At 39.4% G+C, this 137,432-nt stretch overlaps 1 protein-coding gene across 2 annotated transcripts; it reads right to left on the bottom strand.

Moving 5' to 3' along the window:
- Nucleotides 1-18,059: 18,059 nt before the first annotated feature.
- LAMA3 (laminin subunit alpha 3) lies at nt 18,060-123,549 on the bottom strand. 2 transcript variants are annotated; one of them, XM_085052703.1, is made up of 77 exons: nt 123,135-123,549; nt 117,130-117,282; nt 106,492-106,609; nt 105,762-105,880; nt 104,075-104,245; nt 102,921-103,018; nt 101,325-101,440; nt 98,291-98,409; nt 94,516-94,606; nt 93,403-93,534; nt 91,908-91,970; nt 90,799-90,840; nt 90,530-90,667; nt 89,560-89,694; nt 87,033-87,167; nt 86,577-86,623; nt 85,573-85,672; nt 84,327-84,379; nt 83,842-83,947; nt 82,807-82,906; nt 82,182-82,338; nt 80,188-80,326; nt 78,319-78,461; nt 76,895-76,995; nt 76,624-76,777; nt 75,150-75,310; nt 73,097-73,205; nt 70,983-71,080; nt 68,576-68,741; nt 68,023-68,149; nt 66,895-67,034; nt 66,399-66,514; nt 65,670-65,881; nt 64,656-64,860; nt 63,891-64,035; nt 62,979-63,119; nt 61,422-61,586; nt 59,551-59,652; nt 58,516-58,599; nt 57,318-57,548; nt 53,529-53,642; nt 49,683-49,792; nt 47,685-47,765; nt 46,207-46,313; nt 43,495-43,545; nt 42,962-43,113; nt 42,309-42,419; nt 42,097-42,208; nt 41,339-41,506; nt 40,019-40,215; nt 39,155-39,271; nt 38,478-38,629; nt 36,985-37,126; nt 36,305-36,404; nt 35,809-35,925; nt 35,546-35,725; nt 33,590-33,732; nt 32,374-32,547; nt 31,154-31,305; nt 30,893-31,055; nt 30,277-30,410; nt 29,650-29,797; nt 28,681-28,800; nt 27,608-27,732; nt 27,138-27,258; nt 25,864-26,004; nt 24,987-25,117; nt 24,008-24,142; nt 22,253-22,397; nt 21,800-21,951; nt 21,218-21,407; nt 20,784-20,924; nt 19,838-19,997; nt 19,576-19,703; nt 19,374-19,467; nt 18,911-19,030; nt 18,060-18,753 (listed from the first exon to the last, which is right to left on the bottom strand). In XM_085052703.1, exons 1-77 carry the CDS (start codon nt 123,390-123,392, stop codon nt 18,608-18,610), a joined length of 10,164 nt encoding a protein of 3,387 aa, XP_084908829.1. In that variant the 5' UTR covers nt 123,393-123,549; the 3' UTR covers nt 18,060-18,607. The 2 variants fall into 2 exon arrangements, with proteins under 2 accessions (XP_084908829.1, XP_084908830.1); XM_085052704.1 differs by lacking the exon at nt 80,188-80,326 and adding an exon at nt 79,863-79,995 and having other exon boundaries at nt 123,135-123,548.
- Nucleotides 123,550-137,432: the final 13,883 nt, after the last annotated feature.

The raw sequence follows: 137,432 nt of genomic DNA, 5'->3' as shown, positions 1-137,432 counted from the left end.
AGGGATCCACAAGGATCTTCGAGTTCAACTCCTGTCCCTGCACAGAAACCCCAAAAATCTCACTGTGCGCCTAAGAGCATTGTCCAAACGCTTCTTGAATTCCGGCAGGCTTGTTGCTGTGGCCACTTCCCTGGACAACCTGTTCAGTGCTCAAGCACCCTCTGGGTGAAGAACCTTTTCCTAATAACCAATCTAAACGTCCCTTGACACAGTTTCATTCCCTCGAGTCCTGTCACTGGTCACCACAGAGATCAGTGTCTGCCCGTCTACTTCCCGTTAGCACGATGTTGAAGACAGCAATGAGGTCTCCCGTCAGTCTCCTCCCGGCTGGGCAAGCAAAGTGACTTCAGCTGCTCCTCATATGGTTTCTCGTTCAGACCCTTCACCATCTTTGTTGCCTTCCTTTGGACACTCTTTAATAGCTCAAATGTCTTTTTTATATTGCGGTGCCCAAAATTACATAGAACACTCGAGGTGAGGCCGCCCCAGTGCAGAGCAGAGCGGGACAATCCCCTCCCTTGCCTGGCGATGCTGTGCCTGATGCCCCCGAGGACAGGCTTGTCCCTCCTGGCTGCCAGGGCAATGCTGTCTCTGCCTGTGGCTGCTGTACCCCCAGCTCTGGGGACGGCACAGCGAGCACCCTCGGGAGAGAGGTGGGCACTGATGCCTGGCTTAGCAGCGTCCATGTGGGGAGCTGTCCCTGCCTTTATGTGCTGCTTTCCCTCCCCATCCTCACACCTCACCTTGCTGTGCTGGTGGGCACTGTACAGGCGCAGGTGGCTGCCACCCATCCTCCTGCCCTCAGGTGGGTTCTCCACAATCCTGTGGCTTCTTACAAAACCCACTGGGACTCTTCACTGGCAGGCTGTGGCAGCTGAGGCTGCAGCTGGGCCTAGAGTGTGAAGAAGTAAAGTCTGAAGCCCAAAGTCCTCCTCTGATAACACAGCTGTCCCTTTCCAGAGAATACCCTTGCCTGGGATACAAAGGTTTCTAGGAATTTGCTCCCTATCTTTTGACACATACCTTCATGATTAGCAATATGAACTTACCTGTGATGCTCAGAGCAAAAATCAGTATCTGCAAGTTTGGTTCAGATACAAGCTAGTCCAGCAGGTCTTTCCAAGCACAGGATGGGTGACAGACTACACCTGTGTAAATGTATCCATTCCAACCCAAAATGGCCAACAACTTGGACACTGAAAATACACCCATGTTGGTTTATCCTTCTTTGCAGAAAGAGGCTTTCTTTCTTGTGCTTAAAGTTAGACTAATACGAAGGCTAATACCAGCAACCTGGTCTTGCTTCCTGACAGCTCGATCATTGCTACAGCTGCTCTTTTTAATTTAAATTTAAGAAAATTTAAGAAAAATTTAATGATTAGACTTCCCCCACCTCCCCTTGCCAGCATACAAAAGAATGGGACCAGACACTACTTTTAGTAGCAACCCCTCTTCCCTGTCAAGTGAAACGTCTGTGTTCCTGTGAATCAAGTTCCAATATTTCTGTACATGTCCTGTGGGAATCACTACCACCCCTCAGGAAATACTCTGTAACAGAAACTTCTTGAGACAACACTTCTTGAAAGGTTAGGATTGCCTAATGCCAGGAGGCTTCTGCAATCTCTCAGGTATGAATCAGGTTCTTTGGCTGATTGCCAGCCCCTGTGTTTTACTGAGGGGGACTGGATGCTCAGGGGGTGCTTAAAGAGGACACATCTTCTGTTACAATGCAAATCTCCAAAACAGTGTGATCTACACAGCCTAGAAATCCTAAAGGGCTTCTAGGAAGTCAGCACAGCATGACTAGGGAACAGCATGTTCTCCAGTGTGTTTACAGGTTATTTGTGAAGTTTGGACTCCAGAAATGTAAGCAGCCTCACTAAAATGAAATTGCAGGTTGCATATTCACCGCCTTTGTTCTCAGTTTCAGGTGTGCACAAGACATTGCATTCCAAATGAAAACAATTACTCCTAGAATGTCTGCCAGGCAGGATTCTGTGGGCAGGGGTTCATGGTGGAGCAGTTTTATTATATCCTTTCTCTTTGTAATATGGAATTGATCAAGAGGCAGTGAATCTTCTTATGGATTCCCTGAAAACTCGCCATAGAGAAGGCTAACTCCTACTTCCAAGTACTATTTCTGAGGAGCAGCAAAGAGCCAAGTCTTTTGAGGAACACCTACTCCATTTCTCCAAAGCCACGCTCCTATTTCCTAGGCCTTATGTTTGAATAATAGTGTGGCAGGGCTGTGTGCTTCCTGCAGGTTTGTGTCCCATGCACAAGAGGCTAGAATTCTTGTGAGCTCTTCTTTCTAGTACCAGTTGTTCCAGACCTTGCTGAGGGTTGGCACTAATAATCTGTCTTCTGTAACAAATGCTTTTATAAGTACCCGGTAGCTAGCTATTAATTTTGAAACTCAAGATGTGAATAGCTAAATCAACTCTACAGAAACACAGCTATAAATGTACGGGGAAAAAAATTGGCAGAATAAAACTGCACTTCAGCTGTTGAAGGTTGAACACACCTTCATTAATGAAGTTGACACATGAAGTTTGACTTCAGCGGCTAAGCAGCAGCAGTTTTATAGTGCCAATGTTGTTGTGACCTGCACCACAACCTCATTCTGCTGCAGAATTGGATTGGAAATCAGCAGACCTGTAGGTCTTCCTGCCCTGTAACAGCAGATGGGGTCTTGTGATGGGTTACAATTAGTTTGATTCACACGGAGGATGTGGCTGATTCATTTTGCTAAAAATGGCTGGGGGAGTGAGGAAACCACAGTGAACAGAACTACATGGATGACTTGTATGGGCCAATTAAAGCTCATATTGACTTAACAGTATAACAACATTCTAAATGCCTTTCTTGAGGTTTTCTCTGTTATTTGGTTTTTTTAAATTCCTGGTAGCATTCTATCATTAGCAGAATAGGCGGGCATCAACCAACAATTTTAGCAGAGGGGTAAATCAGCGTCTGGCTTTCCCCTTGCCTCACTGCTGCAGGGCAGTGTTGAATAACCTGTGCTGCTGTGGCCTGTTGCCTCTCATGAAAAAAGGCTGAGGTTTACTCAAGGACAGTGAAGTTACTGGTGAGCAAGATTTGTACTTCTAATGAATTAACTGCCATGACATTTCCAAGATCATTACTCTGGCCTCCCAGAAGTTGTTAGATAAATGAAAGGTAAAGTGGCTACAATATTCATATCCCGTACTTGATACAGTATTGTGGTGGTGTTACAGCCCCATTGCAGGACACTGCTATTGTAGTTCAGGAGAGCCTGTGCCTTTGAATATCAACTGCTCTTCCCTTTGAGTAGCTTTCCAAGTTTCTGTCCTGTCTTTGTGCTTCTGACAGGGATAAGTCCTGCTAGTCATCATCTTCACATACTGGTCCCTGAGTAAAAAATATTGGTGTTTTTCTTCCACAAGTCTAACTGGAATTTAGCCCTGCTCATGAGCTACAGAGTATAGCAGAAGTCGAAGTAGCAGGAAATAAATTATTGCAGAAGAGCATATTTATTTATGTAAAGAATCAGAGAAAAAAGAGTTAAAACCAAGTGCAGGCCTATATTTGTATTTTCTTTAGTGTCATTTTCATAGTCTGTAAATTAGGTCCCGCTTGTCTCAGGGCTCTTCTCTACTGTGTCTGGATGCAGCAACCTAACCCCTTGCTTCTGTATCAGAGTGCCGTAAATCTGATTTTGCTGGGTTTCTTTTTACCTATCTTGTTCTAAAACTACCTCTGTCCTGAAACATCTTAATAAGCCTGGTACCATTTACATTTTTTAAGGCAGAGATGAAGTTTCAGCAGTGGATTTAGAATATTTGACAATAAGTATTTGTCAGAATCACTGCTCATTTCAGTAGACAGAAGCAAAATCCTTCCAAATGGAATTATCTTTCTCCTCTGTGTGCAGAAAATGTGACTGTGTATGTATAGGACAAACAAGACCAGTTTAGCCTGGTATTCACCTAAATTTAAGCACAGCAAAGCAAGCCTCTTCCTGCAAAGAAGGATAAAAACAACGTGGGTGTATTTTCAATGTCCATGTAGTTGGCCATTTTTGGGTTGGAATGGATACATTTATGCAGGTGTAGTCTGTCACCCATCCTGTGCTTGGAAAGACCTGCTGGACTAGCTGTATCTGAACCAAACTTGCAAATACTGAATTTTGCTCTGAGCATCACAAGAAATACTTACTAAAATTGTAAAGACATCTCCCACACTTTTTCAGTCTCAGACACAAACCTGCAGAATCTGCGTCTGTAATTCTGAACTCCTTTTTGAGGTTTTGCTATTCTAGCTCAGTATCAGATGCAGTCCCATTGTTGGCTATGAATGGGTGCATTTCAGTTGCAGTCCAGGGTACAGCCATCTTTTCTAAACCATCAGAGGGGGCTTTTCTGTGTCAGTGATTGCCAGTAAGGGCTAGAGAATATATAAATGGAGGGATCTTCCTATTTTGAATACATTGTATTTGGGAAGAAAAAAAAATATTAAGTTCACAAGTACATTTCTAAGGAAATGTACTTTAAAAGTAGCTAAAGTCATTTATTCTTGTGCTTTGTGCCTCACACTGTACCTCTGATCTTGAACAATGAAGATGCCTGTCTATTGTGTCTTGTCACTTAAATATTTATGAGTGGTGAGCTCTACATCGGTTATCATCATGCATTTTCCAGCAACTAAGCAATACTACAAAGCCAAGCTAATCTTCAGAGCTGGCTCTTGACATTTTCCGATTAATATGCATTGTCCTTTTGAGGGCTAAACCCTGCCTGAGGACACACACGTGAAACGATTTGTCTGTTCTATCAATAGACAAGGAATATGCATACATAGCCTGGTAAAACAGAACAGGGTCAATAACCCTCTTCATCCAAAGTATTTCAAGGGTACTGAAAATTAGTCTTTTAACCATTTCTTTTGATTAAAGTGAGTTATAGTAATAACAATAAGAAGAATAATCACTATTTCTCTGCAGTGGACCTTACTCCAGAATCAGCTACTCCTCCCTATCACAAGCTTTCTTTTGTTTTTTTTTTCAGGAAGCCTTCTGTGGATGGTGAGCTATCAGATGGAAGGTGACTGATCTATTAGTCCTGGTCTCTTGAGCACTGATTTGTGGCTGCTCTCATTTAGTACATAACACAGACTGTACTGTGTCACTTCTGCACAAAGAAATGACCGAGATGGCTGGGTCAGAGCAGGTAAAGTTCCTGGAAATTCAAAAAGAAGAGTGAAAGATGAGAAAGAGCAAGTTAGGGCAACTTTTTTTTTCATATTTTGCTTGTATTTGATAATGTTTATTTTTATCCACACATTGTTTCTCTGGACCCAATGCATAATCAGTCATATAATGGGATAAATTGGCGTGCAGTCACACAGAGTTATTTTTACTGAAGCATATAAAGGTGTATAATTTTTGCTATATAAAGAATGCTAAATAACAGAGCTTTTTAGTGTTGGAATTTTTTTTTCCCAGAATATGCTAATGGCCAAACATATGTACACAGTTCCGGAGAAAACAAAGGGATGCACAAGTATTAAATACTAACAGCTGCTCTGTTCAGGCAGCAGCCACATGCTGTCCTGTTTTATAAAAATTAATTGGAAAGACTTCCACCCAAAATAATCATGCCACTTGAGTTTTTAAGAGCCAATTCAAAATGTTTTACTTTCAGAGGAATGACTTCCTACAGAGTTCAGATCTACATTTTTTATAAAAATACCTGCTCTGTATTGCCACACAGCCGGAAATGCAAAGCCCAAAATGATCACCAGAAATCCACCAGTTCTAGCCCAGCCCTTTCTGGGGAGTCAGAACAAGTTCATTTAGATGGTAGAACAAAAATCTTTTTCTGAGTATCCTTGAAATATTTTGAGTATGGAGAGCCTGTAGATTAATTTCCCTCAGGTTCTTGCTCCAGTGAACAAGGAAAACAATTATATGCATCCTTGTTATAGAAGCAGGGGGTTAGTAGCAAATTAAAACACGTGTGCTTAATGGTTTTGTGTATGGAGGGTGAGGTAGGATGTCTTATGAACATTATTTGAGCATATAAACATTATCTGTCCTGCTCAATAACCTTGTTTCTACATTATGTGCTTTTGATTGAGGCCCTGTTCGTCTTTCAGTTTTTACAACAAATAGCAACTTTGACCTTTCACAAGCCGGTCATAAATTTTAAACCTCTAATAATTTTTGCCAATCTGCTTTGGAGGGGCCCTTTAGTTTTCCTGCATTGTTCATTTGTGTGTGAAGCCACTTCACAGACCAGTTGCATTTGTGAAGGATTTTTTCTATATGTTCTTCTGTATACATGCACGTCTGTCTAACTATATGTATAGCATTTGTCAACAAACCATTTACCCAGATAGTGAGGATGTGCCTTTGTACTTTCAAGCTTGTGATGAGAAATAAGTAATCAGCAGGGCCATGGATAACTTGAGGCAAACATATCAGCCTCAATAAATACGCTTTGTGTTAGCGCTCCCCCTAATCCTTGTCATTTACGGTAGTCAAAACCTCTTGTAAAACGGATTTTGAAATGTTTGGAACATGATAAAGATAATATATTGCTAAGGCTTTTTTTTTTTTTTTACTGTTTTAGCAGTAAATATTTTCTCACAGGTGTCAAGCAGCTTGTGACTTGAAGTGAGACAACTTAAAGAACACTTGTCAGCAACATTTGTACTTTTCTGTTTCCATTTGGGACTTTTGCCATTATATGTGTTCTATAGATAACATCTCAACAGTTTTCACTAGCTTATTCTTCAGTCCTTCACTACAGAAATGGAATGGCCATTCAACAGAATTGAGCTATAGTGGTTTTCTTTTGGCTGTTAGGCATCATGTTTGTTTTTCAATTTTGAACTCTGCACTTCTTTCCCCTCTTCATTTTCCTAGCATGAGAGTGAGGGATCTTTTGTTTAAAATTCTAGTCACAAAAATGTCAGCAGACCCCACTGGTGACAGGTTTTTTTCCTCACATGAAACACAAGTTTATGTAGCCAGATTGTTCAGATAATCATCTAGAGGAGACTAAGATCTAGCTTTACACTCGTTGTTTTGAAAGATAGTCACAACTGCAATGCCAAGTAGTTGAAAAAACAGAAAGGAAGGCATGAAAAAAAGGCCTGGTGGGCTGATGGTTGGGTACAACCCATGAAGGCAGACGAGAACTCAGTGGGAGGTTATGAAGCAGCCATGGCAGAGTTGTGAATCTCCCACTCCTGGCATTAGTAAAAGCTGCAAACAATGAATTCTTGTTTAGATGTCCCTTTTGGTTTGTTTTCATATTTTCTGTGCACTTTTAGATGGGATTACTGCTACATGGTCTAAGAGACTATTGTCACCTGACAGTCATATGTCACTCACTTATGAAGGAACTTGCCTCACCAATGCCTTTCAGCAAGCCACTTAAATTGTCCATGCATTGGTTCTCATATCTATTGATGGGATTGTAATATCCAATGATTTTTTGCATTAAATTGGTGGCTATGCTACGTCAAGGCATTCAGTGGTCTACAACTGCCTCAAATTAAAGCATTTTGACTTTCTGTCACTGGAGTAGAGCACACAGGACATACTAATTTGAGCAACTCTGTCAGCAGTGTACATATAAAGTATGTACAAAGATGGTGAGCTCCTTCCCTTGCACATACACCTACTTAGATACTGAGACCTTTGTCCCCAGTTATTTCACTTCTTTATGTTTTGGGAGTTTAATCATGTCTTCTGGAACACAGTGCTCTGTTCTTTACAAAACTCTTCTCTGAGGCTTGCACACATAGAGGTGGCAACTGGGTTTTAAAAGAAGCAGCATGATCTGCAGCATATATCACAACTCAGAAAAAAACCTAGGAACCATATTGAGAGACAGATGCTACATCAGATATTGAAGCTTTTTTTTCTGGATACTAGCTTTTCATCTGTGAAACGTGCTTTGGTCTGATAACTTTTGCTGCTCACTCAAGGAAATAACTAGTTGTACCACTTAATTTAGAGAACCATTTAATTTGGAAGAAAAGTCATTGTGTCTATTTGTATAAACCTGAAGTGAAGATTTCATCAACTTTTAAGAGTGTACTCAGGCAGTATGTACAGCTAGATACACTCAGGTTACAGCATTATCTGGAGGCAACATCTAAACAGAGCCACATACTTAAATAATCTTCATTCTAGTCTTTGCCTTAATTTGTTCTATAGTCATGAACAGATTTTGTTCATGTTTAAGTGAATGGGATGTCAGTTGATATGAATGGACGATTCTTCACATTTTGATGTGTAAAACTGTAAAGCAGACATAAAAAGTACATTCTTCTCATTTGATGAGATTATTTTCTGTTGCCAACATTTAAAGAGAATTTAAAAGACTGGAAGCTGATGCTTGACCAACTAGATTTTGAGCTGACAGTCCTGTAATGAAATTAGCAAACCCAGGAATGTATGTGTTATCTCCTGGTACTTAATGAAATAAGCAGCATAAAGCTGAGTTCCTATTCTCTACAATAAGAAGTGATTTCACTTTTTGCTTGCCATTATGTTTTCCATTCTTCCACTTACTTCTGGAAACTCGGGTCATTTATTTGGAATACATATTCCGTACAACTTAATTTATAATATGCTCCTATTTGGGCACTTGTTAATCAAGGGATGTGAACTGGGAAACACTCTTGAGAATTATAGATTCCTCAAAGCAGTGACTACCAGAATCAGTTCCCACTACAGGAAGTGGCAGCTCTGCAAGCAAAACACTGCATTGCAGATAAAGGGAGACATCAAAGTCAAGATTCTGAGTGCATGTAATGGTAACCACAGGAGTGACTTACAAATCTTAACTTGCAACAAGATTTTTATTAAAGTAACAGCATAATAACAAATTTAATAACCCTCCTCCTTTTAAAAGTGTATTTGGATTCTGAAAGCGCTCCTGCTTTTCTGAAAGCACACTGCCTTTTAAAACCATACATTGGGTGACTTATCCTGTACTGACTCACTATTAATTGTCCTACAAATACGTTTTGTGAGGCTAAGAGCTGCGTACAAGACAAGCACCTTAAACTGAGTTGCATAATTTTAGCCATTATGAGTTATGCATGGCAATAACCAGGATAATACAGTGAGAAAAGCTGTGCTTTAACTGCAGGCCATTTCTTCAGAGCACATCTTCTAGGCATAGCACAAGGAGAAAATCTTCTACTTTTTCAGTGCACTTTCCCATTTTTCATTTCATTAGCATTTTCTCTCAAATGCTATTTTCTACTGCAATTCATCCAGCAAGCATTTATATTTTCCTTTCAATTCCTTTTATTTTGATAGCTCTTGCACTCATCTATTTTTAGAGGGGTTGTAAGTATACAAGCACACATAAATACGCCTTCTATCTCACATCTCTTTATTTTATGTGCCTTTCATTTGAGTTCAACCTACGTTTTCTTCATAGATTCTCAAGCTTCAAATCATACAAGGCACGAATAAAAGTGGTTCATCATATGGAGATGCCAGAAGCTAACCATGCTATGTCTGGGTGACTCAGTACTGAAAAGGATGAGTGACATAAGCATTTATAATGTCAAATTTTCCCTGTAATTGGAAGCAGGAGATAATTTCCTGTGGCTTGTTCTTTTCTTCTCTATGTCCTGCTGACAATACCACACAATGAGATTTCTGTAGTTGAGTTGGAAGGTGGTCTGTGTGGTCCTGAGGACTAAAAGATAATCAAGTGCTGCATCCATCTTCAGGGAATAAGTTCAGTAGGTTTCTTGCTTTGAGCCCAGAGCTAAGTTGGCTAGTGCCATGTGCTCTTACAGCATGTGTTTGAGATGGTGTCCGTGTGTGTTTTTGTTTGGGGATAACTTAACCCTCCTCCACTGATTATAGAAAGATAGCCTAGAGTAGACAACCAATTTTTGTCCTACTGAAGTTGTGAGATGAGTAACCACACTGCTCCACAAATGCTATGGGTCTTATTCAAGTCACATGGGTGTTACCAGTGCTACTGGCCAGTTTCATATGCACACAAGTCTGTCTAGACATTCCATTTCCATAAAATCAAATAGGTCCACATATTTTGTATCTTTCTGTGGGTTCACAAATGAAAAATAATGAGTTCACCTGTCCTAATAGTAAAAGCCTTAACATTTTTGTCTGGATTTGGTGGTGGAATGTGCTCCTATAAGCACAGCTATGCATGAAATGCAGATGCATGTGACAGTGTTACAGCGCTTGCTGGTGCCAGCCAGGGTTATTTTGTTCATTGCTGTTACAGGGCATTCACAGAAAGCCTTGTTGGTGTTGCCCACTGAAACACAGAAGAGTCATTTTGACTGTATAAAAGCAAACTTTTCTTTTCCAACAGATCTATAGGCCTTAATAAGTTTCTGAGAACTGCAGTTTTGTTTTCGAATGACTACTTGATGCAAACACTTTCTGAAATTTGTGTGAATTTGTTATAGCTACATCTTATTAACACACAGAAGTAAATCAAATCAAAACATGGCAAATCATACCCAAGAATGTTATTTCAGACATGCACAGGAATTCTCCAGCAGAGATCATTATGTAGACCCTTACCTCAACAAAAGCCTTGATCAGGCAGCTGGGTCATACAATGAGCAAATGCAAAGAGCCACATGGAATAATCAGTGTTGTCCAGATTGTGAAGCCATTCCATTGAATCTAATCCCTGCTTGAGGCACAGTGGTCTCTTTGATCACACTCCAGCCCTTTCTTCTCCAACTTGAGCCTGCCCCAGCTGAAGCCCACCCTATTACTACACTCCCATTTTAGCATACAGATAAATTAAAAGATATGATGCCAGAGCCTGAAATGTAGGAATTTGCAATGCAGTCTTTGGTTTGGCTCTGCTTTGTAAATGACTTTAAACTGTGTCTATTGCAGTGCTGAGCAGCTTCTATTTTACCTGTTCAGAAAATTTGACTATATCACAGGAGAAATGAGGACACCTGTTCTAGGCAGCAAAATGCTATCTATGGCTTCATTGCCAGGGGACTCTGCAACTGAAAAGACAGGCATAGGATAAATGTTTTTACTTGATAGGATAAGATGTTATAAAATGCCCTTCATGGCCCTGGGGTGGAAGCTGTAGGGCAAATGTAGACTTCTTCCTAGCTGCAGGGAGCAGGGAAGGCAGTACTCGCCTTGGGCAACTGCAGAGGCAAGGGTCAGCCACACAAAACATCAGTAATCACAAGCAACCCCATAGCGCTCAGTTTGCTCAGATCTAAGAGGGAGAACTAGGAACGAAATCTGCTTATAGTCTCAGCTATGCTGGGATGTAAGCACGGATGTTTTGATTTGGGTCACTGCATCATGTCTTATGCAGAAAGCCGTTTCTACTGGAAATTGATAGATGAGAGGAAGTTCATCCTATTCAAAGTTATACTGAAGGGTTTAAGCTCAGCTGCACAACTGTCTTCACAAATAAAAAGGAGGCCAGTGCGCAGTGCCTCTCAGAGATGTGCACGTGAGAGGGCCCTCTGAGGGGAACAGAAGAATAGGCAGGAAGGGGTGTGCAAAGCTATCTTATGACTAATTGCTCTTTGCAGCTGCAGATAGACACGTGCTTAATTATCTGCTATATGCATGCAAATTTGGTTGCTGTCACTAAAGTCCAGATGTTCCCTTCCATTATACTGAGTACAACAAGCAAAAGAAAAAGGGTCAGAGACCAAAATAAAAGGGGTCAGGAGTGGCAGCTTTGTGATGTTTTCCTTCCTGTCATATACTTGGCCTGGCTGACCATTTTTCTGAACTCCCCATCACAGACAGAGACTCCCCATCACAGACAGAGATTTGTGAGCTCACAGATGGAGCGTCTGGTCAGGAAAGAAGGGAAGCCTGAGAAAAACCATTCCCCTCAGCACTGGTGGGGGGGTGGTGCAGGCAGGCACTCAGCCCCACAAGCCCACCCCTGGGCTGAGAAGAGGTTGGGACACCCAGGATGCGACACAGGAGCAGCCCAGGAGAATGGTACTGAGTCTTGGGTTCAAGAGGACAGTGGCTGCACTCCTTGCTTGCAACCATGTAACCTAAAATTGACCAGTCAAGTTAACAGCAGTTTCTAACAGCTTCTGTGCTGTAGACACTTCCCTTGGCAGGGGTAAGTACTCTCTGAGTAGTACCAAGGCTTACTTTTTCCTCCATAGGTTTTCTTCTTCAACTATAAGGTCTTTTTCTTCTATCTTCTTCTATCCATCCTCTAGGCTTTTATCTCATTTTAGAGCATTTTTTGCACTGATAAAAATCCCTAGTATTTTTTCACAGAAAGTGAACTGTAATCTTCCTAGTTTTAACTATTTGCAGCAAAGTCCTTTCATAAGGTCTAAGTGTTGTGTCCCCAACATTTAAAATAAGCTACACAAACACAACCAGATCCTCTTCTCTTACCTGCCTAAATCCAGGAACAACAAAGCAATGTTGATTTATACAAATCAGGCACCTGGCCTTTATTCTCTTTGATGGCATTCAGTGTCTCTTTGGAAGATTTAACCTATTCATTCCATTTTAATTAAATAACAGTAATGATCAGTAGTAGTTTTGTGGTGTCTGTTTTGAATTAAATTTGTACTGAGCATGTATGTCATGTTGATTCGTTTTATCTTTTGTGATAAATGCAATGTACATAGATTCAGGGATCACATGTCTTCTTAAGTGGCTCTGCTTTGGGAACATTACCTTTCTTTAAAATGCCAATATCAAGTTACAAGAATCTGACTAAATACAACGTTCAGTCCAAAATTTGGTCCTACTCTTCTGCATGCAGGAATAAGGAAATTGCCAGAAGAGTTTTCTTTCCTTTTGGCCTGGTAAAGGCACAGTGGGATGACTGCAGTTACTTTTGATTTTGAGCAGCATGGGAAAGAGCTGAGCCTCAGTGGGGTCTTTGGCATCCAGGTTGGATGGCTCACAGCAAGTGTTCTGAGATCTTCCCCCATCACTGACCACCACTGACGCTTGTCTGGGAGCACAGTTTATCTGCCTGGTGTCCTTGCTTCCACCCTTTTTGCTGATGCAAATACCCTTTGTGTAAAGTTTCCATCTATGTATATTTGCATTAAAAAGATTATCTTAGGTTTTATGGAGACTGTATCCTGCCCTTTATTACATAACAAACAGATTTAATCTGCAGTAGCAATTCTCTATAAACCTTGTCAATATCTTAGAATACATTTTTTATAAACTGTATATAAGATTTACTGCATGTTTTAATAAGGTGTGCGAACCAAAGTCCTGTGAACTGGTTTGATCTTTCCACTAAGCCATTGAACTTTGGATCATGCCTATCTCTTTTCCTGGAGAATTGCTCAGAGTGCTTTCATCTGCTTTGCTGCTTAGGCTACTGTCCCCAGGGATATGTCATTACCTTTGATTTAAATGAGTACAGAAAAGGGAAAGTTAGAACTTTATTACTGATCTGATACCTTGTTCCCAGGTAAATTTTATTAGTTGAAGCCCTTGACCTTGCCAGAGGAGTCAGTACCAGGGCATATTACTGGCTATCCAGGTTTGTAGTATCAGGACAGTAATTCTAATCAGGAAGTAATTAGAAGGATCCAGAACTGAGATTTATGGCAGGTGCCATTTAACTCCGCTGTTAAGTAATTCCTCATGGTGATAGATTTTGGCTTATTATGCTATTAACACCTTGTTAACGAAAACTAATTCTGCAAGAGCTAGCTGGATACTGTAATTTATTTCTCTATCCTTTAAAATGTTTTTCTTCTTTATATCTTCAGACATCAAAACCAGATCTGAACCATTTTTTCTGGATGGAAATTCTGAGAGTTTCCTTCCATATTGCCCTAGTTTTGGCCAGGACAGAGTTAATTTTTTGCAGTAGCTGAGGGAGCATGGCTGAAGGGGCGTGGATAGGAGGTTATTCCATAGCACCTCATGTCATGCCAGAAGCAGGGGTAAGGGACTCTGGTTTCTGCAAAGAAGGGTGGGGCTTCTGGTTGAAAACACCATGGCAGCATTGTCTGCCATGGTTCATTGTCTTTGCGGTCCACGGTGAGCATCTTTGCACGTGAATCAACCTCTCTTTGTATACTTTCATTATTAATATTGTTACTGTTTGTTTTCCTATCTAATAGGTGTTTCCAGTAAATTGTTCTTTTCTCAGCTCACGATCTTCAACTTTTGTGCCCCAATTCTCTACTGCCCCTGCCGGAGTGGGAAGGGGCAGGGGAAGGGAGGAGTGGGTGAGTGTCAGTGTGGTCTGGGAGAGTCTCAGTAGGGGCACTGAATTGTGGAGTACCATTTCTAAACCATGACACATTAATTTATAAATTATTGACATACCTATGAATGTAGTCATTCTTACCAGTGCATAGTCCTCCTGTGACAGGAATCTTAGACATAGATGGAGAAATCTGGTGTTGCTCCCAGTTTAAATATAACTGAACAGAGACACAAGACCGTGATGCCATCTTTCTTTCTTTTTATTCTCTGTGATAATGCAGCAGTGCTCCATCCTTCTCAACGAGTGAGTGACACCTTAACAAAGAAACTGTTTCTCATGGAACATTTCATATGTGCTTCACATTTGGAACAAACTGTAGGAAACACAGTAACTGGCTGAGGTCCAAAGTAATAATAGGAGTGTGTTTAAAAAAGATCTTATGCTATCAGCTGCAAAGCAGGAGACACAGTACAATATGAACAACAGGTCATAGTTTGGTTTCATTGCTACAGAGGACCCCCTAAACTGACAGACAGAACATAAAAACTCACTGGTTATTGTGCTTGCAATTCTTTATACACTGAGGGTGCTTCATTGCAGTTCAGGTAATGACCAGCCTCTTTGCAATTTTAAGCTGTCTGGGCCAGCTGCACAAAGGATGTTTATGTTTCTGCCTTGCAGTCTTAATGCCTCCAGTGAAGCTATAATACTGTGTTATGGCACCATCCCCTTTAACATCTCTTTTGCCAGGGATGTCCATTTAATGTAGTTTTAAGAAATGCAGACAGATTTACAGAAGGTTGTGTCCTAAATTTCCTTACATCATTAGAGAAAGATGCAGGAGTTTTTTGTTGGTTTTTTTTTAATGGGAAAACCACAAAGAGAATGGTAAGAGGCAAAAAGCATGGCAAGAATGCATTACAAAACCGTAATGTATTTATAGTGCTTTCACTAAGACTGCATTTTCCAGGCTATTTTATGAGGGGCAGAAAGAAATGAGATGGGAGAAAATACCCCAAATAATACCATATGTAAAAAATATCCACAGAGGACTTATGAAGAGGCAAAGAAGATGGAAAGCTAAAATGAATTGGCTCACAGGTGACTTGAAGAAGTGGTTACAAAACCAGAGAAAGTTAGCTTGCCCAATTCACATGGCTGCTGACAGTGTTAAAGGTCAATGGCTCTGTGTTTTAAATGAAAGCTCCATGGTAACAAAAGCACAGACCCTTAAGCTCAGATACTGAAAGACTGTTAGAGTTTTAACTGGAAGCTTTTGTTATTGGAAATTTAAGTTACAGTCATTTATAAGCAGTGAAAAGGCAGTATGTTTTCCTTTTTTATATATACACACTTTTTTTTCCTACAATCAATGTGTATTTCCTTCTACAGTGCCCTTGATCTATTTCATTTTATTTGCTCTCAGTTCTCAGTGTTAGGCTTTCTGTCTTTCAGCTGCCAATAATCTGGCTGTGGTTTGTAGTTATAATAAATGGAAACTCACAGACCCTGGTGTCATCCACCTCAGATAACATGATCCTATTAAATCTAAGCCAAATTAACTGGATGAGAATCCTTTGCCCTTGATACTTATATGGACAAGAGAGAGATTTGATGCTAACAATACCAATGTGGTTTAATCTAGCAGGGAAATCTTTTGCTCTCTTTCTGTAATTGATTTGGGATTCAGAAGAACTCTAACACACTGTTAAAGAGTGTGGGTTTTTTAGCCATGCACTTTCAGTGTACTGAACAAGATATTTGATTAGTATAATGACTATAAAATAAAATGTTATAGGGAAAGCCTCTCCTGTGTGAGTATTTTATTCTAACATGGAAATTGCTAGTTTTGGGGGCACACCTGAAATGCTACTGCCAAAGGAGGCAAATAATTCATAGAAGTTATTATCAAATGGCAACACTGAGGATTAAAGCCTTGGAACTACTACTTCTAACAATTAAAAAACCCTATGACACAGTGTTGATGCGGATTTCTTCAACAATAAAAATTCTTCATTGATTGAAACAGGACAACTTCTTTCCTCATGTAAAGATCATGTGCTGTACTTGATGATCCAACTCAAAATATTCTGTGATTCTGTGAAAAAGCTTTTTACTAAGTGTTCCTCAGCCTGATATAGAGTTATCTATGTGAAAATACAAAACCTGAAACTCTAGTTGGCTTTTATTCATTGTCCCAATAATGTATGACAGCCTGACTCTGTGGAAGCAATAGAACTGAAAAAAAGTGTGTGGGGGGGGGGAAACAACCACAAAGAACCTTAAAACCAAAGAGACTTTCCTATTTTGTTGTGCATAAGTAGTATCGTATTGTAATTAATACTTACTGATCGATACATCTTACATTTAGTCAAGTCTTTATACATTTTTCATTTCTTTTTGTCAGCATTAAAACTACTTCTGGTAAAATAAAATCAAAGGGAAGGGAATTGAAATCCAGGACTGGCTCCAGGTTGCAATGCAAAAATCTTTGCCATGTTTTTTGTTTTACTGAGGGGGGTAAGGGAAGCAGGAAAAGGCTTTTTTATGATCTCTGTAAATCTGCTTCACAGAGCCATCTGATGAGCATGAGATAGGGAACTTTACTAGACAATTGCATGATAAAATTTAACTGTTTTTCCTTTCTCATTCTGAAAACTTTTAGTGTCAACTCAGGCCAGGATATCAATTGAGTATTTTCACAGTTTTGGTCACCTGAGTATTTGAGCAGGGAGCTTCATAAGTAGAAAGGATTCAGTTGTTGCCATCACAGAAGACGATTTCTGAACCCATCACCTCCAGCCTGATGGGTGTTTCTGTCCCATGTGGCAGGTTGCTGTAGAGGAGAATATGTTTCTGCAGAACATCTCCAGAGAGAGGGCTCTGCCATTACATGTCAATCCTTTGCTCCTTTGAGGCCTCAACCCTGGCATGCACCCCATTCCCACCAAAACTGGCTTTAGACTTCAAAAACTTCTGCATGGACATAGATTTGTCTGTGAAAGAGCTGCCATAGAAGAGAAAGCAACAAAAAGCAAGATTTGGCGTGAACAGTTTTCTGACATTTTTGCCACCCTGCAAAGTTGAAAAGGACCTGCAAAGCTGCAAAAATTTGACAAGCGATTAATGACCAAAGCCATAAAGGCCATTGATCTGGCATCTCCTTCTATAAGTCCAGCTTGCACCTCATTTCAAATACACTGAGGACACACTACTGCACATTGAGGAGAAGGCAGTGGAAAGCAGGATCATTAGGAGTGAAGGAGAATATGTCTGCATGCCTCCCTACATTGAGGACCAGCCTTAGAAAACGTTTTCATTTTGCAAAAGATGGCTGGCATCAGGGCATTGGGAAAAAAAAATTATCAAAATGCTGATTCTAAATGACAGTGGAAGAAGAAGCAATGTCAAGTCTATTCAGTCCAGCCCTCCACTCACAAGAATAAAGCAAACTGGGCTCCCTGCCCTCCACTGTGGGTCACAACCAGGTACGAAATAAAGATCTGAACGTTGAAGAAAACAGTTTTGCTGGGTTAGTCCTGTAACTCATACTACATAATTATAGCAGATGCAGCTGCTATTTTTGATAAAACTTTTCTTCATTTAATTAGGAAAAAAACTGCCTATGGAGGAGACTCTCTGGCTCTGAAGACTGCAAAAAAATGATTCTCTTTTTGAGACATTTAGATAACCAAATTGTGATGAGCAGAGATGATGGATACCTGCTTATTCAGGCAAATCAGCATCTTAAACCTACAGAAGTATTTGCACAAAGCAAGCAGGATTTTGCAGCTTCTAAAAAGCACATAAAAAACCCACTAGGTTAAAACAATCAAACAAGAAAATGAATGGTTTTAGGAACATACTGCCTTTATTTGGTCCCACAATTCCTAACTTTGTAACAAACCCCCAGAGTTTCACTCCTTAAAGTGCTTCAAACTCCATTTATATTATTATTACTTTTAACATCAATGTACATTTCTGTATAAACAACAATCCAAAGAGATTTATATTTTTATAAAATTCTTTATATTAATGGATCAAATTTGCTCTCAAGATGACCAACATTAAGTCAAATTTCCAAAATTAACACACTGGAGTTGCTCAAGTCTCTGTTGTTGTGGGCAAGAGCAGAATTTGGCCCTGTAGGGTATATGCAATTACATTTTCTGCATATATCTCAAAAGACACGACTGATTACCTTGAAAATCAACATTTAAAAGGGAGTTTATCAAAGCAAATACTTTTCATTTGCTTTAGCACTGTCCACATCCAGAGGATGCATCTGTTCACCGGCTGTTCAGAACAAGCTGCCTGATGCTGATCACCAAAGAGGAAGCCACACAGTTCTTCAGCAGACACTGCCTGATGTGTGCATGACGACTGTAACAGCAGAGTTACTTCTCTGGGCACCCGTGCAAATTCACTACACCATGAACCTCTGAAATTTTCCTGGTGGAGACATGTTTGTCATTGATGTTAATATTCCGAAGACAGCCAAAAAATGGGTCTTTAACTGGAAGCCACGAGGTGTCCAAATTTGCTACAAAAAACGAGGTGGAAAAATGAAGTTAATAAAATAATTATTTCAAGAACATTAGTTCTAAAAAAAAGGGGGAATGATACAAGACTACATGAATGGATGGATAGGACCACTGCTTTGGAAAGGAAAAACATGAAAAAATAAGAACCAATATTACCTGGAATTTTGCCGAAGTAGAGTGGCTGATACACACGTCTAGGAGAAGAGGGTTGAAGTTCAGTGGTATAGTTACTCTGTGTTCCCACCTCTAGCTGCACAGTGTTCTCCTTCTGAGAGACTGCAAAGAAGCAAGTAAATGAGAACTCTTTCTTGTCCCTATTAAAGAATCAGCTAGATATGTCGCTATTTTTAAATAGCATCTTTCTTGAAAAGTAAGGCATAGAAATAACAGATTTTATTTTAATTCAGAGTCAGACTGACAAACTGAGGTCATCTGGGGCTTAACAGAGCCCACCAAAAATCTTATGTAAAGCCTTTTATTAATACAAGGCACCTTACATTGTTCTAAAGAGTATTCTCAGACTACACAGAAGTTAAATGATTAATAAAAATTTGAAGCTGCAGTGCTCTGTGCCCACCGTCCCTTCAAAATTTCAGAAGAAATGGTATGTACACTGTACCTGCAATGGTATGCCACTGTCCATCAGACAGAGGTTTCTTAGGTGTGACTGATGTCTGGAATTCTCCAGCAGCACTATTTCCAGCAGCAATGACCTGTAAAGAAGTTATCTGTTAAGCTACTGGGACAAAGAACAGAAAGGTCAGAATTCCCCCTGCTGAATGAAGGCAATTACAGCTGAAATGGAAACAGTCTGTACCCACCTTTCCTCCTTTCATGTAAATAGTCAAGTAGCTGTCTTGCTTGCTTCCAGTATGAAGGAGTACACCTGTTGAACTCCTTGGTCGAATGGTAAATACAATCCTGAAATCCAGGCCCATCAGCAAATTACCTGTGGAGAATGAAACAGTGAGTAGAAGAGTGATCATAAGAGGAGATAACTGGAAAACCATGTAAAAACAAATAATCAATACATGTACGCACTTCAGACATAATTCCATATACCATAATCTCTACAAAGCTTACCAATGGTGACATATCCTCCTTCATTGAAGAAATAAATCCCCGTGTCCTTGGGAACATCCAGACATGGAAGTACACCCTTTTTTTGCTGAGGTGCATTCATGACTTTTCCATTCACCTTAAAATTCCTCAGGCAACCCTTGAAACTCTTCGTTGGTATATTCTGAAAGCATATTTCAAAACACGGACACTAAGGCATAATGGCTTTTTTTAATAGTATTAATACTAAACATTAGTTCTTTTGGACTGTTGGACTACAGAAAGCCAACTGGCACTAAAGGCACCTAAAACCCATCTTTGATGCAGCTAAAAGGTATTCCAAAAGTCTAAAAAAGTGCTTGAAACACAGTAACAGTTGATTCTGAGTCAACATGACTCCTGCTTGTAGAACAGATGCTTCCCAATGATGTGTCAAAAAAGACAAGGCAAGAGGAATTGTGAATCCCAAATACCTCTTCCCTTCTTAAGTCTGTTTATTTAAATCTGATTTTATAAAATGCCCTGGATCATTAACTGTCCCATTTTTAAAACAGAAACAACAGATTGAAATCTAGTTCTACATCTGTAATTCCTTAATGAGAAAGATTCTTTTGCTTCTCTACTGATTACTGCTTAGTCTACTGAGGTAAATGTTCTGCAGATAGATGGTATTTCTGCAACAAAAAATGTGATTTTGGTCTTCTCTGTTTTTTAACGAATAAAAATAGTACATGGATGTAATCAGTGCCTCAGCAACATACTGAAAATATGGGTCCAGAAGGCTGTGTGAACAGGTGAGGAGAAAGATCTGTAATGAACCACTGCAAACACCAGTCACAGATGGTGCCCACTCAGTGCTTGGAAATCCCTGCTAAAGCTTTTCAGCATGGAAATTCTGCATATTAAAGACTTTCATATGTGATTAGTGCAGCATGGGGAGTGTGTGTGTGTGGATGTGTCAGTTATTTACCTGTTTTTTCAGTGATGGTAGCCCTCCCACGTAGATTGGTGGCTTGATGCTGATGGCAGAATTTGTTGTCAGTCTTCTGTGCTGGGCCCTCAGACCATCAACAACAAGGCGGGCGTTCTTCCCATCTGTGCTGAAGACCACCTTTCCAGGAGGCAAACATAACAGAATAAAGAACCCCAAGGCCAACAAAAGCCACTGGAGATTTTCTCAGTCTTTGAATTAGACGCCATATTGTTGAAATATTTAAGCTGAAAATAACATGCTGGGACCATCAGTCTCAATAAGGTCTCTCACACTCCTACTGACCACATAAAATTCCAGGCATAGCAATTAATTTCCAGTGACCAAAACTGAGTTTCTACTCTCTTAAAAATGCAATAGGCTGTACCTGCTGAATGCTAGTTATGCTTTCACTGTGGTTCCATACTACTTACAGTGTGCCACTGCCCATCGTTGTACTTAATACTGGTTTTGACTTTGATTTGTTTTCCTCCAGAGCCAAGTGAAAAGACAAAACGTCCTTTTGAAATGTGGAGAGCGATATAAGAGTCATCAGAGCTTTCCTCCGTAAAAACTATTAATCCTCTTGATGATCGAGTCCGTACATCTACAGAAAAATGTAACCTGTAGTGGAAAGCAAACATATTCAAGTATAGGTGTATTTTGTGAGTTGTTGTATCTTTTCTGTTCTCCAGTGAAACTCCATTTGTGAAATGCAGAATAGCATTTAGGTGGAATCATGGCATCATACACTACACTTCTGAATGTGAATGAAACTTGACACATTTAGGTTTAGAAACTGGAATCAATATGCACCGTAATTGTCCACCACACCCCATTTAATCTATTCAGTTCATGTAAATGTTTGTATAGAAAAAAAAAAGCCTGAACCTTTAGAACTAACTTTTGTTATGGCTTAAGACATAAACATGAAGAAAATCCTTACACTCAGCACCCAAAGAGTCAAGCAGCTTTGACAATTCAAGTATTAGAAGGAAACAGAATATTTTTCTTACCTGTCTGTAGATAACAATGGAGAAAACATGTAGGATATGAAACTATTTGGGATGCTTCCAAAGAGATACACTTCACTGCTGTCATGCAAGTGAGCTGGTATAGTGTGGTTTTGCACATTAGCAGCTTTCAAATAATCAAGGTATTTTTCATTCTGTACATGTAAGACAGAATTGAAACATTTACTATACAAGCACATACACAGAAACATTTTAATCAACACATTTAAGAGTTCCCACCTGAGGCAGTGAACAGCCTTCCCTAAATGACAGAAAAGCTGTTGTCATTCTAGACAGGTGTGGGTTTAGCATGAAACTCCATCATAGTGAGAACTTGTTTCAGATGTGAGATGGAGGAAAGCAACAACATCTGAATCTCTGTTCCAGAAATGATGGCTGTGCAGAGAAAGCCTGGGTGTCAATATGGAGCAAAGATGACAGTAACAATAAGCATACCTTGAGCATCTTAAGCCTGAGAGGATTTTTCAACTCCTGCAGCAGCATCGGTTCAAGGTTTTCATATGTCTGGCAAGCTCCAAGGGATACACCAGTCTTGCCAGTATTATCAACAAGATTCTGAACCTCAGGGAGCTGACCTGCCCTGTAGTGATGAAAGCAGTAAGTGCTGTGACTCAGCAGTCCTTTACTTTAGTGTAATCAACAACAAACATATTGTAAAACCATGTTCAGCACAAAACAGATTTCCCAGTGACCCGATGTGAAGTACCAGTTTCTATTTTTCAATGAAAACTGTATGTTCAATGATGGAAATAATACTTTTCCTGATTCTGCTCATTTCTTTTTGGCTATAGAAAAACTCTGATGTTTTGTTCTTGTCTTTTCTAAACAAAGTAATTTTTGCTAGAAGCTATTTAAAAACACAAACAAATATGGCCATTGAAAACAGAAAAAAAAAATGACAGCAGCCTTGATTGAATAAGATTTCTGAATCAGACTACAAAATTTTGTTAATTATACAAAACCAGTTCAGGTCAAGAAAATATGGCATCATCAGGTCCTGCTTCACTCTCTCCTTAAATAAGATGTTCTAATGAGTTTTGTCAAGGGGTAAAGCCCATCACAACTTCTTACGTAGCTTTAGTATTATAACCAAATTATCAGAAACACTGTCAAAGCAAATTTACCATGTGTATAAAGAATAACATTAAGTAATACTATAATTTTCTAAGTTGGACACAGCATCTCTAATCAGTAAATTACAAAACACTTTACAACTACAAAAAAGCAACAAAGCTCCTTGCTTGTGGTTTCCTATGAGAAGAGTGGTACAGCTGGAGTAGAACCTGAACTTCTTTAATGCTGGCCATTCTCCATCAGACTAGCTACAGTATTAATTCTTCATCCATTTTTGCACAAAAACTTTCCAGATTTGTTTTCTGATGGGGAGGTTAATATACAAATTACTTCATTGTCTTGTAGTGTGCTTTAAATGAAGACGTAATTTGAACAGCCTGGTCTAGTGCAAGGTGTCCCTGCCTATTGCAGCGGGGTGGAAATAGAGGATCTTTAAAGGTCCCTTCTAACCCAAACCATTCTGTGGTTCTATGACAAATCAAAATGCAGTATTTTTTTGAAAACTCTACACATGTATAAACATTCATCAAAACTTAGCTAACATAAAGCCCCACTGGGATATGACTTACGACTCATGGAATGCTTTTCTTCTAGAAACACATTTATGTATATTTTTTCTCCTAAATTTTGCCTGTAAGGCGTCTCTAATAATCAGACAAACAGGTGAAAAAAAGAGGCAGTGTCGATTAGGCAGATGATTTCTACGTATCTGCTCTCACTTGTTTGTGTAACTGTTTTGGGTCTGTCAGTAGCTTTGCTCCTTTCGTTACCTGCCTCCCTGAGGAGCTACAACAATACAATCTAGCAGCTCTTTTTGGATGCCTTGTTGTGAAATACTCTCTTCACTCTGCAGAGCTCATTCCTTGGCTAACAGACTACTAAACAGGTACAATTCAGACTAAAATTTCCTTTCAACTGAACATCAGATTTAATTGTAACTGGATCCCATGTATAATATACCTGAATGAAAGAGTATTTGAGGACAGGAAAGATACACATTCATGAAGGCTTCACACATGCAGAAGAAAAGCATTACAGCAAAAAGTAATTTTAATTTGAGAACAAAAGGAGAACAGTCCAAAATTCATGAAACACAATTTTTTCTAGGCCAAATACCTTTTAATAAAGATGTTTGTGATGCAACCTTCAAAATTATCTCCACCAAATTTTATGGGTCTGTTTGATTGCTGTGAGTTTGACGTCCTGGGAGAGTCAACTGCTTTTGACTCATCATCAACCATCAGATGTAATCTGAAATAAAAGTAAAAAAAAAAAAAAAGCATGAGATATAGAGAAATAGTTAGGAAACTAAGTGAAAGATATATATATAACAAAGAACCATTTGACAGATGTGTTTTCTTGTTACATTGTGATTATGCTAGAGCTTCATTAGCTTACTTATGGGACTTTTTCAGTATGTGTTTATTGACTGCTGTGAAACTGCTATGCTTTTCCATGCTAGATAATGAGCAGGAGCTGAAGCTCATACTTCAGTCCTACAGTGAAATCCTGGTGCAATTGAAATTAATGAAAAAGCTCTCATTGCCAGCTAGGGGACAAGATTTAATTCTTTATGTCAAAATGGTACAAACATTACTAAGTTATAATTACCCAAAGTTATAGCCATCCATTCAAAACTTTCCACTTCAACTAACATTTCATGCATCCCACAGCAAACAGTATGATCTAGGAGCTTTTCAATAAATTTTCTCTTCCAATACCTGCATAACAGATCATTATTGAAAAACCAGACACAGTATTTGCTCCTTCCCTGGTCCTTTAACCACCTGTGTTGCAGGGACACAAGTGAAGGTTATGGGAAGGGGAAGAGTTCCAAAGACTCCAAAGCTCCAGCTAAACAAGCAGTCAAAACTCACATAACCTATGAAAGAAATGCATAGTAGGGTACAGCTGAAACATCGCAGGTACCAGCATCCACATTCATTGACCAAAAATCTCCTTTGCCTTCACTGTTTAGGTAACCTTTGCTAGAAGAAACCATTTTTATCTATTAAGCCAAAGAATGAGTCCCACAAAATTTGATTTTCCTTCTCCAACCACAACATGTAAAAACTAGATGAAGAACTGGACTCACCTGTCATCCATTTTTATTACTGTCACATAATGCATTGACCCATCTTCATATTTCTTATCCAGTTTGATTTCCTTATCTCGCATCTTTGCGGTTACAGAGCCGGGACTCAGAAAGACGGAAAGAACGTCGGGCTATAAAAGAATCCCACCAAATGATCAGCTAAATAATTGCAAGAGCCTTTAGTTCTTGCTACTGCCACTAATGCAGGTCTCAGTGGTTGCCAGTAGGCAACAAATTTTCTTACACTAGAACTGCATTTCTCAGTCATCCACTGCCAGATGTTATACCAGGTTCTGCATGATTAGCATAGCTTCCGTTTCAAAAAACCTCTGCACTCTGAATAACAAACAGTTATTTAAAATACTTGTTTATTTTTACAAAAAGCAAAGGAGTCAGTTTTCCACTTCTGAAATGCCTGGTGTGCACTCACTTCTTAGCTCCTCCAGCCAGCCAGAATGGGATTCTACTTAAAACTTCCCTGCCCTCTTAGGAATCATAGCCAAAACCAATCCCTTTCCTCTGCCTATTTGGACATGGTAGCATTTCTCTGCAGGCAGAATGCCCTTTTTTCTTGAGAAAATTTCCAGCCAACTGCATTAGACAACAGTTTTCTTACTGAGATGGTGGTGTCAGGTGCATGAGCTACTCTGCAGAAGGCTCGAGCTCAAAGCTCAGTTACTCATCAAACTACTTGTTGGCCTAGTGAAGAAATTGCCAGAATGCATTTCTCTGGCCTATGACATGCAAGATGCCATGCTCAAAAAAGGCATTTCTTACCTTAAAATACAGGAATGTACACGAGACTTATGACACAAACTGACATGACTGATTCAGAGATAAAACCCATCACATATGTTACGCTGAATGTGTTTCATACCCGTAGATTATAATTTAAGAGTGTTCCAGTTGAAGCTGTGGTCTGAAAGCCAAGGCCAACTTGGAAATCCTTGGGAAACGGGAAATCTGCTGCACTCAGGCTCAGTGTTCCCTCCCTGGAGAAAGCTGCAGATCTGACAAGCTGAAAGAGGGAAAGTAATGATTTCACTGATTTTCCTTTTAATCAGGAGAAATGGCAATATGAGACAACAGCTGCCCCACTCAGTGTAATTGTGACCAGCTCCAGTCAAAACCAAGAACAAGGCAAACCTCAAAAACCATTATTTCAAGATGGAACAGACTGTCAGAGTTGGCTTCACCAGCATTAATTATGGTCTGAGAAACTCTAAAACGGGAGAGGGGGTTTGCTGAGAATAATGAGCTGTTCATCTCCAGCTACTCTGCCTTTGAAAGTTTTCACATTTGGGGACACAAAACTGCTTAGCTGGAGGAATTGTGCATAACTATGAAGCTGTGCAGATGAGCTATGTAACTGAAACGTGTGAGTCACAGGACACCTTTTAATACATGAGAAGTTGTACAGATAAAGAGAATGAAGATTAGATCCTCTGCAAAGATAGTCTGTGAAGAAATTGCTCAGTGAAAGGTTTAGATGCCCCAAGTGAAAGAAAATAAGCACAAACTTTCAGTGCAATACTGTGGTAAAGAGGGCAAACAAGATGATGCACCATGTAAGCAGCAGTAAGTAGAAGCTGAAGGAGGATAGTTTTCATCTCTCCATGCAGCACTGGTTAAACCAGCACTGAAATGTAATGTTGTCCCATTTTAAAAAGAACATGGCAAAACTCAAGAATGCACAGAAAATAATTAGAAAACAATCAGATGAGTACAGCCTTACAATGAGCGACTTTGATGGAAGTAGTCTGTAAAGATCTTTCAAGAAAAAAGGCTGAGAGGTCTTCTAGTTAGGACGTGTAAACATCTTGGCAAGAGGAAAGAAACGTAGTGGTATTAAGCACTCCAGCCAGTTATTAATCAAGAACAGCAACTGGAAGCCAACAAGCTTTCATGGTAATATGAATACCTAATTGCAAACAATATTAAATAAGAGGGTGGACTATGTGCTGTAGAAGCTATCACAGTAGGGGTGGTGTCTCATTTATTTCCACGTCTTCATACCCAATCCAGGTTATTGCCATCACATGTTAATCAAATATAATTTTTGACCTAAGCAAAACATAATGGTCCAGTATTTATAGGCAAGCCAGAGTCTGTGAACTCCATCAGAAGTTTTTGAGGAAATGAATTTGTTACCTTCCAGTCATCTGAACATTTCTTGCTGACACCAAAAGTCTTATCAAAAACAACAGATGCAGTGCTTGGGTTTTTCACATTCTTCATGCAGCCCCGGAATGGAGGTGTGGATATATTAAAGCTGGTTTCAGGGAGTGGAAGGAAAAAGAGTTCAGTGGCCTGGCATTTCAAAGCACACACCACTACAGTGACCTATAAATGCTGACAATATAAGAAATAGAAAAACAGAACGAGAGCAATCTTTCTTGTGTACACACACCTCATGCTGATCAAACCCAATCTTCAGGATGCACTCCAACAAAGATCTCGCCATCAGCCAAAAATCACTGATCATGATCATGTGTTATACACTTGGTGTTTTATATCGCATTAGATAGTCAATACAGAGTGTGAAAGAAATTGTGTAAGGAAAGAGTTTAGATGGAGCTTCCCTACAAAGCCTGCATATAACAGTCTTTATAGTTACTCACCGTTCCCGTAGAACAGTTGGAACTCCACCTAGGTAGTACTCAGTGAAACTGAAGACATGTATATTGGCCCTAATATTAGGACTTACATACACAATATTGTTTCTTCGGTCAAGCACCAAACTAATCTGAAATGCATGAATAATGAGAATCACTTCTCTTGGTAGAAACAAAAATTATTTAGCTCATTAAAAGTAACCCCACAGTGCAGAACACAGTGGTGATTTTTTCCCCCTCCTCTTGTTTACTAGTGACTTAAATCAAGGATAACTGCAGTAGTTCAAGGTACTCTGCAAACTTTGGGCATTTAGTAAAAGCAAATACCTAGGGAAAATGTTCAACTATCCAAATACAGAAAGCCTATCCATAGGCATTATTTTTAAAGGTGAGGCTTTATTTTCATCTGAAAGATTGCCCCAAAACCACATCTCACCTAAGATTCAGATATTGTCCTGTATTTGCAGCTGAAGCTGCTGCCTGATACAAAAATGAAGTCAGTCAGCTGGCTGGATGTAACTTGACCCAGCAGAGCATAAAGATTCCTTGCAGCAGATCCTGCAGCTTACACTATTTACTTGGAAATACATTAAGGGGGAAAGGGAGAACTAACCAATAAGGAAATCAAAGGTTTTTAACTATGTCTTTACAGCTTCACTCTGATAGTGCTACAAAAGAGCTGGATTGACGCTAAGGAGGCAAGCAACAACAAAGACTGCAAAAGAGTAATCTCTATAAAAATCAGCCCACCCTGAAGAAATGAATGGCTAGGTGGTGAAAACAGGTACCAAAGTATGAAACTGCAGTTTCATACTTTGCAGTCATTAACTGCAATGCACACAGCTATCTTTATGTAAAACATTGCTCTGACAGTGTTCTTCAGTGGTTTTATTGTTAAAACTGCACTATTCACATTAAAGCAGGACAAGAGATTAATTTTCACATGTCCAAACTAATCCCTGGTGACTTGATTCCCTCACACAAAAGCAAAACTCCACAACCAAACTTTACAACATGATGGTTTCAGTTAATGGGTATTTTTACAAATAATGATCCCTTGATCCTTTAAAATTACATACTTGTTTATATGTTCCATCATTTACAGTTTTATTGGCTTTTACTTCTTTTGGGGCTTCAGAGTCAAGTTTGTAGATAAAAACTGTATGACCATTTTTAATGAGCACACTGATGAACTGATCCTGTAACAAAAAAAAAGCCAACACAATTAAACTGCCACAATTTCAGATATATATTTCACTGTCATATGAATAATTTTAATGAAGCTATCTAGTTGCTTCAAGAAAGCTTTTTGGGGAAAGGATAACACAAAGCAGACTAAAACTTATACTAATCAATCATACATACTTTAAACTATTATAAACAGGTCTGGTATCAGCTCCAGGTATTCTCCAAATCTCTAAAGGACTTTGTGTCATTTCAAATGTCTACTGACTTTTTACAGCATTGAAAAATTACCCAGAACATGTCCCAGTGATTGCAAATATGCCTATCAGATTACTAGATAAGAAGCAGCATTGTGGTTTTAAGCACCTTTACAGGCATAAGTCATCATGTCATTTCCTATATTCTTTCTTACTCTGTTTCCACACATATCTAGATTTGGGAAGAGCGCACTTCCAATTTTGGAGGATTTTGATATTCCAACATCGGTTTGATTCCAATTACATTCCTCCTTTCCTGCCCCAAGTTCTGAATTCTCTGCGTGGAGGCCTAATGGAGGAGCTTCTTGGGATGATTTTTTTCTCAGCCTTGACAAAGTGAGTATTTAGCAACCATTGTAGAATCACAGAATATCTCAAGCTGGAAAGGACCCATAAGTCCAGCTCCCTGTTTCTTGTACAACTACCTAAAACTAAACCACATGACATTAAACATACAGCAGAATCCACTAATTTTCTGCACAGATGAAAGTAACACTTTTAAGACATTTGCTTACAGCTATTACTGAATCTAACATGTTCTTTAATAAGCAAGAATTTTAAGACATTCTTCAACCACAAAACAGACAGAAGCATTCCACACATTACCTCATTTGCTGCAAAAAACACAATGCCTTCATCTGTAGTCGTCTCAATTGTCTGCTCATACCGTACTCGTTCGGCACTTCCTTCTTTTGCTGTGACACTGGCATAACCAGTGCCCTCGAAATAGCTTTGGTCAGTCTCTTCTTTATACCTGTAATAATTCAATGTAACAGGTGTGAATATAGGAGAGCAAAAACTTCTACCACAGGGACTTACTGCCATTATAATTTTTAAAAAGCTTAAGTTAAAGCATTTGGTATAGGGCCAAATTCTGATCTAACCCAAGCAGAGAGAAAACCTTCCACTGGCTTCTATCAGATTCACATATGGTCTTAAGAGAGGAAATCATTAATGACTGATTTTTTTTAAACTTAATGTAATACCTACTTTATAAAGGAGCTGAACACTTTAGTCCAGAAATGGTATCTGGATTTCATAACACTTAAACAGATTGCCATAGATGTGAATCATGTCACGACTGAGGATTTTCTCTAAGAAATGTAATAATGACCAAGAGTTAGAAAAAATCACCAGTTTAGCAGGAGTGGTTATTCTTCTGGATGTGAAAAGACAAGAACTCATAATGATAAAATCACAGCACTGTGAAACACTTCTGTCTTTATATCATACCTTCTGCAGGGTTGCACTTCAGTGGTGTTGAGATTAAAAGTCCTCTTGAAGTTGTAAAGGCTGATAATATGCTCATTTAGGCTGTTTAATTCAATGCAGCCTTCATAACGAGGGTAGTTGAGATTACGTGGAGGCTGCAAAACAGCATCATTAAAACCATTTCGTCAACATTAGCTGCCAATATTTTACATTGCTATCTAAGTGCTAAGACTTACTGCAAATATTATTAAGACATAGAATACAACACTCTAAATATATATATGAAAGATATTATATGCATGTATATAACATCCAAACTGTCTAATACCACCCTAGGGGTACTGCAGCACAATTTAAAGTAGAGTCACATGGATGGATTGGGAACGTTACTTAGCAGGGCTGGACAAGTTTCATGCTTTCCTCAGCAACTGAGATATCATCCTGCTTCCTTCTTTGAGTTTTAGCACGCTACAAGCCAGGCAGATTCTGTAGGAAGTAGCATCTCCTTGCATCCCATCTGCTCCTACTGACAACTTTTACATATGCTCTGAAAGACTGCTAGTTCCAATCTTTACTTGTAAGAACAATGGGATGACTAACACAATATCTCTTTAAAACACTAAGAAACTCTTTGTACCGTAAAATCTGGTGGGTATCCTCCAACATAAAAGACAACAGTGCTGGGATCAAGATTTAGGAGTGTGTCACTGTCTCCACTGCTTGCACTCCTAGGCTTCTCACTACTTGGAGAAATTGATGTTGCTGCTTTGATGTACTTCAGCTTTGCATACTGGTAAATCCTAAAACCAAAACAGACAGGCAGAATATCATATCACACTAATAAAAGATGTTATTAGCAGGCTTTCAAGAAGATTTTTGTGCACTGTGGATCGTATACCTTTCAAATGTAACTTGATCCATAACAGCTTCCTCACTTTTGCTTTGTGTCACCAATGACTGCACTCTTATTTCTCCATCACCACCTCCCAGGTTATAGACACAAGTAAGGTAACCATCTTTCACAGCCATACCAATATAGTCCTTGGAAGCCTAAAAATAGCAATGCAAATAACAATTAATAAATGATTAATTTAATGAAGGTATAATACAGCAGCACTTCCTCAGAGACACCATCATGCTGTGCATGAGTCGCAAGAAATCCACCCACCTAATGATGAGAATTAAGTTTATCAGTTCTGGGAAGAAAAAACTGTAATCATATATGCTGCACTGATTCAATGAATATAGTTATAAATTAATTGAAAAGTCATGTGTGCCTTTTTATTTTTGTAACAGTAGTATCTAAAATATTTTCCACACTTGTAACATCTCCCAGCTAAAGCTATGAAAACATGACACCTTTACTAAGAATAACTGGGAGCAGTAATTTCCAAAAAAATATCACATTTTATTTCTTCAAGATACTGTATTTCAGAAGTAACAATTAAAATGCTTTCAACAGATGTCCCAGCTAGTCATTCAGGGGATAAAAAGATTAATCCAGTGTTGAACATGTACCTTTAAACAGCTTTCTCTGTAAGCATGAGGCTCACTACAGCTGCTGACAAATAACAAGACTAGGAACTGCATGCAGGAAGTTTTTTAAATGTTTGATGGTGATTGAGCAAACCTGAATGCACAAGCAGGTGTGCATTATCCTGCATATTCAGAAGACAAAAAAATTAAGAGCTGAGGGGCTGAATTTTAAAACTGAAATGACCACTTTTTTTTAAACCAACAGAGAAACTCAGAGTGACATACTGTGAAGAGCCAAAGCTCTGAGGCAGGAGTTGGGCTCAGTTTGTGCTGACTGCTGCAGAAACTGACAGTTCTGATAAGACTGTGTGATGGTATCCGTGACGGAGAAGTAACTTCCAAAGGGACCAAACAACAAAGCATTGAAGGACAAGGAGTCAGCCACTTGTTAGTTACTTTGCCAGTGAAGGAATGAACAAAACACTTTAACCACCACTTAAAGGCAATTGTAAAGAAATAGGCTAACAGGAGCTACAAACTTCAGTAGCTGATCTGTTCTGATCAGAACAGATCACTTCCCGTTCCTTTCTCAAAGCATGATGTCTCCTCTAAAAATCAGATTAAATATCAAAATATACCTACATCTTTGTTACCCAGGTACAGGACAAACCTATTTGCCCTCTGGCGTGTGTCTGGTATTTGCTGAGGTCTTTGGATAAATAAGGAAAGCGAAGTGTAGCCTTTTAGATCTTCAAGGTTGCTTGGAGGTCGAACCTCTACACCAGAGCTGCCATTGAACCTCATAGGAATAGCAACCTGTTAAGAAAAACAAAATTCAGTATGTTCCGATTAACTGTTGCTATTACTCCTATTTCACTGGTGTGTTTAATTGCAAAGTGACCCATTACACATGCTAGTCATGTTTCAGCCATCAATTACTACACATTTGGACTCTGATCGTACCAAACAAAATAATTAGGAAACAGACTGGATAATGCAGTAGTCTGTATTATCAATACTTAACACAGCACTTTTTAATTCCAGACATCAATTAATCAACCCTTACTGTGCCTCTGTCAAGTAACTGTTGCTTTTAATACATGGACAGGGAAGGATGTGCCCTGCAGCTCTAAAGAGCAAGTCGATGAATTATTTAGATGTCTACAAACACATCCTGATGCTTCACTTAGCTGGACTTGACTGTCTGTTGGGAATTACAATGCACTTCTATTATAAAGACACATCCTATTACGGTTAAATACACCAAGATCACCAATTCCTCTTATTCCCTGTAACTCTAGGCTATTTGTGAGGATTTCAGGGATGATTCTTAGGGACCTAAGACCACACTATCACTTCAGCAACTACAGCAGTTGCTTAAATGAGAAAGGGCAGCCTAATACAGTGCTAGTAGCGGACTTCTAATATCCTGGAGCAGCTGGAGTCATGAGAGCACAGGGCTGCCCAATTTTTCGGCAGTGTCATCTTTCAATTGGCCAAGCATGGGTGGAGAGCCCTGTCTCTAAGCTGCAGAGCCAACTCTATCCCTGCTGCCAAAGCCACCACAATGTACCTTGGAAGGCAAGAGCCTGCTGTACAAACAAGTATTGCAGAGATGCCTTGGGAGAAAAACCTAATGGGAGAAATACGTAGCAGGATATTACCGCATTCAGTAATTTTTATGAAGAAATTATTACGCTTCTCATCATCACAGTTACTCAGTTGCTGGGTGATGCTGCTGAATTAAATTTATGTCTGGTCTTTCACACACATTTTCACAAAATGATTTAGAAAGAGGAAAAAAAGCTGGGCATCCAAACCAATGAGGTCAAGCATGATTGCAATGCTCAGGACAGACCTTATTTGCAGCATCTCTTGCCTGCTGAATCAGCTCTCTTATGCGATTTATATTCTCAGAGATGTTGCTTATTGGCATCAGCTGTTGGTTGATACTCTTGATCTTGCTGAACAGATCTGGAAGCTGGTTTGTCAAATTTTTTACTGCAATGAAAGAAAAACAAATCATTGATATTAGAGCGGAGGAGGAAAACAAGATGCAAAAATATGGTATCACTACACAATTATCAGAAAAGTAGTGGGCAGGGTGATGACAGAACTGTTTTCACTGGTAGGAAGCTCTCACTAAAACAAGCAGCTGATACAGAGGTTATTGTACTCCTGACATTTGTGGCCAAAAGTATTTGCAGGAGCAGTCAGAATCAGCACTTCCAAAAATATTTTAGATAAAGGTCCTGAAAGAACTATTAAATAGAACAGTGATGTTGCTTCTAACATTATTATCCATTGACAGTCGATGCTAGGGGAGAATGAGGATACAGGACAGCAGACAGGGTTCAGGCTTATGTGCATTCCCTGTGTAGCATCTCCAGCTGCCACAGTCAGAGAGTGAATACTGGGGTAGGCAGACTGCAGGCCTGACTGAGTGGGCATGAATTATATTCTTGTGTCAAGGTTTCTAGTCAGCACAAATTAGTAGTGAGTCTTACAGTATCTGGCCAGGTTAATTTCAGGAGAAAAGAAAATACAATGAGAATTTCATCTTTCATTATAATAGAAAACAATTTCTCATCTCCTCTGATTGCAAAAAGCCAAAACCAAAACAAAAAACCCCACCCTGAAAGTATTTGCAGACTGCAACCCTATGATGCAGAAGGCCAATAAAATGAAATCCAGACCTTGTGTTTTTATAAATGTGACTAATAAACCAGTCTTGTAACTGCAAGGATGACTTACAACTCTGTAATAACATGCAGGACTAGCTCCTGTATTTATATTATTTAAAATGTTTTCCTCTCACTTGGCTTTATCAGATAAAGCTGCCGAAAAGATGTAAAACGAAAAGTGTTTGGGAACGTGACTTTCTTATTTTGTATTCAGCACAGGCTCTATGCAATCCATTTCACTTAAATTCAGCTAACAGACATCTAGCCTAAGCTAATTGTCCAAGTCCCTTCTCTAGTCAATGTAGTAGAAAATCACATAATCACAGAGCAGCTGAAGTTGGAAGGAAACTCTGGAGGTCATCTTGTCCAACCCCTGTGTTCAAGCAGGGCCACCTAGAGCCAGTTGTCCAGAATTGCATCTGGCAGCTTCTGAATATTCCCAAGGACAGAGACTACACAACCTCTCTGGGCATTCTGTGCCAGCACTCAGTAAAAGTGTTTTGTGATGTTCAGAGGGAACCTCCTGTGTTTCAACCTTTTACACCATGGGCACATTTCTGGCTCATCTTCAACCTGGTGCCCACCAGGACCCCCAGGTCCTTTTCTGCAAAGTTTCTTCTCAGCTTGACCACTCAGCATATACTGGAACATGGTTTATTTCTCCCCACATGCAGGACTTCTCCTTGTTGAACTTCATGAGGTTCCTGGCTGTCCATTTCCAGAGACTGTTGAGGTTTGTCTGGATGGCAGCATGACCCTCTGGTGTATCAGCCACTTCTTCTAGTTTAGTGTCAGGAGCAAACGTGCTGAGGGCACACTCTGCCCCATCATCCAGATGATTAATGAAGATGCTAAATAGGATCAGACTTTGTACTGAACCTGAGGGTACCCTGCTTGTCACTGGCCTCTGAGTCTTTAGAGACCAGTCATGGTACCAGCTTTTAACACATACCACAGAACAGCCTGAGTCACTTTCTGCTGTGCCTGTCGGTTTCTACTGGCAATAAAGGAAACTCAGAATACTAGCTTAGGGTATGTGCCTAGCTTTTGAATGACTAAAGCTTCCACTGCAAAACTGGCCATGTTCACCTACGAGTGACTTGGCAGGCCCCATACAGCACCTGCAATACCTGAATTGTTTGCCTCCATCAGTGCTTTATTGAAGCTGGCACTCTGTGTGCTTCCATAGTTACTCTTAATTTTTTCCACTTCTGCTTCAATTGGGGCCAGTTCACCCAACACACTATCCGTCACAGCATTGGCATTTTCTGCCATGTTCCTTGCACTGGTGATGATGCTGTCAATGTCACCTGAAACACACAGAAATGAACATGCAGATTCTTACAGTAACAGATGAAAGGGGCAGGACAGAAGTGATCACTAAGAAACAAACCTCTGTTTATCCCATTGAGATTGTTTTGAGCAGTGACAAGATCAATTTGCAGTGCGTTTTTCTTTCCATCAGCTACATCAAGTCTTTGCTTTAGGTCTTCAAGGTTTGGACCAAGAGCTGCAAAACAGTGAAACCCCCATGTACATTTTTAAAAATACCACTTTTCTTTTGGATAGGTGGTGTTGCAGCACTTGTCTATAGTCTTACACAGCTCATGCTGCCACTGAGTATTGAGTCCCCTGCAACACAATTACAAGGCAAAGGATTTGCTGGACAGGAGTACTGCAAAGGTGTACAGCATAGCAGAAGCAGAGAATCTACGTTCTCTCCTTTTTGCCATTGGAAGTAACCATCACAAAATGTCCCACTGTGATGGAACTAGTTTCTTTTGGTTAAACAAGTGCTGCAGGGCTTTGCTGAACTGTGAAAATATATGGTTCAATGAAAACTTCTTATGCTGTGTCAACACTTCTACTACCACTTTCTTTCTTAGTACCTTCCAATTTCCTTTTAGTCTCCTGTGCTTGATCCATGAGTGCACTGCTGTCAGTTTTTAACCTTGCAGCTTTCCCTGTTAGGTCTTCTCTCTTCACAGTCTGATAATAGAACGGTACTGTAAGATTGCTTGACAATTACATTAAAATTTAAAGAGCAAAAGAGAAAGCCCAAACCAGTTAAAAAACCCCCCAACTCTACAAGGACAGAGATCTCATCTGAACATCACCTTCAGCAACAGCTATCAAGGGTAATTTAAGCATACTACACCCTCAGTTTTTTTGGCAAACTACAGCCGGATTTTTAGGAGGAAATCGCTAGCATACAGCTGTTAGATGTTACACCTCTGCCAAAGAGCTTGTGGGTATTAGTAGCACAAAGTAAGAAAATTCCTGAAATCACCTGCAGTGATTATCAGGCTTGCTTTGTAAGATCTCTTTATTTTGTACTGAAAGCAACAGTCAGTATTCAGGTGGGCAGTCCTATCAGAAATGGAGTAATTGGCCTGGTTAGTGCTGAGCCAAGACTAATCCATCAAAGTGTAGAACAGCAACTCATATGAAGGTCACAGAAAAACAAAACATGCAAAGACACATGATTTGGGGCCTCTCCGATAGTCAAAGAAAATAAAAACCTGGCTGTGACAAGTTTGCCATCATTTGGCCACTTACTGACACTTACCGATAAAGCTGAGTCAGCTGCTTTCCCAGCTTGGTTGGCTGCTTCCTCTGCTGCCTTGATGGCACCAATAATATTGTCATAGGCAGTAGAAGCTTCCACAGCACAGCCTACCAACTCGTCCTTCCTGGCACTGTTCTTTATTCTGTGGGAAACAGGGTGAAAAATGCAGCCTTCTGCAAAGACTGTGAGATGTATTCTGAACAGATCCAAACTCAGTACTTTCTAAGTAACACCAATACAGAAAATGCTTTTCAGTTAGATATCTAACTTCATTCTGTGGAAGTATCAGACTTGGAGACAGATCAACATGGAAAGACTCTTCAGAAGACAGGATAAGTTCAGGCGTGTGGAAAAGCACAGCTGAGGCACCCCAAAGCAACCTTTAAATTATTAAGATAGAGAGAATTCAGCAAATCATACAGTCAGTAATAAGGCACCTCGATCACAGCCCTCCAAATACACTTCCAGTTAAGAGGAATTCAGAGAACTGTAGACTTCAGATCATCTCTGAATGTACCAGCATCCTGATGAAGAACAAGATGAAGCAACTACAAGACCTTTTGTGTTCTCCCCAAGAACCAGCACAGCAGCTCTGGAATCAGAAACAGACAAAATCTCTTCTACCCACTTCCTGTGAACTGTACAGCTGTCTAGTATTAGCTGCCATGTATTTGTGAGAACAGTGTCCTTTTAATTGAAAAAAACCCCACAATGAAGACTAACAAAAAATTAATGAAAATGTGGGGTTTTAACCAAAAATTTTCCAGCTGTGTTAGGCATATTGGAATTTAACTTTTTGAGGCTTTCTAGTTGGTGTAACAACAAATGCAAACAACTTGCACAGGGAAAAATAAATCAGGATTTCACTTTTTTCCCCCATTTTGTTCTGAGGTACCGCAGAAGGCCTCCAAAATCTCTCTCATAATTTCAATGTAAAGTACAAATAACAGAGAGAGAGAAACACTTCATTCCTATCAAGTTTATCATATTTTTGCCTTTCTAGAAGATCCCTTGAAGGATGAGAAAACTAAAGGAGGTCCTTTCCTCTATAGTCTAAGCAGGTGTGTCTGAAGACCGCCAAGACAGCAGTTACTCCAATTACCTCAATTCTCTGATGTCATAAAAGCATCCGTGAGTACAAGTACCTGAAATAACTCTACAAAAAAATGTGCTAAACATCTTCCCACTCTGTACATGAGGACTTTCTCTTGTTATTAAGATGTTAATGAAGTGTTAGTACAGCAGTATAAAACAGCATTATGGGAGCTTGCACTTCTGGGGGGGAGGGGACAGAAATCAGGAAAACTACAGAAAGACCTGGTTTTTGGAGAAAAAAAGAAAATTTCTGTACATCATGAAGAAGCAGAAAAAGACCAACCTAATTTCTCTCTGGCTTTGAAAATGATTGTTAAAGCAAGTGAAGTTACAGACAGACCATTACAACCACAGATGTTCTGTACAAAAATTACTCATTTACAGAAATGGCAACATACTCTTCTAGTTGTTTTGCCAAATCTTGCAAAGATTTGGCATGTTCCTCAGCCCTCACCACCAGCGGTTCTTTGCTTGCTGATGAGAGATTTGCAACTTTTTCATTCATATCCTTCCTTGCTCCATCCAGCTGAGCAGCCAGGCTTTCATATTCCTATGGTTTTAAAAAGATATAATTTTATTTGTATTTGTACATGTTTGATTTTGTTCACGTCTACTGTAGTGTTACACATACCTTGCACCTGAGGGAAAAACAAAGGGAAAAACATTCCCTTCCAACTTACTTTACAGGTTACTGGAAACAACTGCTAGTCATTACATTGTGCTTCCAGACTCATTACATAAAAGCTGAGTCAGAGCAAAGACCCTTCTAGCCCAGTATCCTGCCTCTGACAGTGACTAAAAGCAGTTAGCCAGAAAGAAATACAAGAATAGCACAATTGCATGTGGTTTGTATTTCTCACAGATGCTTTCCCAAATTCTGGTATCTGCAGCTCAGTGTCTTCCTCAGACACATCACACTCCTTAACAAGCTTCTCTTACAGAAACCTGTGCAGGCAGGCTCCTTTTGTATCCAGGATGGGCTGTGAGATTCTTTCCTTCTTATGAGGCTCAGACAAGCCTCCTCTCCAACAAGATATTGGGATTTTTAACCCTCTCTTAAGGTGGTTAACTTTACCTCTTTGCTCTTTTGGAATAACCCAAGTACACTGTTAGCTTGTGTCAGGGAAGATCGGGCCGAGCTCAGAATATTCAAGACACCATTCTGTTGTACTTTTGTCTCCTCAATCCGTTTCTGAGGAAAAATGAAAAGTTGAACAACATGTGACTGAGTTAAGAACGGGGCAGGAAAAAACTTATCTTGAAACCAGAATTAAAAAAAACCCCACACAACAAACCCAAACCTAATCTAGCTAGCAGTAGGATTTACCAAAGGTACTGTCACAATTCTTTTCTTAAAATATGGATATGAGTGTGCTAAACCAGTGATATATTTCAGCAAAACCACAATTAAAAGATGATGTCCTGCAGCACACACTCATTCCTTGTACTATTTTACCAGTTCCAAAAATTAAGTATTGCTCAGTAATAATAGCTGTTTCTTGTCCTCATGAGACCTCAGATGCAGCTCTGTAGAACATTATTCGCAAATAATTTAACACACATCCCCTTCCATCCTTCATGGCTTTTAAAGCTAAATACTTTGAAGAACTTACTATGAAAAGTACATCAGCATCAGGAATTTGGTGTAGGATAGGAAACAAAAACACTAGTGGCAGCTGAAGAGAAGTTCTAGGAAGAGAGTCTCCTTCCCTGCTCTCATCATAGGTATGTCTTGGTCATGCTATTCTGGTTTCGCAAAAAGGCCACAAGCAAGAATATACTATATTTATACTTGTCCATCCATATATCAAATGATGGAAAGAGACCCTGAAGAAAGTCTGCAGAATTAGTGCTCTTGGCTTTATGAGACCAAAATGAGCAATCAAGAACACTTCTTATCTCCTGAGGTTTAATTTTTTTCTCCCAAACCTCAACATACCTTAATGTCTTCTAACAGAACCGTGTTGTCTTTGTTTAAGCCTTCAGCCTGCTTGATTTGTCCCGTTGCATCATTCAGAGCTTCACGAAGGTCAGTGATTTTGGATTCATATTCATTTAGTGCATCCCTCACAACTTTAATAAGCCCCTGATTTTCTTGGTGGTGCTTCTGTAGTTCATTCTTAATACGTGTCAGTACTGCAGTATCAGGACCAGAAACAAAAGTTTTTTCAGAGAAGAAGGGAACCGGAATAAACTTTGGTAAAAAGGGGTTGACATTTAGAATTATAAAGCTGTGCTTGTGTGAACTTAGCATCCTCTGCAGTGCTAATTTCAGTGCTGCTACATCAAAGATATTATTCAGCATCTCACTGGATGAAATCTGCTCCTTAGTTTGCTGCTGCAGATGCAGAACACAGATAGATGTTCAGATAAACATTCTCTACGTTAATTAAGGATGAGGCTGAACTGAAAATACTAAATTTTATATGGAAATAACATAATTTCATCAACAATTTCATCTACAATGTAGACATCTACAACTGTGCTAGTTATCAAAGTCTCCTCTGTAATCAATGGAAAAATGTGGGCACATTTATTTTCAAAGAACATGGGAACACAAAAGAGGTCAAATTAATCACACTCAAAAGTGTGCCCATTTCACTGCCTACAAAATAGGAGACAGATGAGTCACTCAGACGTAGCTCTCAATGTTCAAAGTTGTGGGAAATTAACAGTCAGTCTTTCACATTCCTTCACTACACCCCTGGTTAGGAGATAAGCCTGTGACTTTTCTTGACGTCTCCACTGTCTGGAATCAAATTTCTGAGTGTCCCAGTCAAACACATGCAGAGAACATGAAAGGGAGTACAACTAGTGCAACTAGAACTTCTGAACTTCCTCCTCCTTGTATGATCTGGGTCTTGGAGCAGATTTTTCAGCAGGTTTTGAAAATCTGTTGCTAAATGAAACATGCAATTTCTCTAAAATAACTCTATATACCATAGCCCATTGTCCTATAATATACAGAAATGTTGCACAAGTTTATTAGTATTGGCTACATCTTTACTGAGAATGATGTAGTTACAAAAGAAGAATCTACTGGGTTTCTTGCCCAGCTCAACTCCTTTTCTACCATAACAAACCAGAAATGAGTTTAAATCCCCTCCAGAATGACTACTTTCCTGTTAACTAACAACAGCTACAAATCCCATGGATCCACTGCAAAAAGCCCCTCCCTGCAGTCCAACCCAATCAATAGTTCTTCAGATTTAAGATTGATCTTTCTAGAAAGTCAGAAGCTGAGAGAACAAGCACTTACACCGCTGAGCTTCTGTTCTCTCCTTCTCTGCCTCAGCTTGAAGTTGGCCAAAGTTGCGATTCTGCATTTCTGCCATCATGCGCCGAGCTTCGGCCAGTTCTTCAGAGGCATCTCCCAGGGGCAGGTTGTTACCTCCTGCATTTGTACCAGCTATCTGTTCCAAGAGCACTGAAAAAAACCACTGTCAATATCAAAAAGAGGATGTGCTTAAGGCTGTTCAAAATGCTCACATGATGGGGCCAGCCACTTTTCTGAGATGGATCTGCTTCATTAATGAATTCAGGAATAGGAATGTCTTATTTTTTCCTTAATGAAGCAGATCCATTTTGCATTAATTCTATTAAGATGAAAAGTATCCCATGTCACACAACCAGAGATAGTAAGATGGCATCGCCCTTGAAATTTGTCCCAAATGACCAAGTTTATACCAATAATTTTAAGCTTCTAATTTTAAAGAGCCCATGAAAACAACACAGAAAAAAGTTAGACTTGAGTCAGGATAGTCAAATTTATTGCTCAAAATGTCCCTGTCATGAACCTTCTCTGTCCCTTTTCACCTCATAGGGAAGGTAGGGTCCTAAACTAACATTATATATTAGATTTCTAATCGGAAGAGTGAATTCTACAGCTGTGACTAAATTCTGATTTATGAAGTTGTTTGCTAAGAAAACCTCTTATGCTTAATAAATAATATTGTAAATAAACTGAAAGGATGGTATAAAACAAAACATGTTATGGAGTTAGAAATTATTTTTTACCTTGTATATTGTTGACCACTATTTGTATTCGTGAAACCAAATCCTTTCCTTTCTGATGAGTCTGGCCAAAACTGTTAAATAATCTCTCAGCTGCTTTGTAATTCATTTCAGCCTAGCAAGGAAAAAAAAATTATTAGATTAAAAGTGTCCAGATACAGCATGCCAGTACATAGTCAGGAGACGTGTATTTTTAAATTGTTTTGGTAAGTCACCTTTTCCTGGAGAGCATTTATATCACGATCTAGTTTAATGAATTCTGCCTCCAACTCATCCACCTTTGAACCTTGATTATGAACAACAGAACGGTAGTTGTTCAATAAGCCCTGAAAAAAAAAGGAAAAAGTAATCCAACAAATCACCCATTTCACAGCAGACAAAAAGCAAAAAATTCACTGGGTTAAATCTTTACCAAAGGTAGATAAAAGCAGCATCACTGACACGAAAACTAGCCAATTGCTTCCTGAAACCTGGGGTTTTTATCTGTGAGTACAGCAACTGCTATTCCACCTGAAGAACAGTTTTTTAGAATGGATTTTGGTATTGGCAACCAGAATATTGGGGGTTTTCCATAATGCAGAGATATTAAGTGCTTGAAAAAGACATAGCTAGAGGGAAACCTTAGAGATGTATCATCCAAAGTGAGCAGGCCTCAGAAAAAATAGAGATACCAATTCTGTTTCAGAGTATGACATGGAAACCACAGCTATCTCGTAACAGGTGAAGACCAGAGCTGCCAACATCTGGTATTTGGAATCCAGGGTTGATGTATGTTTCCTTGCAAACTGACAAAACTGTGGCAGAAGTTCCTAGGTTCACTGCTTATCCACTTAATCTGAAATCCGCTTTTCTGTTTCTGTGTGCCTACCTTTAAGTCCTTGATGCGTGCTTCCAGGTGTCTCATCTGCTCCAGAGTGTGGGTACTTGCATGGACATTTTGCAGCTGAGACTTAATGAGCTGAAGCTCATCACCTATTGTGCTCAAATCTTTCAGCAGTGTCATCACACAGCTATCACAAGCTGGAGAGAGCAACAGAAATCAATACATATTGTTGGTATTTAACACAGAGAACATTTCACTGAGCACATTAGTAAGTGACATGTGATGGAAAAGCTTTGAAGGTTGTCAGCTGGTGCTGCCTGAAGAACAAAGGCAACAACAAAGCTTGCAGTATTATGGAAAGTGACTTAAGCCAGAAGCAAGGAGGAGTTCTGTTTACATCTGACTAGATGAGAACCTCTTTAACAATTTTCCAAGTATTTGGTTGAATGTTTGCTTTTAAAACATTCATTACAACATACCTCAGTCCTTTTTAAACTCTGTCACCCTTAAAAGAGTCATCACTATGTATTCAGAGACAGCTGAAACTAATCCAAGTGCAGTTCTATTTTATTACTTACCGTCACAATCCTCATTGGGATCCACATCTTTTGGTTCATTATTGAAACATTCTGAAATCACAAGATTGTCATTAGTAACCGAAGTCTTATGGAAATACTACTGCATTTTCCCCCCACTCTTCATGTTTGGCAGCCACTAAAACATGATGCTGCCCTTTCATAAATCCATACACACCAGGAATGAGCTGAAATGCTCAGAAGGCTTGAGCATGCCAAAACATTCAACTCCCATTTATGCCTTGCTGAAAGCAACACCTTTTCCATCCCTCAAAGGAAACCTACGGTAATCCCACAATATATGCTATTTGGGTAGCAGCAGGAGACCAAGTATGCCAAATGTATTACTAGATTTTGCCTAGAATAATACCACCAGGATTGTAGACAAGATTATAGTGCTAAAGCACTTTACCCAGGACATAGGTTCAAACCCCTTTATCTACTTTAGTATCCAGGTTCAAACCACAGATTCTGATTCCCCAAAGAATCAAGAAACTGACAAATACTTATGGCCTTCCTTCATGCCTGTCCACAGCTTGCAAGATTAAGTTATTAATCAAGCTTGAGAGAAATCCACAGAGTGTGCATGGATGCAGGCACTGCAGGTAAGACAAGGCACGAAGCTTGGACCACAGGTACAGGCAGTACACAACAAACATTGCCCTCAGACTTTCCAGCAAGCCAGCAAAAGTGATTTCCCATCCAATGCACTCTTTTGTTTGGTTTTTAGAAACCCTGTTATAAGAAGCCTAACAGTCTCTGGGTGCATGTGGAGTAACATCCTGGGATCCTAACTTCTAGGAGGCAGGAGAGGAACTGGCTCCTAAAAATGCCATCATATAGCACAGGAATCTCCTCATCTTGGTACCCATGTTCCTTTCACAGGCTTGGTCCCACTGACAAGTTCCCATCTCCTCTTGAAAATGAAAAGAGCTGTGCATCTTGATCAAAGATTGAACTTGATGATCTTGGAAGCCTTTTCCAACCTTAATGATTCTATGTCTTTTACTCTGAAGGAAAAGGATGCACTCACTATAGGCTGCTGTTGTCAGGAGTCAACAACAGCTTACCCTTGTGAGAGGTTACAGTGATAAAACTGGACATGAACTTCAAGAGCAGCGTGAAACAGCCTGGAACAAACTACCTAGCTGTGCCATTTCCTTTGGCACTTGTGCATTGAGTCGTTAGGAAGTTAAACAGGATTGGTAGTGACCGCTGCTGCCAAAAGGAGACAAGTTATAAAGAATGTATTTTTAAGAGAATGAAGGAAATTTCTCCAAAATTCAAACATCTGTGCAGCTCTTTTGTTGTGTAATCCAGCTAACACCAGACACACTTCAGCAGTCACTGTGAAGTACCAATTAAATAAAACTGTTATTACAGCTTGTGCACCAACATCAGCCAAGAAATGGTGAAGTGCTGGCCAAGTGCCCAACATCACGCAAAAGGAACCTGCTAGAACATGCTGTGCCAATGATCACAGAGGGGTTTATTCCCAATGCAGAGAAAGAGATGGCTGATCAGCATGTGTAATTGGAGGAAGACAAACAGGCTTGTTGAATATTGCCCTATGGATTAGTCTGTCCTAGCAAACTCTTACTTCAAAACAGAAAGAATGATAAAACACGAAATGCTGCTTGGATCTGTTCCATACAAGGTATAACTATAATAGAGATGTATTACTTCAACGATGAAATATGAAATCAGAACAAGCTATTGAAAAATTGCACCAGCTGGCAACAGTAGTTCACATCACTTGCTGTTTTTCTAATTTCTGTGGCCAAGGAAAGACAATGGGCTCCTTGCAGTTACTAGGCTGCAGTATGAACAACACTGCAGAGAAATTAAGAGTATGGAAATATTTGGAGTTATTAGTTGGAAACTTTACTAACATATGAGGAACAAAATCTGTCTACAGGGAAGGCGAAGTGAAATTTTATTGGTGAATGAAAATCAGCCATTTTGGGAGAATCAAGGACATTTCAGGAGCAGTGACCTGTGTTTCTGAATATAAAAGACTATCCCAAGGGACTGAGGTGAATCAAGGTAAAGACAGTCTGAGGAATGTAGAATCAGGCCTTTTACTTCAGAATTACAACAGATAAAGCGAACATATACCCATGGCATTACGTAAAATCTTACGAGTAGTGAAGTACACATGTGACTGAGTCTGGGAGATCATGGATGTCTTAGTTAGAAGAGCTGTGTGTAGCAGGACTTATAAAAGAGCCTCCTGGATTGGGTTCTAACTTCCACTGTAAATGCAGTCAGCTTGGATACCTAAGAAAGCAGTGCCTGATGCAGACTCTGAAGATTTCACTAATTTGTGCCAAATACATTTTAAAAAGGCATATTAAAGATGCTCGGTTTCCTAAATCCATAACACAGACTAGCATGATATAATTTAACCATGTCAGCAGAGGAACCATGATATATTTAAAAACATTGTCATGGGACAAAACCAAAATAAAGTTGGCAGTATTTATGAAGGGAAATACAGGATAAAACGGATTGCAAGGAGAAACCAAATGACTCAGAACAGCCCGTCTATTACCATGGTGTTATACTTCAGGAAATCTTATATTTTGTAAAAAATTATCTACATTTCTTGTAACTCTAGATCTTTCCTTCAGTTCAGCTTACTCAAGTCCCTCCCTTCTTTGCTTCCCAAAGAGAAAACAATGCTCCCTTCCATGTCCAAATGCACTCACGTACCTCCAGTCAGGTGGTCACAGCTAGCCAGCTGTCCATTATTATTACAGTTACATTTCTGACAGTAGCCTCCGTATTTTTGTGGATTTCCAAAATATCCTGGAGCACAGCTAGATGAAGAGATACAAGTAATTTTTATTGAAAAGTTGAAGCTACTTCTGTGAAATATACTCTCCCTCAAGATAAAACCCAGTTATTCTCCTGAAGAAACTTTCAAGAACTTTTGATTTCATGTCTTGACTTAGACAGAAATAATATATTTTTGGTTAACAGTATCCTCTGCACTATGCTAAAAATATCTTTGTGAGCGCTGCAGAATTCTTTTCTAAAAATAAAAGAACTCCCACAGTGCTCCTGTAGGAATAATTCACTCACTCTGAAAAAAAACAATGCACACAGATACATACATAGAGAATTTGACAAGGCTTAACCAAGCAAATCGTACCATTCTGGTCTGTGAACCCACCAGAAAACACATATTAAGGAAGATCACACTGCATGCACAGCTGAGATTTCGAACAGCAATGGTACTGAATGAAATAATCACCCTTCTGCTGAATGATACCCCCTCTTGCCTCCTGCCAGCAAAGCAGTCTGTATGACTGATTTCTAAATATTTTAAAGGTAAAAATCATTGTTCAGACTGGATAGCTAATATTCCTAGAAGTCAGTCTGTGGTAAGACCTACAAGGGTGGTAATGCAGGATCAAAGGGCCATGACGAGCAGCTGAGGTACAGCTGTATCTGGAAGAAAAAATATCTGTAACCTGCAGATTAGACAGGGTCAAAGGTAACAGTCTTGAAGGACAAGACTATGTCATACTGCAGGTCCTGTCTTCAGAAGAGACTTGATTTATTGGCCTCAAATTTCCAAAGCAGACAACACCACTCCACTAGACTTCAGTTCTCCCCGGATTTGAAACTCAGTGAAGCTGGTTCCTCTGCCTGCCTGAAACTGCCATGCTGTTCCTTTCTTCCTCTGCCAAACTCCTGCATTGTTCCAGCAAAAGAGATGGCTTCAGCTGGTGTGTGTAAGCTCCAACTGGGAAGCACATTAGAATGATTTGGAATGAAGGGTATGGTGATAAATGTTACATGGTTGTTGTCGAATAACTAAGAGCACTGAGGAACCGCGGTGTACACTGGAGGAAATGGGAAAATGTTTTTAATTTGAAAAGGGATGAAAAAAGTGGCATTTATTACTACCGGAGTGCAAGATAAGGCAAGGCACAGGGCACTTAGGCAAAGAGGCTGACACCTCTTTTAGGTAAAAATGGTGCAGTCAGTACCTGCTTACATTTCTCCAGGGAGCATTGGGTTTGTGACTAGAATTACACTACAGCACCACTCTTTAGCAGCTGTTCACAGAAATAGCTACTCCTTAAGTATGTGCATACTGTGCAAATGTGCATGTGTCTGTCCCAACACATCCTTTTATCATGTCTCTCAGAACTCTCAGTTTTAAGAAACAGGTTACTCACCGTTCACAGCGAGCGCCAGTATAGCCTTCTTTGCAGAGACACTGGATTTCTTCACCATTTGCCACACAGCCAGTTGCAAATCTTTGAAAAGAAGCAAAAATATTATTGTGAGCATTTGATCAAATCGGTTTTACACTCTAGAGGTTCCGTTTAATGACTTTCACATTAAAAAGTTTTTACACCATCGAATTACTTCTCAGCTAATTTAACTGCCTCTAGATAATTTACTGTCACTAATTCTTTGAAGTTTTGTATTTTTTGGTGTCAATTATTTCCTTAGACTAAAAAAATAATAACTTCCTTGCCCTGTGGACTGTGTATAATAGTTCACTACCCAAAGGAATGCCTAAAATAAAGTTAATAGTGAGGTAATAAAATAAACCAAGTCTAGGTAGCTATTTTATCTTTGTAGGCAAGAATCAGTAGCGTGTGCTAAACAATCTTTTCACGTTTGTGTATCTTCTCTTGTCTTTCTTTTTAATGGATGAAAATATTAGAGGATGTTTTTATGAAGCAAATATTGTTTAGCGTGTTTTTACCCAAGGCAAACTGGAGTTGTGCACACTTGTTAGATCTCAAGGGTCTGGTTAACACAATGAACATTCTTCTCTGCTCTCTCAAGCAGACTTGTCTGGATTCAAAGCTCAGATTTTGTGAAGGAGAAGACAGAAGGTGAAGCAGGGACAGGCCACGTTTGCTATTTTTTAATCTATGAACAGTTGGATAAAGTAAGTCTGTGTATCAAAGACAGAGGTCTGTACTAGGAATTTCTGGAATTTGACTAGATGGGAAATTGTCAACTACAGTAATGCCAGGTGGGATGCATTTCCTATGCCAGGAATGGTATTCACCACCCTAATCTGCAGTTATGAAACTGCACAGGTTTATAGTCTCCCTAGGTATTTCAGAACTCTGAAAGAAAACGATGACTAAAAACATGTTCAGTCAGCCTCAGGCAAGCACCTGCAGAAAAGGCTGTCAAAACCAGATCTATCAGAGAGTTCTCTGATAAATGATAAACCTGTCTATTGTCTGATGGTGTAAATCTCTAACTTAAGGTTACCTGGTGTGTACTAATGCACCTGGCAAATACTATGTGGTGCCTTTAGCAATTTATAGTTTAGGGGTATGGGGGGTTTTTTGGTACCTTTTTTTGCTTGGTTTTTTTTTTGTTTGTTTGTTTTTGTTTGGGGTTTTTTGTTTCTGTTTAGGTTTTTTTTCCCTTTTGTTTTTTGTTTGTTTGTTGGGTTTTTTTGGTTGGTTGGTTTTTGTTTTGTTTTGTTTTAAATTTTAATATTGACTTTATTTAACATGTTTCAGAACTGACCAATGATGACAATCTGGCTAAACATACCATGCATTTAAAATGCAATTTATGGTCCAATTTTAAAAGCCTAGCAACATTAATAGATCCAAGGAAGTTTCACTTTTTCACTTTTCAGCTTAGTATGTTTGCACTTCAAACAGAGCTTTCACATGAAAAGCAGCCATCCTCTTTCAGAGTTCTGGATATGTGCTTAAGACCTTAAATTCTTTTATATTATTTTTGTATCTTACAAATGTTTCTGAATTCACATAAGAGGCTAGTTTCACTCTTGTTGCTTATCTCCTAGAGAAGGTAATGGTGTTAAACATCTTGCATTCCAGTAAACAAGACAGATTTTGGATATGCCCAGTGTAAGGGAAAAGACCTCCATCCTGTATTTCTCACTATGAAGTACTGGTGGTTTTGTAAACAAGCCCACTACTACTGCCTGGGGCTCCCTAAGGCTATGAGCAGTGTACCTCTGAAGTTCAGGATCTGAATGACAATTGGAATATTCAGCTTATTAAAAAAGGCAATGCTGTGAGATAGACCACCAAGTTCTCAATATGAGAACAGAGAAGAAGATCATTATATTCCTATGGTAGCAGAGCTTGGGCTTTGGGTTTTTTTTAAATTTTTTTTCCCTGTTTCTTTTTCCCTCCCCTGACTCTTCTTACAAGCTTTTACTGTACCTGTTTGTGTATGGGCAAGGGCACTCCCGGCAGGAACCCTGAGTGGCATCTCCAAAATAACCATCTTTACAGAGCTCACATTTCTCCCCAGCAGTATTATACTGACAGCTCTTGGAAAGGAAACAAGCAGTTAGCAGTGCTTTATCATTCAATATGGCTTTACTATTATTTTAAAAAAATACAGCTAATTTGCTCATGGAACATGTTCTTTCCTTTACACATAATCAAGAATTTATTGCACAACTGCCTTCACAACCAGGATAGAAAGGTTTCAGTCGATTCTCTAACTGCAGAAAGCATGACTTCCTCCCTCTTGTGGAAAAGCAACAGATAAACAAGTTGAAGTCAACATATTTTTAAAGAAACTCAATCAGATGCATAGTTAGTAAAGGAGCATTCCATTAATGCACTCTTGATACTACAACTAAAAATCACTACATTTATATAAAATTTTTATAATTTTGCATCTTAACACTATTTAGAAGGCAGATATAATCTAAAAGCATGCAATTAATTGAGCCAAATACATCCTTTTAAAAATCCCATTAAATGAATACAAAAATTGTTTCTCTTAGTAGATTCAGATCATAACTGAGTTTCACATAGTTTCTGCAGTGTATGTGCTATTGTATTTTTCTGTAGTAACTGGAATAAATAATAGACAGCAAAAGCTAAGAATACAATTGAAACTGATGCAGCTGAGCCACTTTTTCCATAATAAAATTGTTGGGAATTATATCGTGGTTTAGAAACATTCTTAATTTTAGTACTGTCTAACTGTCATACACTTTTTTTTATGAAGACAGAATGAGGAAATTGCCTTTGCATTACCTAAAGCATTGCTAATTTAAAATAGAAGTTGTTCAAATACATAAGCAGCATAAAAACATGTAAGTAGCCATAATAAAAATTCAAAATGACCAACAGTCAAGAGGCATTCACCCAAGCTCTACAACTGTTTGTCTTCTGTGCAACAGAATGACTGAATGTCCCACTACCCCAGAATGACTGAATGTCTACACTACAGAGCAGAAGACTTACTAACAAAGTAAAAAATGGAAAAAAAAGCAGGAAATTGCCTGGAAGCAGTCACTGAACAAACTGTGTTTCCATTTCAGGGACCCTGATGGCTCAGGGCTATGTTTGAAGACCCTACTATCACGACTGGCAGAAGAGGGGGGTTTTCCCTGACAAATGAGAAATAGTTCTATCTCTCTCATCTTCTATAATACTCCCTTCTTCATATTTCTTCACACACAAGATTCCCTCAGATTCCCTTCACACCAGCTCTACCCTCAAGTAGTAACCCCTAATTTGTTTTCATTTTGGTTACAGAACTAAATCTGTGGCTCACTTATTAAAAGTTCTGGGAAAAACAGGAAAGCTTCAGCTCCCCATATGAACATCTGACATGAAATTAAACACCAAGTAACACAAAGGCACTATGTTTGCAAAAGAAACCATTTTAACATGCAGCCTCTTTAAAAGCTGGCACATACGTTCCTGCAAAACCCTGATGGAAAATTCAGACTGTTTTTGAATAATTACTGTCAATTTTTATAATCCTGAATAATAAATTCAACTGCAGAAGGAGTAAAAGAAATGTATTTAAAATATATGTGTTGGTTTCATCTTAGAGCAACCTCTTCCCACCCCCCAAATTTATCTCCTGGCTTTTTGTTTTGCTCACTGTCTATGGAAACTGAAACAATTCTGTGATTGCCAAGAACATTTCAGCTATTTCACATATAAGCCACTTTAAATGTACCATGCTGTTCCTCTAGCTACATGGCATATAAGGGCTGTAGCGCCAAGGCACAGCGGAATGAAGCCAGAGCAGCAGCTCCTTCATGGATCTTCCTTCAAGTCTGACAGGGTCAGAGACACCCCTGGAGTCACAGCATCTCCAAACCATCAAGTATTGCAAACCCTAAAGGAAAACTTCCAGCTGACTCCATATGCACCCATATGGTACAAGGAGGTCAGAGTAGAGTGTGTCAGGGCCACAGCAGAACCACTGAGGTTATGTGAAACACACGGGGCTACATGACATGAAGCAACATTTCACAGGATGAGCAAGTCTCAGCACCGAGCTGCTGCTGAGGTAATGTGCCTTCCAGGAGGAAGGGCAGGGACCATGAGGACACAAAGCCTGATTAATGGCAGAGAAATGCCTTTTCCCTACACATGAGAACCAGGTCTTCTCCACCTCCTCCTGCCCTCCACTGTCCCCTGCTTCCAGCAGCATGGCAGTGCACTCCTCTACTTGCACCAGCATGCAGCAGCAGGATAGTGACTGCCTGATCCAGGGAGGGCTGTGCTGCTGCACAGGGGAAGGAGCCAGCTTGGGCTTAGCCTCCATCACAGAGCCTCCTCTGGATGCTGTCACTGGAGAGACACTGACAAATGTAGGTACTCAGGTCTGGGGCTCCAGGTGAGGAGCAGGAAGCCAAATGAACAAGCTTTGTACTTTGGATGTGGAATTTGATGGCTCCACAGTGGGAAGCCTCCTTGTTTTCTCTGCACCATGTCAGGTCTTTGTCCCATGGCTCCTCTACAGAGAGACAAACTTGCTCTTGGTTAGGTGGAGGTTCATGATGGAAATAAAGGCCCTCAGGGCTTTCATTTTTCACCACATTATTCTGGATGACTTTGCTTGCCCTAAATCATGCCCTGGGGCCAAGGGCTGATTTAGCTCTATCTAGCTGAAAGATAATCCAGCTGTGAGAAGAATGGGATAAAGAAAACCCTAGATCATATACTTGATGAGGTGAAAGTAAAATTTGCCTTCATAATTGTAATCTGAAGTGAAACTTCCTGATCTTTCTTGCTGTGCTGCAGCACTTTCCTGTCATGGCCTGCCCTGCCCCTCCAAAGCAGCAGGCTGTAAGTCATCTTCCAGAATGTGCTGAATTGTTTTATAGTTTCCATTAAAGCAACACGGTTGGTTGAAACAAAGTCAGGGAGAATGACATAATGCGCAGGAATGCACCGCAGGCAGAATGGATGCACTGCGAACAAGGAAGAAGTAACAGAAAAGACAGACCATGAAAGATGTTGGCAAGGTTCTTGTTTACACAGTAAATGAAAAATTAGTGAAATTTTTTAAGGGGGAATTTTTCAGGACTAACTATTCAAAGAAGCATCATGGATATAAACTGGAGAAGCACAGTCAGCCAAGTGTCACACTTCCATTGCTGAGGGCTGATCCACTCCCATGGGGCTGCTTAAGGTTTAATACAGAGTGCCAGGGAGCAAAATCTGACCCACCACATCTTCTGTAAGAGCTGAAATTTTCTAATTAATCTAGCTTCTAATACTTTTATTGAATTTTATTTGATTCAATATTTTTTAATCCATCTAGCTGTAGACTGTGGTTAATGGAGATACAGTGAAGCTGATCTAAACAAGAGATTCTGCAAAAGACTATGCCATGCTGAAATGTGCTGTTTGTCAGCATTACACAAATATACCCTAGTATATTTGTAAAAAGCTCAGGACTGCTAATGCCACGATAAGACCCATGTTTATTATAAATAACTACAAACATTTCCTTATGTACAAGATTGGTGATGTTTTTGTCACCAGGAGCTAACAAACATTACAGGGGAAAGAAAAAAAATGAAGACAAGGACACAAATTACTCCAATCATTACAGTTACATTACGTGTACATTCATGCGTATGGATCTTATGCTCATTAACACTATAAAATTTGCAAGAGGCATACAAGGATTATCCTTAGTTGCTTGGAATTTAATAACACTGTATGGTCCATAATGCAGTAAGTTAAATGTTTTTTCTCCTTTTCTTCCCAGTAATTTATTGAATGTTAGTAATTACTTACAATACATTTTCCAGTACCATCTTGACATCTATCTGAATTTCCATTGCAGTTGCAGGGCACACAGCGTCCAGCAAACAATCCTTTATTCTCACGATAAAATCCAATGCCACACTCCTAGACAGCAAGCAGAAAAAAAAAATTAGTGAGTGTTGGAAGAAAGTTTTACATGTTATTGGAAGTATATTTTGAAAATCTTTGCTATTTCCAAGGAGTAGTGAAGGTGTACATTTCCTTTCAAGCTCTCCGAAGCTCCTAATGTTTAATTTTTTTAATGCAGTAATTAGCAATGAAAGGAGATGAAGTTTCAGCTGGACCCTGTGCTTTAGACACTTTGTAGTGATGATTTAATCATTTTGACTCTAACCACCTGGCAAAACGTTTCCTGTGGCTGTGTATGAAGGTGTAGAATATGATTTCTAAACCGCAGAAAAATATTTCAGTATGAGAACACTGTAGTGTGAATCTAAAGAAGAACATCTGGAAATCTCACATACTAATTAGTGGTTATATCTTGATATTAATTTCACTACAGTGTATGCACCTTGGAAATAATTCTGGATACCTTTTGCATACATTCATCACGACTTCAACAGTTAAGTCTACCAAGAGCCAAAGCCACACCTAGACATAGCTAGGTGATGTAACAAAACATACAGTGGTCTAATTTCTAAGTACAGGCTTGCCCTGGAGACTGGGGAAGCATGAGAAGAATGTTCAGCTATTGAGGGCACAGGAGCAGGAGCTCAGGCTGTCAGATCACAGCTGGATTTAAACAGGGAGCTGAACCAGAGGGACATTATGAATGAAGCAAAAGACATCAAGTTTGTTCACCTACAGCGGGGAGGTAGCAACTAATGTGTTAAAACCAGGTTCTTGCTTGGCATGGGCAGGGAAAGCACAAGGAATTCCTCCTGGGCATGAAGCCCTCCTGTATTCAGATCAAGAATTCACACTCACTTTCTCTGATCAGCATATTCCGGGCACACCAACCATATAAAAAATGACTGGGCATAAGTCTATCCTTTCTATTCTGTAGCTCTTTTTCCCTAGTAGCGAAGCTGGCGTGGTGCAAGGAAGACCAGTGGCTGTACAGCAGTGGGGAGAAAGCTGTGCTCCCCACGAAGCCAGCACCTCCCAGGTTCCTGCCTCCAGCAATGTTCTTGTGTGCTGTACCTGTGCCTTGCCTCTGCCTCTCGGGCAGGGGCTGGCCCCAACAACATGCACAAAACAAGTGACAGTTGAACTCTAAAGCCATAAATCTTTTCTCACAGTAAGTGCACCACCAAGACTGATGGGACCAATCTGAAGAGGAAAGGGTCTGTGGGATGCTGTCACGAATCACATTCCAGTGGCTGGAGGTCTAAGTATTTATGCAGAGGTAGGATTAACCAAAGAATTTTTCAATGATAGAACTACCAGAGGGAAAAAAATATTCATCTCTCACAAAGCAGATCCCAAAATGAATACTGAATTACTAATGTTGAAACAACAATTGCTAGTGGCACCTTTGCCTTCTCTACATGTAGGATAATTGGAAAAAAAAAAAAGTATGCAGAATACTAATATCATCAAAAGCTTTGAATACTGACTTCAGTGTGAGCAAGGACTCAATTTAGAATAGACAGAAGAAGTTTTTCAGATTCATTTTTTAAAGGGTAAATATATTCCCTGAACAACAGGGAGCCAGTATACACAGATTCAGAAGAAACCTGGGCCTGAAATGCATTAAACAGCATGACTAAGTAAAATATAGGCTCTAATGCATATAAATTTTATTTACTTAAAGTCTCTTTCTGGAGAGAAAAATAAATCAAACATTAAAAAATACATCTAATTGCATTTGGGAAAAAAAAAATCCGTACAGCCTTTTGTTTTTGTATTTATGCTGTCTTTAAAATGACACATTTGGAGTACGTGGGCACTTTGTTTTTGAAGCAGCATTTGTGATTCCACACAAATGCTAAATTGATTCCACATGAAGATAAAGCTCTAGGCACTTCCAAGCACTTTTTAGGATCGTTGTTTTCAAGTAAACAGCAATTTAAAAGAAACCTTTTGTTCACACTTTTGTTAGCAAAGTACTTTGAGACGCAAGATTAATCTTCTCATTACTTCTATATTAAGTAATGCATAAGTTGTTACTAAATGAGTTCATTTAAAAACAAAGTGAAAGAAGGAAGCAAGCAAGGACGAGAAAATGAGCAAATTACCTGTCTCGGGTAAAAATCCATTTGCACTTGTTGCCACTGACTCCTCTCCTGAAGGTGGGGATAGGAGAGCCTCTGCTGCATATCATGTGCTAAGCAACTCCCCAGGGACACTAAAGTGACAACCAGCCATCCTACATTTCTTGGCCTCTGTGCTCGGGCCATCATTTTACTTTGGCTCCCCGGTGAACATACGCTGCTCTCCCTTCGGAGCTCACCGTTCCTTCTCTTATTACGCCCCCTTCTTCTCCAGCTTCTGACTCAGATTAATGAGGTTCTGTGCCGTGATGGGCCCCACCTTTAAACTTTATCCGTGAGTCAAGTCGCTCAGCACACATTACTGTTCCTGAGGTTAACAAGTAACCCCGCAGTTCCTGGAGCTCAATATATACCTAAGTCGGGGTGTGGCAGGCATCACCTCCTCTCCACCTAAGGCAGCCAGACAGAGCTTGGTGATTAGAGCAGTAAATCACTGCCTGAGTAATGCTGTATAAATATATGGGGCTTACGAACTACCCCATGAATGTCTTGATCACTTCCTTTGGCTTTTTCCCCAGGTTACAGAAAAAAACCCCCAACGGCTCAGTTTATCAAGGCAGTATGTTGAAAGCAATTGGATGGCAGTAGAATTTTCAGTCAATGCTCATCAATTTGTGTGGGGCACAGAGTAACAAATGTGTGAAAAAATAATAAGCGTTTCCAAAATGGTTTTTCTGCAGATGATGAATTAGCTGCCCTGAGCAGTGGATGCACACATGAAGTGTAAGCCAGCCATACATATTTTTGTTCAGTCTCTGCAGCTGCTCCAGCCTAGATATTATTCATTCATTCTCAATTCAAAAAGCTTTTGCAAGGTTAGTGCAGCACTTGCTACTTTATGGTAATGCTCGACGGTTTTCTGAGAGTAATTCCTCATATTTTGTGCACTTTGTATACTGCTTATCTCTCTGGTGCTTTATTCTGCTGCTCTGGGTGCTTACATATGGCAACAGCCAAGCTCTAAGCCAAAAGTGACAACCAAAAGTATTACAGCTACAGGAACATCAGGGACAGGATATACAGCTGTGGCTAGGATTTTACCAGTCTTCAGCTAACTGTATTACTTTGCAATGCCTACATATCTCCCAATGTTTTTTAAAAATATGTTAATTTCAGATTTCACATGTTTTTCTATACAAATAATACCCAGAATTATCTGGATTCAGGTTACTTCCCTTGGACACTGCTAAATAAGACACACCAGGAACCTTCTCTATTGTGTATGGTCTCACAGACTTAAGATTATGTCAATTCTGACCTTCTCTCCATTGAAGTAAGAGATTATTCAACCTCTCAGAGGGCATCACAGAAGAATCCCTCATTATAGCACCTTACATATGCAAAATGACGTTCGCAGCTCCATAAAAGCAATCACGAGTAGAAAGCATGGTGAAAGCACTTGAGCCATTGAAAGTGCACAGGCTTACAAGAAGCACATTTAATTACTTTAATAACCATCCTGTTCCTCTGACTAACCCAGTACGTATAGCTGTAGGCAAAAGACGGAGGATAATGGCACAGTATGGAGACAAACGTTTCCTACCTGGCATGAGTCACCGGCATACCCCGGAGGACAGGAGCAGATCTCCACGCTGAGCGCAATGCTGCCGCTTCCCTGGCTGGTGGCTTCCTCCAGCCCAACCTCACCAAGCGTCAGGCGTTGAGTTTCCGTGAAGTAAAGAGCCCGGATGTGCAAGCCATCCAGCCTGGACAGGATGATCATCAGTTCTTCTCGGGACACGGGGTTACCGCTGCTGGCGTGCCTGAAGTTACCCTGCACGTCAAGGATACCACATGAGCACAGTGCTGCAGCTGCTTAAAAAGGGTATCTTCAAAGAAGGTCAGAGGACAGAAAAAGGGAGGAAACACGCATGGAACAGACTCCTCTAGTGCCAGTTGGTGTGGATGAAAGAGGCCAGGAAAATAAACAGGATGGGTGCAAAAAAGAATAATGACCATAAAGAAAGGGATGTAGCTTTTACTGTGCAAGGCACATATTGCTTTGAGGTATTGAGAAGTGAAGAAGCCTGTAGGGTTCTTCAGGCACCCCATTTTTTTTGAGATATCACCCATCAAATCATAAAAGGGGAAAGAAAATGCTTTATTTTAAGAATGAGCGAAGTCCTAGAAACTCAAGCTTTCAGGACGGCCTTCATATGTTTTCATGCTGCTAATAAACACAGCAGCACAATTTTTTTTTTTTCAACACAATTTTGTTGTTGAAAATTAAATCTGGCTTGAAGAAACATCTTTTTTGACTGCATGTGATATAAACAACCTAGTTTGACCTTCTGAGCACAGATTTAAGGTAGGAATAATCTCTGCTAAATTCACCTACCTGAATGTTGGACACTCCATTCTAAACTAGGTACATCGACACCAAGGAAAATAGATAACAATTCATTCCATCCCTATTAAGTACAGTCTGTGGCTGCAATGAATCACCTTCCATTGAGGACTGACTCAGTATTACTCCACTGGCCCTGGAGGGAGTGATAAGGGCTAAATTGGACATGAAGCCTAACTTTAAGGCACTAAAATTAGGTGTCATGAACCAGAATCCAGGTTCAATGTGCCAGTAAAGAGAGATAAAAAATGTTCTTTGTATTTAAGGTCTACAGTGTTTAAATTTATATTCATCACCGTTACCAAGTATTTGGTATTTCTGCACATATTCTGCATGTGTATTTTCATGTGACTCAGGGAGAAGAAGAGAAGGCCACTCCCTTTTCAGTTCTTACCTCAACCAGCTGCACACGGCCATGATACTGACGATCAGGCAGTGGGCTGTTGGAATCCATATAAACAACTTCCATTTGATGGCCCTGTATGAGAATGAGGATATAACATTGCTGTTTCACTCCTTGTTATGGGAAAGTGTTCAGATGCAATAAAAATTGGTGAAACACATTAATCCTGTTCTTTGGGGGATTAAAACTAAGTAATACTACGAAAACTACATCTTTTTCTCAGGAAAGTGGTACAGTGAGCACTGTGTTCTAGTGCCAGCAAGGTTTTCACTGCTTTTGCCTATTAACAACCTTGTTTTTAAGTAAAACACCAAGAGAATCCAATTAATGCTAATCAATTTTCACAGGAACTAGTTATTACTTTAGAGTAAGAATGGTTTTGCATTTTGAAGTGCTCTCCTTTGCATCCTGGTGCACCAGCAACTATGGGTATTACAGTAGTAGTTTATGAGGTATGCTTCCCAATAAGGATCCTATAATATTTAATTAGTATTTCTGATTGTGTGAGGAAACAAAGCACCCTCTTGAGAAATTCAACAAATAGTCAGAGATTTCAATTTTGGCCCTAACGTGGTTAAATTAAAAAACTGTTAATCTAAATTGCATTTTTATTTCAGTTCCTTGAAGCCTTATAATTATGCTTAGTTTTGTGCTGAAAAAAAGTCTCGTGGAACATGAGATTAATTACACATGAAATCCTGAGCATCTTTTGCAGAGATGAGGCCATATTTGTTGACAAGTGTGCAATGCATTGATTAATTTTTGTTTCCACATGCGTATTCTACAGAGAAAATCCTGTATTATCTTTTTACTTGCTCTCAGATCAGTTACACTTAATAATATGTTACTCTGGCAACAGAGACAGATGTGTTGATGGCTTTGAGCAAAACACAGTAAAATCACTTTTATAGAAACATAGTAAGTTGTTTTGATAGTTAAGTACAATCTAAGAGTAAAATTTGCTATAGTTGTTAAGTAACATAAAAATCGTGGTATTATAAGAAAAAGTAGTGTTTTAGTGCTTACTGTTAGTCGTATATCAGGTTTCTTATCCAGAAGAACCATGCCCTCACTAGGTAAGCCAAAAGATTTCACTTGGTAACTTAGGAAGCCACCATATGAAGAAAGCTGTAACAAAATGCACAAGACCAGAGATACTTTACTGCACTATTAATGATATTAATGTAAATTTGTATTCCAGTTCATCCCATCTTCCAGCACTACAAATAACATATTTGCTCCTTGTTCTTTAGAAAAATATAAAAATACTGCTGTTTGGAAAAAATTACTTTCTTTTTTGTTTACTGTGTGTATCTGATGTAACTTTTTGAGGAGATACTGTTCGCTGAAAGAATAATGAAATTTTTTCATACTTGGGTTTATTCACACCACCTGTGTCATGGAGAAATCACATGTTCCATGAACATTGCTCTCTCCTTACTGTACAGAACAGATCTGGTGCATCAAGAGCAGACATCAGACTGACAATGAAAGTGATGATGAACCTCACAAACAGTCATGGATAAAAAGAAGTCAGACAAAGCATGTTTAAAGGTGGGTTTCAGAGACCAGCGTTTTCTAAACTTACGGCTAACGTGAATCCAATCAGGAAATCTTTGCTCGCCTTCAGGACAGGATTTCCACAGGTATCAGCTCTGTTGTGAGCAGACTGTGGCTGTATGCTGAGCTGAAAACACACTTCTTTTGGCTCAGCTACAGCTGACCACAGTTTCAATTTTTTTTTTTTAATAGGACAATTTTGGTGTTACCAACTAGCCTCTGTATTCTATACATATAGTATTTATTTTCTAATTTTGAGAGTGGTCTATTAAATAGAATGTTAAAATATAAAAGGAAATGGGGACAACATGATGCAAATTTCTCAATTAGTGTTAGTTTCTGTACAACTATACATTTTACATTTGATTCCCTTTTAACTGTGTAAACAAAAGAGAGAGGGAGGAAAGAAAATACACTCTGCTAAATATAAATGTTCCAGTGAAAACAGTTAAAAGGTTTCAGATAATGGAAAACAGTATTTATACCCTCATAATAATGAAAAATAGCTGAAGTGATCTTGTTCACATTTTCCAAAAGAGATGCTATCACTGGAAGCAGACCAAAACTTGACATTTTCAAAACACAGTAATGTGAATAATTGGTAAATTTATGAGCTTGTAAACTAAAAGCTAGATAGCATTTTTGTGGGACTTTCATTACTGCAGTATTGCCTCTGCTAAAATAGACACACACAGAGCACTCAGCAAAAGCAGGACCCAAATTAGGACTATTTTATTTGCAGTGTTGTCATCATAAATAAAAGCAATGGCAGGCCAAGGTAGGAACTATGACATGCAACATAAAACTCATAGCACTCATCTTAACAGCTGTGTTTAAAAAGGGTTATTGCCTGCTTTATATCTTATTAGGGGAACAACAAAAGTACTTTTGGTTTAACACTGCAGGTGATAACACATGCTTTAACATGAAATTCCTTTCCAAAATAATTTGTAGGCATTGAAACAAGAACCTTTATAACATTAACAAAAAGCACCCTAACTAAATGTGCTGTTCACCTGAGATATAAATAGCTCTGAGCATAGGAGAGTAGGAGGAAAAATACTGCTCTAGTCTTTAAAATGAAGTTTCTGGCAGAAACTTCAAAAATTGCACCATCTTTCATGGCTTGGTGTCTACACCATTTGTTTTCTCTTGTGTGATTGCATCTGAAAAGCCTCTGTACTCAGAAGTAAAATGCTGTGATTCCTGGCATGACAGCTAAGAGAGACAAGGGAAGAGAGAAACTTATCTAAGAAAAACAGTGAGACTCTCAATCAGTGATATCGGCAAAAAAATGATTACAAGTTACTAGAACAGAAGAGTTAGGTGACATTTACCTTCTCTCCCAGGTAGGATGGTGGTGCTTTCCAGTATAAATTATGAACATAAGCAGGTAATTCTTGAACATCAGCCACCACACTATTACTGACTGGATTGAAAGTGACTGGAATGTCAATATTTTCATCCACTGCCTCCAAGTGCCAGTTCCTCATGTCCACAAACTAATGAAAAATACATAAAGGAAAAGAAAGTTTGTCTCATCCTTTATTATACTTCACCAGCACCAAGTAACGAGAAGAAATTGTTTAGCCTCTGTAATTCCCTTAGCATGAGATCCAACCCCTTCAGAACCAGCCTAAAGTCTTTGAACAAATGTTTCATGAACCTCAAAAGAGAGTGAAAATGTAAAGATGCACCAAACCTATGTGGGATGGAGACATTTGGTTTGTCACCTGGAAACTATGTTCTATTTTCAGTCACATGAAGACATAGCCTTCTGGAGGTGACTAGGAATTGTGCACACAAACCAAGGATATAATGTGGAGGAAATGCTTTTTTAAGTCCATTTCAAAATCAAACCCAGGGCACTAAACTAAAAGACAAAGTTTGGACCAGGTGTGGTAGGTTCACGGTGAGGGAGGGGACATGGGACAACATTTTGAAGAGGCAGGCAATGTAGCCTAATATTCTGGCTCTTTAATGAACATTTTATGTTTATGGCTGTTGTTTTACGAAAGACCACACATCCCTTTATTTATCATTATGCTGGAGGAAAGAGAGCATAATTTTTATGTACCAGAACAGTTCTGGGTTCTGGTGGGCTGCCCTTGACTGGCCAGAGCAATAAAACAAAAAGATAGACATGTTTTCATACACAGCTTTTGGTGAGGATAATTAATCACTAGAGGAAACTTTCCCAAAGCAAATACAAGTTTGCTACTGAGTCACTGAGGCCAGATTTTCATTCTTTGCTTGTAAACAGAAAAGGGCCACAATCTGGATTACATCTAGTCTATGTCTAAACCTTAAATAAACTCCTTATCCACCATTCTAGCTCTCCTCTCTTTTCCTTTCTCTTGCATTTTTTCAAACAGGTGTTTTTTTTTTTCAGTCTTCAGCCATTTTATTGTTCATTTATGCTACGAAAAATCTGTCTTTCTTTCTCACACTTGATGTCATGTCTCTTATAGGGAGGGAGAAAAGACAATTTTTACAATCTCTGTGGAATCTGTCACACAATTCTTAAGAATACATCTATAATATAGACATGTAAAATGACACGTGCTTATCAAAGCATCTTGAAGGAAACCATTGACTTTAATGATGACATCGAGTTTGAAGATAAAGCAAGCAAGATAAAGGCCAGCTCAACTTCAGTCCAACTAGTGACTTCTAAACAAACAGGTGAAAAGAGCCACTCTTGCTGAAAGGCACTTTCAGACTACACCTAAGCCTTCAGAAGGCTACACTAAAATTGCACTATTGCTTGGACAGTATTTCCTCATCCTTAGAAACTAAAAAAAAAAACATTTTCAGTTTTGGAAGAAATCTGGAATTTCCTTAATGGAATAAATGTACGTTCATGATAGAAAAAAAAAAAAAAAATGGTACACCTTGGTTCTACGACGATTTGTGCTGCGACAGTTGCTGGTTGCCCCAAAACAAAAGCAAGGTGTGCATCCCCTGGGGTTAGAAGGGTCCAGATAAAAGGATCCTGGTTGGCAAGTGTCACATGCTGCACCTTCAACATTTTCCTGTTAAGGCATAGTTCAGAATTTCAGTGTTTGTGTTTTGGTGAGGTCCCCCAAACTCCCTGCACATAAAACAAATATTCTGGAAGAATATTTACTGAAGTATATGGAAACATGAATGAAAATATGTGACTATCTGGATAGCCTATATTCCAAATGCAAATAAAACTGTCTTGGAGACTTTCTTGTGAGCTGTCTTTCCAGTTTATAATGTGAACCACTGAGTAATAAATATTAGTCACAGACAGCTGGTAACTTCCTTGCCAAACCCCCCCTGCTGGCTTTTGCAAACCCACAATATAAAAGGTCACTTGTGAAAGTTCACATTTATCACATTTAATTATGCAGATCAGAACAAAAGAAGATTTCCTGGCTATAATGATGTGGTAAAATGTCAACTGACATAATATGGCTAAAAAAAGCATGGGACTTGGTTAACATCCAAAAGGCAAGATGCAGATGGATAAAGTGGATCTGTACAGGGTGCAGACTGCTTCAGTGAATCAATGCACATCTACTCTGCAGCTCTCTAACATCCTGCAAAACCTACACCACCTGTACAACTGACAGATACTGAAGCCACTGAAAAATGGTATCCAACAGTACCATGATAATCTGGGCACAATCTGCAAAGTGTGATGGCTTTCTACAGCTGCATTTAATTTTTACTGAAAACTTAGTGATAAACTCATTTCATTCACCCCATTATATATGAAATAGTCACTGACGTGCAAATGATGCTTGCAAATGCAGAAGTAATTTGTTTTATCTGACCTTGCAAAGACAAAATCCTGTCTGGGGATCACAAATATCTGGTTCTGTTCCATCTCTGTTACAGCTACATGGTACACAGTGAGGGAAACCATAAGTTCCAGGAACACACTGATCACACTGACGTCCTTTTATTCCTGGTTTGCATCTTTATGAACAAACACAGAGGAGAGAGTCAATAAGGGAGGTAGGAATGGAGCAAGGAAGAGAAAATAAAACAACAGGCAGGTGGATATTTGAAGGGATTGCAAGGCTATGACACAAGTTTATGATTTCCACAGAGAAAAAGCAGCAAGTCAGTTATTCTCAGATTTTGAATAGTGTGACATTTTAAATGGTTGTGGAACTGACTAGGAAAGGATTTGACTTTGAAGGATAAAAATGGTCACTACAGAATTAGACTTCTGTAGCTATTCAGTGCTTGCAGTGCAGAACTAATCTCTCTGTACACTAAGGTGCAAAACATGGATGTTGAATATAGGTAAGCAGAGATGGAAGATTTATAGATAGAAAATGTGATTTGGCGTTACTCAAGGCATGTACCTGCTAACCGAAAAATGGAGAATTGGGAGCATATGAATAATTACAGGCACCTCAATCTTCCACAAAGCTTGGGTTAGTTTACAACTGTTCACAATGGATAAACTCCACTTTGCTCACAGTGAAGACTGAATGCCTTAAATTTCTAACACTCTCTCCAAATACCTGAAGAGCACAGTAAAGCAAACCACTTGTGCATACTTCATAATGCACATAACCCAAACTTACTTGCATTGGCCACTGGTTTTATCACATTCTGGGCTTGCCACATCAACAACTCCTTTTTCTGAGCAGTTGCAGCTCTTGCAGCCAACAAGGGGGTGATAGCTGAAGTAATATTTCTCACACACTTCACATTTTGGCTTCACAGTTTGTGGAGGGCAAATGCATTTACCAGTCACGTCATCACAAAGACGTTGCCCGCAGTTGCATACTAGATCAAAGAAATTGTTCTACAAATCAATCACATCTCATAACAATCAACTCTTATTGAATATGCAACAAATGCACACAACCTTTATGTATGGAAGGCATGACTCTCTTCTCTCACTACTTTAAAGTTCAGGGTCATGGAAACCAACTATGTAACTGCAACAAGTTTCAAAGAGCAGGTTTAGTGCTTGGCTCTTTTCCACAGATTGGTTGCTTAACTTCACCACAGACGTTTTTATCACTTGCCAAAACTGCCAAGAATTAAACAAGTAGTTTTGATGTCAACCGCACCACTTTTAATAAAGCAATGGTTATGAACATCAAGTATAATATCCAGGAAAGCAGCTGAGGACTGTTGGTGTAATCTATCAATCTGTTGTTATTACTAACACCACAATATGAAGAACTGGGAATGTGTGTCTCTGATTACCTATGGACAATATTGAAGGTGTAATATGGGATTAAACATGAACAATTTGAAAATGATTTAGCAGTCAATGCAGAAAATATCCATTTCACTGAAATAGTGGCAATATGGATTTTAACCAGTTTAGCTGTAAGCCTACTATACCTGACCACACAGCACATGCAAAGGCACACTTCACCATGAACTAGCTGTGCTTTAGGGGAACATGACTTCTTCTTCCTTAAACTGAAAGCTACGCTATGGTGAAGTTAAAATGGCTTGACCAGCCTCTCACAGGATCAGGCCGTAAAAAGAGAAGTCAAGCTGCAGTAAATCTACAGTAAATTCTGAGGATTAAGTAGGTGGTCGGGTGAGGAGCTGAACAAGTCCAAGCACGTACTCACACTTGCAAAATGGGAATCCATAGTAGCCGGTTTGGCATCGGCTGCACTGGCGACCGATGACATTGGGTCTGCAAACACACTGTCCTCCCACGGGGCTGCACGTAGGGCTTGTAGCACCCAAGCTATGGCAATCACATGGCAGGGCTCCATTGTTGTAGAAAGCCACCAGGGACCTTGCAGAGTCCTTACAGAAGGCTGACGATCTTTCTGGGCTATTTAAATTGAAATATAAATCATGTCAGTGCTCGCACTCAGGAATTGTTATGAGCGTGCTTTGCAGTGCTTCAGTAAATGAGGGTCCACAGTTTGACATAAGGATGGCATCAGCACATATGCAAGGATTTATTTTAATTAAATTAGGGGTGAATGGCTTTGAACATACACGCAGGTAAAAGATTTTTTTTAAAGCAAGTGCGCATATTAGTTGTATGAGTTCAGACATGCCAAGCAAGATACCAAATACCAAAGATGGAAACACCAAAGACAGGAAGATGACATAGATTTTCCTCTTTTGTACTGTGAGCAATAAAGCTCTACCTTTACATTGCATTTGCAACAGAAAGTCATGGAAAAATGACTCATGGAAATTTAATGGGCCAGCATAAGCCATGAAAAGCATTTTAATGTAGCACAATGATAGGGATTTAAGACAGCTCTTTAGCACAGAGTAAGATTAATATTATTCCCAGTTTTTTGTCAATGTTCAGTTTTTTAGAAAGTGATGCTTACTCAATATAAAAACTGTTTCCTCCACATTGGCTGATAAAATCAAATGACTTGTCCACTGTCTTTTTGTCAAGAATTTTGTAACTGTAGGTGTCTGCTGGAACAACTAAGATACTTTCCTTAAAACAATAAGAAAGCTAAATTGTACATTTCAGAGAAAAACAAAAAGGCACAAGCTACGGCATTTACATATTTAAATGTTGCTTTATTATACATTCTAGATTTTTTCAAAACCTGTTAAGATTTTAACCAAAGAATAGGAAAATAAACTTTGCATATTCCCCTCAAAGTTGTAATGCTAAAAGCAGTATACAATGAAAACAGTGCAGAGTATCTTAAAAATTTAAAATGAAACCAAAAGCAGTGCAAAAGAGCCTAAAAATCAGAAACACAAAATTAAAAGAAATTATTCTTTTTTGCTTTCATTTTTGCATCTATCTCTAAATGAATAGTGAAACTGAGAATAACATTTTCAAGTACATTTATGTAACACACGTACCAGAACCAGCATTCTTCCATCTGGTATCACCACCGTAACAGAGACCTTGGGCTCAGAAATGTCAAGCTCAATTTGGTTTTCTGCAATCACCTGAACCCGACAGCCAGAAGTATGAGGGCAGAATGAAGCATTGAAAGTACCTAGAAGAAAAAATATACTGGGTTTATTTGAAAAGGTTTTGGTTGCAGGGAGCTCTGAGGAGGGTTCTATGAAAAGTTTCTCTCATGTCCGACAGACCCAACACTGGCCAAGGTCAGGTCTGACCATGGTGGCACCTCTGGAATAACATATCCAGGAAAGGGGAAAAAACCCCGGCTCAACAGCAGCTACAACCAGAGAGAGGAGTGAGAACATGTGAGGCAAACAACTCTGTAGTCACCAAGAGCAGTGAAGAAGGAAAGGGACAAGGTGCTCCAGGTGCTGGAGCCCAGATCCACCTGCAGCCTGTGGAGGAGACCCACGGAAGAGCAGGTGGATGCCCAAGAGAGTCTGTAAACCTGTGGGAAGCCCACACTGGAGCAGGCTCCTGGCAGGCCATGTGACCCAACGGAAAGGACCCATGCTTGAGCAGTTCGTGAAGAATTGCAGCCCAGGAGAATGACTCATGTTGCAGAAGTTGGTGGAGGATTGTCTCCCATGTGAGGGATCCCACATTAAAGCATGGGAAGAGTGTGAGGAGTACTCCCCTGAGGAGGAACATACAGAGGCAACATGTGATGAACTGACTGCAGCCCACATTCTCTGTCCCCATGTGCCACTTAGAGGGAGGTATTAGAGAAATTTGGGAGTAAAGCTGAGCCCAGAAAAAAGGGAGGGGTGGAAGGAAAGTGTTTGAAGATTTGGGTTTAGTTCTCATTACCCTACTCTGATTTGACTGGTAATAAATTTAGCTAATTTCACCAAGTCAAGTCTGTTTTGCCCATGTTGGTAATTGGTGAGTGATTTCTCCATGTCCTTATCTCTTCCCACAAGCTTTCTCTTATATTTGCTCTCCCCTGTCCAGCTGAGGAAGGGAGTGACAGAGTGGCTTCGGTAGGCACTTTGTGCCCATCCAGGGTCAACCCAACACAGCTCCATATCCCAAAATGCTGAGAAAGGAGAGGGGTTAGATCAAATTCAGTTGCCTACCTGACCACACATGTCCTGCATTCACATGGACTTGCACAGGGAACACTGGGTGTGCCGGCTGATAAAAATGTACGACAAACACGTATCTGCCCAAGTGGGGCACTCTGCCACTCAAGGTGATCTGGTTCTGGAGAAACAAGAACAGCTCTGGTATTAAACCACAGAATCACAGGCTATATTTTTTTTGTGCAACATTATTTGGCTTATCAGCTGTGCTCAGTGCCCCCTACCTGCAGTGAAAGAGAGGGGCCTTAGCATCTCTCAGCAAGTTAAATTTCTTCAAGGAATATTACAACTGCATGCTGTTTGCCTGCCAAGCACACTTAACATTCTTCTTCAGTCTGCGAGACTGTGGTGTAGTTCAGAAAGAGGCTGGTGTTTGGGGCTTTTTTTTTCTGCTTTAGTTGCACTATCTCTGTGGCTTACTCAGTTTGCAACATTTTCATGGTACCACATCATCCAGTTTTGATTCTCTTACAGTTTTTCATCTATTTAACTTTACTAAGAACATACTTTGTGACTTCCAAAACAAAGCTTTCAAAATGTGAGATACCTGTAATTGTGTCAAGATGACTCCATGAACTGAATCAGCAGGCAAAGTGGCACTCATTGGATCACGGAGTACATTCTCCTGCACTTCTGAAATCTTCCCATCTTTGAATGCATCCAAAACCAAAGCTGCTGGTGGAGTTTCAAAAACTGAGGGAATGCATGTTGCACTAAACACAGAACCACAGTAATTACCCACGGGGCCAGGAGAAAGTTTTAATCATTACAGGAAAAGCTGTTGACTTACAAAAGTCAATGTATTAGATTGTATTGCAATCAATAATGCAATAATAACCCCTATTCCACTGTTCCTATTTGGATTCTTTGTGAATGATCGGAAAGTAAATAAAAATAAGAGGTACAGATTTAACTTATACAGGGGAAAGTGTGCATTAACTGATTTTATTCACACAAAATTTCCACAACTTTAAGTTTCAGTGCAAAGACTTTGGTAAGGAAAAGGGAACTTAAGGGAATCAGGAGTGTTAAAAATTAAATACATTTTAGTTAATCCAGTTAGTTACATTCACCACAATCTGTAAGAATATTGAATTCTCAGTTCTACAAATATTTACATAGGTGTATCCTTTAAACATGCAAGTTTTCCCACTGAAGTCTATGGGACAACTTAAGTACTTAGAAGTTAAGTATATACTCAAATATTTGTAGAATTGGAGCCAAAATAAATAACAGCACTCCTTGAAAGCATCCTTATTCATTCACTGCTGTGTTTAACTATTTCTTCCTTGGCATATTTAATTCTGGGATTGAGAGAATAATTTTCCAAGACTGCAGGATAAAATATTTTTGGGGTTTTCCTGGTTGTATTTGTTCACTACTTGTGACTACTCAACAGACAATGATTAATCTTTGCTCGAGACAGGCCCAGAACTGGAATGGCAAGTACGTTTCAGGGCCAGAACTGAGATGTATTTGCCAGGCCTGTGTGGGAAATCATGTGCAGTATCTACTTATAATACTGTTAAACTGAGCCAAGCCTTTGCATCTTCCAACTTGATGAACATAAATGCTTTCAGGAAAGCAAAAATGATGCCAGGTAACAATAAAAACAAAACATAAACCTACAGTAAATGGTGCTAATATAACAAGAGTTTAAAAAAATATCCAACACAAAACCAAAATAAAATGTGTAAGTTTCTAAGATTTATTTTGAATCGTGTTTTTCATCCATCCTCTTTTCCCTGTTTTACTCAGAATATAAATGCCTGGATTTGCAAAACAACTTTGGTGCAAAGAAAAGTATCTTCAGTCTCAGAAAGCTGCTCCCAGTGGTAACACTCTGAGCAGCAGAATTAAAGCTGTGATTCAATGCAATGCACGCTTGGAAGCCAAGCCAGTCACATGTTTTTATCCAATTTACTATCCAGATTTTCCTGCTTTCTATTTCAATTCAACCATTATATTAGAGGCTACCATCTGGAAAACTGTTAGACCAAATCACCAACTCTTTTTGCCTCTTAAGTCCTGCAAATGACATCCACTTTTACTTTGAGGCCCTTCCCACTGCTAGATCAGTAGGAAGAAAGCCTCAGTAGTAGGCATCACGAGGCACATCCTGGGGAGTGCAACAGGCACTGAAATGTGGATGTCCTTAATTTGGAAGCTGCAGTGACAGTTCCTCTCTGTCCTAAAGAACAAAATATGGAGAGGGGAAGAGCTTCAATGGGACAGAGCAAATGCTCTGCAGAACCTAAACCTGACCACTTGGGAAGTGAAGGTTCAGGTTCAGATCTTCACAGTGAGAGAAGAGCTGTCAGCCTGGGTCAACCAAGCAGTATATGAGTTCCCTAATTACTGGTCCTATAAAGTATAATGGAGAAGGATCAGCTGGCATTGCTGTGTGAAGTGAATGATGAGGGCACAACCACCCCAAGGGCCCCATGATCAGACAGACAAGGAAATGGATTGTTTGTGAAGTAGGGGTTCACATGTTGAATAATTTGATGCTGCCAAGTTGAGTTAGTGGATTTGTGCCCAAAAGGGCAGTCACATCCCACACCTAATGACAAATTAAAGCCATTTTGGGACAGATGAAGCAGTAAGATGCAGAAGAAATCTCCAGAGTAAGCATTTCAGGCCACCTAAGTAGGAATGACTCTTCAGATTGAACACCTGTCATGCTGGACAGTGTGTGAAAAATGCATGTTTTCTTACACATCAGAACTGGGCAGTTCAGATGGGCCAGGAAAAGGCTGTCATTAAAGAAATCCTGTGCAAAGACTGTCTAGATTAACATTTCAGCTTCTTTACAAAGACTACTTTGCAAAAGTGGCCTGCAAATCACCTGTGAGTCACTGAGCAAAGCTTCGCTCAAAAGAATTAAAACAGCATTTATTCTATCTTTTAAGGTTGTCTTCAGATAATAGGAAGGATATAACCAAGCAAGTTACCTTCCATCACTGGTACTCCTGTAAGCAGCTATGCACTGTACTTTAGGATCCACATATTCTGGAGAAAACTCGTCAGCTGATATAATACAAACCTTGTGCTGAAAAACAAGCACAATGCACAATTAATTAATATCATAAATAACAGGGCCAGGCCTGAACAGGAAGGATGAAGCCTAGTTTTAGCATAGGGAGATATGAGCCCAAAGCCATGTTCTGTCATGGACCTCCCACAAGATTTTGGATCCCTTTACTTCACTGCACCTCAATGCCTCAGGGCTAAATAGCATTTTTCTGTCCCTGTCAAGGGAATATTGGCTGTTCAGAAGTGAAATAACTAAAACATAAGTATATATATGATAAAGGGAAAGACAAGAGATGAGCTCAAAGGCTGAGAAGCAAGGCAAGGAATGAGGAGAGGTAGGAGGGAAAAGCCCTCATCTGTGGTGTTCGAGACTTTTGGACCCTGGGGGAATTCCCAGACTTTCTCAAATACAGGCACAAACACTTGCTTGTGCAAAGTCCATGGGAGTGAGTTCCAGTGATACCAGGATTTCTCTCCTGGGATTCAGAACTCATTCCAAAAGAAGCAAGACCTCATATGATTTTTTGTTTTATTTTAAAAAACTAAAAGTACACATGAACAAATGAATCTGTGGTAGCCCTGCTGTACCCACAGTGGTAAGGACATAAGGGGAGGCTTGCGGGTAGACAAAAGAATATGCACTAATAAACTATATAAGATAATATAGAAGCACAAGTTACAGAACTTACCCATGAACTAGTTGAAAAGGAGATGAAGGTGTCCAGTAAGCAGTAAGATAGCAAGCACCAAGTAGTAATGTAAACAAAAATTGCATAAGGAGAATTCATTATTATGCAAAGTGATTTAGTTTGGAAGTAGGTCCTAAGGGAGTTCAGCCTGTGTTTTAAAAGTATTAAGCAGGGGAAAAAAACCTTTGTAAGCTACAAGGCAGAGTGCTTAAGATCCCTTTCCCTGGGCAGCCAACACTCTGCCTGTCCTGCATGTAACAACCCACAGAGCTCCAGGCCATTGCAGCAGAACAAGGGTACATTTTGAAGCTTTGAACAGCATTTCATGAGTGGCTAAAAAGTTAGGGCCAAGTGTGGTCTGGTTTAGATGGCTTGTCTGCATCAGTGAAATAAAGACTGTCAAGCTCTAAGAGCCTCTCTTGACAGATGGTCTCAAGAACCCCATTTCCCTTTTATTTAGAGCAGATGTGTCCAGCGTTGGAGGTGGTTCTCTTTTGCCTGTCTGGTCTGCATGAAGGGATCACACAAGCATCTTCAACCCCAAAACTGCTATCATTGACTTAATGATTAGTGTCTGTCTCTTCTTTTCCCCCTTCTCATCTTTTGCTAAGTGCAAATTTAATTTAATTTAATTTACACTTCAAGATTGTAAAGATTGGATCTTGTTAGCACAGCAGGGAGGTGACAGACAGTGTAAACAATATTAGTACACACTGACTCATGAAATGAAGAAAGCATGTTTCAGCTGTTAGTTCTAATAATTGTTATTAGCTGGGTTTGAACTCTAGGTTTTAACAAACCTTGTGTTTCTAAAATAGAAAACAGAACAGATAAGAAAATTCAGTCTCCAGAAAAGTATATTCCTGGTGTGGCCAAAAGAGGTCAGTGAAGGCTTTTTATTTGAAATATCTAAAACTATATGACTAATGAATGCATTTATTACCTGAAATAAATGCATTTATTACCTGAATTTTGTAAGAGACACAGGAAACTCCTACATGGGTTTTGAGGATTTAGAAAAAATGAAAGATAAAAAAAGAAAATAAAAAATTAGGTATAAAAGTTACAAAGATATTTTTCATTTAAAGTTTACTTGTAGAAGAGAAAGGGGAACTGAAACAAAGCGCAAGAAAGCTTGGAAAAAGCCTTGCCAATAAAAGGCAAAGTTCTCTTTGGTAAGTTTGCCTCAGCATTCTCTGGTTACATATAAAGCGTGTCTATTCAAGCATCTAACATACATAATTTCACACATTACCTTACAGAATGTGAATATAAGGACACAAATATTTTTTTTTTACCCAATTAGGGAACAAGGAAACAAAAGGGGGAAAAAGTCAACTTACCAGAAGAAAATTAATTGATGATGCCTTAAGATGCATCTTTGTGTCTGCCAGAAGGTCATAGGCTGCAATGCGATTCCTGTCATCAACTACAACGCTGCGACAAAGGAAACTGAGAAGAAAGCAGGATTAAGGAAGAGCCTGCTGGCACTGCCATGTTGTTTAGGCTGTCACCTAACCTCACTGCCTGGCTGCTGGCCAGCCACACCAGTAGCCATCCCAGATCATAACTAACCAACCTGTGGCCACTGCAGAACATGCACTGTCCTCACCAGCGAGACACAGGATCTGCCATGTACAAAATGTTGCTTATACTTTGTGGGTTGACTCACCCAGAGCTGAAGTCTCCAGACCTCAGCTCAGACACCCATTTGAGCTACTGTCTTAAGCAGGATATGGACAGACAGATATACATGCTTATCTGCAGAGGTTTCCATGCTGTGTAACAGGGTGTGTAACTAAAATTCATGTGCTTGGACTGTGCTCCTTGAGGTGCCAGCATACACCAGCTGCTCCTTTCCACTACTGTCATGTGCCACTGAGGATGTGGATCAACAGCTCTTGTCCACACAGTGGCAGCTGAGCAAGGCCTGATTTTAGGAAGCTATTCTGTACATTGAGATACTCCTCAATGCAAGTGAAAAAAACAGGTTTGCCTCCTCTACAAACCAGAGAATGTGAAATTTTAACTCTTGTTTAAAGCACAGATCAGAAAAAAGGTCAGCTCAGGGCTAAGGACATGTAAAACTAGAGAAATACAGGTCCCTTATTCATGATTAGCTGAAAGCTTGTGATGTTTTATTCTCTTACCATGCTTTATTTGGAATAATCATTCTCACAGAGCTGTGAGAAAGCCTGGCACAATATATTACAGATTGAACAAGTTACTGTTATCTTCATGCACCTCACGATGCCATTGCTTGATTTATTTTTTATCAGAAGAGACTTATACTTTCCTGCTTAGGGAAGATGACACAGCACCTTACTCGCAATGTGACCATTCAGTTCATGCAGAATGCCTGCAGAAGGGATTTGCTGCATTGCTAGATTAAAGCTAAAAAGGGCTTATTTTGTATTTTCATAAGCATGTTTTTAATGTGCCATATAAACAAACAAGTATGTTCAAAATTAGCCCATAAAATGTGTTTGGGGAAAAAAGCCAGAACCAAACAATAAAACAGAAGGTTTATAGCAAGAAGTCTGGGACTCAAAGTGTTATGTAACAGGCTAAAATAAGAGCTTTCCCCAGCAATAACCTGACAAGGTCACTGCCCCATATGACTCTGCTCTGTATCACAAACATGCTCATGAAAATTATTTTTCTTACTGAACAATTTCATCCTGAATATCCTTAAGCCTCCATTCTGCCAAGCACTTGGCTCATGGGAGAAAAGGATGCATGTCTGTAGTCCCCCAGCACTGGGTAGGCTCTCCCAAGGGCTCAAAATAAGCTGAGGTGCTCATATGTTAAAGACAATCTCAGTCAGGACAGGCGAAATCCCTTGTGCAGAAACATCTGCAGTAACCTCATCAGTCAACAAGGATAAAGAAGCATTTGGCTGAAGACCTTGCCTATAGCCTAACAGCCAGAGGATGACTACACACAGAACTTCAGAGACCTTTATACTTCTGCTTCAGCAGATCTTGTTAGAAACAGAGGGAATACTCTTGTAAAACTGGCTGCTACATTTTTTATAGCCAAAGCCCTTGGACACACTTTTAACTGGAGAAAAACAGTGCAGGCATCTGAAGCCAACAGCATGCTCTTCCTCTGGACTTGGAGATAAATAGTTTATAAGGATTTAAGAATATGAAAAGGTAACCCTTTGTATAGGAAAACAATTCACTGAAGCAGTACCAATATTTAATAAGCTGATTGCACAAAGAAAATTAAAAAGCTGTACAAAATCCACAGAATCCTGCACTTGCTTTTAAATCACCCTAGAATTTGAACAATCTACAAATTCTAAAAAAGTGTACTTTTTCTACATGAAAAAGTATAATTATATTCTAAATGCTTATTTAATCATTTAGTGATTACTTCAGAAATTCTTACCTGTATTTACAACTGTATATTCTCACTCTGCCTTCAGTGCCAGGTCCAGAGCTATGTATTGTTACCTCTGCAGTGAATATCTGATCCTCTTCATTGGCATATTCAAAAACCAGAACATAGCGACCGACTTGAGGAACATTTATGGTCATCTCTAAATTGATCTGGGTCAAAATAATTGAAAAATAAAAAAGTAGTTAAATTTTTTCACTCCCTTTTCTTGCAGGAAGCTCCTATTTCCTGCTCCCATTTCCTGCTCTTTTGACTGATCAGCATTAGTCCAGGGCCAGTCGTGTAGTGTCTGAACAGAAGACACCCAGTCGAATGTAAGCACTGCTTAAAAATATCACTTTGTCCTCTAATAAGAGTCAAACAAGTTCCAGAAACAGCTGCCATTGTAACAGTTCTAGAAAAGCTGTAAAATAACCCTGGGAAATGAGTGTATTACTATTTCTCTTCTCTCCAGCAGAAAGGGAAGAAATGTTAATGATGCTAAAAAATTGCCACCATCTGAAAAAAATATTTCCAGGAACACAAAATTTCTACTACAGCAATGCTGTATTTTGATTCCCTACAAAGAGTGAAAGCATCTTCGCCAGCAAACGACACTTCGAAGAATCAAGGTTTTCTTTTAGGTTACTTGCACAAAGTGGTTAACACAATGTTTTATGCAAAACACTTCTAAGTAGTTAAGTGCTGTGGTTACAAAGGTTTTGCTTCAGTTGACTACATAATTATTTTCAAATTTAAACCTTTTTTTTCCTCAGTATTTCCTCAGGCTACAAACACTTAAACATGTAAATAATTCTGTCAACAGCCCTCTTGACTTCACTGCAATTATTCGTACCAGTAAAGTTTTGCACATGCATCAGTGATGAAGCACCAGAGCCTGTGGCAGGTAAGCATTCTTGGTGTATTTGGTATTTTTAAAAGGAATATCCAAGTACAGTAATAGAGGGCATAATCACATCACTATCACGTAATTGATAAAATACCTTATTTTTGCCAAACACACTTCTAATATATCTTTTCATTTCAGAAAACACGTTTCTCTTTTGAAGGACCCACAGCAGTGGCATAATTGCTTCTGCTTTTTTTTTCAGTAAAGTGAACATTTTACCTAAGTATAGCTATTTAAGAAAAAAAAAAGATTTAGAGTGATGTATGCACACCATTTCTGCTCACAAATCATTATGTCATTTCTTCTGAACAAGCCAGCATGCCTCAAGCAGAAGGATTTTTATTTAATAAAATGCTTTTGCCACAGTAGAATGCCCATTCCAGCCTCAATTATAAATCTGCCTACCCTGATACTTTTACATAGTTTTGTGTAAAATGCAGACCTTGATGCAGAGTCTGTTTTAGGGATGTGTTACAGATCTGAAAATCCTGAGCTGTAAATCTGCAACCCTTTTAGCCTGGTAGGTTTACAGTCAACAGCACAGATGGGACTGCAATTAACAGGCAGAAATCTGACCTCTCTTCCACTGATATGGGCCATCACCGGCTGATTGGGAGTTGGCTGTCGCACAGGTATTCTTCTGGATTCTCTCCCGTGTCTGAAATGCACTGCCTCTGAACCAAGGACACAGGAAAATCTGCCCAGAGGCAAATGCTGATAGAGCAAGCAGCTTACACAAAAGAGCAACAAACAAAACACAGGATTATTATTGTTTTCAAGTGCAGCAGGATGATAACAAAATAAGCCAAGGCACTGGTTTGCACTGTGCTGTAGCATATATACTGACTGTTCTGCTGAAGCAGGTCCAGGATATGTGCAAGGCTCTGTAACTTGTATCTGCAAGAGGGATGCCTCGTAGTAATCACTAGGTAACAGCACCAGATAATCCTAAGAACAAAGAATACAACAAATGCATGACCATGCAAACAATGACAAAAGGAACATCTCCAGGCTTTCACAATGAAACAATGAATGAAACCAATCACATAAATAATTTGTACAGAGGGTATCTGCAAGATGGGTTATTTTTCTGTTATCACTTAGGCCAATAACACCAGAATGTGTCTCCCTAATTGCGTAATTTCAGAAAGACAGTATGAAGGCATCTGCTCTGTGATCAGGGAAACTCTGAAGCCACTCTCACATCCTGTGTTGTACAAGACAGTGCTCTGAAAGGAGTTTCCCTGCAGTTCAGTAACACCCAGCCAGATGCTTGCAGTTTTCATCCATGAGTGCAATCCACAAGCACACAACTCAGCTCTGGGTGATTACACACAGGAGATTCATGTACCCCAGGTGACTTGATAAAAATATTCCATGTAACCTCTTAAGATGTGCTTCCAAAGCTGGTATATTTTTGTTCTGCCTTGTTTACTTAAATTTCTACATTACTGCTTATGTGTAACAACTGTTAATGTGAGAACATGGTAGGCTAAGATACTTAATAAATACCTTTTCAAAGCAAAAAATCCCAGCACAATAATACTGTCACTTTCAGCAAGAAATATGCTTGCAAGCTCTTTACTAACACTTCATGTGGTATTCCATAAATGTAACACAGCCCCAGGCTTAATGACTAGAGACACAGCTTACTTTTTATCCCTGTACAAAATATGTAAGAATTTCAGTATGTTGTCTTTGTGATCATACATATTTAAGGTTTTTCATAAATGATCACATCAAACCATTTGTTTTCACTAGCAATTTCTTAGATCTGCTGCTAGAAATTTTTTTGGTTTTTCAGTGAATGAAAGGAGAGAAATGATGGGAGAATAAAAGCAGTCAGAAATTGACCTGCTCATAATGTAGCCCATCTTACAATACTCTTATGAAAACTTTTTGTCAAGAAACTAAGGCCTTGGCTGAGCTAAGCTGTAGACACAACATCTGATATGTAAAAATTTTTCTAAGCATTTATGCTTTATGCTATATGTTAATCATACTTTATCATTTGAAGGTACATATTCCAGACAGACTTAAAGTCTGTAAGCACAAGAAATTAGAGCAGGAGAAAGTCAGAGAAAAAATACGAGGCAGAGTGTAAATTTTCATTATATTTTGTATTAATTACAATAATTGTATTCTGTGGCTTATACTCTTTTCACTAGTGCAGAATTTCAGTTGCTTGCAGGGTTCTTCCCAGCAAATAACTCCAGAGCAGTAGTATCATGACATCCTCCAAGCAGTTGTTTTGTTCAATTGTTTTCTTACCAGGAGGACTTCCTCTGCCATTATACTGACAGTCCACGTGCCTGGAACCAGTGAGAAAGGCTCTGTGGAGCTTTTTCCTGGGATTGTGAGAAAAGCTGGCTCCTTGCTGGGTGGGAAGACAAACTCTTTGCTCTGAGCAGCCCCTGCCAGAAAAAAAGAATCAAATTAAAAACATAAATTACATAAGTGTAAAATGTCTCTACCTGCTTAGTGAGCTGGACTGATAATTTGGTCCACTAAACTTTGTTTGACAGGAGCTGATCAAAGCTTTTCCATCAATATGCATTAGCAATGCATTTGACCACATACAGAGCTATGCAGTGGTTGTTGCTTTCATTCTTATTACTCTTGAACAAACTGGTACAGAAAAGCTGAGCTCTCACCCTGTAATGACCAGTTTTGCAATATTCTGAATTGGTCACTTTTTCGGTTTCCTGTTCCACAATTTTCCATTCAACCTATCTCTGCACTGACTCTCAATATGTTCAGCTGACACAAGGCATGCTCTTGTGTGACTTTAACTCAAATACTGCAGATATTGAAGGTTCTCAGAAGCATCTAAAATGTCTACTTATAGACAGATAACTTCTAGGCAGAGATAATGGGCCAGTTGTGGATGCCCCATCCCTGACAGTGTTCAAGACCAGGTTGGATGGGGCATTGAGCAACCTGGTCTAGTGGAAGGTGTCCCTGCCCATGGCAGGCATTGGAACTGGATGATCTTTAAGGTCCCTTCCAACCCAGACCATTCTGTGATTCTGTGTACTACAGAAATACAGCTGTGGTATGCTTTGTCAAATAAAAGTTGTGAGGATCAGTTGTTATTGAATATTAAAGGTTTCCTCTTTGAAGACTGGACACAGACAAGATCTGGCTCCCTGTCTCCCAGTCATTATAAGCCAGTCATGACCACAAACTGCTGTCACTCTGCTGAATGGTGCCTATGAAGTCTTCAGTTTTGTCTTATTTGAATTGCTAAAAGAAACTCTAAATTAACTCCTATCAGCATGCTGAGCTTAGGAACAGTAAGAGGTAAGTCTGCATATTGGCTTGGTGTGCCCTATTCAAAGGATATGGAGTATTTTTCATTTATCAGGGCCTGAACAGTATCACATGTTTTTGAGGTCTGTAATCAGAACTAACTTGGTAGACTGGGTTCATCATTAAACAAATGTTACTCATGGAATGAACACTTAAAACTTAAATATTAAAGGCAAGTAAACCAAACTGAGTGTTGTTACCTCTTCTTTAAAAGCTTCATAAAAACCACAGTTCAGAGCTTCCAAGTACAGGACTGAAAGTACTAAGTGTGGCAAACATTTGAAGAAACAAATGTTGATTATTATTGCAAGCAGGGGTTTCATGCAAACACAGCCATATCAATTACACAGCAAAAATGTTGGAGGAGAAGCACAAAAGCACTGACACTATTAGAAGTGGTGCCTTTTAAGCAACATTACAGATTTGACTTAGGTGCACCTTGGAAAGCCTTCTCTGATCTAACAACATTCATCTGACCTGTTGCACTGCTGAGTTACACCTACCTGCTCCAGGCTGAGATTGGTAAGCAGATATGCGACCAGATAATGTTTCACCTCCAGGGTTAATATACCTCAGGATAATGCGAAATAAGTAGAGGTTTGATTTTTCCACATTCAAAGTTATCCTCACTTCATTCTGAAAAATGGAAGTTAATAAACAAAAACAGCCGTAAAGTGCTGAATAGAGGAACAGTTAGAAGCCATGCAAGCACCAGACTAAAGTCCTACAAAAAAAAAGGCACATGCAGACAATTATATACTGGAATGGCAATGCTGGTGTATGACAGAGGAAGACAGGCAAGCCTAGTGAGAAAATTAATTCACTTACAAGTATAATTAGTGCCAAAATGTTTTCTCTCAGCAACTGAGATCTTCCCTTTAGAGCTTTTTGAGCCCAGGCTGACATAGCGGAGGACTAGGTGGAAGAGCTTAGGGGAAGCCACAGTGATAGGCACAACCACCTCTGGCTGGGAAAAATAAAAAGAAAGGGAAAAAGGAGGAATGGAAAGTATATTACTTGTTACCAGCACCCAGAGAAAGAAAAAACGTTTGGCAAAGACAAAAGGCTAGGGCAGCTTACAAAAGAACATAGAACAAAACCTCCTGTGAAATAAAACTCTTGTTGAATACCAGCTGATCCAGAAGGAAACAGAATAGCTGAACTAACATGTGTTGACACCTCACCTTGATATCTGGAGAGTATTTTACAGTTATTCTCCCCACTCGTGCCATAAAGGAGGCATATGGTATCAAGGGCTGTCAACATTCCTGCCTTTCCAAGGAATAGGCCACAATCATTGATCCTAGTCTGAGACCACACACAACACCCCACAGCATGCAGACACCTCAGACTCTCACTGAAACTTCTGCTCCTCCAGCAAACCCTGCAGTTGCTTTGAGATGCAATACCACAAATACTCTCCTTGTCCTGGTGCTGAACTGACACCTCCAGACTGACCAAATTCTCTGCATTCACACAGCCCCATTATTTAGTTTGCAGAAAAACAGAGACATGTTAAGGGTGAGTGGTGGATTAGGAAAAAAACAGGATTGGTGCAATCTCATGGGTTTAGTTTCTTTCTTTCCATCCTAAATCCTAAAGCTCCCCTCATTATTCAGCTCCCACTGGTTCACCCATACAATCCACTTGCTGTCCCTTTCCAAGCTACATGGGACACAGTGGTCTGCCCACCACTGTGGTCCACTCTGCTTCCCCAAATGCACACATTTTCTGTTTCACACATCTGAGAACAGAACAAAAAGCCTGTACAAAATGCCACTAGGTAAGAAATGCAAAAAGCAGCTGAATTAGAAAGCAAGCATTAAGAATTCACAAATACTGAAGAGTTCCCTTCATTTATGAATGGGGAATACTGAAAATTAAAAATTATCTGGGATACAAAAACCCTCAAGACTAAAACAACAAAAGAAAAAAGACTGAAAAATGAAGAACATAAGGGAAATCATTGTGCAATTGTTATGTGCTTATGTTTCATGCTATAGTGATTCATTAGTCCCTGGACAAATGGAGGCTGGACATAACTATACCAAAGCACTACTTTCAAGATGAGTGAACAAATACCATTTATTACTCAAATCCACTATTTTAAAATCCTGCTTCGTTTGATCAGCAGTTCAACCCAAACTCTGAAGATCCCTTCTCAGAGAAATTATAGTGACTTTCTTCCTGTGATTTAATTATTACCTCAGCTGCTGTTTAGTTCATTTGTAGTCTCCATGAAACTAAAATAAATGTTGCCAATATGCTCCTGCTCACTGTTTCTTTTACTGAACCCCACCCACACCTTCCTGTTTGCTATAATGTGAAGGCATAATTCATAATAAAAGTTGGCACCTTTCTCTTCTTTACCCAATATAAGATGACTTCAGTGACAGCACTGTGATTGTACCTGAAAATCTTATGGACAGAGACTGTCATGGACTTGTGCAATTCAAATTATTTAGCCAAGCATTAATCTTCTGCTATTCCCACTGTTCTTGGCATGACAAGAATTTCTGCACTTAGTATTAGAGACTTTAAAGCTGTAAGTTCCCTCTTTACAGCTGTCACAAAAAAAACAACCTCAAGGAACATCTACAAAGAACAGATATTCACACAAGCAATGCACAAATGACTTGACAATAATACCAACACTCACTAAAACAAACAGAATATAGAGCCAAAGGGTTTGGATTAGTAAGATCCTGTCCTTTTTTCTGTCTTTTATCCTCGACCTTCCACACACATGGCAATACTATAAAGACATATGTACCATGCATTTACATTTTCACCCCAAAATCTTGAGCAAAATACCAGCTTACTTGTACAGAGGACATCTGGGCATATCCTCTCCAACTGAAGCTAGGAAATTCCTGAGGATCATAGCCAAATCGAATTCCCCCTCCCTCAACAGTAGTACCATCTTCAATCTCAAACTTCATGTGGTGCAGATCAGGGAAAAAATAGTTTTTTTCAGGCCTTTCGAAGAAAAAAAACCGCAACAAATCAACAAAGAATTACCAGTCACTTATGATCTACATCTAAGGGCAAAAAGCAGTGGGAGGGAGGTGATCTACTGATGACTGAGAAATTCTGATAGCAGCTCACAGATTCAAGACAGCTGGTAAGAGGGATGCAACAAGAATTTTCTCTCCAGAAGCTTTTACAGCTTACATACCTTTTCCTATACAACTCTTGATAGATATATAGCTACATATGCAATACTACTGCAAAACTGGTATTGGTTATTTAAGGAAACAAGTCAGAAAATCTTATTAAAATATAGAAAAGAAAACCGCCCAGGAAAACTAATATCAATAACCAGTATAATTTGCCAAGTTATTTATCAACAAATCCAGAATCTCACATGAAAGTTTAACAAGTGATTTATAGGCAGTTTCAAAAGAAGTGTGCTGAAGATCTGCCAGGAGCTCTGGCTGGACTCACTCCTGACAGGTTGTGCCCACGACGTGATCCCTGCACTGGCAGCTGCCGGAGGGCTGGGAACAGGCTGGGCTGAGGGACCCTCCAATGTCACACTGGCAGCCTGTCAGGCAAAGACCAGAAGACAATCAGAAAAGGAGTGATAAAAGTTATCAGAAAACACACCACAGCTTCACCTAATTAAACACCAATCATGACTGGCTTCCTCTTCCTGGAGCCCTTTAGAATCTTTGAAACAAAACTTAATACACGTGCATAATCTGCAATTATTTTGAGCTTCCCATGTTTGTGGCTATTTTTTTTAATTTCTCCTTAGAATGTGACAAAAGTCAGTTTTTTAAAAAAACCTCAATTAATATACCATGCCACAGTGCTAAAGACAGGGCTGTAGTTTTGCAGAACAGCTATTCAAATGGTTTCCTAGCAAGTCAATTTCTGCAGCAGTATCATGAGGAATAATTATTTAACATCCCCCCACCCAACAACAAAATCTAAAACCTAACTTACAAAAATTGCAAGATGTTAATTTTTCAGTCTGGTATCCCAATTGCAACTGACAAAATTGCAACATATGTGTTCATATAAAATACATATTTTTAACTGACACTGGACAACAATATTGAATGACTTTCTACAGGAGACAGGACATGTGGCACAAACTAAAGGACACCTCTAGTAACAAGGTACAACATGCTGTGCTATGAAACAAGTATGTCAAGGCTAAAAATTTCAAGCTGGATTGAAAGGCTGACTGTTCCTAAACAAGTACTTATGTTACAGTCTAAAAGCACCCTGTTTTCTAAGACCTGCACAAAACAACTGGGAAACACAGTGCTAACATCTGTCTTGTTCCTCCTCCTCCTGCTGAAAGGCAAAGGAGGAGTCACACAGGTTACAAGCAACGACCAGCACTAGTGCAGAATGCTGTGCACGTGAGTAATTCAAACATCCCCATTTTGAAAGTACAGCCTAGGGAATTCTAAAGGCTTCTGTGCTAAGTGCAAATGTTCTACTAGAGAAGTCTGTTTTTAATTTTACCTTGGCAACCAAAATAATTCTTTTTTTTGAGAGCATAATAACCAGTTTCACATGTGTCACAGGAATCTCCACAAACATTAGATTTGCAGTAACAATGCCCATTTTCCTGTGAAGAAAAAAAAATAATCAAAAATGTCTCAGTACCTTTCCAGAACTTTAATCTTTCAATACTCTGAATCCCCTCTAATTCTTAAGAGGAAAACCTTTCTAATCTTTACAAAACAACAAAAAAAAATTTCTGGACATTATTTCTGTCATTCATCATCTTCAATAAACAGATTAGAAAATCCATAAGCTCCAGAAGACAAAAGTTTTTAAAAACTTTATACATCCCTAGGATGTATAAAATTGATTTTTTGCTGTATAAAACCATTTTATGTTCAAAAGCCATAAACAGTATTAAGATTTCCACCTTAGCAAATGTTACAATAATTTATCTTTACAATATTCAATTTAATTAATATCTTTCTTTTCATTTCCTTTACCTGCTGACATTCTCCAACTCCACTTAGTGTTCCACTCACATCACACTGGCACGCTGCACAGATGAAAAAAAAAAGACACCTGCATTTCATCTTTTCATGATACTTTGTAGGGAAGAAAAACCACCACCCTGAATCTGCAATTTTGAGTCAATGTGCCACAAGGTGGATATTACTCTAGAGGGCTCAGAACAGCAGACAGATATTGGTATGAGGTGAGAAGGAGAAATAATGAGGACTTTTAAGTTATATGTGTTTTACTGGTGTGTTTTAAAGTGACCTAACTTGTATTCGACAAAAAAACAGTATTGAGTTTGAATTTACAATTGTTTTCTTTTTTAGAAACATTCAGACAACTGATACAAAACAACGTTTTCCAGCCTGACCTGCACCTTCTATACTGCAGTGCTACTTTGGGACCAAATCAACTCTCCATACGAAATAGAAATGGAGAAAAGACTGCAGGGGGGAGCTATGCTGACCTAGAAGTTCGGAAAAACCCAGTATTGACTCTGCAACTGAAGACAGAGAAGATGAATTATGTTAAAATTGCAGTACTTAGTATTTGAGGAGTTGTTTAGTATTTAGAGATTTAAAGTCAAACATGTAATGATATGAGTATCAGGCCTAAAGTTACTCATCCTATCTAAGTGGCTGTTGTGGTAGAATCTGTTGGAAATAGTTGGAGAGAATCTTCCAAGATTTTTTTATATTTATACTTTTTAATCTTCATTAATTATCATTATCAGCCTGAAAAACAAAGACTCTCTCTTGGAAAACATTGACAATCACAGATTATTATGCAGATTTAAACCATAATAGATTCATCACACACTGAGGCCACAAGAAGGCTTTACACTCCTTTGCAACCTACTAAATAATATAAAGCAAAAAAGCACGTTTTCCTCAAAACAATAAGCCAAATTCTGATTTCAGGGTTACAGGCAGAAATCCTGTCTCACTCCAGTGTATCTGCCTTAAAGCCATACAAAGTGAACATCATTTTAATTAGGAGCACACCTTGGTTAAACACTAGGCAAACACTCATGAAACTTTGGTTTAATTTCTGAAAGCAACTGCTGGTATCCTGGGTAATTTGATGTTACAATTAAGTAGCATGAGAAACATGGTGTTAACAACAGTTGTGAAAGTCACAAAGAGCACCAAAGGTGGTGTAAGCGAATAAAGATGACTTTTGAAAGAATTTAACACATTTCACAAGCCAAAGAAATACATCATGAAGCTATACCTGCACATCCCTCGGGGTTTTCTTTGGCCAGGTTCCAGTACAAGGGTTTGCATTTACTGCAAGTAGGACCTTCAACATGCTGGAGACACTGACAATATCCCTAATGACAGAAAGGAGCTAATATGGGTTCACCTGTTTAATAAAAAATTTACTGCTCTTTACTACTAAGAAAAACCTAGTATTATTAACAGCTCAGGCATTTACTGATTTTTACAGAGACCTGGATCTGAGGCTGATTCAGACTTATTAGATTTTTCTGTCTAATATTGTCAGCACAGGATTGTTCCACCCTGCATATTTTTTATTTATCTACTTTATTCTAAGGGTCCCAATGTATGTACATACCAATTCTTTTACAGCCTTACTAAAACTGCTCCAAAGTATTAATTGGTTTGCACAAAGTATAAACCCCCAAATTTCCTTTAAAATAGTAATTCATTTTCATATTTACTCTTTTATTGGTGGAAGACACACATAATTCTACACATGAGCCTACACAGATCTACCATCCATCAGACTCACCCTCTAGGTGGTCTTTGCTACACATTTAACAATGACTGTGATTTCTGGTAATATGCAACTACTTATAACCATCATCGCATTAATAACAATAGTGGAACAGCAACAAAGATATAATGATTTTTCAATAATAACTTGGTGCTGAAAGGGCCTGTTGCAATCCAGAACCAGAAAGCCTTTGAGACATGCACGGGCTTATAGCTTCATGTATATGTTAGTGTTAAGAGTATACCAAAAAGACATAAACAGTGTGCATATTCTATATATAAAAGATAAAAAAACCCCACCTTTGACAAGGGTTTGCAAAGGTATGATCAAAGAACAAAACACAAAGTTTATTTCCACTCTTACTCTGCAAACAAGCTCGTGCAATTCTTTTAGAGTCTAAGAGCAGGCTCCAGGGCTTGAGCAATGAGTTGAACATGTTCAGCAAAGGCACATGAATGATTAACATGCACTGTTAGCTGCAGTGGTAGAATACTTACAGAGTGGGAACCAATGCTACCTGCAGGGTCACACTCGCTGTTGACACCTTTATAAAACAAACATATTGAAAGATCTTTTGAAATCAGATCTGTGGAATGTAGTAGTGCAGAAGCACAATGTAGCAGGTGTGAGCTTGAAAGTGCTTTTTAATACTGTTACCTTGGAGAGACTCAAATACTTTAAATTTCAAGACAGCAGAAGCCTTTATTAATGATTTTTCGAAAGTGTACTTAGTCTGATTTATAATACTTTGGTTTGTATATGAAACAGTCACTTGGAAAAATAGAACATTAACTTACAGAACAGAGAGACGTTTTCTTAAAGTTCTGTGCCACCATCTGTGCCACAAAATGGAAATCTTTTAAATGGAAATATATTTGAGAAGATTTACTTTCTTCCATGTTGCAGAAATAGGAATGAAAACCCCAGTAAAAGCAGGGAAGGCTTTTACTCACGCAAGCAGTTGGGATAGCTGTGATACCCTGGAGCACACTGGTCACATCTAAGTCCAGCATAGTTACTGCGGCACAGACACTGCCCTCTAGGACCACACGAATTCTCCAACGAGCCAACAACATCACAATTGCATTCTGCGCAGAGCAAAACAACTTACAGATACAGTGTCTAAATCCAGAATTTGCCAAAAAACTTATCTTTGGATGTAAATCAGTCATGAGAAAACCAGACAAACCATAATTTTACCACCAAAAATAAATATCCTGAAACAGATAGTTATTCTGCAATTGCCTCCTCAACCACTGATAATCAGGTTCCTGCAATTCTCTAAAGCACACTGAAGAGATTCAGTTTGATGCCTCGCAGAACACATGTAAGGGACAAAAATCCATCTTACATTTGGGAAGAATGTCACATGAAAGAAATACTTAACATCTTTAAAAAATATATTGCCAACTATAACAAACTTCTCATGGAGTTACCACTACTTTGGGCTAACAGCTAAAGATTAGACATGCTGTTTTATTGACATGATGGTGGAATGTTACAACAGGGCAAGACTTCACAGGTACATAAATGGGACCCCATCTGGGCATCCCAGCTGCCCCAGGTACAAGATGAAGTGCTGTAGTTAATCACTTGGATGTTATGACTCACAGAAATGGCTGACTAACAGAAATATAAAACAAACTGTCTTTCTGTTACATGTTCGTGTTTCTGGTTTCCCCTTTTGGTTCCTCTTTCTGCTGCAGTCAAAGACATCTGACTTTGCTGTGTTTACTTTAAAGATGCTTGGAAAGACACAGAGCTTCCTAGGAAGTTAGTATAAGAGAAATACAAATACTGAAGCTTCCAAGAACATCACCTACACTAGAGTCCCCCACCAGCTGACTCTTATATTGCATTCTCTCCTAATTTTAGTACTACTGTCTTGTTTAAAGGCTTTGTTTTGATATCACTTTATTTGAATTAAGCTTCTATTGAGTTCAACGAGTCAAGACCAAAGAGATTAGTTCTAGTCACAGCAGCCCAAAAAATAAAGGTCTGTCTTCCTTTTGAAGGTGGCAATTCCTTACAGGAGTAGCAGGCTGGGCTGCTCACTTTCCACCACAGCTTGTAGCATGCTGTGTTAATTTATGTTTAAACCCATGGCAGCTCATTTTAACTGAACAAACTGTGAACTGCAGCAGTTCTGAGTAATCACACTGACTATGTTTTCAACTATTTTTATCTGTCTTTTACAATTTGTTTTTGCATGCTCTTTTAAGGTTTTATGTCTCTTTTCAGCTTTTGATGTTCAAAGATCAAATATATTCAATACGAGTTTGATTTGCTGTAAGATTGCTACTTGATTTTGCTCTAGGATGGAAAAAAGTTATTTTAAAACCACTGAACAGTGTGTACCAATGCAGAATCCTGATTTTATGTTTTTCATTAAAAATGCTCCTCTACTCCAGGCCATAAAACCCACAATTGTGGTATTTCTTTACTCCACCCATTGTGTTTGGTAACAACACAGTTTATCTTTGCAAGGTGCCACAGTGTAACCCCAGCTGACAACAAGGTACACACAGCCACTCACACCCCACCCATGGGATGGGGAAAAGAATGGGGAAAAAAGGTAAAACACAGTACTAGGAATAAAATTAACTCTACCCCAGCTGAAACCAGAGTATGAGGGCATAAAAAATTCTGTTGTCCATTTATTGGAGATAAACAACTTCAAAAGCCCAAAAGAAGAAGACTGACGTAGCCAACAGCCAAAAATAACATAAGAGAAGAAAGTAAATCATAACATTATATACAAATCTTGTTAATCAGTACAGGAAAACACATACCAGAACTCAGCAATATTCTACATTCTTGCTCAATGGAAAATCACTAAGGATTAAGGGCTCCTCTTACTTGCTGCAAAGGCAGACAAAACCTAGGGCCAAGTAGGGCTTGATGGAGTCCTTGTACGCACACAACATCATTATGATACTCAAAGTTATATTCCATTAATTTTCCTGTCTTGTAAAAAAGCAGGCTAGTCCTTGGTGGGAAACCCCATAGAGATTTCTCATGTTTCATTCCTACCTGTACACAGCATGGGTTGGTGCCTCTCAGATGATGTTTAAACAAGTGAGAAACCACCATGAAGAGCAAAATTAATATTTTCAGATTTACAGAACACATGTTTTACAAGGTACCAACCAAAGACCCTCTGCAAAAGCAGACCAGTGCTTCAGAGCTCTGCTGTGCTGGTTCCTCAGCAGTCAAGTAAGTAAGACAGGTAGATCAAACAGTCTGACCACGAGGGAAAAAAAAAAAAGCCTGTGAGGAAACAGACTATATAATTTTTCCCTACTGTGGAAATATGCCTGGAATTGGAGAATTAGAATAGATGAGGATTTCCCTGTAGAGCATGAGAGTGACTTGCCCATTTGCTACTGTGAACACTGCTTTGGCTGCTGTCCTGAAAAGCACTCCTGTCTGCCTTTTCAAGGGCCTGTTTGATGCTGTACATGCAATGAGTAGCCTTACCTTGACAGGCAGGGAATGAATGGTAGCCAGGCTGGCAGCTGTCACACTGAAGTCCAGAGACCCCTGAGCGACAAAGACACCTCCCAAGAAAATCACAGACTTCGGGCTGGGTACCCAGCAAGTTACATTCACACACTGCCAATGAGAAAAGGTATTTCAGAGGCAGCCTCTGTACAGGATCTCCTCTTTTACCCTTCTTGAAATAAAAATATAGATGGAAAAAAGAGCAGTAAAAGCAACTCCCTGCTCCCTGATGCTCAACAGGACCACAATTTTCCCATCAGATTTGTATGGATTCATAACAGCTTTTATTGACTGCTCACATCTGTAATAATTCAGCAACAAGGGAAGCATTAATGAAAGAGCAAATGAAGCTGGCTTAAAGTTCTGTATCAGTGTCAAAGCACTACACTTGGCCAGGCCCCACACAGAGTCTGATTTATCAATCCCAAGTGGTATGACAATTATTGAAAGTAGTTCCATCCTTTCTGGGATTGAAGTGAAACAATTTATGGTTTAGATTTACAATCTCAGGTGGGAGTGGTTAATAAATTGCCTAAAAAGACAGTAGAGAGATGGCTATTAAAGTTCAAAGCCTGTTGGTTTTCTAGTATTGATTAGAAAAGGTATCTCATTGCATCAAAGTGATGTTGCAAACAGACTTTAAAAAAAAAAACAAAAACAAAGAGGGTAAGTAAGAGAAATGGTTCCAAAGTTGTTCTACATTTCATCAGTCTTACTAAATCCAACTACAAACTAGTCTGGCAGCTGCATCACACAGCAACCAAGATAACAGGGACATTTTTAGATCAAAATCTCCCCTCATCACATTATTCTTCTTTGACTTCTGCGAGTTTTGGGAGAGCCTGTTGTGAATACATCTCCATGGCAAAATAACTTCATCCCTCAGTATAAAACTTGGGGTTTTGGTGTTTTGGATATGCTTGCCAAAAGGGAATGTTTGTCTTACCCTGGCAGAAGGGATACTGAAAATATCCACTTGCACAGGTATCACAGGAAAAACCCCCAAATCCAGTTCGACATCTGCACTGCCCGGTACTTCCATCGCAGTCACTGCCCAGCACTCCTGCTCCGTGGCACTGGCACGCTGAAGAGCACATTTGTAAAGAAAACATTTGCTGTATTATGATCTTATAGCTCTTATTTCCCTTGGAAGCAAAAGGTTGGCATTTATTCTGGAGCACAGGCTCCAAGTGTCAAAGAAACTACGTCACTTACGCAGACACTGGGGGCCAAAAAAACCTGGTTTGCAGCGTCCTTCTAGTTAAAACAGGAAAGGAAAAGAAAAAAACAAAGTTAGTGCATATGATTCCAGAATTCCTTGACATTTTGCAGAGAAAACCAGATCAGTACTTAGCAATTATTACTCTTGAACGCAAAAAAACTATTTGTATGAGCCTTACAGACAAATCTTATTTTTAAAAAAAACACAATCTGTAATTATGCTCAATCTGACAGCACGAATTTACAACTTCTAGAGAAGCTTCCATTTAGAGGCAGCTGCCTTTCTTATGCCTTCAAATTCAGATGCTGCTCGTTGAAAGTGCAAATAGCTCAAGATCTGTTTTCTCCCTTTATATTTATTCACCTTCCTCTGGAGTTTTCTCTCTTCTTCCTTTTAAAAATTCATGAGAGAAGGGAATATGCAACAAAGCATACCCAGAGGCCTACCAGGGCAATTATTTTGGATTACAAAGGTGAAGAACATTTTAAGTATGCAAGTGATTAATTAATTGCTAGCTGTGATGATGTCTCCGTTGTGCAGTATAATATAGACTAAAAAATATAAGCCCACCAAGGGAGTCCTTGTATGGATTTCAGGCAGCTCTGCAGTGGGCTAAACAAGCAATATGAAATTTTCTTAGGAATCAAAATCTTTCACTGCCAAGGACAACGTACAATTTGCCATTTGAGAGAGGACAGTCCACAGGCAGAGGCCAGTTAGCCTAAGGAAAGAGATTTACACTGCAAAGCAGTGATTGTCATGTCAGAAAGTTGTACATGTCAGAAAGTCTTGATGGATCTGTTCTTAAGTGCACCAAACAAGATGGTCAGCCCCTCCTGCACATGTTTGCCTGAGGCTGGCCAAAGTTACATGGATCTGGAGCTAGCCCACTAAACTGTTTGGTACAAACATAACAATATTATGAACTTCTGGCAATAACAAAGGTTCTCTTGAAAGACAAATACCAACAGAGGAAAAATTACTACATAAAGAACAACCTAAATGATTTTATGATTCTACAAAAGAGCAGGCACCACTGAAACAGTGAAAAATAGCAACATGGGGAAAAACAGTGAAATGGGGAAAAAACCCAAGAACTTGCCTATTATGTCACCAGCCACATCATCTCTTGGAATTGAAGAAGTAAAAGGATATACAGGAGCATCTTTAAAACAGAAGAAACAACAAGGTGCATTTGAAACAAACACATTAATTTCATTAAAAATCATGACAAACAATGAATTCCTCTCCAGTCAACACAGAGAACATGATACTCACATTACCCTAGTAACCAACTGCAGCTTAGTTTTCTTTAGTTTTCTTAGGAACAGATAAGAAACATTGTACTTTTGATTTCCAATTCAGATACAAACTTCCCTTCTCAAAAGAGCAGTATGAAAGGCCAGACACCATTCAGAAATGCCAGCAGTTTGTTTTCCTGCTCCTTATCCTTTTGTGCAGAACGTTTCTTACACTAGACAATGCTGTGAGAGTTATCTAGGGAGCTTCATATTTATTTCACATTTCCTGCTTCCAGCTGAAGGTCCATCTCCTTCTATGTGGCATTACCACTTGCTACATGAACTGCCATAATTCATGACATGTACAAAACACCCTGGGAGCTTTTATTTGACAATCCTGCAGACTGCTGGATTGTCCTTCCCATTCTTAAACGTTCTTGCATTGAGATGGGATCCAAAGTCAAAGAGCTACAAACATAAGTGGGACTTGAATCAATGTCTCCCTGAGCTGAACTTATTTTAAAATGCTGGATTTCAATCAAGAGGATACGTGAGATGTGATAATCTAGAATTTACTGTACAGACAGGATTTATTCAAACACATTGACACTGAATTCAAACAACATTCGGTTTTCTCAGGGTTTTTTTTTTCCTTTGTTTTATATTGTTTTGCCTCTTGTGTTTTTATTGTGGTACCTCTCTTCTAGTCAGACTTCAGATCTTGTCCCAGATCAATAATTGTTTTTTATCACGTGTCAGAAAAACACTGCTTTCTCCTGAGGGCACAAAACATCCCATCAATGCACTTTTGCAATCTTTTCATGGAGTTGGAAGGTTTTATGTAGCAAGTACAACCCTGATGTTACGTTTTCTGCTCAGTTATTTTACATATAACTTTTTCATGGGAAAAGCATTCTTCATCAGAGATGCAAGTTCCAAATCCTAGGAGATGTCAAGGAGAACACACACCCATTTTCTCCCCTCTCTCTCATTACAGTCATGTTCTACTTCCCTGTCCAGGTGGTCTTCATCCCTAAAAATCCTGACCCATGTTTAAACAACTTGTTCAGGGCTTTAGGACTGTGCACAACTCACTGAGGATAGGCTGTAAACCTGATGTCTCCAATGAATGCAGAGTTGTGAGAATGCAGCACAATCTCTTTGTTTTTCAAGTCACTACAATTTTGTCAAATAAACCCAACTCTCTTCAGTATTATAACAACTGATTTATCAGAAAACATACAGGGGAAGCTGAAATGCCAGATGTTTTTTAACCAAGTCAAGAGCAATGAAAACCATTAATTCTTTAACGCACATTTAAAATACAGAAAAAGGCAATTTTACTTGTATACTTACAGACACAAAATGGATAACCATAGAAGCCATCAGCACAGCGTTCACAGTGGTCTCCCTGGAAATTCTGCTTGCAGAAGCAGCGGCCAGACCCTTCCTCACATCCTTCTGCATGCTCCAAGTTACAACTGCAAGCTAAGTAAAAGTACCAGCAATTAAGTACTCTTTGGAAAATAATTAATTTGCGTTTTACAGCACTGCACAATGACATTATAACAACAAACTTGCAGATGGGAATTACTCATAAATTGAAGAATTATGATTTCCCAAGTACTTACATATCCCCAATACATCCCTTAAAAGAGAAACCCATGTTATTTTATTAAGAGTGTTTAGGGTTTTTTAATTACAGAAGCTGCATGTTACTCCTCCACAGAACTGCAGCAATTTTACTGTGGCAACCACTCATCTCTCTCCATGGTCTAGGCTAAGCAGCACACTATTCACTTTCACTTATACACTACCCACAACAGTATGACCACAGCTCTGCTGACTTCCCCCTCCTTTCAATACCGAAACACAACATAACTGTAGCTTCCTCCTACCTGTCACATGGCTCCTTCAACCTGTTTGTAATCCAGCATTTACCTCTTACCTATACTCCGATCTTTTTAAAATGTTCTATTAGTAATTACCCTATTGTATCATTTCTTAGTGGATGGGTTCAGCACTGCATAAAATCAGAGTAATGATCCTTGTGACCTTTTGAGTTATAGAATCAAATTTCCAAGTGACCAGGGGTCAAAGGAAACCTTACATGTACATCAGAGCTAAGAGAAGCAAGATCATGAGAACAGGAGGCTTCCTAGAGGTCCTGAGATCCTCCTCACCATGGGGTGTGTAGCAGAACCCCAGGTTTCCATGATCCTATCTCCTCAGTACCCTTTTATGGCCTACTTTGTCTTACTATCTTTCTGCTGTTCTGAAGATTCATGCTCATAAGACACATAAGTTGAGAGGAATATAACTTAAAAGGTTTAAAGCAACACAGAAATTAATTTGTAGCTGTTCTCCAACATATTTTGGCCACTCTTCCATTTTTCTACCCCAAAAGAAGCATCCTCTGCCTTGATTATAGCCCAAACACCCAAAGCCCACAACAAGAGAAGGACTCACGTATACAACCATCAGGAGCTCTCACTGGAACACCGTAGGGACGATAGTAACCTTTTGCACACTTCTCACAGTTAATCCCAGCTGTGTTATGCTGCGCAAAATAAAACAAAAGGATAATACAAGATAAAAAGAGGAATTTGGAAGAATTAGGAAACAATAACGTCCTTTAGACCATTTCTATATACAACTAAGAAAGGGGAAAAGGAATGGAATACAACTGCAATAAAGATATCAATCATTGTGTGGCGTTCTTTAACCACCTGTTCTCTACATACTGCTGAATTGTTGTATTCTCACATAACACAGCTGAGTTTTATTTTTAAAGCATTATAAATCCTCCTCCCATTGAAAAAAAATCTTTGGAAAAGTATCTCTTTATATCATATAATATCTCTTCTTAGGCTACTTTTTCAACATGATGTATATATTGTTCAAGCAACTGCATCATGAATTTTTCCCTACACTATTTTTTATAATACCTTGTGTCTAAGGTCAGCAAGACCAAAATAAACCAAAACAGTCCAGTCAGCACAAAACAGATTTTCCATTAGAAAAGTATATGTCTCTACAAATATGTGGTTTGGGCACACAAAAAAAAAGTACTAAGTAATCTCAACTACAGCAGTGATGGCAAGTACCAGTTGGGTAAATCATGGTCATGAGGCACCCTGATGAGCCCACAGACACGAGAGCCAGAGAACCAGAGCAGGAACCTCTGCCCTGGAGCAGACCAAAGCGGTTCCTGCCACCTCCCACTCCCTGTTTAGTTCCTCCTTAGGGAGTGGTGCAATTCAGGGCTGAGCAGGGACACAGCATTTCCTGGATGGACTGCAGGCAGTTCACAAGCAGGGCACTCAGGACTCTGCAAATTCTTCAGAGGCTACCGGTGCTCACTCCAGTGGCACATGAGTAGCCCCAGCCCAGACAGAGCTTCAGGATGAGGATACCAGAAGGACAATGCAGAAGGGTGCAAGTAATCCAGAAGATATTTTGAATGTATGAAAGACAAGCAAACAAGACAAATAGCAGAATTACAGTTCTAGGCTTCTGAAAAGCAGATTTTGCCTCGCTCAGATAGCTGGTTGGCAAGATCCTGTGTAAAAGTATCCTGGATGGGAAAGGGGACCAAGAGAGATAGCTGATTCTCATGGACAGCCTCCTTAGAACAGGAACAGTATGTGCAAGTATGGCAGAAGGCCAGCACAGATAAACACAGAGTTCCTGACTGATCTCAAACTCAAAAAGAAAGTACGTGGGAGGTGGAAGCAGGGACAGGCTACTTGGTGCCAATACAAAGACACTGCATTTTGGCTTAGCAGAGTTAAAACTAGCAAGGAAGGTGAAGTGCAAAAGGGAAGATTCCAGGAGGAGAGCAGGAGCAAAAGAAAAGCTAATAGAGGTAGGGGCCCACAGCTCAGTGGGGAAGGAGTTCCAGTGAACAAATTGTCTTAGAACACAAAAGGACAGTAAGGTGATGGGACACCTTCAGCATAGTTTACCTAGGGCAAAGTATGCCAAATCAACCTCATGGATCTCCCTGACACGATAACAGGCACTGTGGGCAGAGCCACACAGATGGTGAAGGACTGAAGCACATGACATCCAAGAAAAGGCTGAGATGGTCGGGTTTCTTCAGCATTGAGAAGGGTGAATTTATTGCTACCTACAACTACCTGATCAGAGAATACAGAGGGGATGGAGGCAGGCTCTTACCAGAAGTGCACAGCAATAGGATCACAGGCAACAGGCACAGATTGAAACATGGAAAATTCCAATTAGATATTAGAAACAAAATTTATCATGAAGGCAGTCAAACACTGAAAAAGATTGTTATGAGTGGTTGTAGCATTCCAATCCTTGGAGGTATTCAAAGCTTGGACACCTAAGCAACCTGATCTAATTAGACCTGCTCTAAGTAGGGGCTTGGACTATGTGATGTCCAGAGCTCCCTTGTTATCGTTCTCTAAACAAGCTGAATCTATCTTTGTATGCAACATTTCAATTCTCTCACTTCTTCATTCAGGCATCCATTCCTAAAACTTTTCTTTCCCCTGACACAAACAGAAAAAGTAAACTAAAATTCATGTGCTTTGTCAATTAAAAAAAAAAAAAAAGCTGTAATTGGATTTATGGTAAACTTATTTAATCCAACTTAACTTCCACAAAATTAATTACAAACAATTTGTATCAGTTATATAACCAAGACTTGTGTATTTAGACTAATTTTGCTCTTTTCTGTCTTGGAAGCAATACAAAAGAAATGTTCTTCCATGAACAAAGAGCTGACAGAAAGGACCAACATGGTAAATCTTACTAGACTGCGTGAAAAAAGTTCTGCACAGAAATGTCAATTGGAAGACAAAGAACAATTCTTCTACTCATGTTAGTAAAAATAACTCTACTCTCTTCTGACTGGCTTTTGGACAATATCTGATTCTATTATGGCAACAGTATGGAAAACATACTCTATACTGGCTATTTCCTTTCTTTGTTGCTTAAATATAGCTATATTTTTAAATGCACAGCATGGTAATATGTAAGCCATGATGCACAGGTTTCACAGGAACATAGACTTGACCTTAATTTCCCTGTAATGCAAGATTCTGGTCAGCTGCTTGTCACACATCAGATGACAACAAAAGGAAGACAGACCTCCAAATAACTCTGGATGTATTTAACCATGAGATCACTGAACCAATGAATGACTCAGGTTGTAAAGGTCTTCAGGAGGTCAGGCAGTTCAGTCCCACTCAAAGCAGAGGTTAAGTCTAAGATGATATCTTCATCAGAGTATTGTTTGATCTTTCCTCATAGTCATTGCCAGAGTAGAACAAAATCCAAATGAGAGAAATTCTTGTTGTTTCCAAGAATGTGCTATCCATTTATGACAGACACAGTGTAAAGTCCCTGATTCCAAATTTACAGTTTGTGATTCAATCCAATGGGGCCTCTACGACAGTTATGGGGCTGGAGCTCGTGACATTTCAGGGGGAAAGAATTACTTGGGTTGGCTTGGAAGGGGAGGTGCCTAATTGCCATTTTCCTCTACCTAAAATATTTTTCCTATACACAAAAGACAGAACTCTTCTCACATAAGCACAGCAAAAGCCCAAAAGCCAACTACTACAAGATGCAATTGGGGAAATTCCTAGTGAACAGGAGTGTGATTAAGTGCTGTAAAAAATTACCCAGAGTCTATGTAATGCACATCCTCAGAAATTTTCAGAATTCAACTGGGTGTTTCTCAGTGCAACTAGATGTAGTTTTGCATCTATCCTTGGTTTGAACATTTAGTCCAGAAGAATTCCAGAGGTCTCTTCTAAGATTCTGTGCTTTTCCAATATCTATAACTTTCCATCTTGGTATAGTCTAGATCCTCCTTTATTTTTGCTGATGAGAAAGAGGCCTCTGTTTTGCTGCAGTAAGGAACCAGCTGGCCTGAGCTGGCGTTTTATTTGGTTAATTTTAGTTCCTTCTGTTAAGCATGTAAATGGCAGAGTTTGTAACAACAGGAAAGGGAATTTTTATAGTTGATTAAATTGTTACATTGTGTGGTTTTATTGTAATCACAAAGGACTGAGCATAAATACAATTTTTATGCGTTTTTTACACATTAACAAGCAATGTTAAACAATGTAAATTATTTTCACACTTCTTTTTCCCCACTTTGAATACAAGCAGTAACACCAGCAGAGAAATGGGCCTATGTGGACTGGTCAGACCCAAAACTACTGGTGGGAACACTTATTTAAAGTGATTAAAATGACCTTTTTACCTGGCAGTTAATGCAGACTCCTCCACCTTCATAATGCCCATGGATGTTTAAGCTTTCTCGGCGCTGATCAACGTCAGCATCATAGTAGCAATCAGTGGCATGTCCATGGCAATTGCAGGCTGAAAAAGTAATATTCCAAGTCAGCTTTCTTTATAATTCTGGAATTCAGCAATGTAGTAGAGGTGGAAAAGACGATTAAACTTTTTTATGTGTACATACACTCAGGCACGCTGGAACATACTCAAATGCATATATTTACCTATTAACAACTGGATTTTCATCCCAGAAATATAGTACAGTCATGGAGACATGAAGAAAACCTGCTGCTAGCCTTATCAGAGAATGTAACAGTTGTGCCATCTCAAAACTACCTAGTTATATATAAATGCAGAACTAGGAAGCTCGAGGAGAATGGCCACAGCAGGCTTTTTTTTTTTTTAAATTATCAAGAGCATGCTCAAATGCTTATTTAAATTTTTCATTTCTCAAAAATACATCTGGCCTAATGCTGTGTGCACTGAAGATTTAAAATAAACAATCATAGATCAGATACACACATTTAAATAAAAAGACCTACACCAAAGAACTCTCACATTCAGCTGTAGATACAGACATATCAGCAAACTTGGCTATAATATAATCCTGAGTAGTAACCAACCATAACAGCAAACAAATAGAATAAATCAAAGGGCCATAAATTCACCCCATGTCTTCTTTTTTCTGATCTGATCTTCCTTCTTGGCTGGAGAGGAAAATGGGAATTTTTTTGAAAGAATGCAGGAAGCAAAAACAGGCTTCCCCATGCATCTGGGTGCTAGCTGAACTTTTAATTACAACTGCTTCAGTACTTCAGGGAAACCTTCCCAGGAAATTCCTGAAGTTACAATTTCATCTTGAGGGAAACCCTCCCTTTATCTGGACCAGGGGACACAATATTCTGGAAGGCAATGGGTTACAGAAGTTAAAGGCTCCAGCTCTTCTTCAGTAGAAGGGAAGTATATGGGAGGTAATTCTTTCAAACTCTATTCCAAGCACCTGGCACAACTGGGGGCACAACTCGGGGACAACTGATTCTCCATGCTTTGCTACATAATGACACAGACAAGAGAAGAGAAACTGGATCCTTCTCTCTATCTTCTCTATGTCTTTATATCTGAACAGCTGTGGACAAGGAAAGCTTTTCCTAGACATTACCAACCATACAGCTGAGGAGGTGCCCTGCCATCAGGCTCCCTGATGTGCTGACAGGGTTCAAGACTGGGTTCCCTGGCCAGGCTGTAACAGCTTACAAAGACCTTTGGGTTTCCCTACTCAAATAATTCTTCAATAAAACATTACACAAGTGAGATGCTGGCTCAAGATATTAAGTCAGAAAAGGAAAAAAAAGATAATATACATTTATATAGATGATTACAATGTATGTAAAACCTCTCTTGCCTCTAGGGCCGAACCATCTGTGAGCTACACATCTGCTATGTCTTCTAACAGCAATGGGAAATTATTTGCTCTGATTGCAGTAATAGCATTTTCACACATAGGAGAATAGAAGCCCCTTCTACCTCATCAAGCACCTTTTCACCACTTTGGGCCATTTGCTGACCCATATGTACTGGGAAACTCACAGCAAAACATTAAGCTGATCGCTATAAGCTCTCACAAACCTCTTCCAATCAATTTCTCTCAAGGAACCTCAGGCTTCTGGAAAGTTGAACAAGGTTGTTTTAATTCCTTCACTACTGGCTGCCAGCAAAAGAGGACTGCACCTGGCAAATGCTTCCAACAAATCACCTCAAACTGCTAGGAGCAATCCATACTAAAAAGGGTATTTTTTTCAGAGGTAGTTAGAAATGAAGTGGTTTTGGCTCAGAATCTTGTAGATGATCTTCTATAAGCTCATTCTTCAAAAAACGTGACATTATTTATGCTCTTTGTCTATCTCCTTTCTGGCAGAAAATGTTTTTCTTTCAAAGAGGGGAACTTAAATGAGGTTTCAAGTATTGTTCAAAAATTGTGTCCCAACATGCCTACCTCCTATCAAACATGTTAATCACACACAACCTCCCTCCCTGCTCCCAAGTCTTGGTACTGCAGTTTTAATTAAACAAGTCATCTCTTTATTCCTCAGACTAATTATATAGGTACATCTCATTGGCTTTCAAATAAGGTCTCCTGTTAACAGTTTGTACCCACTGGCTATGCTACTCTCAGGAAAGGCAGATGTGAAAAATAAATTGGGCCAGACACAAAGGAAATGGCTGTGCACAGAGATGGCAACACTTTCTGTACCACCCTACCTGGCTTCTGCCCAGAGGGATGCAAAGACCCATGTGTGACAGTACATATCCATCACCAGAAGAGGGTCCATGCTGTTGTTAATGAAAGAACAAAATACAGGGGAAGTGGGAAAAAGGCAAATGAATGGCCTTCACCAGCTTGACTGCTCAGTCTGTAGGGCTAAAGTACTCCAAACTCCCAAATACAAGGATGGGGAGAGGTACAAATGTGGAATCACCAGTATTCCCCACCAGGAACAGCATTGTGCCACTGACATACAGTCAGTGAGGGGCTACTGCCAGCCTGAGAAGGGAGGGCAGCTCAAGCACCTGTAAGCAGTGGCAGTGTCAAGCAACCTCTCTGCAGTCTGAACACCAAGAGGCAGGGTGATGGAAAGGAACATTTTGGAGTTGTACAAGATGCCTACAGTCTCTGCTCTGCTTGGAGATCCACAGTCTGTCAGCAGTCAGCTATGACTGGGGAGAGATGTTGACTCAATGTTCTACGAAAAGGCTTCCTCTTTTCTCATGTCATATTCTCACAAAAATTAGTATTTTCACTGTTTAATAAGAAAGAACATAAATAATATTCACTGCACTTTTTATTCTCTACTACTATATGGAAAGAATTTTCTCTATACAGAATGAAAAGGTGTTAAAGTATGCAGTATGCTGGTTGTGTTCTATGAATATGTGTGCTACAGCTAATTCCCACCTCTTGTCAGCATCTCTTTTAATCCACCATCTTTTTGGCTACTCACGTTCACATATGTTTGTGCTCCCAGCTGTTGCAGGTTGCCACTGTTTCTGATTATATCCAGGGCAGCAGTGATCACAGGTTTCCCCACAAGTGTTATGCTGACATTCACACTGAAACCTATACAAATGAAAACCTCTTCATGAAGCTGGACTTAAAACCTTTCTCGTAAGTTTTTAAATAAAAATAATTGGGTTTTTTCTTCATTTTACTACAGTCTAAGATTTACACATAGTATGAAAAGGATAGGACATAAACCTCAGATGGAAAGGAGTCAATCAGTAATACTAGAATGTTTTGGAACTTTCCTAAAATTCTTCAAGATTGATTACTTTAATCATGTTATTATGAGTTTATCAGAACAGACTGCTTATAGAAAACATTTACAATTGGATTCAACACACTGGATTATGAGACTCTTCTAGATTATTAAATCAAGTTGATATACAATAGTTTAGGATGTATCCTGTTTTACATTCATTCCAAGGCTCAAGCTTGTTGGCCTGCAGTAATCAAAATATTTATCACCTTTATATGCATGCCTTCATAATTTTTTCATTATGCTTTGTTTACAATAATTTTATCAGAGCTTTTAATAAAACAAGATCATAACTTGATACTGTTTTTTTTAAGATAGTGCACATTATTCACCAAGGAAATGCAGGGATATCCTTGATTTATTTAACTGAATACCCTGCTTAAGGGGCAGGCTCTAATTATGGGCTAGGTCTTACCATCCTGCATAGTAACTGAATGCCAGAAGGAACAAAGGCCTTGGGACTCAGGAGGCCTTTTACAACATTCTTATGTGTGTAGTTTAATAACCCAGGGGCAATGGAATTTTCAAGTATTACCATCCTATTTCCATAGATTTCTCACCTTCTTTACTCACTTTTCTCTAGCTCAGATATCTGCAATGGAGGCACCCATCTCCCCCACCTGCTCTTCATTAAAACACAACTGAAAATATTGCGTTGTCCTGATTAAAGTTTGTTTTAATGCCATCATGGTAAGAGCAATAGCTGGTTTAAAGCTGGTTTTTAAAATATATTTGAGACAGCCTGATTATTCAGTCACTTCCCTGTAGCAGGCAAGCCAAGAATCCTGATCTAACCCCCTGTGAAATCAGTGTGGAGGTCACAGACTTGACAGAGAAATGGAATAGTTCATTCAGTTTGTTTTCTTTTTTTTTATAGTAATGATCTAAAGCCATTGGATCTTGAGTAAGCTCAGTTACAATGCTTAATGTCTCTGTGAAGTTCACTGAGTTTGTTCCTGAGTTGGACTTCTAATTCCTGACGTAAGAAGGTGGTATCAACTCATGTTTTCCAAAAAGAGCTATGGGTTTCTAAGAAATTATTCAATCTGCCAAACTTGTATTTCAATTAAAATGAAAAATCTAAGTAAAGACTCCCTTTTATTATATTTCCCATACAATGGCTCTTGACATGTTTTTTTGTCAACCATTAGCAGATTCTCTTTTTTTTTTAATATAATGAAAAAAACACTGTATGTCTATATCATTCGAGAATAAAAAACATTATTTGAAAACATTAATGTATTTTTTTTCTCAGATTACTGTCAGGCTCCATTTACTTACTGGTATTGGTTTTCAGCACTCCTTGGATTGCATACTTCAGCATGGCCATGGCAAACACATCGACCTCCAATACTGATGTCCTTTATACTGTAGTAATACTGTGGAACAAGCACAAGAAGTATGTATAGGTCTTTCCTTGCTTGCATTATGTCAGAAATATCAACATCAGGTTTCCCAGACTTGGAAGGTCTCTACAATAAAAATCTGCACTCTCCTTTAGCAATTTAATAGAACATTTGAGATTTCATTAATCTATCCTACACCCCATGGCCAGGATAACACCAGAAGCTCCTTACACTAAAGCTGTGCTGCTTGCCAAGTATATTGCATACTGCATTCACCTCTGCCTATGAGCAACATCTTAAAATTTACTTAAGGCAGCAAGGGCACTTGATTGGAGTGCTGTCAAATAACTGGACTAGCTTTATGTTTTTCAGAGCAGAAACCCTCACACACATCTGTGTGTTGCCTCACCCCAGGGTTTCCTCCAATTGTTACCAAATCTTCATTTTAAATGAAAAGGTTAAAAATAGCAATACAATATGAAGACTGCAATCTCTGTAAGTATATGAATTTCTGTGGGGTGTTCCCTGAATTACCTTATATATCCCCACTGAACTGGAGTGGAACTTTGGCCTTCAAGCTCTTGGATAGCCCAAGATCCACTGAAAACACCTAGGCATCTCAAATGATTTGTGGAAAGATAGCAACTTTCAAGTATGGTGTTTGATTTCTGCTCTTTCAGAAACTCAGGTACCATTTTCTGAAAACCTTAAGTGAGTAAGTATCAAGAAGTCAAATAAAGTTGAAGAGATTTAGTTCCTCAGTTCTGCATAAGATAGTTTAGAGGAATTTTGCTTTGGCTCTTTATAGCTCCCATGATGCATTCAACCTCCTTCCATATTAGAAAGCAGGGAATGAAAACTGTCTGTTACAAAATCACTAATCATTACTGCCCCTCCACAAATCCATGCTGGCCCAGTCACCTTCTTGTCTGGAACAAACCTGGAGAAAAGTATGGGGATTTAAAGGTGGGTCACTGCAAATTTCATTGTTAGGATGTTGCAAACTTAAAATATTTAGACCATTTTTTGGTCTCTAACATGCTGGATATGATTATTGAGTATCTACATCTCAGTGACAATAGTACTTACTCTACGAGTTACAGTGGGGTCCCGTTGAGCTTTGGATATCAAATGTCCCAGAAGAGTATTAGTTCTGAGAAAACGAAGGCGGATGTTTGTTGCTTTTGTGAATTCTTGAAGACCAGGGGAATAAGTGAAGTTTTTTGCTCCTGGGCGGCCATTTACCAAAGATACTACAATCTAACAAATAAGCAAGCACACTCTTGTTAAAACATATCAACTGCACATGCCAATAGCGGCACAGAGCAGAATTAATAAAAGAATCCAAAACCTTACTATTGTTTCTGAACATATTTGCAGTAACAAAGCATTTCATACTAAAGGCAGGATATTGGGAAAAATAGTGTTGCTAGTCTTGGAGCCTCCTGTATTCTCATTATCCATATACCACATTGGCAAAAAAGTTTTTTAAAAAGTGCCTCTATCTGTTTTGAAAACAGTAGGTATAGAACACAAAAAGTACATTTTAATAGGAAAAAACAATAGGAGTAGTTGCAAGTAGTTATTTGAATAGTTGACAGTGTCAATGGAAGTTTAGCCCGAGTAAAAACATCAGATTCTGGCTCTTTCCCAAAGCACATTTATTTTTGGGTCAAGGCATAAACATTCCTGGAAAATATTATTGTTACGAGGTCCAGTGCCTGCAAGCATATTAATGGTCTTCTGGAATAAAGTACACCGTGTTGCTTTAGAAAATCCCCTCACATGAAAGCAGGTTTGTCTGACTTCCAAAACAAGAGATCCACTTTTTTTATTTTTTAAAGAAACAGCTGCCAGTAGCCTAGCAATCGTGAATCTCTATTGAATGAACAATCGAGTGTGTAATTACAGGGCTTAGTAAAAGACTTTAACTTATTTATAAATATCCAGATAAGAGATTTCTAGTATCAAATGGCTCCTACACTCTGAAGCACATAACGGAATGATGACTGTTCCAACTGCAGCACAATTCCTTCAGGAAAAGTCATAGAGCATGTTATAGGGGGTGGCACCAGCAGTGTTCTTCTTTGGAAATTATTCTTTACAATATTTTATTAGGAAAATTATACAATTACATTAACAGGAAGTTCTATTTTAATATGAAACCCCAGATCCATCTGCTCAAAACTCTGGATAACTCTTGAGAAGTTCAGATTGGATTCTAACAACATCAGGCATAAGAGCAGAATGGCAGGAGGAGCCATCAGCACATCGAGGAGTTTAACATTCATTCAAATACAAGCCACAGTTCTGTCTAGCAAGGAGCAATGGCTAAAATCAAAGCAACGTTTTCTGAACACTTGTATTGTATTATAAACATGCAGCTTTCTTATATATTCTTTTTTTTAACAGCTACTTATTCTTGAATAGCAAATATCTGTTTGTACAGACTAGTCACATGAGCAATTCTGGCTCAGTGATTTGTGATATGCACATTGGAAGCATTCAGAAAATGCAGTCAACACCTTCAAACGCACATAGTTATAGTGAGGCATGTAAATTGTGACAAATATCAACACAGGCTGCTCTGAGCAGCCCCTACTCCCATAGGGAATTGTGATTTAGGAATAAGGTCACCTTCCCAAAATCTCACTTTGATTATGGGCTTATTAATGGAGATTCAAGCAGTCATAGCTAAAAAATTACTTCCAACAAACTTCTGAAACCAATGCTGTTTGCTTCCAGCATCACACATCGCTTTCCTAAAAGCACTCACCTCTCCATTTTCTAGAGGCAGAATGCGAGAGTATTCTGTGGTGCACAGGACATCACTGTCCCTCCTCACAGGAAGATTTGCTTCCCTTCCGAAGCGCCCCAAGCAATCTGCTTTTGAGTCTATCCAAGCAAGAACAAGATTTGTTTTATATATGAAAATAAGCACTATTGTTCTAATTTAAATTAACAAAGAGGTATCCTCTGTGCTTGCACGTAAATTCTACCCCAGTAATACAGTACTAACAGTGATTGCGTCACTCAGTACAGAAAAACAGACATTTTTAAAAACAATAATCTCTCTTCCCAAGCAACTCAGCAGTGCCTGACAAGACATGGCACAGTACCTCTCGTATCATCACCAAAAAAACCCTATAAAGGTACTCCAAGATTTTGCATTTGTATTTCACTTCAAGTTTTGCAAGAAACTTCAGGGTCCCATGGGATGAAGGACGCTGAAGTTCTGACATACCCAAAAAACAAGACAAGACACATCAAAAATTCCCAAGAGAGTGAAAAACATTCATGTGCTGAGTTATGCTTTCAAGACATCATACTCATACACTCTTATCACTAATTTATTGTGGCTAAATAAGAAAAAAGAAATGTATTTATTGTTCACTGTCTTCAGTTGAAATCTGCAGCAAACCTCATGGCTTGATTTTGCTGCTACTGAGCAAATGATTAAAGAAACCTGTCCACAAAAGAGCAGTGACACAAGGATTGATACTTACAAGCAAAATATTGCCAGGGAGTGTAAGTTTTTCCAAAGTCCACTGATCTTTCCAAGACCCAGAGATCTGGACGAGGAGAATTTGCAAACTTGATAAGGATATAGGCAACATGGAAGAGCTGGTAACAGAAGATACAAAGATCTTGTCAGGAGCTTTTTTTGAACTCTATAAAAGCATGACAATAACAAAACTAATGCAAATGAACACTTTTTCTTCAGTGTGCAGGGAGAAGTTATTCTCTGCAGTTTCATTCCCATTAAAATAAGAGGCCAGATTCTCAGCTGGCTCCTTCACCCGGCAATGTGTTCAAGAACATTAAGACATCTGCAACGGGACTGTGTAAAATGCCATCTCCTGCATTTCAGAACACGTCTGTTGTGCAGGTGACTGATTGCCTGGGTGTGTTAAGGGTACAATACTTAACCTGGAAAAGTTACATCACTCAACCAAGCTGCTTTTGCAGCATCCTGGTATATCTGTGGTGCATTCCAATCACGTAATTGTGCTTGTAGACAATGAGTATCAAAATCATGTAAGAGAAAATGCAAAAACTCTTTACACTGGGACTCCTTTGGTTGTATTTGATACTGATCTCAGCCACCTGCTCCCTCATTTTTAGAGTATTTCTAGATAATTTTGCCACTTGACACATTTTCCCAGTAATGAAAGAAAGCCATCCCAGAGTTTTGTGGGTATCAAATAACACAAGAGAGATTTTTGTAACTAGGTAGCTCATTCAGTGTCTGAAACAGCTCAACCAGCTTCATCAATTCAAGGTTCCCGAGGCCAAGAGTATCATCTGACTTCTTTAGGTGCTCATTGTGTATCACACAGAGAGCTCCCAAACACTAGAGAAAAAATGGATCTTACAAGACAGGAAGCCTCTTGGGATAGTCCGCAGTCATAAAAAACAGAACATCAATAAAAATTACCTTTACATAAAAAGCTAAACACAGATTGATCCTAAAAGTCATTCAAAATTTAAACAACTATGACATGGACGGGAGCTGTCAATAAAAGCAAACCAATACTGAGGTACACTCAATATTCAAGTGAAGCTGCACTGGAATTTCCCACTAAACAACCTCAATTGAGAATCATCTACTGGCAGGAGATTCTCACTTTGACAGGGTAGACAGGGAGTTGCAGTCAGCAGTTTGTCAAGTAAGTGCTGCCAGAGCCCCCACACCAAATACACCCAAGCAGCTCATCTTTGCTCATACCTCACAAATGTCACAACCCTGCAGCTAGTACTTTGCGAAGTTTATTAGACTCCAAACCACAAGTGCACACAAGCTCTCAACTACAAACTGGGAAGAGCATTTTTTGGCATGCCTGGCCCATTCAGCTGTCAGCCAGGAACAAACAATTCAATAGCTGTCACACCAACGGGACCACCAAGAAGCAGATGCAAATAGTGAACAATGCAGTGAAGCGGATACCAGGAAATATTTGCCACTAACCAGCACTGCACATGACAATGCCATGGCTACATGCAGCCTCCATCTGCACACATTTATTTCAGACATCAGCTACTGAATATCTGTACACTGCATTCACAAGAGAAAGTAAAACCTTCTCATGGAGAAATGGGAGGAATTCAGGGACTTCATGGAACACGGTCTCATTATAATACCTCACATCTCAGAAGTAAAAAAAAAAGCCAGAAACTTTGTTGTTGTGCATTCATTTAATGCAGTATGTACAACTACTCTCCAGGGCAAGTCCCTCTTCCCCACACACTAAGGCATCACTGCAGTAGTTATTGTTCCTTGCAACCTATTTCAGAAACTCAAGCTTTGCTGAATGTTGCTAACTTGGGTCAGTGCAGAGAGAGCCAGGAGGAAAATATCCCAACTTTTCTGTTAGTGTTGGAATCTACCCTGCCGATTTAACAAGCTTGACAAGCACCAGCTTCACCTCATGAGATACTAAATTAGGTACCTCAACAACCAAACATTACCTCCATAGGAAAAACTACTTACTAGACAACAATACTTGAGAACAGTAGGTGGCAGCCATTCTGTTGACAGACACATGGCAGTACCCAAAACTCTGCTCAATGACTGCACAGGTGGAGTAATGCCCTCGAAATGCTGATGGAAAGCCTGAGTTTAGTAATTGTCAGAAAAGGTGAATACTTTGGGGACAGTGGCAAGATCTTCTCTTACTAAGTTTCTGGTACTCTTTGCCTGAGTAATTTCTGCTACTTCACTGTCAAGTTTCAGAGTAGATACACTGGACATACAGACATTACATGTCATCTAGAATGGCCACTCAGTGCAAAGATTGGTATCCTTCTAGGAAAAACAACAGTTCTGAAATTCCTAAAAAAAGAAAGTGCTTCATGTTCTTGCCTTTGGTTAGTTGAATCTCTCAAGGGGCATTTAGCTGTTCAAATCAGGTTTGCACTGGCAGGCAACATTAATAGTATTTCCTCCCCTATGTCTTAAGATCTTTGGAAGTCTCATCTTTACATGCATGTTAGCAAGAGTGGTAACACTCTGTGTTGACTGATAGAGATTTAACCAAGACAAGTGGTTTAGACAGCTCAAAAGGAAACAAAGGAAGCATACACACAGTGTCCTACCTTTTCCAGGGCTCCACAGCTTATAGTCACATTGTGGAATGATTACAACAATGACCTTATGCCTACTCTTAAAAAATTAGTATTACATCAGGAAGTCTGCAAGCCTGCCAATTCTTAAGGAACTGCCACCCAGCACCTCTCCTTGCATACTTCCATGCAAATCAAAAAAGTATGGCAACTTCACAGTACTGCTACATATGAAAACCTTTAATCCACATGCAGCTCTCCTTACACCTCACAATTTGAAATACTGCTCAGGTTTGTACTGGCACATTCAGAAAGGAGAAAGGGACACGTCTGATAAAAATTAAATTAGTATTAGTTAGTGACAACATATCACCAAAACATAGCCACCAAGCCTATCATCTGTCCTGCTTCTGACTTTGCATGAGTGCCTATGATTTGGTTTTGACCTGGATCAAAGATGCAGAATGGCACTTGAACATCTAAATTTCCACTAAGATTAAATATTGACCTAGTTGATGAATGTTCTCTCTCCAGATCTGATGAGACAACAACAGAAGAAAAATAATCCTTGGCTTAGCAAATAAATCCTCACTGAAGATAAAAAGGTAACCTTGCTGACATAAGCCCTAGAGAAGCAACCACTAAAGCCAATTTTAATCACATATTCTAATCTGGCATTTCACTCCTTTAAATCTTGATCCTGACCTAAGACCTACCCTGAAAAAAGGGCAGACTAAATTCAAAGCAATATTTCCCTTCAGCCATTTAGTTTTGAGAAAAAAAAAGGGAAATGCCCTAATTTTTGAAAAAATGTTTATCTGGCTGCTTTTAAGCCAAATTTGTTTCATTAAAAAACAACCATCTCTTAAAAGGAATGCTAAAACTGTAAGTAAGCATTTTGGTACAATTATATAACAGTAAAAGAATTTTCACCAAAAATCCCTGAAATATGGCTTAATCAAAATTTTGACCATTTTCTTGTACAAATGAAGAACTGGGTTTAAAAGTGGAAACAGCATATTGTTTTCAGTAATGGAAACAATACACTCTGGAAATGCATGCTTGAAAGAGAATGTATTACTGTAAGTGTCAAACATCATATCCTGCTGTAATCCAGTACCATAGGTAAAACCTGATGGACTATCAACAGCTGGAATTTAATCAGTTCCACACTGATGTGACTCAGGTTTGTTCAGATTTGAAATGTCCTAGCAGCCAAGAGATTAGGTTTTAGAGATTCACAAAAACTCAAGAGTTTTTAAAAATTATCCTGTAGAATGAGCAAAATGCCCTCCTCATGAGAATGAAAATTAAAATTCAGTGTTAAGCATTACCAAATCACATTATAAAAAGAGAGCTCTCTATAAAAGCTCTTTAAGGTGAATTTAAGACGACATGTGAAAAGCTCATTTAAATTGATTGAGTTACACTGTATCATTGTAAATGATACAATATTCCTGATCTCTAACAGCATGTACACTACTTATTTTAAACTAACAGAAAGCAAACTTCCTGTTACCCATTGCATTCTCATGAGAATGCTAAAATTCACAATAACGTTAGTTTAAAATGTGTTTTCTATTTTCTCCTTAGAAGTTTAAACAACTCTTTATAGAGAGAAATTTCCAAAATTTGTTTGAATCCTAAAAACCATTTAAAAGTGGGTAAAAATTAGCTATGCATATATAAAGGTATAGCACATTTTTCTCCATTCCTGACACCATAAAGTCAAACCAGAATACTAAAATACTGAAATGACTTGTTACATGAGTGCTGGACATAAAATAGTACAAAATAAACACACACTGTGTTCCAAACAATCATCATTTCTTGTGTTGCACTTGTAGGAAAAGATTGTTCTTCCTTTTTGGCTCATGAAGAATAAAAAACCTTGGAATGTGGCAGAAAAAAGAACCCAACTAAATCCAGGTAGACCATCTATCTGAGACATCCTATAGGTCCCTAGATTCATTAAAAAAGATGCCACAGCAATCCTTGTTCATACAATCTGAATTGTAGAAGTATGGAGAACAGCTGTTTCCAGCTGGGTGGAATTTCCACAGACTGTATTAGCAGATACAGCTGCACCACCAAAACTTCCCTCAACATGGCATGGCTGCTCTTGCAGGTTTCTGGCATTATCTTGAATGACGTGGTTGGCATTGCAGGTTACTTGGAAGAGACAGAAATGTGACATGACTCAGGAAACAAACTAAACTTCTCAAAGGGGGATTGATGCAGGAGAGGGATTCAAGAAAGTGTGATCTGTGCTCAGCATCTGCTCCAGAACACAGCTTAGTGCCACTGACTGCATAGGGTTGGTGTGTGCACACCCATTAGTTTCTTAGTGTAATGAAGCCTTAAGGTCTTGAGCATTGTTTCCTCTCAGAGACCAAGCCACAAAAGTACCAATCTATTCAAATTAAATAATAATCCCATGTACTCTGGTTAAAATTAGAAGCTTTGATTTCTTGATGTTGCAAAGAGGAAAGCAATCCCTTTATTCAAACATCTCAGTAGGATTTGAGGCATCCTTGCAGATCCAGATACTGCATGGAGCACTCCTGACAGTCAGTATTTGTCAATTTCCAACAACATATTTTATAATATAAACTTTAATACCAAAAAATGCCAACTAGGGAGAGCTTACCCAGCCTTTCTGGCAGTTGCCAGCCACTTTTCTGGTATATGGAAAAACAGCTGCAGCAGAGGTGCAGACAAGATCATGTGTAGATAGTATCTGAGAGCCATGAGACCTCCTGAGTGTGCTCCATCCAGTTTAATTGAGTTCATGTGTACACAGCAATGCCTACACTGCATGAACAGTGCCAGTGACTGTAGAGGCTGTCACCACACAGCATGCTCAAGTCATTCCTTGTGGGCCAGCTTCCCAGTCTGGAGCATAAAAGCCAGGAATAAGCACAGGATTTTCAACAGTGTTCAGCTACCACCGAATACAGTTGTATTCACATCATGTTTTCCTTTAAGCAGCCACTGATGCTGGAGTGTATTTAGTTAGGTAAAGTAAAAATCTTTGAATAGGCTGTGAATAGGCCTCATAGGCATGTCTGGAGATCTTTTCTCTGTCCCAGCTGATGGCAGGACCACAAGGGAGAAGCCCTCCACACATTTCATAAGCAGTACTCTAGAAGGAAGAACTGCCTCAAGAACTAAAAGCATAGTCCATTCTCCACATTCAACCAGTCCTTGGTCTTCCTGCCAATGCTGCAGGCAAATGCATCAATGACTCTCAGTTATTTTTCTGAAATTTCTCATACAGCCACTTTTCCATTAGGACTTGGACAAAGACTAACTCAATGCTCATCATTATTTCTTACATACGGCCTATTTCTTTACAGAACACTGAAGCTATTGATATGGGAAAGGATTTGTATGATTCAGCCCTCAGTTGTCCAGAAGATAAATGTCCCTTTTGAGAGCTGCAGTCCAAAGCAGAAGGAACACAGTAAGACTGTCAGCACTGGAAGGAAACCCAAGGAAGCGCGAAGTGTTGAAGGCAATCAGCAGAGGTTCTGCTCTTACCATATTTGGTTGAAAGTGAGGTATTTAGAACAACGTATCACAAAATTAAAGTAACCTGTAGAAATGAGTGTTGAATGGAAGACGGGGGAAGCAGGAGTACAGACATGGAGGGAGGGAAGTGAGATGAATGAGTTAGAACCAAGACCTTCTAAAAGGGAGGCTGAGGAAGAGCCGGAGAATGATGGAGTCAGGAAAGCAAAGAACTACACTTGTGAGGCTTTTTCCTGTGTATTTTCAGAATAATATTAAATTAGTACAAAAAATGTATTTTAAAACCAGTGACATGCATCTACTAGTGCAAACAAGGAAAAATGCTGAGTCATTGAAAAGGTCTTTAATTAAAGCTTTAAGAAAACACAAACATTGACTACAACTTAAAGGAAAACATATAAGCAAGAAAGAATGTATTTTAAAGTATTTCTCTTATTAAGGCTGATAGCTCAACTCTGAATGAACTGCTTGTAGTGTGACTGAGGAATAAATGGAACATGTATTACCTGATACAACTTTCAGAAGATTCTATCAGGCAGCTGCTACTTGATCAGCTGAAGTTGTGGTACTCTAGAGCTCACAACTAGACGTATCTTCCTGTGGTGAGAGCCAAAAATCACAACTAACTTTAAAGTACACTTTTCCATGGCATGATCCCAAATCAGCTTCCTGCACAAACTGAAATACTCAGAACCAGAGTTCTCTAAAACAAAGGGACACTTCTGTGCTATTATCATCACCATTTTTGTGTACTGCAGGGCCAATATTGCACCTTCCCCAGACTTAAGAGCCCCTTTTCTCCCCAGTGTGAACCAAAACAGCAGAGCAGGGCTCAGCTGTGGGTTCAGAGCTGTGCAGGGGTTCCAGAGGAAGGGCTCTGGCTCACTGCAAGAACAGCTCTGCAGCACTGCAGAAGCCTCATGCAGTGGTTCTCATGCCCTGACCTATAGGACTTCCCAGTGTTATTATAGAGGTTATGCAACTTCATGCTACAGCTGGGTCTGATTTCAGGGTCAGTAATAATACAAAGTCTTCAAAAGTCAAGCACAAGGAGTGAAATTATTATTTTTGGAAGCCCAGTTCAATGAAGCTTGTGACAAATCTCCCACCACCTTGACAGTTTCTCCCTACAGGAGAAATGAGCACAGGACACTTTATATTTTACAGAATGACACTTAAACTAACTGTAACTTCTGAAACATTTTAAGTTATCATGTCAATCTTTTGTAAATTAAGAACAATTGTTTTTTTAACAACAATTAGCCAAAGCTGAATAATACTCCAAACAACAAATATTGTTTGTAAATCAAAGGATTGCTACCAAATGTAGAAATTAAACCTCTCTCATATAAAGCAACTCAGAAGATTTGCCAAACTACGAGGCTTTTTACAAAATGTTTATATGCTTTAACCAGCAGAAAACATAAAAGCATGAAGTCCTCCACAGGCCACACCACTTATCTTAAATTTATAGTCAAGCTGCCCTCCTTCCCTCTCTAATAAAAGTACTAATTTGGACATTGCATTCCACTGTGTACCTTCAATTTACAACAGTGACTAATAATATCACTACATAAAAACTATTCAACATATTAGTGCACAACAATTCACTGAGCTGCAGTCTTTCAGCATTATATTATTGCCACAAAAGCACAGTTTAAAAAAATACACATAACTAAAAGCAACAACAAAATTTGTGGCTATACTTCTTTGAACTACTTTTTGTAGTTGGACATTTCTTTTTCATCATACTCTATCGTGCTATGATGAACCATCATTTCTTCTGAAGACAGAGTTTAGAAAAATACCTGAGGGAGTGTTACTGTAATATCTGCTGAGCACTAAGCAAGCCAAAGATGAGGACACACCTGCTGAAATTAGACAATCAGAAGAGTCAGGGGAAGGGCAATGAAATTCAGACATTCTGGACTCAGAAGTTTAAAATGTGTTGAAAACTACATTGGGAAAAACATAACCAATTAGATGAATAACTGAGACTTCATTTGATCCAAATATTTCAAACAAGTCAGGAACAGCCACAGTGTAAGCAGGTATGTTAACAGCATAGAGAGACTGCCTCAGGGGTCAACATTGTAATTGTTATTCAGAACGACTGTGATTGATTAGAAATATAACTATAGTACAGAAAGTCAGAAAGGGAAGTAAGCAGGGGTTTTGCTTTAAGGTTTTTGCTCTTTCTCATATTATAAAGTACAGCAAAAAGAGCATTCTTCTTGCAAACAGATTTAACAGCCTGAAGGCATTTTGACTTTCAAAATCATCCCTAACCCTTGTGAAACAGAAGCAGCACCAGGTGGGTGTTCTGTTCCAAGAAGTACGGAGCACTAAAACTTCCATCGTGCAACTATTCAATTAAATATTGTTGTGAGACCCTGGCACAAGGCTCCACTGGGACTCTGCTCTCACTCATAAATACATAATGGCAGGAACGCAGAAAATTAAAAGCTTTTGACTTTCTACTATGTCCTGCTTCCTCTAATTGTGGATGCTTGATGACCAGCTTACACACTTGCTCATTGCTTCCCCGCACGCATATGTATCTTACTCTTTGTCACGTTCTGCTCACTCAAAAACTTTTCCATACTTTGTTTGCAGAAAAGAGTGCCTTGTATTACAAAGAAACAAAACATAACAACAAAAAAGGACAAATATTTAGTGAGGAAAACTACATCCCTATTATCTTTTCAGTATTACGGTACGTGGTTCTGCAAAGTACTTAGACATACATCTAACTTTAAGAAGATTTATTTTTCTTAAAAACCAAACCCTTCATCTCAGCTCACTTGAGGGGGAATCACACTCAGAAAAATTATCTCTGTTAATTACTTAGAAAGTCTGCATGATTAATGCACACCAAGCTCCTAATATTTAGGACCATTTAAAATAAGATAAGGTGAGTTGGGGTCTCAGTGCTTACCTGCTCACTTGAGTAGACTTATTCTGTTACAGTACCTAAATGTTCTTCTTCATTGTTAGTATTGTGTGGTACTGTATTAATTTGGGGGTGAAAATACTAAGCAAAATGTCAAAGGTGAATCTCAAGTTCAAACAAATTCTGAGGTTAAGGTTTAACTGGATGAAAGCAGATATGAGATAATGACTGTGAAGTGGAGAAAAAAAATCATATGAATCCTACCAAGCCCTCATCCATCCACCAACTACAATGATTCATTCCTGATCACAGGATCTGGAGTAATTTTCACCTTTGTCTTGGATTTCCTTCATTTCCAAGAAAGGGGATTCAGAATCACCTTTACAAGAAGTACACGAAACACGCAACCTCCCACTAAGAAATACTTTAATAACTACAAAAATCTTAGCACATAGCAGCTGGTCTCCAAAGAATCCCATGAAAACAGGGCACTGAGTTCATAGCCCTTCTCTAAAGGAAGGAGGTTTCTCAGAAGTTTACTCAGCACATAAAAAGTAATGCATGTGTCAGTAAGTCCTCCAAAGAAGCTAAAAAGTGCACAGCAAGGAAAAAATTTTGTAAGGCCTTTCTGCACTGCAGCTACACTGGATACAGCAACACTGAATGAGGATATCCTCAAAATGAGAACCATTCCAGTCACGGGAGGAACAGGAGCACTAAAACACCATGTAAAAGAAGGTGTAAAATAAGTTGCACCTGAATCCCCAACAAAATGGCAGCAAAGTCCCACAGAAATATTTTCCTCAGTTATCCCCCACCTTGCTGTCAACTAAACTGAAGGTCTACTCAAAAAATCCTGTCCTATATAATCAATCAATGAACAGTTACAGCAGTCCAAAATACACATGCATGCGTGTACATATAGTTTGCAGGCCTGCACATATATTTATAACCATATGTTTTCACATGGTGTGAACTTGCACAGTGTAACTAACTTCACTGGATCAGCACCCAATTATGGCAGTTGAGAATCCACCCCTGTGACTTAAGAAACAGATACAAAAGCTTTACTCTTAGCTACTTGCCTACCACTTACAGGAGAAATATGGGTGTTCATGTTACTGTCTCATTACTAATTCATAGCACACTGAATTTGCTGTCCCTTCCCTTTTAGACCACCTTATCAGTATTTTCCTGTCTATATTGAAGATCTTGCTGGATGACAGAGAAACCAGAAGGACCCCTGAGGCAAAAGCAGACTCCAAACATTACTCTCAAAATATGTACGTGCAGAGATCATGAAGCCTCTCTCTGCCCTCACAGAAATGGAGAACCTTAAACAGAAACTAGAGCCTAAGTTTAAACTAAGAGGTCTCCACTCGTAAGCTCAGGTTAATGAGTTACAGTGTCCATGCATGAAACTACACCATCACTACAATTTGTGTGATGCCAAGAGCCCCCATCATCAAAATTCCTAAAGGAAAATAATCACTTTAATATAGTCAGCTTGGCAAAAAAATACAGAACATAAACCAGACAAAAAAGCTGTGATGTCAGAAGCTAAAATTACCAATTCAAACGTCTCCCCCAAATGCAAAGCACATGTATAAATGCAAGAAATTATCACACCTCACCCCGTAGCTGAGGCACTTACCTGTCCCAGATCTAAGGTGACATTGACTTCGTTGTACTTCAAGCCCATAGAAAGAGGGGGACTTTGCCACCAGCGCTCCGTGCCATCAATGGCATTGGTTATTGGATGAGCTTTGCTGGGATCAGCAGCATTGCAGTAATCACAAAACTGGCCCTGAAACAGAGTAAATGAAAAACATGATCTCACACAAAATATTATGCACTGATGACACATGTGGTTGTCCATTGAAATTCTGAACTAGAGTGTTGACTAAAAATGGGGGTAAATTTTGTTCCTTTATATACCATAATGTTTAATTTATAAATTATTCCCCTGGCAATTAAATTACACACTTACACTCTGAAACACATTAACTTTCATGTTACTAACTAAAACTTCAGAAATCTCAATAAGGGAACTACTGTAAATCTTGATTAACTTATCAACACTTTGGTGAAATTACCTGTATTACATCTACAGTGGTGTCTGCAGGAATCTACAGGAAATTAACGAAACAAAGATTCATAGAACTGGATTAGGAACAACAAAAAAATTATCCTCAGTTCCTCTAAAACACCATGAAATATCCACATATGCACATAGCCTGGTATTAATAAGACCATTAAAAAAAAAAAAAAAGCTCTGTTATTTGGCTATAAGCTTGGCGTAACAATTTTATAGCACTGTTTTCATTTTTGTTCGTGCTATTATTATACATTCTGAATCAGAGGTTTCTAAAGAATATGTGCTTGTGGCAAATGCAACAGATTCTACAGACTGTTGCCTTTAAGCTTCCTTTTAAAGAATCCCATTGTATCTTCATTTCCAGAAGTTACTGCCCACTTTCCAGTCCACAACTAAAGCTAATATCCAGAGATGCCCTTTGAGAGTCTCTTAAGCTCTTTGTAAAATAATGATGAATAAACTTCAGGAAATTTAATTGTCTTTTGATTTCGTATCTTGGCTTGCCCCACAAGCTATTTTTATCTCCAAAAACCCACATTTTAAAGTTTACTAAGATTAGTGCTGAACAGCTGAAATTAGTTATATAAGGGATCTTTTTAGTGTCCCATTCACTTCTTATTCCAATCACTAGGTGGAGATAATCAGTGAAAATGCTAAACTGTGCCAGGCACAGATCTTTGTAGAAAAATGACATTTTCATTGAATGGAAGTACATGGTTACTTCAGTAGGACAATTGCTTAATCTATCAGTCTGTGAGGTGCTGCCAGTGTGCTGGACTCCTGTTTGAAATAAAGGGAATGGGGCAAATGTTATCTTATCAACTAAGCATATGTTACCATTAAAAGCATGTGACAAATCTTTTGTTGTTTCCACAATCCATATTGCCTGGCATGAAGCACATTCCTACCTCTTAAGAATTAACAGAATCCTATATAACTGTCATTGTTTTGTTGCTGCTGTCAGACTAACCAGTGTAAAGTAACTTGAGCAATCACACTTGTCCACTTTTTATAGAGAAATAACAGTAGAGCTCTCACAGTCTTGCTGGGTACAGTCTTGCAAGCTTGGTGAATCAGGATGTTTAGCAGAATTTATTCACCTCTACCACAGTTACTAATGGATTGGAAAATTCTACATCATTCTCATGTGATACAAATACACCATCCTGTATTTTTCAAATACAAAACATAGATGTTCACCGAATATTTCTGCATCAATAGCAATAATTTCAGCATCTGCATCTAGCAACAGTTCCATCCTCATCTTCCTCTTCCAGAAAGCCCAGAATATGGTGTCGTTTCCAGAAGACATGGCTACCACTACCTGTTCTGATTCAGCATTGCTGGTGCCAATCTGACTGAGGGTTACCTCTTGACAATTCAAAGAGACTAAATACTCACATTCACAAGTTGGTTAACTACATCTGGGGTCATGTTATAACATGATTCTCCTCCAGCTCTGTTAGAGAAGATGGTTTGGCTGACTTTAACACATACTACAGTATGCCAGGACACTGTCTGATTCATAGTTTGCTGCAGCAGATACACATCAGCCCGTGCTAGCCACAGGCAATGCTGCCAGTTTTTGCAGAGACGACAAAGTACATCATGTCACTATCTGCAAAAATCCATACCCTGAGAAATCAATCTTTGTACTGGCAACGCAGTTACTACCACATCAGAGCATCTTCCCTGACAAATGCATACCTGAGTTCTGACATATATGTTACAACAGTGCAAAGCTTCCTTAAATAGCTTTATAAAGCGCTTGAAACACAGTCTTTAGATCTAAATTACATTCACAATGATCAGGCTGGAAGTAGACAGGAAACAGTTGCTGCTACGGCAGTTTCAGGTCTGATCTGGAAACAACCTCAAAGAAAGGCTGAATGAGAAGAAAACAATGGAGAGTATTAAACACAAGAGTTTAATTTACATGCACTTATGTGATTTCAGTATACCAGGGCACTTGATCTGAACTCAAGATACCATCTTTTTCTTTTTGGGCACATAATTCAAAGAATTTCATTGCAACAGCTGGAGTTTCAGTTATTTAAATTACATTCCAGCAACTCTGCCAACTAGGCAGCAAAACAAAAATGAAAGAAAAAAAATTATTGGACAGAGCAGCCTTCCTTCCTCACTGGCAGTATCTCAGGCACACCATGCACAGCTTGTCTGCTACAGGACACGTTCCCATTCCAGCAGACTGGGCCCTGAAACTTGGTTTGGTTTTGGCTGCAGTTCATCAGATAGGCAGGTGTGCATTTGCTGGTGACCTTGTTACCCTCCTTTCCCCTGCTCCTCCTGAGCAAAAGAAAGACCTGGAACTGCATGAAAGAGTTTGCTGAGTACTCCAGTGTGGACCAGGGACACACAGGGATGAAAATGTCTCATCTGTAAGTTACAGAAAGTGACAACAATGAAGGATTTGTTCAGTGTTTCATACCAAGCAGCTCTGTGCCCACTGTCAGGGCAGGACAGGTATGCAGTTAGACTTTAACTCACGCCCGCACACCACTGTGGACAGACCGGCAGGCAAAACCAGGCATGCCATTTATCTATCAGCTGCTGAAATATTTTATACTGTTGCACATTTCTTCTCTCAACACTGTTCTTATTAAGTCATTGTCCCGCATGCCAATGTGCTACATAAGGGAAACACACCTCTTTCACCAGTGTATATCCAGCACTGCCTGAAGAGCCTTGGTTGAGCTACCCATGAAAGAACTGACCACCCCATTAATCACCTTTAAACAACGTCCAAATGCTCTTTCTGGATCTGCTGGATATTACATGCTTCATTAAAAGACACATCACTAAATGACAAGCTGAACAAGAACAATCAGTGGCAGAGTAATGGAAATGATGCTAGGGCTTCTCCTCCTCTTTGCCTTATTTTCAGATAGCACTGGCAACAGAGCTGTCTGCTCCCTTTGCCAGAACAAGGATCACCTTCTGCACCTCCTTTCCAATTTCCCTATTCATAGACCAATTGCTGCAATCCAGCAATGTAGAGAGTCCAAATGAGAGTGACTCAACTGTGTGGTATCACTTGAACTTGAACCGCACAACACAGTGGCTATTGCACCTGTCACTTCGTAAAAGCTACATGACCTTCCCTCAGACTCTTAAAAAACAGCACTTGAATACTTCTGATGATTTTAAATCCTTCTATTTAAACTCATGTTCTGTAAAAGTTTAATGCAGTTCTCTCCAATTTTCCATGAAAGAAGAAATTCTCTTCCTTACAGCATCTTTGAACTTGAGAGGTGGAGTGGCTTGAGAATAAACACATTGTGCATTTTTCATGTCTGGATTTCCCTGGCCTTTTGAAAGGCTTTCCAACCCTTCTTGAACCACAACAACTACCGGTAACCCACAGTAGTATTCATGTTATGTATTTCAATGGGGCTTTGTTAAAACTAGAAATTGACGCGGCTGTATCTGTGCTTACACAGACGCTCTGAGAGGCACAACATGCCTCCTTGTGCCAGGGCTGAGCTATCAGTAGTCCTTCTGGGAACTTTAATCGGGCATGAAACATAACAGCCCTCTAACCTAGGACCTGCAAGTCAAACATTTAAGAAGAGGAACTCCCCCCTTTCTAACCTCCTTTTTCCTTTACACAGCAAACCCTCATTTCCAGTTGAGTGTTAGTATATAAGAGAACAACTACAAAAACCATCAACGGCAACATGCAGGCTTCGTTCCGCTTGCTTGACAAGTTTATCTGATGTTTGCTTTGGCTGATTTTTATTACCCTGTGATTTCTGATACTTGAAGGCATGTCAGTTTGAAATTTCACTGTAGCAGTGGACTATAGCAAGTTGCTGAGATTGCTGGGTTTGCTATTCAGCAGGTGGCATGGTTTCAGGCAACTTTAAACATGAGTGTTGCATTCAGTATGAAAGGATGGGTGCCCAAACTTCAGAGGTGTGCTATAAACAGGGAACCAAGAAGTTCCCTGATCATCACAACCTTTTCCTGTAACCTCAGTTTAAGCATGTAACACCTGTGTCCCAGTTTCCCTATTAGAAAAACTGTATACTACTCATACTATAAGCATCTCCAAAGCACTTTGAGCTTTTTTTATGACTGAGAGCACTACAGAGATATAAGGTAATATAAGGACAGAGAGAGATATAAGAAGATTTCATGGTGAGGCAGAGACTTATGGCAGAGGGAAGTCCAGAGCAAAGCACACTGCTGGCTGTGGCTGCCCAATGAACTGCAAGGGCAGGCTGCATGGTGGTGCACGCTCCCTTCTGGCACATGGCAAGGCACACATATGCTGCACCTTCTTAGTCCTTTCCCCCTTTCTTGAGTGCCTATTCTCATTAAAAAATGAGAATAACAACACTGTTATCCATTGCAACTCCTTCTGAAACCATGTATTAAGGGTTATTTTACTATTAAACACACGAGCACCTCGTAAGACTTTGAAACACTAGCCCTTCTTCCAAGATGCTAAAAATTTACTTGTGTTTTTTCTGTACTGCCTGAAGTCAGACAGTTGACCTTCAAACTTACAAAATCCGTTTCAAGTTGCAGTTTCATTTTGGCTCTCTTCTCCTCCCCACCAAGAGAGAATACAAATAAAATAACTTTGGAAGGTCTGAGGCTTCAGGAAAGTCCCCACTTTTAACGAAGCTCTGACCAAACACATACCAAGCATCTATCACAGTACAACAGTTTGGTGCATTTGTTACTCCTTCTTCATTCTCTAACAAATGAATAAATACACGTGTTTCTTCCAAAGGAAAAATATATTTCCATTAATCTTTTTCCAGAAGTTTTGCAGATTATCGTTATCTTTCTTGTGACTGGCACAAAACGTGTGTAATAATCTTGTGCTATGCTAGGCAAGTACAGCACGACCCTTGCTGCCCGCTGTGCTTATACTCCCTGTCCGTCCCAAGGAGTCTCTGGCTTCCTCCCACAAGCAATGCAAGGCACAAACGATAAGCTTCACATTTAGTGCTTCTAAAATAGCACAAAATACTTGACTAAAGCCAGTACTTTGCCCGCTGCCCTTAGAGAGATGTCCGCTCTCCAGCCAGCGGCCACTAGCGCAGTCCCGTCCCAGCCATCCCCCCAAGCTCGCTGCTGTACCTCCAGCAGCACCTCGCTGCTCACCGCAGAGCACGGGCTGAGGCCACAGAACACCACCTCGGGTAGTCCCCAAGGCACTTGCCCGACGGACGAGCAGCCCACGCGTGTCCGGGAGCAGCCGCAGCCCCGCGGCCAGAGGGGAGGCTGCAGCTCCCCGACGGGCGGTGTGTGGTGTGCGGCTGCAGGAGGTGCCGGGACACCTGAGGGCAGAAGCACCGCTGCTCGCTTCCATCCATCCTGCCCGGCGCTTCCCTGCCTGGGTTCCCGCCGCTCCACTCTCCCCTTCTATGCCCGTGGCACACACCCAGCCAGGAGAAAACGAGACCGCTCACCGCAGGTTCACGTCAGACCCCCCAAAAGACACCCACACACCCCCAGACGCACCCCGGGGATGCGGCGCGGGATCGGGAGCCGGTGCGGGGAAGGGGTCCCGGCCGCCCGGTTACCTGGATGGCGCGTCCCAGCGGGGCGGCTGCCGGGCCCCCCACCAGCTTGCAGAAGAGCTGCGGCCGCCCGCCGCCGCCCGCCGCCTCCCCGCAGGTGGCCGTGGCCCAGATGCGGGCGGCCGCCGCCAGGTTGAAGTAGGGCGGGTGGAGGCTGAGCCCCGTCCCGCGGGAGGCGCCGGGCCCCGGCTGAGCGGCGCACAGGGCGAGCAGCGGCGGGAGCAGCGCCCAGAGCCGCGGGGAGCCCGGCGCCGCGGCCATCCTGCGCCGGGCTCTGCCCTCGCCGCCCCCGGGGCGGCACTGCCGAGGCGGTGGGCGGGCGGGAGCGGGACAGGAGAAGGAACGGGAGCTGAGGAGCTGAGAAGGAGCAGGCGAGGGGCTGCCTGCACCTCTCTCATGCCCTGCCTGCGCTGCGCTGTGCGGGCTGGGGCGGGACGAGGCGCAGCCCCATCCCCCGGGGCGTGAGGGTGTGCTGGACGGGGCGGGCCGGGGGAAGGGTCTCCGGGCTGGCGGGGTTGCACCAGGTGTGTGCCCAAGCGCTCAGCTCCGCCGTGGTGGTGGGAGGTAGTGGCTCCCGGCTCAGCTGGAGCTCTCTGAGCCTCCTTGTCCTCGGTAAGTGCCCGCGAAAAAGTCTCAGAGCATGCCACGCTCATAATTTGTTCACAGAAGAGTAAGCTGTGGATGCCCCATCCCTGAAAATGTTCAAGGCCACGTTGGATGGGTCTGTGAGCAACCTGGTCTAATGTAAGGCGACCCTGCCCAGGGCAGGGGGATTGCAAAACTAGATGGTCGTTAAGGTTCCTTCCAACCCAGATTGTTCTGTGATAATCCTTGACCTGTCATGTCACATACGGGGAGTAAAGTTAAAAGTGTCCAAGTTTTGTCCTCGAGCAGGGATGTCCCCACACGAGGTACACTCAGCCTCTCGCTGCAGGTCCTCAGGGAGACCGTGTGCGACTGTGCGGAAGAGGACCTGAGGCAGGTCCTCTTGCCATTTTCAGTGCTCTGAGGCTGCTGGAAACCGTGCAGCCTGGGCCACCCTGCTGCAATGCACAGCCAGTGCTTGCAGCTCCTTGTGAAATGGGTGTTCCTGCTCTCCCACGGCAGACAATGAGCCTCCTGTCTGTTTGAAACTGTTTGGCACAGCTTTGGATAACACAGGAGCTTGGGGGGAGGTTGGGGAGGGAGAAGGAGGCCTAAGAACCATGTCATCTGTATCAGGGTTTGCACTGATTAATGACATTGCTATCCTAAGTTCATACCTATTCAAGTTTCCAAACCTGCACATGCTCACATATCTAAGGTTCGGTTCTCAAAAAAATTCGAAGGATTCAGACAAAAGATATGAGTAGATACACATGCTTACAATATTTTAAGAGTGATTCATGTGAGTTGCAAAGCATTTCATAACTTTATGAAAGCTTTGCTACATGCCACTCAGCAGTGGCAAGAGAGATCCCTGGTGTACTGTTTCAGGAAGCCCCAGCTTTGATTTTGCCTACAAGCTATTGATTTTGCCTGCAAGAAAATCTCACCACCCTTGTTTGTTTACCACTATGGCTTTAGCACACCATAGAGACATACCTCTGGGGCACAGTTTTTGTGTCCTCCGTAATAAAAGTTGTCTTTCGTAAATGTTGGGTGCTATCAATTCACATATATCAGATTTTATAAATGCATTCAGTTTCTAAACCTTAAGAATATTATCCCTTTCCAACTGTGACATTGTGAAAAGGCAATTATTGCATATATACATCATTACACTTTGCAGAATAGATTGTACTTAATAAGAAATATGAGAGGTTTGAATATAAACAAATGTTCCATTAATCAAAATGCCATGCTATCAGATAGGCCAGCCACTGGTCTTTTCAACGTCCTTCTTGATAACCAGTTAAATCCTAAGTGTATCCTGGGGTATATCAGTTTTTACAAATGGAGACCTGGAAGTATCTAAGTCCAGAGCAAGCAAGCTCTTAGAAAGGCCTGCCCACATTTTTGGGTGGTTCAGGTAAGGAACCCAGCTTCAGGAGATCCTTTGCAATCTCACTTTGAAGAGAAGATTCTTGTGAGATGTTTGGTGGGTTGCACAGCACAAAAGGCAGTCCTTGCTCACAGGAGATGTCTATTCTCAAACAGGGAATATTGGTGAATTTATTGGTAAGTATCACATGAGAAAACACAGCTTATGTGAGCAAGAACCTAATAGTTTAGTAAAATAATGTAAATGTAACATTTAGTAAAATGTTCTTGGATCTGGCTTCTTAAAAGTTAAAAACAGGGATTAAACTTTGTAAACATTCACAAAATTAGCCTATTAGATAGAAAAAGAGAGGAAGAAATCTTTCTGTACCTTCCCTCATAAAATTATGTGCATTTTCCTTAATGTGTATCTAGATTTAAAAATATTTTGTTGGCCTTCTAGGTGATTTTTCTGTCCTTTTATTAATCCCTTATGCCAACGAAGCGTTTTATTTTAATTCAGTGTGTTTTCTAGAAATAGAGATCAAAATGCCACCTTTTAAATTTTCTTGAAAAATCTCTAGAGATGTCTCTAAATATGTGGGAAGGTATTATGAAAAATGCTATGACAACTTTTGCCTTTGACTCCAAGTGGTTGGAAAAAGTGTTTATAGTGGCATTCCCAGCAAGGGTACTCAATAACTTGATTCCTATAAAAGATGACCAAAAATTTCATGCAGAGACCCTGGAGCTATGCAAAGCCAGAGAGAATAATTTGTGTCAGAAAGCAGACAGAGCAGTAGTATGAGTGTGTATATGGAGGTGATGATGGCAGCATGGCCTGTCACTAGCAGATGGAAAACTGAAATTTTTCAGTGACTTCACTGAGTTTTGGCTCACCCTGTCTAATGCAGAACTTCATCCTGTAAAAAGTCACTATCAATAATTCATGGGATGATACTTTATCTTCTCCTCGGGTCATCTTTTGTTGTAATTACAGGCTCCAGAAACACAGGTAAGAATTTTTAAGCTGGCAGCTCTCTGCAATCAGCAGTTATAAAACAGGGCACCTCTGCAGAAAACACTCTTGTCCAGCTACCTGCCATTTTTTCCTCCCTGTAAAGCCTCTCCTCCTTTTTCCTTCAGCATCTCTAAGGTTTGCTTTCTTTATTTCTTCCTGTCTGCAAGGAGTAAACTTTCTCAGTTGACTGATGTTGTGCACTTAATTGAATTAATGTAGGTAATTGAAAATGTTTCTGGGTCTGTATTATTACAACATAAGCAAATTACATTATATTTGACTATTTACACTACTATGAATATACATGATTCTTTCTGTTTTAAAATATGTTCATTTAAAACTTCAAGTCAAGAATGTTTGTTCAAAATTAGCCTTGCTGATGTAACTCCTGTTTCACTCTCTTAGTGATACGTACACTATAGCATATCTAGTCTCATACTGCTGTTTCATATACGTTATGTAATAAAGCTCCAGTGAAAACAAAACTATCAATAGATAGTCCCTGTGAGTAATATTTTTTATTGCTCACTGAGTAATCAGTGGTAATATTTAGCTCCTGCTTTACCATCCCACATTGCCACACCAGGTATTATGGGAATTTGCTCTTTTTTTGAGATAATGAATCAATATGCTACCAGGTAGCTAGAAATTCTCTCAGATTAGACAGTCCCAAGTCTCTGCTCAGTGATCATTAGAGATTAAATTGTGCATCTTGTTTCCTCAAAAAAAATTTCTATCTGGAATTCATGTTTAAGCTTGTCTTAACAATTTTGAGGAGAGGCTCAATACTTTGCAGGAAGACTCTTCCACGCACTAACCCTTTATCAGGTAAGCACATCCGTAGCCTAGACTGTAAATACCCAACCAGAAGCTTTCAAACTCAGATTATGATCCCTGCTTTTATCAAGGAAATAATGTGTTTGTTACATCCTGTCATAAATGCTTATGCATGACTAATGTTCAGTTTGTGTCTATATGTAAACTTTCATTAGCTTTAATAAAAGCTTTTTGCAGTATACCTAGCTTAAAATAAGTTACTTGCAGGCACTCTGCTTTAATAGTAAAATGGTGCAGTGTAGCTATGTGCTGGCAGGACCAATGTCTTTACTGAATGTCATTAAGTAAGATGGATTCTGTTTAAGATTATTTTAGTCTCTGCTTTTTTTACAACAGTAGCCTTTTATTCTCTCAGAAATTCCTTGCACCATAGTATTTGAGGACCCTACCATGTCACTTTAAAAAAGAGAAATGATCCTCTTTGCAACTGGAATAGAGGCATACAGAAGATAGGACTGAGGTCTAAAATGTGATTCTATCAGCAGAAACAGTTTAGATGACTACATTACTTAGTGTAATCCCAAACTCAGTTGTTCAGAACTGCACTTTTGTCTTGTCCTTTGGTTTGATTTCATTTTTTCTTGTTTCTTTCACCTGTTTCTTTCTGGATTTACTCACTAGGATAACACCGTCCTTCTTCACAGACCATCTTTTTCTGAATGTCCTTATACTATACCTGCTAGATCTTGTCATCCATCCAATTGGAGCTTCTCTTGTCGGTCCTTTCATCTCACATGATTCAGGTATTTCAGCTGATGCTTTCTGAACTTTTTCATAATTAGATGTCTACATAATGTTGGTGTAGCATGCAACTGTGCTTGCTGCATGGTAGTTTACTAGCTACCATTTACTTAGCATCCTTCTACAGCCTAATACAAGGTCTGCCTTTCCTTTGGCCAGTCAGCAATCTCATGTTTTAAGATCTTCCTGTACATTCTGCTTCCTAAGTACACTTGACGTAGTCTTATAATAGAAAACCACTGTGAATTCTCTCAGTTTCTAAGTGCTCTCAAGTTAAATTGCAGCATCTGAAGAGCATTGTCATTGTAGCTCTTATATTTTTTCATATCTTTTGGTCTTCCTTGAAATGTCCTGGCTACAAACAACTTACAAGTGAGCACTCATGGCTTGACAGGATTGTGGACTAAGAAATTTTAAAATGTCTTTGTGGCAAATTGGTATTTCATGTTCTTTCACTGCAAGAAGTGCTAAGTTGGAATAGCAGGGAAGGTGAATGTTTTCTACTTTACAACACTTTCCCCATTCATGAGAAGGCAAATTGCATTTTCAGAGGAAGGGAAATTACACTTTCAAGGTGAAACTATGAGCTGTCATCCCTAGCCAGTGTGTAGAACTCATGACGATCCCTCCCAGTTTTGATGGGTTTATGTTTACTCAGTGAATATCCTGGGGCTAGGGCAACCCTGGAAGTGAGACACAGCTTCTTTGCCATCCAGTTCCAAAGAATAAGAATAAGAGGAACACTCTGGAGTATGTAGCTAAAGATATAGCTAAGACTCCCTGTGCAAACTACACTTGACCATAACTCATGTTAACTACAGAGGCCGACATATCTCTTTTTTTTCTTGAATAAACTTTTTAATGGACGACATTAAAATCCATCCACTTTATTGTTTTGCTTCTTAATGGATTTCCTTTTTATTCTTGGCTTCCTGTATTTTTTATAGAATTGCTCATGGACTTAAGAGTTCAAAAAGAAGAAAACAAGTCCTGGTCATAAAATGCTTGATTTTTTGGGAAGAAGCACATGCTCCCTTTGGTCAGTACCCGATGATTTGTCAGTCAAACATCTGGGGAAAACCAAAATGTCAGCTCTTGTATTTTTCACATCCTGTTTTTCTATTTGCTGACATCGGTGCTACTATTGCTGCTTTGGCCATCATAATAAGGGAAAACACTGACTCCCTGCCATAGTACACCAAGCAGCTCCTCATGGAAACCACTTCTTTGTAAACTGCTTTTCCTAACAGGCTTTTCTAGCCATTTGTTAAATTAAATTGGCATTTGAATTTCATGTTTTTCTCTGCCAGAATTGTCTTTGATCTGATCTCTATTAATAAGGCAGTGCCTTTCCTGGGATTTGCTTCCAGAAAGGTTTTTATACTTTTAGGTTGTGCTGCTGTTACAAACTGCCTCAGGTTTACTTCAGTCTCAGCTCTACCCTGACCATAGTCTCATCAAGTTTTTTATTTTTAAATAGAACCTTAAGTTTAAATGTGATAGGAAGACAGACTTTCAGCAGTATAAACTGAGGAGACTCCAGTGCTATATTGGTTTATTCCAGTGGAGGATCAGGCAAAATATGTAACTAAATATTCAAACAGATGTAGTTTAAGAATACTGATTTATTTATTTTAATTTTTGTAACTTGGGAAATATAGTAGATCTAAAACAAATCCCTTGTGAAAGTGCAGAAAATTTAGTGGAGAATATTTTTGCTATGTTTTTTAAACACAATTATAAATTTCTGTAACACAGACATAATACACTACAAAAATTCTCCATGGAAGAGAATTTATAATTATAAGAGTTATAGCTCTTGTAAATCATCCTTTTTTTTTCTTTTTTTAATTTTTTTTTTTTTTTAGTAATAATTGGTTTCAGACATGTTAATTACCAAGAGCTTCATTAGCAGATGTGATAGTGCTTCTTAGTGCTACTGTGGTATTATTTTGTCACTTGGGTATTTTATCATATAGTTGTATGCCTATGTTCTTTAGCCAAATCCTTTTTTTTTTTTTCAATTAGTGGACTGATTTTCTGACCAGTAGAGCTAAGACAGAGAAATTGAACTGACTGAGCTGTAGCCAGTAACTCCAATAAATTTCGTACCTGGCAAGGCAAGTAGTTTCTCTCTCACATGCATAGAGCTGATTCCTATTGAACTTGCTTGTGCCCTGTCATCTGTACCCTCAACCCAAGGTCTCATTCCCTTCCTTTGAGGATCTGCACTCTCTCCAAGTGAGGATTAAATTAATCCACCAGATCAGTTTTACAGGGTGGGGTGAGCTCTAAGGTCCCAGGGAGCCATCTCAGAGTGTCTGGACCCTGAAAGTTACTCTTCGTGATGGCTTCTGCTGTCCTCAGACAAAGTTTTTGGGACAGAGAAGAAAGAAACTAAATATGTACTGTTCAGCTAGTCAGAATGGCTCACGTGAACAAGACTGCAAGAATCTTACACTTCCATGCTAAATACAGAGCAGTTCTGTGGTTTCTGTGCAGTGCTAATGAAGTGTGTCTCCCTTTAATAAATCTGTTTACTTAGGCTTAAGAGGATAACTAGAATTTGGCCTGATTTCTTTCATTGAGGTTTTTCTGTCTTACTAAACGTACAAAAATCTTCCATTTACAAGAAGTCAGTTATATTCTGTGGGAAAAAAATAGCAAGCCCTGGATAATCTTCTGTTTTTCCTACCTATAGTAGCATAAGGGATATGTCATGCATTGTTCTCACACTCACGTGACACATGCTTTCAGATCCACAACACTTCTCACAGTAAAGTTATATACAATAATATACAAAGAATGGCTGCGAAAAATGGATATGTTATTTCATTTGAATATGCCTTTCTGTTTAGAGAACTTCACTGCCCATCAAGCTTAGATTGTTCATGGACTCAGACAGCCAGTTTCATTATCTGCATCACTATCCATCAGCACTTAAGTGCCCGGCATAGGGTTAGAAAGATTGCAAACTTTAACACAGGCTCATGGGCTTGTCTCTGGCTGAGCAGATGGAAAACAGGTAAACAGTTCGCTTCAGACTGAGTCATAAAATCAGCATATACTGAGGATAAGCAGGGAAAGCGAAATGACAGATGAAGAAAACATACAGTCACAACCTGTACACGCTGTCTTAAAGCAATATAACTTGAAGAGAGCAAAATTCCAAGACTGGGAGGAGAAGAATAAAAAGAAAATTGAGTGTGATATACCTGTACAGATGATAACATAGAGATGTTTAATTTGAGCTGTATGAAGGTTGGAATGGATCAGCACTTAAGTGAAGATGGCATGCTGGTGCTTATATTGGACTAGAAAGTGGTCTTACATGGTCGTTGTAGCCCTTCCATTGATTTCCTTGACTTGTCTTTTCATATCTGTGGCAAAACCCATTAATTTGCTGTGAACAAATGGAAAAGAGGAAGGAAAAGAGCAAACTCATTGAAACACTCAAGTGGCAATTTGTGGAATTTGTTCTCTACTACTTATTCAAGTGCAATGCTAACTTCTCTCTGATTCCCTGGTCATTAGCTCAGGCATCAGTTCAAAGGTTCATCTGAGGGAAGTTAATAACAGTCTTGTGGTCCCCAGCAGGTACATGTCCTTACAACATCTTATACCAGCAAATTTGGTATGACAGTGGATATCACAGGAGGCCTCAGCAAAAAGGCCATAGAGTGAAAAGAAAGATTCAAGGTAAGAGCTCCCTAGAAGGATGAATGAATACACTTACCAACAAACATGTTGGATAAACTATTTCTATTAAAAGAAAAAATTTTCCTTTTTCAGGTCCAGTTTTGTAAGTTCCCCATTCTATTTTTAAAAGGTTTATGTGACATGTAAATACTTAGCACAGTTTTCCTGATAAGTCTGCAAGATTTATTTTCAAAGTAACTTAAACTGTTTCTATTATTATCACTACTAATTTCCAAGAGTCTCTTCCAAAATAAAGAGTAACTCAAAGTACTTTCTTCATACACTAGTTTTTGTAAAATAGACCTGTATTTTTTTAATATTATGTAAATAAGGAACAGCCCATGTAGCTGTTTATGCTACAGTTTAGCAAGGGAAAGATTAATCAAAATGGTAGACCAGATGGAAAATCTTCTGGTGTATAGACTGCTTTATCAAAGTTATTGCTGATTATTTAAATGCATTTTCTTCAACATGAAGAATTTAAATTAACAGTCAAAAATAAGACATTGACATGAAAAGTGCAATACACAACTTGAAGATTGTAATGTTCCTGATAAATGCAAATTTTAAGTAAACCTAGTAGCTGAGTTTTCCCTACATTTTGCAATATTCCATCTTCAAATTAAAATAGGTCCTACAACAAAGAAATCAACAAAACCAGGTCATATTCCTAAAGAATCACACAACAGAGCTTCCAAAATCAGGCTGATAACACAGGGTGAAAATGTACTAGAAAGGCATGACAGCATGAATTAACCTGATTCGCTGCTATGAATTAATCCTTGGAGTTGTCACCGTATGGTAGGATTTACTGATTTAAGTGTCTCAAGTAGCAGATCTCCCCGACGTTATGTTATTGAAATATTTGAAGTTTCAGCATGAGTAAGATTTTTGGCTTGAAATGAGCAGCGTCTTTTTGTTCATAAATAGATAAATTCAGGGGATTGCATACCACTTCAGCAGCAAGGCTGTGTGTGTTTCTATGTATTTTCACAGTGACACATTCATGGATCTGCTGGCGCTTTCCTGATTTAAAACTCCTTGGGCACACAAGCGAATGCTGGAAGTAAAATACCAGTTTGCTGAATTAATTTAGAAATGCCTCTCAGATCTGTCACTATTCCTCTTTTTAACCAAAAGACAGTTGGAATAGCAATAATATATTGCACTCAAATTAATATCCACTTAATAATGTCCTAGCATTTCTGGTGCAAAGGTTGGCTGAGTACACAAGCAATAATCAAAGACAGGCAGCTGTTTTTTTTCTGTGGCTGTTCAAGTGTTTCAACATGAGATGAGCAGTGCTACTCTCCTTGAAAGAAGCAAGCCCAGTTATTCAGCCTTAAGTGCTGTGAAGGAGCCAAAGGGCATCAAACCAAGAAGCAGAGAAGGATTCCTTTTGGACAGAAGAATATTCCTAGGTGGTATAACATGCTGGATTAGGAATGATTAATACTCCCAGGCAGGGGGTGGGCAAGCCCAGGCACTCTGGGGTGTATCACTCCTGTTGGACTGGTATAAGCTGATGACACAAGCTGTTGTCAGTAGATACAGCATGCCTGGAAAGTATCACATTTATTGTGTATGTTATGTGCCACGAATTTGCATTGTGCACCCCGAAAAAGGTGCGCATATCCTTGAAAGGGGTTGATGTAGCACGTATGCATGAAACCTACAGTAAACTGCACAGGACAGGCCTAGGATTTGCAGACGGTTTGTGGCCCATTTATAGGTGCTGCAGAACAACTGTAAGTCCTTGGATAACAGTGAGACTTCCCAGATTCTCACTGGTTGAGAGAACACACACAGGGCAAAGGGAAGGAGCTATGGCACAAGACTTAGTCTACTTTTCAGGCTATAGAGGGGAGCCAACATAGCTGTATCAGACATCTCAAAATAAGGTATTTTTCTATATCAAAGATTGCATTGCAGTTTAGAGATATCTAAGCCAGCTGTGGTAGTAGTAGCACAACCCCAGCCTGTCTGCATTTGCAAGTAGTGCAGCCTAACAGGAGTGAATCTGTAGGGCGAACAGTTGGTGCTGAAGACCTGAAGTCTACATTGTACCCATTTCAAGTTCGGGCTTTTGCGTTTGTTTGAATTCCGATTAGCTCTCTTTCAGTCCCAGTTTGCAGCTGCAGTGCACTGAGTCTGCTCCTGTTCTGTGAGGTTAGCTCAAAATGGATCCCGTTTGTACAGTACAAGATCCCTCCACAGTAAGAAAACTGCACAGTAAAGGGAGACAACTGGGAGATTCATTTCAGCTGTGTACTCCTCATCCAGACTAGAGCACTAGATGTCCCAGAGAGGTCAGCATGAAGTGATTTAGCCAGCCAAGCAGTTAGATTTGCTGGTCTATGCAGATGTCCATGCTGGCACAGCAGAACTGCTGGTGGTGTCTGAGCTTGCCAGCTCAGTTCACTCCACAGCACAGTGCAGGATTTAGCCAAGATCAAGAGTGATTTCAGCAACATAAAAAGTCCAAAGATTGGGAGAGAGAAAAAAGTTTTAAAGCTGTTCTCTTACTGTGTGCTAGTATTGAATTTTGCTACAAAAACTGATGTGCAAAAACCTTAGGCTGATGGTTTCAAAAGTAGTCTCTGTCCTGGTGTCAGCATTTTGAGTTACAATGCAAAAGAACACAAAGAAGCCAAAGTAAGAAGTTACTTTTAAAGATTTTGGCACACAAGGCTTGCCCAAGCCCACAAGGGAGGTCAGAAGCATACAACAGTCATCTAAGAGGCAATGATCCAGGATTTTGAAATCATGCAGAGAGAACTAGAGTAGTAAAGAGGATTTATACCTTTTGTAAAATAGAAATAGAATTTGCTGTTCATGGTAGCCAGCCTTATTACTGTTGTTGTCTGGTTAAAATTAGGCTTCAAAATTTGTAACTGAAACTGCTGAAGATTGCACCGTTTTGCATTTTAAATTGCCTTTTCTTTTTATACTTTAGATAAAGTAATTTATTTCTAGAAAGACATAGGAACCTATTTATATTTTTAAAAAAATTAAATAGCTGAATGTTAATGGAAGCAATGTCCAAGGAAAGAAGACAATGCAGCTGAAATCAATAACATTTTACTAAGATCTCCACCATTTTCAAAGCTTCGGGAAAAAGAAGTAAGTTACAATCAGAATAAATGTCACGAGCCTCATCAATGATCTTTATACAGGTGATATTGAAAGCAAAAGCATTGACTTTGTTGACATACAGCCATATGGGAAATGACAAAAGCTATTGCAGAAATGTATTTGTCAATGCAGTATCTCCTGAGTTACACAGATGCAGTTGTGTGACACACCCTGCAATAAAGGGCTCTGGAGTCTGGAAGGTAGCAGTCAAATTTAACAACAGGTTCTTGAGATAGAGGCAGAATCCCATGTCAGAGTTCACTGAAGATACAAAACACACACTGACCACCTCATCTACTGAAATGTATTTATGCATTTCCATACACAGCAGGCAAACTTATATTGCTCTTCACTCACATTTCTAAATGAGTATTTGTTTGCTGATTGCTGTTTTTTTAAGCAAATAGAAATTAGTGTCATCTCTGCATAAAAACTTGTAGATGTGTAGATTAAGATCTCCAAATGAATGTTTTGTCTAACCCAAAATTTGTGCTACTTCTTTTAATCTTCCATATATAGATGTGCCTGAACTGTTCTGGCTCCGGTGAGGTTTTTCTGTGACTTACACAGAATAGTTTGATCAGCTTTTAAAGGCAATAATTTAATTTGTTCCTGCAATTCATCTTAGGTAGCCTTCAGATTTGTAAAAAACAACATGACTCAGGATATTTGAAATAATCACTGTGATGAAATACTAGGTAAAAGGAATGCAGCCTACTGCCCTGCAGATGAATTCTGCCAAGCAGCTAACAAATCCCAACCAGTTCAAGTATCTTGCAATCTTAAATATTCTGCCAAGAATCAAAAGTAGGGGAGATGTGGGTTTCATCACCACAAAGCCCCAAAATACAGTATTCCCATGATAGTAACAGGCATTGAGTTTGCAGGGCCTTGGGACTGAGGCTTGTCAGGTTTGCTCTATTTAAACTTTTCTTGACCTCCCTCAATTTTGTTTCACATGGCTTATCTCTTACAGCAGCTTTTCTAATTGAAATTGGAACTCGTTTGGTTGTAATGTGGAGCTGTAAACCAGTGAAAAAAGACTCAGAGGCAAAAGCATGTTAGCAATCATATAAAGTGGAATTATGCAGATCCTAGATGGAAGAAGAGGCCATTAACATGAACATCATAATCCCTGCAATGACCAATACCTGCAATACCAGATGCTGACAGCTCACCATAACATCCCAAACTACCACCACCAGAATGAAACCACCAACTCTGGGACCTAGCAGAGCAGGTGAAAGGTGAGAATAATATCCAGAAAAGGAGTAAGGAAGTGTATGTAAGTTTTAACTGTAATGTTATTAATACAATTTTTTTTCTCTGTATAGACTTTTTTCTTCTGCAATGATTACATCAGCTCTAGTCATGATTCTTATATTGGACTGTTATACTAATTCATTTATTCTAATAATAAATTCTTGGTTTTATGTATATATATATATTTATATATATGTATATATTTTTATATATATATTTATATATTTATGTATATATGAGGTGTGTTTCCCCTTTGCCCATAAACACGATTTTGACTCTTACAACAGACAGAGATCTACATCAAAAAACATTTGGTTTCTAAATACTTTCTGGGATAAACTTTGAAAGGATCCCCCAAAAAGAACATATCTTATATATGTATTTCTGTGTTCAACTGTTCTGACAAATTATTGTACCTGAATATGAAAACAGAAAAGTCACAGGAGACCATATGCAATTGAAAATAGGTGCAATTTCAGATTTTGTGGGCATATTAAGAAAAGCACTTTAATATTTTTCCCCTGACACCCAAGATAAATACAGACCCCCAAAAAACTGGACTGCTTTAGTCTCCTTGTTTTGTTGTTCATCCAGAGAATTCTTTGGTTTTTTTCTTCATCATAAAATTTAATATTTTGGCTGATGAATGTGAAAAGTTTGGCTTGTTATTCACAATAGATTGAATAAATACAGGGATTTTCCAAGGGTGAGATAAGGCGTGTGTACAGATTGGTAATATTTTCCTCTTCCAGTGGACAATCATCACTGTGCTAGTGGATTAGAGCAGGGATGACTCTCAACTATGCAATCTACTGAGTTTATCCAGAATTTTTAAGTTTAAGAAGAAATCAGAATGATCATCCAGGTTTGTATGATCTCAGTAATTAAGGTTCACACCAGGCCATGCATTCTGAGATGAGCTGGTGCTATTAGCAGCTTTCATCTGCTTGTGTGCTGTTTGTTTTACTGTATGCACAGATGCACAGATGAACATTGCCTCGGGAGAAAGATCCGCAGAAACCCCTTCACTTGCAGATTTGTAGAATAAGCTCTTTGGATCTCAGCACAAGTATTTTCTCTCAATGCACGCGCATAATTTTCTCGTGAATGGGATTTATGTGTGCACATCAAAAGAGGAAAATCCCTAAGGGCTCAGTTTAAACCAACAATAGCAAAGAAATTCAGGAATCTCTCACCAGGGCATGCCCTGCTTTGCCTATTTTATATCACGCAGACTTTGAATGAAATCTGTGGCAGCCAGGCAAAACAGGACATGAATTGGCTTTATGGTTGTTCATTTTTAAAGGCTTAAATTTAAGCCCTTAAGAACTTACTGGCTTCCTAATGAGAACACATCACCCGTGGAAGATGGTGTTGGTGATAGCTGGATGCATGCAAGGTAAAGAACGTTCACCCCCACCGCAGGTTTGTGTGGCAACACCATGGGTGTACTCACAACCGTACTTCTTAACAGGTTTTTCCTAGATATGAAGGGAAGAGGCTGTGAAATACAAAAGAGGTGCCATGCAGGTGGCATGAGCACCGTGATGAGACTGGGGCTGGGGTGAGGGTGCTTGGGCTTTCGACCATTTCAGTGCTGTTCCTGGGCTGCAGAGGCCTGATCTGTAGGTCTGAACCAGAGG

This window comes from Lichenostomus cassidix, chromosome 2 (genome assembly GCF_008360975.1).
Source record: "Lichenostomus cassidix isolate B80296 chromosome 2, HeHo_3.0, whole genome shotgun sequence".
Lineage (NCBI taxonomy): Eukaryota > Metazoa > Chordata > Aves > Passeriformes > Meliphagidae > Lichenostomus > Lichenostomus cassidix.
The sequence above is the reverse complement of the archived record's forward strand: the minus strand, read 5'-3'. Positions and strand labels throughout refer to the sequence as shown.

Excerpts from the sequence above, each read along its gene's own strand:
- LAMA3 (XM_085052703.1), bottom strand. The coding sequence starts at position 123,392 with ATGGCCGCGGCGCCGGGCTCCCCGCGGCTCTGGGCGCTGCTCCCGCCG. Across the intron at positions 75,311-76,623 it reads CCCATATCAGTGGAAGAGAG|ATCAATTTAGAGATGACCAT; the intron begins GTCAGATTTCTG and ends ATTTTGACCCAG. Across the intron at positions 18,754-18,910 it reads CTACTTCGGCAAAATTCCAG|CAAATTTGGACACCTCGTGG; the intron begins GTAATATTGGTT and ends CGTTTTTTGTAG.